The sequence below is a fragment of the Sturnira hondurensis genome, unplaced genomic scaffold (assembly GCF_014824575.4).
Source record: "Sturnira hondurensis isolate 20B ecotype Veracruz unplaced genomic scaffold, ASM1482457v3 Scaffold0008640, whole genome shotgun sequence".
In the NCBI taxonomy this organism is placed as follows: Eukaryota; Metazoa; Chordata; class Mammalia; order Chiroptera; family Phyllostomidae; genus Sturnira; species Sturnira hondurensis.
Window position 1 is genome coordinate 12180202 of NW_028081271.1, and position 144179 is coordinate 12324380.

The window sequence follows — 144179 nt, forward strand, 5'->3', positions numbered from 1 at the left end:
ATGTTCCTTCCTAGAGTGCTGCTAATTTTGTTATCTCAAAAATAAAATGGATGATTTCTGGAACATTTATCTGTTTACCATGGCAAAGCCAGGAAATATGTCTATGACGTTCAAAATAAGAAACACTTTTGTAGCTAGAAAAATAATAATAGAGAAAACTGTTTTCAAAAATAAAATATCTTTCCAACATTCATCGCTGCTTTGTTTAAGTTGAACCGCTGACAGGAGCTTGTCAAACAGCTACCACTGTGTTCTCTGCGGAGAAGCGCAGACCGAGAGGAGCCAGGAGACCGAGAAACTTAAAACTGCTATAAAACTGCTGTCATTTTTCCTAATTAAAGAGTAGGCTTGTCTGATTCAGAGAAAGGCCTGAATCAGAGGATGTTTTATGAGAAATGTAATTTATGGCAGCCCTTAAAAAGGATAGGAGAATTGAACCGAATGCCTTAGAAAATAAAAACGAATCAAGTGAAATAGAGACTGATCGCTGACAACTCATCCATTATTTGTATATAAAGGCTACTGCTAGGTTCATTTTCAGTTTTTTTAGAAAAGATGTGACCCCTCTTTGATAATCACTGGCAGTGTGTTCGGTCTGGAATGACACCAATGTCCAGATTAAGAGAGTCCAAATTAATAAACGATGTTGGCTTTGCCTATATCGTGTCAGTTAGAGATATATTGGTTGCTGGCTTTGGGGGCGGGACATGTTTTATTTGCATTCCCAGAAAATGGAATTTATGGCTGTGATAAAAATGACTGTACATTCCAGCTCTGGCCGCCAGAGGTCTACCCGCTACTACAAATATCCCAAGTCTTGCTGCTGCCGGGCTGTGCGAGCTGCGGTGTGCGGTGGGGGCCTGCTCTCTGTGAGAAAGAGAGATGAGATGCCTTTGAACTCTCCCAGACCCACTGCATCAGACCTCGATGTCACACCTCTGGGTGATTTGTATGGACAGTACATGTGAGAGGTGTCGTTCCAGGTTATGGGAGCACGTATTTTGTGTTTCATACATGATCAGGATTCAAAAAAATTTAACAGCTCTGTGGAGCTTGCTGCCCAGTTTCAAGCGCCATCTCCTGACTCCAGATTCGTTGATTATTCCCAAAAGCATTGCAACTCAAAAAACTCTTCTTTCCTTTAAAAATACTGGTCCTGAAGTGTTCCTTTCATGACACACTCTAACCCCATAGAAGATCATAATTATGATCGTTTTTAATTTAATGTTTGAGTTACAGAGATTGTATTGGCGGTGGAAAAGCCCTGAAGTACTAACACTGGTCTGAGAGTCCTTATTTTGCAGAAGAGACCCCTGGCAGGGCATTTTTAGAAGTGGGCGATCTAAATGAGACTCTGTTCACCTCTACTTCCAAATCCAACAGCCTTGCCCTTTAAGAGCCAGGACCCACGGTGAGTGTAAATGAGCCCTTGGGCTCTCAGTAAGAATATCTGCACCCCCCAACCTTTTTATGCAAAGGAAGTGGTGCTGAGGTGGGAAAGGGATGTGCAGACCCCTGGGGGTAGCACTCTGCCCTCCTTGAGTGTTCCAGGATTCCTTCATGGACATAAGGGATTGCACAGATCTTTTCTGCCACGGGTGCAGGGAGAGCTCGGGGTGATCTGAGAGCAGGGGTGCCTCCTCCTCGGGGTGCTGCGGACGGGCACTGTCGGCCTCTCCCCCAGGCTCACAGGGAGAGGACCCTTGGCCTGACAGTTTCCTGAGTTTTAGAGTAACACCCCTTCCCCTAAAAAGACCCCAATCCCCATGGCCAACAGAGAAAAATAATCATCTCTTCGAAGGGGTCCAGAGGCCAAAGAGAGGACAAATAAATACAACAACTGTATCACTCCCCCAGTGGAACCGGCCTGCTGGAGCAGACGACTGGGCTCCTAAGTCAACGATTGAGAGGAATACTTAAGGACAAAACTAAAAAATGTCAAATAAACTAAAAAGACTTTAAAAACCCGACCAATTCAGTGGGTGACTCAAGAGGGGGGTGGTGACAGATGAGCACTGCGTCTGAGGCCTGGAAGGTGGACAATCACCAGCATCACAAATCACAAAACACGCCAAGAGACGGAAATCAGGAGGGAAGAGGTGAGAGATCTGGAAATGGGTGCGGGACACTTGTCGTGTGGATAACTCATTGGAGAAAAAGAGGAAGGGCCACATGAAGGAGAAGAACTAATTTTAACAACTTAGGAGAATGTTTTTCTAAGCCGAAGAAAGGTGTAAGGTCTCAGCGCCCACGTAGGTCTTACAGATCACTCGTGGGTAGGGTAACCTGTGGCCCAGTGCACCCAGAACAGTCCCAGCATAACAAGTCATGACGCCTCCTTCCACTCTCAGAAGTGTCCTTGTCTGGATGACACATGACATGGTCACTCTTCCTGTAACCGACAGCTTCTACCTTTGGTGCTTCTCACTTGGTCATATTGTCTAACATGTATGTTTTATGTTAGGAAAAAACAGAAGTCATTAATTTTTCTATTGACAAGAGCACTCTGGGGCTTAAAAGACAACTGTTCAGAGTTATAACACATTTAATCCTCGCAGTCTCTGTAAATGAGTGGAAATTGAATTAGCTCCTGTTGCAAAGGAAGCAACTGTGATTCTTCATAAATGCGGCCCAGGGGCTGCCCTGGCTTACCAGCTGGGTACATGGAAGCCTCGGTGATGGGAGGGGGGGCTCTGTCCAGCCCACACTGCCACCCACAGGCAGTTCCCTCACCAAGACCTCCTGTCCCCCTGCCTCCCAACCCAAATATTTCTGGGACTTTCCAAATACCCAGCCTGCCCACATCGGTTTCCCCACACATCTGCTGCATTCCCTTCCCAGCCTGTGTCTCCCATTTCCACATCTGCTGCCTCACAGAGGTACTAGAAGGAGCCACATTCTTGCTACAGCAGATCAGGTCACACATAAGGCCCAGTGTCTGTGCAAAGGTGCCCTTGCTCAGTGCTCTCCAAACCGCCTGTCACCAAAGGGGGCGCAGAAGAGCTGGGCTCCGTGGACAGCTGCAGAGAAAGGCTCTCTGCGGACCACAGTTGGTAGCAGGCTTGAGCTCAGAGTCTGTCATTTTTCCGGCTCTTAATCCTTATTTCTACCAGGGCTCCAACCAGGCCAAGGAGCAAGAATGGAAACTCTATGTGGTCTTTTCTTTTTGTCTTCCCTCTCTGCCTCCTTTTAGTCAAACAAAGCTCTTACTCATATTACTTCACGCACAGGATACTCGATGAGGGACGTGTGAACTTTTAGCAGTATCCAGCCTCCTCCCATCACGGATGACTTTGTAATAATCAGGACTGTTTGAAAGTAGATGCCTGGTGAGGTCAGTCCTACCAGCAATATGCAAGAACTCCCTGGGTCTGGGTCAGCCCCCTGGGTAGGAGAGAAGGAGTCCCTTCTTCACTGGGTGAGAACTTCCAGGTCAAGGCCACCAGGATAGCTGCAGTTCTGGGTCTGCTGTTCTAAAATGAAGTTACTTGCTGCTCACTGACATAGAGATGTGAGAAGAAGTTTTTTTCAATCATGGCACATTGATTAGACTATGTAATTTATAAACTGGAAAGAAGAATGTACGAAAGATGCATTTTTGAAGCAAAGCTACCCTTTTTGCTTGCATGATTACTCTTCGCCCCTCACTCTTACTAACATTTTGGTTTGGGACAGGATGTTCATTCTGGACTCTTTACACGATGGGCTTACCGACTTAGATCTGAATGCCAAACCCTTTGTACCTCCACTGTGTAACAGAGCAGAGGCTGTCGACCGCAGTCTGGATGATGAATGGACCCAGCCCCTGCACTGTAGTGTGTGTGGCAAGGTGCCTGGTATGCAATCACTCAGCGCTCCACCTTCCCGGTCAAAGACTTGGGTTGGTAGGTCTTTTATCACTTCCTGGTTTCCCGTCACACACTACTCAGCAAGGCATGGTAATTGACAGGATGTATACCCAGGTATGAGTCATAGTCTTTCCCCAATGGCTCCTAATCTTTTATTTGGTCGCTGTTGCCGTATCATCAGCATTTTTTCCCAGGGCACGAGGTCTTCCTAACGGAAGGGCTGACATTTGTACAGAACGGAGTTGAAACAAAGGTTACTACTGGAATTTCGTCCGTAGAAAACTTAGGACTTGGGGGAATCAAAGAAGGCCAAGAGAGTTAAAATAAATAGTTCTGAGTGCTTAGTGACGCCCTCCTGTTTAAAAATATAACTTTACATAAGCTATGCATATGCAAACCATATGTGATATCCAAATCCATTCCCTCCTCTGTAAATGAAGGGGTTGGATACAACAGCTGTGCTCTCCACCCAGAAAGTCGCTGGGCACTCACGAGTAATGAACATGAAAATAACTAATTCTGGAAAATGGAACAACTGAGCTCTGTCATTCAAATGTGTTTCTGCACAAATATTTGCATTTGCCCTGCAAGAACAATACAAATATTAAAATACGTATTTATTTTGCAAATAAACTAGGAGAGTGACTTTGCTCTCCCAGCACATTGCAACATGCAAACATCTCTCACTGGGCCAGGTCTGGCCAACCGTCATGCTGTGGCTGGGGCCCCTCTGCCTTCTGGAACCTCACCTGTTACATCCCTCCATTCCCAGCCCTGCGTCTAAGCCTGTTTCACCAGTTTGCAGCTTCCTAGTGATCCACTTTGGAGAGTTGCAGCTCTTTTCATAGTTCTATGATCTCTCTAGAGAAAGGTCATTCTACAGGGACACAGAGACACACACACACAGATATTCTCCTTCACGGCCTCCGTCTTTATTACCATCCATCTCTTTTTCCTCCCCTGCTTTTCTACCCTTGTTATCTCTTACAACTATTGAAACAATTTTAGTAAAGCTGAATACATGAGAACAATGCATATTGTGGTTCATTACTTAGGCAAAAATATTTCATCATTAGCCAACTAGTGAGACTGAGCAATATTTCCCTGCAGTTTTTCTCCTCTGTCCTGTGAGTTTCTGCACCCATTTGGGTCACAGCGCAGATGATGCAAGGCAGCCTAGAATCGGTCTCAGGAGACCCAAGTTTGAATTCCGGTTGAGCCGTTACTAGATTTGACTTCCCCATTTCATTTGTGCTATGCAAATTTAAGAGACAGGCAAACCCATGCATATAAGCACACCATGTGCAAATACATACATTTTTATGTGATCCTATAGTTATTATAATTTTCATCATTTTCGATTGCAGTATAAATTGGTAGACCTTGTCTTGCCCCAAATTTTACACAACTGAAGTTGGTTTTTTGAGGGTATAGTCACATTATTTTTCATTTTGCTTACAAATAAACAAACACCCAAACAAGCACCAGGAGGCAAAGCCGATCTATTCTATACAGATGCCTGTGTTCCCTGTGCAGGGCCAGCGGACTGCTGCTAACTGTCTTCTGTGTAAAGAGATCATCTCCAAATCCCTTGAGTGGCTGTTTAGCTGAAGTTTAGAGTCTCTTAATCTTATATTTGATGCTAAAACAAATAGACCCTTAGGGGAGAATTAAGAACAAGCCAGACAGTTTACAATTCTTATTTTGTTAAAGCTAAATAGTATTTGGTGCATTAGGTATAACTAGGGTGACTGCTGTGAGGGTTCCTTGAGTGACTGTTTACACATACACCCTCTAAAATAAAGTGATCTACCTCGACGGGTGGATTAGTACGATTAAATACTTTTATTTCTGTTTTATTAATTGCCATTCAGAGTATTGTCCTTTAAAACTCCAGAAGGCCATAGCTTTCGAGATCACAATAAAAAAAAACCAGATGTGAGTTGCAAATCTTGATCTAAATGCCATGAATTTTCTTTTTGTATTCTGAGTCTTGGATTTTGTCCGCAGAAACACTAATATTATTCAAACAATAGGAAAGAGAAAAGACTCTTCAGAAATGAGCAAAACTTTAAGGAAACAAAAATGAATGTGAACTCCTAAGAGGCTGGTATTTTAAACACCAACCCTTCTTTGGGTTAATATCGTGATAACTTAAAATACACTATTTTGCTTTAGGAAAATTATTACTGGTTTATTTTTCTGTTAAAATACAGATTGTGCCTAAAATCTAAGTTAAAATAAAAGCACCTCAAATACTTCTCCATATGGCCATTTGAATTTTTTTAAATGGAGGTTACACTTACAGTAATCACTTGTGTTTATTGCTCTTGCCACAATTTTTTTTTCAGGAATTCTTTGGGGTTTGTTCCTGTGTTTATCTGTGCATAATATTATTTCTCTTTTGTCCATTGCTTCTCTTTGGACATTGCTCTGCCTAAGTAATAACTACCAGGTCCAATCGTCACTTCAGACACTACAGAAGCTTCTACTCGGTACCAGGGTTCTGGTCGGGGCCTGCTGCCTCCCCTGACACCACTCTGTCTGCACTGGGTACCAGGCCTCGCCGCTGAGCACTGCCAGGATGCTGCATGCTACAGTCTCTGTCGTCCAGCAGCTTTGCTGCCTCCCACTGCTCACTTTTGCCCAAGACGACCTGGAGCCCATGCAGCAAAGACTGAGTTATTGAAACCTCAGGGCTGGGGGTGGTGCAGAGACGGTGCTGAGTCGCCTAATGTTCCTGGGAAAAGTGGAAGAGAATTCTTGACTCCCCATTAATGCCACAGGACATTCAGCTGGTCCAGCAGCTCTGCGGCTTGTACCCAAGCGCTTTATGAGGCAACTATGTTTACTTTCCTCATAACTGACTCTACTTACATTCTGTTTAAAATAAGAGTCAGGCATGTGTCCATGGGGCAGGACCAGGAGACGGATCTGAAAGATAAACACAGCCATCCTTTTCCTGGATCACTCCGTCTTCAGTCATGTAAGAAGTAGGTCTGCCTGCACCTCTTTGCCTTAGGACCACGTTTACGTACATGTGCGTTTTTCTTCCCCAGGAGTCGTTTTGTTTTTCACATAAATAGGCTACTCCTTGCCCAGGCCAGGTCTGGATCCCAAAGCTGGAGGCAGTTCAGGCTTAAGCTGACACAACGCCCCACAGAACGCAACACTCCCTGGTGAGAACCGAGAGCGAGGGGAGGCTGTTCCCAGAACCCTTATGTAAACTTATTTTTTGTGAACACTTGTTGTAATACACACAGACTATTAATTCTTATACTGCATATAGCCATTTTTTACTTCTTTATATTCCTTACTTCTCTGTGCCTCAGTCTTCCCATCTATAAAGTGGGGGCCATGATAATTTTAAACTTTCAGGGCTTCCATGGAGCTTCAGTGAGTTAATAAATGTTTCAGACTTAGAAATGGGCTTTTAGAGTGACTGCTGCTTTAGTGTTAGCTATGATTACTTTCCCTCACTTTTTCTAACTCATTTGGTCATTTCCTGTATTTTATTTGCTCACTCAGTGATTTTTTACAGGTGACCTAAGTTTGTTTTTCCCTTTCTCTTTTTTATTTTTGTCTCTCTACTTCCTGTCCGAGGCTCTTCCTCTGAAACATCCTTCCTGCTTTTGTTGAACCCTTTTGCCAGGATACCTGGAATGGTGGATTTCTCATTCATTTACTTGCTAATCTCATTCAGCCCTTCCTTTCCAGCCCAGGCAAAATGGCCCAGCAGGTGGTACTTACCAGTCAAATCAAGGCCCAGCAGGATTTGTGACAAGTGAGGCCGATCCAGATGAGAGGGATGTAATAATAAATCATCCCAGAGGCAGAGAGGAGGTGGTGGCCCAGAGTTGTGTGGGGACCATGAGCTCCTCCAAGGCCAGGGGCGGTGCGATCCCTGATGGACAGCCAGGAACCGGAAGTCCCAGCCCCGCCCCTGCCCCTACTCAACCCACAGCCCTGCGCCTTCAGCAGAGGTAGGGCATCCTCAGCTGCCGTTGCTCTCCAAACGCAATGAGCTTCCCAGATCCTGGGCCTGCGTGCGTGCCTCTGTTCTTCCTGCGATGAAGACCACATCTCTTTCTGAGAGAGCCATGCTCCACCATTCAAGACCTGCCCCGAGTCCCCCTCTCCCTGACAGGGCCCTGATCTTTCTCCCCACAGTTCCTCCCTCTGGTCACCAGCACAGAACTTACCAGAGGACCATCCTGATGATGGACTTTGTACCCTTGGGCCTGCTAAAGGTTTGAGCACACGCTAACCACTCAGGGATGGGGACGTGACAGGCTGAACGACAGAGAGGCAGGATAAATGAGATGAGGTGGTGGCAGGTGAAATTGCTCCTGTGTATAAAGAATGAGGGGCCGTTGGAAGCAGGACTCCCTGTAAGCCCGGGTTAGTGAAGTGAGATGTCTCTCCGAGTCGGGAGAAGAGAACGGGAGCAGCGGGAGGAGGGGATTGCAGAGAAGAAGTCCCCGTGCCCCGTCCTGTGAATAGGGCCTTTGGCTGAGCCTCACCCTTGAGAGCCTCCATCTACATGGCTCGTCCATCTGGAGCCCCTGCACCTAACTCCCATGACTCGATAGGACTGAGGTCAAGTTCATGGCTCTCCATTCACCCCTCTCTGACCATGCAATGGACCTCTGCTAGGAGGGTGAGTGTCGCTGTGAGAAAGGAGCAGGGGCCAAGCACATGAAACGTGCTCTGTGAACATTCAGGTCCAGCCACACCAGCTGTCAGCGCCTGCCCAGGGCGTCTTTCCCAGCCTCTGGGATGGTCCTTCATGCTCTTGAGAGAACCCAAGACACCAGCTCAGGGTTCTGGGCAGCCCACTTGACCCAACTCTAGGTTTTGTGCCCAAGGCCTGAAGTTCACGCCAGTTGTCCTATCTCAGTGTGACCTGTGGCACCTCAGTGGAAATTTTTTTTTAAAAAAATCACAGGCTGAGTTCCACATGGACAGCCACTGCCGCCTTCTCCCAGCTGCCAGGTCCCACTGTGGAAGTGCTGGAAATGGCCCCTCCGCGCCATTTGTGAGTCTGCGGCTCAATCCAATCTCCAATCCCTTCTGCAGGAAGAATGTGACTCTGCACGAGTGTGGGGGACACAGCTCTGCAAGGTGGTGCCCGCGTGGACCCTGAACTTCTCAGCCCCATGAAGGAATGTTTGCTGATTTCCCACCACGTGGCAGGGCAAGACACCGCCTCGCTTTGTCCTCCTCTGGACAGACTTTTCCCTTCCCTTCGAGGTGGCTGATAAAGGTGAGAGGCATCCTCACCCACTCACTTCCAAGAGCCCGGAAGAGCCCACCCATCCGAGGAGCATCCAAAAGTTGGATTTGCCGGAAAAAGCGAATGTGTGGGATGAGACAGATGGAGCCTTTGCCCAGGCAGAGGAGAGTGACTAAGCGCCTGCTTTCCTTGCTGGGGGACTGGGCGGAGGGGGGGGCGCGGTGGAAAGCCTGTTCCCTGGCTTTCCTCCCTCAGTGAGCTTTTGGTGTGCAGTTTGACTCCCGTCTCCACAGGGCTCCTCTCACCCCATGACTCACAGCCCTGGACCGGAGCGGGTGTTACCTAGGAACGTCCCATCTGGCTGACCTCAGCAGTCAGCCCTGACCTCACCCTCCTGTGCAAGGGCATTCAGGGCACTAGTTCATGACCACAGCAGTTTCCTGCCTCCCCTCACCCTCCCTTTCTGTGAGTAGGCCAATTTCCTGGGAGCTTGGCAAGTGACCTCTATCAGAGACCTTTGTCCATCCACAACGAGGGAGGCTTGGGCAGAGCAGTCAGAAAAACCATTTCTCAGGAAGAGGGGTCAGCAGGCCAGGGCTTCCAGGGTTTTCCTCCACAGTTGGGGTCATTCGTGGGACAGTAGGACATATTCTTAGTCACAGAGCTGTGTGGCAAACCTGGGCTGCTGAGGGACCCGCCCCCCTCTCCCAGGCTGGAAAGAACGCCAGAGAGGCCAAGGGTAGTGGTGGGGAAGGGGTGGATCTGAGGGGGTCTTTCCTCCATGATCGATCACGAGTCCACAGTACAGGTATGAAATCAGGACAATCCCAGTACATGTATGAAAAGATCAATGGAAAAGATTAGATTGGTTCAAAAGATATTATGAGGTCTACTAATTCAGATAAAACTTGGAAAGAAAACAGAAAAATTAGCAATTGTATAACCAGTTAGTGTGGTGTCTTGGATGCCCTACAGTTTCCTTCTTTTTAAAAAAAAATATTTTATTTATTTATCTTTAGAGGGGAAGGGAAGGAGAGAGGGAGAGAAATATCAATGTATGGTTGCCCCTCGTGAGTCCCCTGCTGGGGACTGGCCTGCAACCCAGGCACATGCCCTGACTGGGAATTGAAGCATGATCGTGTGGTTCACAGGCCTGCGCTCAATCCACCAAGCTACACCAGCCAGGGCAGTTTCCTTCTTTTTAAAAATGGAGCTGATGGTATCTCCCACCATCTCCCCCCAAAATACAGAAGGAAGAGGAACACTTAGACAGTGGTGGCATTGTGGTAGAAAGTCACCAGTGTTCAGTGGCGCCAAAGCAGGACCAAAACGACAAGGGAATAGCAGGTGTGGTTGGGACTTCAGGTCTGAAGCTCCGTCAGGGAGGCGGACACATTCAGAAGGGAAATGCGCACTGCGCCCCTCGGGCTGGCCCCCCAGACAGGGTGCATGGGTCAGAGAGGTGCTGGGCAGTTCCTGTGGTGAGAGAAACTCTCAGGCCCTGTTTTAACCAGGGGAATGTCTCTGCGTGGAGGGAAGGTGGCAATCAAGAGAAAGCTAAAGAGGGTGAGAGAGAAAGATAATGTGAGAAGAGGAAAGGAAGAAGAATCAAGGTCTAGTGGACAGAGACTCATTGCCAGGAGAAAACTAATGTTGGAATTCAAGAAGGTCTCCTCCAGGGAGCCATTTGGCCAGCTTGAAGAAGCCTTCACTTCTGGGAGGAACGCTTCAGCTAAACACAAAGACAGTGAGAGACCAGCCAGAGGAATGGTGGTGAGAAGGAGGACGCTGCAGAGGCCCCTCCTTAGTGACCTGATGGCTGATAGTGGCTGTAGAGGGACTTTACCATTCATGTATTTGTGTAACTGTAATCCTAAGTTCAACGGTCTGTTGTAGCTGGTCATTAAGAGTTCATCCGGAACCTCCCCATTTGCCCCCCGACTGGGCTCTCGGAACACCCACAAAGCACAAAAAAGGGCCAACGTCTGATGCACCCAAGGACCGCCAACCACATGTAGGGCTCCGGTCGAAACAAAGGGGTAGAAACTAAGTCGAACTGTAATCAGTTTTTCTCTGACTAGAGTCCTCTCTGAGCCAGGAAGTCCGTCCTTTGCACATACAGGATTTTCAGCTCATTCTGGCTAGTGTTTAAAAACAATTGTAGTGAAAACTGTACTTGAACAACAATTAAAAATAAATTTAAAATAAAAAAAAACAACTGTGGTACCCAGTCCCCTTTTAGGTTGGCGTGAGTCAGTTATCTAAGGCGACAAACCCCAACACGCCTCCAGACTGTCCCTATGAAGCATCACAGTGGTTAGAATGTGACAGGAAAAATAAATGCCCGAACTGCCAAGAGTAAGGTGAAGGTAAGGTGCCAGGGTTGCGTGAACGATAAAGTTCTCCAACATCTGTGAAAGGGCGGAAACCTTCACTGCTTAAAAAAGACAGAAGCAGTAGTGATTTGTTTTTCTAAAAGGAAATAGCCTTCGGAGAACCACAAACCTGGAAAAGACATTACAGGTTACCCTCTAATGTAACCTCTGGACTACAGTTTTCCAAAAACACTTTAGGTGGATGATAAAAAATAAACATATTTATAAGTGATATAAATGGCGGTGCTTGAGAGACAGAAAAGTAATAGGGGTTTGAATCAAGTTCAAAGAAACTTCAAGTCAGTCCCCTATACTTGAGCAAAAATGGAGTTCGTGGCCTCCATGCTCATTACAGTGCCTTCCAGAGATGCTCTGGTCTGCGCGTCCTGGCTCTTGAGCTCAGTGACACCTCCTGCCCTGGAGTCCTTACCTGCAGAGGGATACCCGAAAATGCAGGGGCCAAAGAAGGCTGATGATTGAAAAGCATACCAACAAAAACCCCCCAAACCCCTCTCCACACACCCTACCTCCCACCCCCACCCCCTGGAAGGACGGTGCACAGGACCTTTCTGTGCAGGAATTCCACGAAAATGAAAGAGGATTTTAAGAGGTAAAGGTCCATAAGATAAAATCTTTGTTAGGAGGGTGGATAAATAAAGAATTTTATGGATAACAGTGGCAATGTAAGGCAAGAGATTTAAATGTTCATTTGAATATCACCTCGATGATTTTCTTCCAAAAGACTCACGGGAAATGAGCCCTGGCACACACAAAACATGTAAAATTAAAGTGAAAAAAACCTGCTGGGCCAAGTCATGTGGAGGGACTAGAACTCAGGCACTGCAGGAGGCTGTGTCTAATAGTACAAAAAGTACGGGTCTTAAAAAGTTAACCTAGTATCTACCCAGTGACTCAGTCCTAGGTATACAGCCACACCCAGGTATTTACCTGAGAGAAAAGAAGGTGTAAGTCCATACAATGACTTGTACGGGAATGTTCTTAGCAGTGGTTATATAAAACTAGAAAGAACTCAAATATACATAAAAGGCAATGACTACTATGTGGTACATCCACACAAAGAAAGCTGCTCAACAATCAAAAGGAACACATTACTGATATCATAACAACGTGGATTGACCAAAAATAATTAATGATGAGTGAGAAGGATGCATGTCATGATTCCTTTTATACACAATTCTAGGAAAATGCAAATTAATGGGGTAAGAAACCATTTCAGTGTTACTTGGGGATGGGATGAGCGTGCAATGGGTGGGGTGGGGCAGGGGGAGGAATTGCAGGGGCCCCAAGGAAACCTCTGGGAGTGATGAGTCTATGCGTTCATTGTCTTCATTGTGACATAATTTCACGGGTGAGTGCACATGTCAAAACTTACCAAATCGGAAATTTAAATGTGTGCACCTTATTATGTGTCAGTTACACCTCAAAATAGCTGTTAAAATAGAATGTCCTTTCCACACTCGTCCATCTTACACGCTTCTAATTATTCTTTAAGACTTTGCTCTACTATCACTTTCTCTGAGATCTTTCCTGGTTTCCCCCTTCTTCTACTTCGTAAGGGACAAAAATCAGCTTTTCCTTCCTCTGAACTCTCCTTGCACCCTACTTAGCTCACATCTCCACTGAAGTTCACGTGTATGTTTATAGTTCATATTTCTGCCACACTAATCATTTCTTTTTGCCTTTTTTCTTTACCTACACTGGGACCCATTCCTACTGATAATCTAGTCAACATGCAGATGCTTCGAATTGTATAACAATACCATCCTAAGGATTACATGACCAATACCATGAGCTCTTCTGTGGAAAGGTACTACAGAACCTTAATAAATAAATCATAAGGAAATGCATAAACATGTTGGACACAAGCCACTCACCAAGACAAATTCTCAACATTTGGTAAAAGCAGAGGGAGCCACACATTTTCATTAGCATCGCGGGTCATAGTAGAGGAAACACTGGAAAAACAGAGCTTGCCTTGCACTTGGCTTTTGTGTGAATATCTTTAAAAATGTCTCCCCTTCAGACTGCCTTGCATGAGTAAAACACTGATTAGAAGAAAAGTTATGAAATGGTCCATTTTTAAGTTTGAGTTTAGTCTAAACAGTAGAGAAACTGACTTAGGCTCCCAGTTACAACTAGGCCTCAGGGAAAGAATATTGTCAATCCAAGGTCACGACTTTCCTTCATTAAACTAAATCTTTTGGGTGATCTTAGTAAACCCAATTAACCTGTTCTCTGTTAATTATACCATGTACCAATCTAATCAACATAAAGTCAAAAGACAGAATTAAACAACTCCAAGGGTCCACAGGAAGTCAACCTCTTGGGCCTCAGTTTCCTCCTCTTTTGTTTGTTTATTTTTTAAAAAATATTTTTTATGTTAATTGTTGTTCAATTACAGTTTTCTGCCTTTTACTCCCATCCCAGCCCACCCCTCCAGCTCTCCCCACTGTTTCCTCCTCTTTTAAATGGGGATAGCAGACTCACTTTCTCTGAAACACATGCAAATGCTTTAAAAACACAAAGCATGACCCAGCAATTCTACTCTGTCCTATAACTAAAAGAGATGAAAATGTGTGCCCACACAAACACTCGCACATGAATGCTCGCAGAAGCCTTGTTCAGGAGAGCCAAAGGGTAGAAACAACCCCAATGTCCATCCACCGATGGAGGGATAAGTGAAGTGTGTTATCCACACAATGGAATATTATTTGAAAATACAAAGAAGTGAGGTGCTGATATCTGCTATGGCGTGGATGAACTCTGAAAACACGCTGAGTGAAGAAGACAGTCACAAAGCACCTGCGTTGGATGGTTTCATTTACATGAAATGTCCACACTATAGGCAACACTATAGAGACAGAAAGTAAATTAGGATTTGCTGGGGCCTAGGGGACATGCAGAGTTGGGAGGTGATGGAGCAAAACTCTGGGTCTATACTAAAAGCCATTGAACTACACATTATACGTGGTTGAGTTGTACCGTTTGCACACTGTATCTCGATGAAGCTAAAAATTAAGCATTTATATCATAACTGAATATGATGTGTAAAGATTGGTGGTGCATAGCAGCTCTTTCAAAATTCGAATACAAATCCCCTGGCGATCTGTTAAAGCGCAGATTCTGATCCAGCAGGTCCTGAGGGAGGGGGGCTGACATTCTGCATTTTCTGCAAGTTTGCGGGGCACGCAGATGCTCCTGGCTTGTGGATCACATTTTGAAGGATATAAAATCTATAGGAATAAAGTCTTTTTCCTTGAAGAAATTGTATGAGGATTGGTGAGACGAGACACCTATAAAATATGATTAAAGAAGATAACGTTTGAGAAAGGTGTGTGTGCAAATATTGTGTTATACAATTTTATGAGGACTATTCAAGTTTCAGCATGTAGAACTCTCTAAGAAAATGACTGTACCTTTCCGCAAGATCTGACTCAATACTAACTTATTTTGGCCGCTGCTTCCTGATGCTCCCTAGCTTAAGCCAACAATCTCTGCTTCTATTACTGTCCTGTATGTAAGTCATGGGATGTGATCGTGACTTCTTCTCTAGTGTTTTCTCCACAAGGCCAGCCCATTCCTTACTAAGGATGCTGGACCAGTGGTTGACAACTGAAAGGGAGAGTCTTGCTTCAGTGTAAAAGAAAATTAGGGAAGCTTTCTGGGATTGGCATAGCTTTTAGTAGCTGAACGGTGCTACAAATTTCTATCAGTCAGAGAAGCAATGACTGGGGAAATTGGTTAGGGCCCAGGACATCCAAGGGCAGTGGCTGACTCTGAGAAAACACTGTCTCTCACCACAGGATGCTGGTAGGCCACTTGTTTCAATCACGTTTGAAAGCAGACAACTTTCCTAAGATCTATGGATGCACGAATGACTTAAATAGGAAGACTTCCTGTTTATATCTAGGTTACGACTTTACCATGGGCTGGATGTTATCAACTCAGAAGCGCAAGGGGGCCTGTTATAGCCTCTATGGCTCACGTAGCAGCCTCAACGGCAGACCTTCCGTTCTTGTATTGCCTAACCTTCCTCCCACCTTTCTGGATGATGAGGGCTGGGAAAGGCCTGGCACCCGCCAGTCCGCCCCGCTGCAGCCAGAAAGTGTCCGTAGCAGTCAGCCCCTGGCTCCGGATGCAGAGAATACACTTGGTCTCAGCCAAAGCCAACACTTCCCCATCTGGGAGGCCCACCAAGTGACAAGCGGCTTTTGATGTAGACATCGCTCCCCCAGAGAGCCATTTGTTTGGAGGTGGAGGGGGAGTGGGAAGGAGCTTGTCTGCCAAGATGCCACACTATCATATTTTTGCTTCCTGCAATGAGAGCCTCAGGGGTTTGGGTAGGAGCGATTACACTGGCCCTTTAACAGAATGTTGCCTCTGAAATCAGATCCTTTCTGGCAGAGCCCTGACATCCCTTTATTAGGGCTGACGAAATAATCTGCAGAGGATTTAGCTCACTTTCACAGACCTTTCTACCAGAAACGGAGAGAAACCAGGCAGAGGTCCGAGCTTCACCAAGTGTCACTGCCAGGAATGCTGGGATAGGTTCTCGAGGTTTAGGATCCTCCGTCTCAGAAAGACTGGGGAATTATTTTGGAAAACTGAACTCCTGCTGTAAAAACATAATACTGAGAAGCAGCTCATAAACAAGGCACCCTTGGGCCACACCCCAGACCTAGAAGTGAGTCTTCGAGCCGATCCAAATCTGGGGAACCTTAGAGAGCAGAACCCTGAAACATAAGGAAGTTTTTCAATCAACTGTATTCCTGTCAAACCATGGACATGGTTTGAAAGGCATCGAGGACAAAACGTGCCTCCTGTGTAAGCTGTCGCACAAGGACCTTGTGGAGATGCACTGCCTGCAGACCTGCTGAGTTAGCAGTGTGTCCAGGATGCCTTTCAGCACTGAGCTCTGCTCTGCAGAGCCCTGTTGCAAAGGTACAATTGCTGGGAATATTGGGACAGTCTCGTTATACACCTGAGGTGTCTCACCAGGCTGGCATCTTAATCTCACATCACAGAGTGAAAAGCCTGGGAAGCTGAAGGTTCTTGCTCCCTTTCCGCCCCGGTAGCCTCGGTTGGGTGCAGAGAATGGAATTCGGTGTTTTATAGCAGTCTTCCAGAGAAACTGTGCTCCTCCCTCAGTCCAGCTTTCCTGCCTGGGGTTGAGCCCCAGGCAGACAAGTCTGAGGAGGGAGACCCCTGAGGAAGGTGACCATGGGGTCACAGCAGCTTCACTGCAGGTATGCTGCCCGAGGGGGCTGGAAGCAGGGCCTGGTGCAGGGCCTGGCAGGGGCTGAACTGGGCAGACACCTTGGACATGTCCCACACACCCGTGGGTAAGTCTCTCAAAGCCTCAGCATGGGAGGCGGGGGGCGGGGGCCTGGCAGCTTGAAAGAGCACTGGTTTGGGTTGACCAGGTGACCCAAGAGAGAATGTTCTTCCTCTGGAGTACCACAGTGCATTCTGTTGCTGGGGGAGTGTATTTAAGGTAGTCAAATTGAAAGCAGTTCTAAGAAAATTCCTGTGCATCTGTTCCTACCCACCTCATCACTACGCGTTTCAGAAAAAAACAGGGAGTATTTGCATGGCATGCCTGAGAAAATATAAAATGTTCCCTTGATTTTAGCTTTTGATATTCATAAGTGGAGCACTATGCAGTCTCTCTTCTACTGGAAGCCACTGAATAGAATAGGAAAAATACACAGCAGCTCTGATATACAAAGCCGAGGCCCTGGGGGCCTCAGAGTGAAGGCAAGGGCCGAGTTCTTCAGGAACACGGGCGGTGGTTGTGCCATGCATTTGAATAGAGATGGCTTGTCTCCAGTCTGAGTCCTGTCACTCACCAGGCACTGTCTCTGATGCTCATGGTCATGCTCTGTACTTGGGGATGTTGTAGGACCTTAGGGGCTGGTGGGAAATAAGGCCTACGACAGTGCTTTGCCAACTGTAAAACACTGTGTTGATTGTGGGGCTTCATTTATCCTAAGCAGTGGCCATTGTCACCAACTGTAAACCATGTATCATCATCAATGGCATCGGCACTTTTATTAAGCACCGACTGTATACAACATAAGGAGTTAAGGAACGGGGAAACAAAGTGGTTTCAGACACAGCCATTGGCCTCAAGGGGCTCACAGTCCTCTTAGTAAGAAAGAACACACTACATCACCACTCTTACTACTCAAATAGAAAACAGTACCTGCAACCCTAAGAGAAACCCAATATTAGCGAGTCAACAGTACTGGGTCGAGAATGACCGAAGAGTGATTGAGTGAAAGCTTAAGGGGAAAGGGACACTAGCTTTTATGGGCAGGGCAAAATGACCTGAATGCTGGAGAACAGCCAGGCTATGGCAAGGTCCCCAGTAAACCCTCAGCCACACGTGGTACAGGGGTGCATAGTGGAGAACAGGAGGCATGGTGCCCAGACATGAGTCCTGGGTTTACAGTTCACCTATCTGTTCACCTCTCCAGGCCTCCTCATTTTCTTTTGAAATGTAGGTCACCCATCCTGGCCTCTACATCTATCAGAAAAATATTGTAAGACGGTAAAATAATATTTTAAATACCAGGACTTGAAGTCTTTTGGAATAGAGAAGCCAGGTAAACAAAGAGACTATTATTATGTCATTCACAATTTTTCAATGTTTTCATTAGACACCAAACTGAAAACTTCTGTTTATGCAACCCAGGGAGCCTATGAATGAAAGGTTTGCTCTTAGTAAGGAATTCCTTTCACGGTGCTCAGAACACAGGGGTATGGGAGTAAAAACTAGACAAAGGGCTCGGATTATCTGGCCAGTTTCTGTTTGCTCAGTATCACATAAACACCCAAGGGAGCCCAGCTATAGCCATTCCCAGGGCTTGTGGCTTATGCCCTAACAACATCACTCCAGGAATATGGTGTCTCTCCTACATCCTCTCTTTTTCTTCATGGAAATGTTAGAGGAACCACAAAGGAGGAATTCCAGGCCTTCCAGGGCCTGCACCCTGGGAAGCGATAACCCCACCACTCCAGCCTGCAGCTCCAGAGCTGCTCCCAGAGGCCTGTGCGCGCCCAAACGATTGCCCTTCCGTGGGAGCACCATGAGCTGGGTGCTGTTTAGAAATGGTCATCCCAGCCAAAGGAGAATGTAGCCACAACCCCCCTGTGACAATGCTCTTGCCTTTATTTTTCTCAAAGCTTTCTCCAATGAGCTGTTGCCTTTTCAGAGTTGAAACAAAGAGCATCGTTCAGTGGTAACCAAAGGCCCAGGGGCTGGCGCAGGCCGGGCCTGTCTGCAGGATGAAGGCTGTGATCTGATGTGTGACTCACAGCTGGGAGGAGGCTGCCAACCCCAGCGGCTCTGTGCCCCATGTCCTTTCTCCGCTGGGAGCACAACTTCCACCCGCTCCTCTCTCCCTGGCCCTTGTCTCTTCACAGAACTGTTCAGCTGCACAGAACACCCAGCGAGCCCCTCGTTCTGTCCACAGTCAGTCAGGTACTTGAAACAGCAGATGACTCATGTTGGACTCAGCCAAGGTCAACGGCATCAGGCTTCTTTTGTTGAAGAGTTAATTGTAAGTTCCATAGACGATTCCAAAGAGCAGAGTCCTCGTTGCTTACAGGGCAGTTCTTTAATGTCTGTGAAGGAAACGACCACACTGGAGCCATAGAAGAGCCAAGCCACAGGGTAGCACAATCTCTTTCCTTGTTCAACAAGCTTTCTGGAAGATCATCCCAAAGTATTTTCCTCTGAGATCTGGCCATAGTCATCAGATTGAGTTTGCGGCAAGAGATGAGTGCACAGTCTATCAAAGACGTGTTGGGTTTCCAGTTCAAGAGCTAGCAACATCACTCCAGAAATAAATAAAGGCCCAAGGACAAATTTCCTTGTTTAACTTAGGGGTCTGCTGCCAATGCCGACTGTGGTTGGGGGGCCAGCCTCATTCATGGTTTCCATCTGGAAGAAAAAACATCCATATCTCCCAATGGAAATAAAATACTTTGTCCAAAGAACCAAGGAACATCACCAATGAGAAATCATTCAATGTTAAAAGTCGAATGGATTAATGAATTAATGGGTGGGAGCAGGGTGGGAAGGATGGAAGAATGGGGGAATGATACTTCAAGTATTTTTTAAATGGTTTTGGCATTTAGTGTCATGTTATTTTACATACTCAGTACAAAGCCAGTAAGACTGAGGGCTAAGGGAGAAGAAATCTCTGTTACTCCTCTAGGAAAGGTGAAAACAGTCTTTATCATGACAATGATGGGGACGGTCTGTGAATAAAGGACATAAACAAAGAGCGTACTTTTTAAAGTCTTTCTGACTTTTAGGGGATCTGATATAAGCTCTGAAATTGAGAGCGACACAATCCAGAGTTCTAGAGCCTCCTCGTTCCTGGAAATCTTTGAGAACAGAATAGACAAGCCTCTGTGTGATCCCAGTGAAGGGTTGCAAAGTGTTACTCTTGACTTAATGCTTGTGATCGCCTAGAAATTTGTGTGTTGAAACATAATCCTCACTCTATTAGGTGGTGGGGTCTCTGAGAGGTAACTAGGTCAGAAACAGTGAGTCTTCATGAAAGGAATTAGTGCCCTTATAAAAGAGAACCTTGAGAGATCCCTTGCCCTTTCTGCCAAGTGAGGAAACAGCAAGAATATAGCCATTCATGAATGAGGAAGTGGGTTCTCACCAGAGCTGAATTGTTGGCACCTTGATCTTGGACTTCCCAGCTTCCAGAACTGTGAGAAATAACCTTCTGTTGTTTATAAGCCACGAGTCTACAGTATTTTGTCACAGCAGCATGGCTGGACTAAGACCCATGCACACCCTTTGGGAGGTTGTAGGGACTTATCAGGGCTGGATCCAGGCAAGCAGTCACACTGGTGGTTTGTCTCTGAACCTTGCCTTCTCCTTTCCTATCTTCTCTTTTCTCCTTAAACCTCCATGCTTAGTTCTCTCAACCTGTCTCCACGCCTGATTGTCCCTGGTAATGCATCGTCCGGAGTCTGCAGAATAAGCTTTAAATCCTAATACGACGCATAAAAGTTTTGATAGTTCTAAGCATATCCACTGTTCAGTACAGTGTTCTTAGGAAATAGTTATTACAATATCCGGTAAAAGACCCAGAGGATTTGAATCCAGAATTCAGAATATGCGATGTGTATGTGTTCAAGTCCGCATTGACATAGCCCAATATCAAGTTGGCTTGCTGGCATGCAGAAAAATCCTGAGTAAACTTGACTTTGCTTCCTCCGCTCCAGAAACTTAGAATAGATAGAGTCAGGTTCTAGGAGACAAGATGCAGATCAGAGAAGACTGAGTCTCCAGGATCCAGTAAGGACCCCAGTTGCTTATGGAAGTTCCCAGCCAACCTCGGTTCTCCCCAAATCAATGATACGTGTTCGGGTTAATTGGGACTCCTTTCCTCAGTCCTACCAGGCCGCCTCATAACCTTTTTCCCAGGCCGCGAGTCCTCTTGGGACATCTCTTGCCAGGAATAGTTCTCCTTGGTCCTCCTTTACCCTAATTAGCATTAGAATAGAGAAAGAAAAGAGTAATTTGTCAAGATATTCACCCCCTGGAACTTGCCCCAAACATTTTATTCTTGTCTTTTATTTTTAGCAATGACATCAGTTGGGTTTGATTGGGGTTTCTAATGAGTCAATTCCATGCACATCACCCTCTATTAAATATGCCAAGCAGATTTTACATTACAAAGATACTTTTTAAATAAGATTTAGTAAGCTTATCCTTAGATCTTCAAGGATTTATAGATAGTCAACAGAGTGGGAAAGGGCTACCTCACTAATTGGCTATATATTTAAAGAACAAATTTTGGAGAAGTCGTTCAAGTAACATGTGTTTTCCCTCTTCAACCCCTCCCCCCGAACTGCACATGGGGACATCACAAAAGAGCTTCCTCCAGCCCGAAGTTCTTGAAGACCAGGAAGCGTTCCACAGAGCGGTAACTACAGCTCCCAAGGGCCCCGTCTTTTTAGATCTGAGCCACGTGTTACGATAAATAACTAATCTCCGAACTGCTTATCTTGCTCCTGGCAAGGACATAACAATTCAGATGTACAGCTTCATAATGCCTACAGGAAAGAACTGAGAAGAAAAAAAGCATTTCCATCTTGGCATAATAAGAGAAAGGCACGTCAACAACAGGAATTACAAACACCAGGAGGGTATGGGGGGCGACTTGACTGAGCAGGAGCAGGAAAAAACCTGGAGATTTCAATACCAGTCATTGGGTCCAAAGCCAAGAAAAAGGGAGATGAACTCACAGATACCAGGAGTATTGAATAACCAGATGTTACGCGACTGTCATCATCCAAAAGTCCCTGCTTATTTCGGAACCTCAGTCCTGAGGAATAAGCTGTGGTTTCTGGACTTAATCTATTTAGTGCTGAGCTTTCTGTGAGAGAAAGTCATGCATCCCTGGTATATATTTGGGTTTACAAAAAAAAAAGTGAGTGCGACTGAATTTAGTGCAGCTGAAGTTGTTCGCCAAACCTAGTATTTGTAGCCACATGACCCATATGGCGTATCATTTCTGGAAAAAGCCAACCCCTGGACGGGGAGGGGTGGGGATCACCCTATAGAACCTCTTTGACAGGCCTGACTTGAGTGCTATCCACTTGGATTTCACCGGTGATGGGCAGGAGAAATTGCCCCACCTACAAAAATGTCTTTAAACAAGGAATTCCTTGGCAAAGTCCCTTCAGAACCAAGCTCTGGGAATAGGTTTCTTCCTCTCAATGAATAGAACTGTTGCTTAAAATTACACTCAGAATTCTGCAACTAGCTGTCTTCCATTTCTTCGAGGTGGACGGAAAGCTCAGAAGTGCATTTGTGGTCCAATCACCATTGTCCTTCTCCGCCTTTACTGCCACAGTTTCTTTTTCCCCCACTTTGACTTTTTGCTTCATTTTGGTTCTTAAAAACTGTTTTTACAATCTCTTTCTCTCTTTTTTTATATCTGAAGTGGGCGGTATATAAAAAATTTGATTAATTCAGAGATTTAAAATGTGCCTCTTGAAACATGTGTTTCCAAATGGCACCACATTCCCCTGGTGGAACATATCTCCTCCTTCTCCAGTGTTTACTTACCCCAAGTGAGAAAGGACCAGAAAGCGAGACAGCAAACCCAAGGTGGAGGGTTGGGTTGGCCTGGAAAATTCTCAGGAACAAACAACTGACAGTACCCTCTGAAACTACGACAGGTCTTATGGAGAGTTATGATTTCAACGTTCAAAGGCTCTTTCTCTTGTACAAAAACAGAATTGAAAGCTGGTTTTAGCCAGTCCTTTCCTGAATGCTCAAGCAACAATTGAAAGAAGAGATGTACCCCACAGGTGCTGTCTTCACCCCAGATGCACGAGAATGTGGATGTTTACCTTCAGTCCCCAGCAGGAAGGCGGGGCTTGCAAAAACAGACCTCAACGGTTGGAGGGTGACATCGGAGATTTCCCCACCCTGGTTGCTAGCCACATTCCCAGGTTTTTAGGACATCCATTACAATTTTTACATTTGTTTTAAATTGCCCATCGTTACTCAGGAGGTTTTAGAAATTCATTCACAAATTGGAAGATTATCCTTTAGATAAAAATACAAGGGTCTTGGGGCTTTTAGGGTTCTCACTCTTCAAAGGAGGAATTGTTTATTTTTCCAGGGCTCTTTTGAAGAGGAAATCTCTGGAGCTTCATTAAAGGCACGGTAATACTGACTACAGCATATAGTAGGGGCCACTAAGTGCGTTACATGTATGAGTTTTTGCAACCGGAAACCTGAAGCTCAGAACAGCAGGCAGCACCCGACTTCTGTTCCTGAGCCGCCATTGTCCTGTACAGCAGGAGCCGTGAGCTGTTTGCCCACTGGCGGCCCACCACCCATCCCTTTCCCCTCCTTGGGGAGGCTGATCCTGCCCAGTGTGTCACCTAAGCCCCTCCTGTCTGGTGTCCCGTTGGTCTTGGCCTGGAGGTGACAGCTGGAAAATAGACTGAATAAGTGATTCTCCTATGCCAGCCCTGGCTTTTGCCTCATTGTTGTTTTCTCTTAACCCTGCCCCCTCCTTTCTAAGTGGTCCCCTGTTGTGGTTTTTACATTTGCCCCTTCTGGGGTGGATTTTGTTTTCAGCCAGGCCTCTGACTGATACAAACGGTAACCAGCAAGCAAAGCGGGAATGGGATGGAGCAGGGGACTGAATCTCCGAGCTGTGGGATCAAACCCTCGGCATCTGGATTCTTCCTGAGACTGCGGGGTGGGGAGAGCAGCAGGGGAGATGAGCTGTCGGCCTGCTGCTCTGTCTCCCGGGAAGTGTAAGGCCAAGGACCCTTCAAGTGGCCAAGCCACTGCCTCAGAGGTTTGTACTCAACTCTACCCACCACAAACACTGTCCTTGGACATTGGGGGATAAAAGAACTTGGCTCATGACTCAATCAAAATTTTTTAATGACATTTTTTGTTTTTTTGTAAATAACCACTTGACAGGAAGGGGAGAGACCCCAGGATGGGGCAGTGAAGCCCCTCAGAGGCCAGGCTTCATCCTTCAGGCGGGACTGCCCTCCGGACGCTGCACTGAGTCGGAACCGTGGGAGACAACTGGGGCAACTCGGACGGCCAAGGAGGCCCGAGCAGGCAATGGCGTCCTCAGTCTTTTATATTTATATATTATTTATATGTATATATATATATTTTACATCCAAGTGTGGCAGTCATTTGTACCATTTCCCAGGGAGACACGAATGTTTCCGAGGCAGCAGGACATGGGGCGGGAATGGAGGGGTCCGCTAAAGTGCAGGCTGGGCGCTCACAGGAGCTGCAGGAGCCTGAGGGACTGTAAGAGGGCTCTGGGCTCTGCGGCCGCCAGGTACTGGCAGCACAGCCAGTCCTCCAGCTCCACCCCGCGCCTTCGGTCCACGGCCTTCTCGGCGAACTTCATCATCATCAGGGCGCGCTTCATGTCGATCCAGTTGTGCAGCGTGCTGCACAGGGCCTCCTCCGAGGTGCCCCGCTGCTCCACCAGCTCCCTCCGCGGCCCCCACAGCAGGCACTGCAGCACCCGCCTGGCCTCGCTGATGCGGATGCGCTTGCTGGGGTCGGCCTCCAGCAGCAGGTGGGCGAGCTGCTGCAGGCCTCGAGAGTAGAGGGACAGGGTGGGCAGGGGCGGCAGGTCTTCCTGCCGGTAGCCCTGCTCCCGCTGCTGGGCCCGCAGCTGGGCCTGCACCTCGAACGGGTTGGGCTGGTGGAGCAGCTCGTAGATGAGAATGCCTGCTTGGAACTCGTCCGACTTGCTGTACTGGGAGGCGGACACGATCTCGGGGGCCAGCCGGGCCTGGCTCTTTACCTGCTGCAGGTTGGTAGTGGCCTTCAGGAAGTTGCTGATAATGAGCCGCGGCAGGTGCTTCTCACTGGGCAGCCCCTGACCGGTGGGGGCAGTTGGGGGGCTGGGGGTGACACTGGCTGGGAGGGTGGCAGAGGGGCAAGGGAAGGAAGTGGCGGCAGAGGCCAGGGATGCGGTGGAGGGAGGGGTGTTAGAGGGGGCAGAGGAGGCGCGGGGCTTGGCGGTGGCAGCGGAGGGGCTGGGGGAGGCCTGGGGCGTGCAGTGCACCAGCAGCAGGTTCTCCAGGCACAGGTCACCGTGGATGACCCCGTGCTCTTTCAGATGCTCCAGCCCGTTGCAGAGCTGCAGAAGCAGGAAGCACACGCGCCGCTCGTAGGCCTCGGGCTCGGACTGATGGCTGCCGGCTGAGTCCCGCACGAAGTCAGAGGCAGTCTGGTGGGGCACCTCCCGGGTGATGACCACCACGCAGTCCTGCTCCTGCGCAGGCAGAGGGTCCTTGGGCACATCGGGAGAGTTGAGCATGCTGGAGGGCACGGAGGCCACGAAGTGGCCGCAGTCCTGCTGGATGTTGAAGTGCATGGGCACGGAGGGGCTGCAATACGAGGCCACTTTGGGCTCGGGGGTTTTGCAGATCTGTTGGGGAAAAAGAGAAGCGAGGTCAAGACTGGGACCCACCCTTCGGTTTAGCAGTGGGGTTGGGACACTTGGAAATCCCCACTCGGAAGGTGAACTGGGACCCTTACTTCACACCATACACATGAATGAACATAAAAGGAATCACACAGACTTAGGTATAAGAGCCCAAACCAATTTTAGAAGAGAACACAGGAGAGAATTTTTGAGACCTTAATCAGAGCAAAGATTTCTGATACCACAGCAAAAGCATGGTCTGTAAAAGAAAGAACTGAAAAACTTCACCCCGTCAAAATTCAAAACTTCTGTTAAGTTCTTATCTTAATTTCTTATTAAGAAAACAGGAAGGCAAGTAACAGACTGGGAGAAAATATGTGCAAAACACGTATCTGATACATGATTTGTATCCAGAGTCTCCCCCGCCACCCCCCACCACAAAGAAACTTCTATAACTCAGTAGTTAAGATAAACTTCCTAATCAAAACAGTGGGACAAAGATATTAATAGGCACTTCACAGAGCTATATGTAAATGACCGTAGGCGCAGGGAAAAATGTTTCACGTCATGAGTCACTTGGGAAATGCAAATCAGACCCCCGATGACACACTAGCTGCCACCCACTGGAAGGGCCATAAGACATGACAGACAGTGACAAGTGTCTATGAAATGTGGAGAAATGGGAACACTCCCTATAGCAGGTGGTTTGTAAAACTGTGTAGGCATTTTGGGACACAGTTTGGCAATTTCTTTAAAAAAGTTAAACATAAAATTACCATACAACCCAGCAAGAGCGGGGTCCCTGGACAACAGCACACAGCGAGGACTCCTGGGATTGGTAGAAAGACCTCCCTCTGCCCGCGGTGTGGGCCAGGCAAGTTCCCAGGAAGCCCGATCAGAGCTGACACAGGCAGTCAGCCTTGCTGCCCACCCCTCGCACCTGCATCGACAGCCACCTGAAGGCATGTGCTTGACCACTGCGGTGCACCCTTCTCGGGAACCTCGAGGGCAGGTGCAGCAGCCCTAAGTCTCTAGGGCAGGAGTGTCCAACCTGCGGCCCAACGCAAATTTGTACATGTACTTAAAACATGATCAGATTGTTTTGTGACTACATATAGCAATATATTTAATGTGTGGCCTAAGACAACTCTTATTCTTCCACTGTGGCCCAGAGATGCCAAAAGGTGGGACTTCCCTGCTCTGGGGCTTGGCCACGTTCTCCGAGGCTGCCGTAGTTTCTAGACCCAGGTAAATATGCCTACTAGCTGGTATGACCAGCACGGCTGCTTTTAATGAAACTGCTATGTGGAAACTTCTACATGAGTCAGAGCAGCTGAAAGAAGACAGAAAACTCTCCAGGGCCAGGGAACCCACGGGGCCAGAGGCACCCTCTGGAATAAACAAACAGGTGACCTCAAGCTCCTTTGGAGCCCCCTGGAGCTCCTCAAGCCCCATGTCCTTCTCTCCCCGGCCTCTTCAACATCTCCTTGTCCTAATGACAGCACCAGCCACCCGAGGATCCTTAGCACACCAATCCGCATTAAGCCGCCCCACAACCGGAGAAGCTTGACCCAGACACCATGGGTCTCAACTTCCCTGTAATTACACTGCAAGGGACTCAACGTGGTCTGCGGTCTCCTCTCTCAAAAGCTGTCGTGCAGCCTCAGCCATGCTTTATAGAAAGGTAGGGATCAGGGTGTAATCCCGAGAAGAAAGGCACATTGCATCTACCAAGAAAACACCCCTCTGCAAACAATCGCCAAATAACCCTTCGGGCTGCTGTGGTGACACATTCAGACGACTACAGCAGTGGCCGCAACGCGCCACAGTGCTCACAGGTGCTGTTTGTGGAAGCTGCAAGGCAAGCCCCTTTTCACAGCCACTTATTTATATTGCTGCTGTACAAACCTTCTCAGCAGCACGACACCTGAGATCAAAGAGTTCCGCCGCTGAGGAAACTTTTATCTAGGTGGTTGGGAGGTGCGGGAGGCAACACATTAATCTAGTCATCTCTCTCTATTATGGAACTGGACTAGAAATAAAAGGGAAGTGCATTTATCCTGGATAGTGGTTCCGATGACACCGCAAACATGACTTTGGAATACACGTCTAAAGGTGCTTTCTTAGTCTAGCCCACCCACTGTCTTTAGCTTTCCAATGGCCAGCGTCTGATCACTGACACTAAAGGGAAGGTGGGGGTCCCTACAAATAGTCTTGCATAGAAATACCAACCGCTGCATAAGGACCTTTCTGCTGCGCCGTGTGCAGATCTGCCGGGGTCACTCCCCTCCGGCGAGGGCATGTGAGACGTGGTGCCTGCTCAGCATTTCACACTCAGTGCCTCATTCGATCGCAAACCACCAGATGGGGTGAGTGGTGCCACAGAGGGGGAAACTGAGGGTCCAAGAGGTTAAATTATTTGCTCAAGATCATACAACTGATAAGTATCTGAGAGGACAAGGTATGGGCTTTGGACTGCACAAGACCTTGCTTTAAACAGACACTCTGCAAATGCTGCAAGTTGCAGTGGAGTCCGGTTACTTGCAGTAGCCCTGTTCTGTGAAGCAGCCACCAACAGTGACTTAGCGACCACTGAACCACTGCTCCCGGGGGAGATGCAAGCTTCGGGCCACAACATTTTCATCAACTGGCCAACACAGAACCTTGTTTTGTGTGGGTTTCTGTTTGAAGATGCATTATTAATAGGTACTGTTGATTCATTAACACTGAATTCGTGGCCAACACCACTGTACCTCCTGCCTGAATGAAGCTGAGCTGATACTCTCCTGAAGGCACACCTCGGCCTTCCTGCACTTGGAAGCACCAGACAGGATTTCAGGGCTTAGCCTGGCCATTTAAACAGTGAATTCACCACCAATAAGCACAAAAATGGGAAGAATGGAGAATGAAGCACTACATAGACCATGGAAGGGACACTGTTGGCCATGTGAGGGCTGAAACGACACAGAGCACTCCCTGGTGCCACCTCAACTAGGAATTTGCTTGTCGGGTGTCTCAAGTTCCCCTACCCTGTGCATGTCCAGAAATGACCGCAAAAATACCACACGTATTGATTTGGGTTCCAGATAAATTCTAGCAGTGAATTCGCAACACGGAACCCACGAACAACGAGGATCGACTGTGTTTATCTCGAAGTCTGCCTTCTCCTCTGTGTATCAGGCAGTGACTGCTCCTTTCCCCACAGGGCCACTGGCAGCATTAAACAACACAACACAGGTGTAGCTTCCAGCACAGCGCCTGGCGCAGGTGAGCAGCCACCAGGAAAGGTTGCCATGGTGATTACTCTGGCAGGTTTGGCTCCAGCCATGCTTAGTACACAACCCAAAGCTGGTGGGGAGGTTATTTAACCAGCCCAGAGGGTGCAGCTGCCCGGGGCCTAAGAAGTGTTTCCAAAGATGCCTGTTCTCTAGGGTATCAAAGGCCTGGGCCCAGCAAAGACTCCCAGTGGAGCCGCTGACAGTTCGCACAGAGATGTAAATGAGGCCGCAGAGTGAATGGCAAGGAGGCTGGATGTGGTTCAAAATCTGTGAGCTGGTCCTCTGGCTGCTTGGAGAGAGGGGTGGAGATACTAGGGACAGGAGGTGGGCAGGAGGCAGCTTCCTTTCCATCTCCCGGTCCCCGCCAACTCCCTCGTTTCATTTTCAAGGGGGTATGCATTTATATTTTGGCTCAAGACCTTCACACAAACCTTTGATTCAGGTCAAATTTTCAACATTTTGTTGAGCCAAGTCTCGCTTTAAACTTCACAGCCTGGGCCTCATTTATGGTTGAAAATCTGAGCAAAGTCACGTCTGTTAAATAAAAAATGGCCCAGCCCGCTAAACACAGGTCCCTAATTACTCAACTGGAGTTCTAGCTGACTGAGGAATGAAATGGGCTTCGAAAGCTCACACGCACCGAATGATCTTTTTCTGCCATATCCTCACAGAGCAGGACTACAGAGCTGGCTTCCTCTCCTCGCTTCCGAGAGGCGCTGAGCCCAGGAACTAGGGCCCAGCATTAGCAGGAGCAGGTGCAAGCCTTACCAGGCACAGATGAAATGAGCTCAGCGACAGACAGGCCTCGGAGAGGGACCCAGTCCCCCTCCCTTGGATTCCAGACGACTGCCTTCCGTCTAGACTGCGAAGGTAATGAAGTGGAACAGCTGCACGTGGAAACGATGCTCCACACCCCGGCCCCTGCCCCCCATCGCCAGGCCGGCGCATGTGCAAGTTGTTCCCCAGACTCTGAACATTTCAAGCTCGTCTCCAGATTTCCTTCTCAATGGCACCGAGAGAATCCTCGAGCTGCCGATTGTCTGGCAAAATCAGATGGGAGACCTCTGGGTCCCTTGTTCCTCAGAGGACCAAGGCCTGTCTTCAGTTTCCTCATAGTTTACATTTCTGCTGACGTGAGAAGCAGAGCTTGCTTCTACCATCCTCTGGGAAAGCTGCATCCTCTTCAGAGAATGTAGCTGATTCCACAGTATTATAGGGGGTTCTAGAATGCAAGTTGCACATCACAATCGCCTCTGTGTATAAAAACCCAAACCCTGGCAGGCCTTGCCAGGTGGCCCCTTGGCTCTTTGCAGTAGGGTCACATCACTTCTGCCCCATGGGCAAGAGGGATCAAGCCCCCTCCTCCTCAGAATGGAGAGGTCAGCTGTCTCTGGACAATCAATGGGCCCCCAGCTGAGGCCAGGAGACCAGTGAGAGTGACGGATGCCTGTGAACACAGGAAGGTGCATGCAGCTCCCTTTCTGAGGCTCACTGGGACCAGCAAAAATGAAGGGCTTCCTAAGGCGCCTCCCTCTCCTTGGCCTTCAAGGGTGTCAAACCTGTGTTCCTTTCACTGATGGATACGGAGTCCTGGCTCCGGGCTGACTGTGATAACGGGCCAATCACGTTCAGCCTACTGGAAGGTACACTCCCTCCTTTCTCTGCTGGATACTGCCCCATCCTCGTAGGAAGGAAAATGCTAAAATTGTTTCTTTTGCTTTTCAATCACACCTGGGGGAGTGGCAGGGAAGGGACCTTACCAAGACACCAGCTGCTGCCTCATAAAGAGGCAATGAGGTTCAGGAAACCCACAAACTTGTGATCCAGAGAGTTTTCTTCCATGACTGCCACCTTGGCCACGCCCCCATGTCTTTCAGGGGGCCTTGGTTTCTGTACAGTAACTACTAGATCCTCCTAGTAGCCACCCCCTCCCTAGTTTTTTCATAGACAGGCAGCAAGCAATTATATACAGTTCCTTGAACACAGAAATCGGCAGTTCCCAATCTATATTTTATGGGGGTGTCACCAACTTCTTAAAAGAAAAATCTCATAAAATTCATTGCAATTTTTCTTGGCTAATAATTATCGTGTTTAAAAGTTTTTTTCGCCACTTGTAAGTAGAAAGCTGCCCCAAGGTCATTTCACTATGTACATTTTTTTTTCTAACTGGAAATAAAATACCCTGGGACAGGTGATGGCAAAAAAGAGCTCAGCATTTCCCTCCTGAAGCCTGCATTTACAGGAGGGCCACAGACCCATCAGATATTCAAGGGGCACTAAAAGGAGATGAAGAAAGGAGCCCTGCGGAAAGCCGTGAGTCCATGGCCAAGATCAGAGTGGCCAGCATGTGCAGATGCTCGGCCAGCTGGCTCAGAACTGCTCCCTGAGAGAACAGCGGGGTGTGGCAGCATTAGCCCTGATCCCCTGGCGAAGACCAAAGAGCTGTGTCACCTGGGACTAATCACTTAACTTCTCTGAACTCCACTTGTCTTAACTGACATGATGACAACATAGGCTTTGGAGATGAGACGAAGCAGGGTTTGAATCCATCTCAGCCACCAGCTGGCTATGGGCAAATTCCTTAATCATTGTACGGTTCAGATTCTTCATGTGTAAAATCTACCTCCCCCGTGAGGATTCAAGATCACGCAGTTAATACACTAAGACAAGAGTCTAGCTGTGCAGTAAATGCTCAATCAATGCTTTTCCTCTTATTGTTCAAGATGATGCCTACCCAGGTCTAAGTCTCCTCCTGGGCCTATTTGAAGAATAATACCCTAAACGTCCGACTTCTGTACTAGGAGACAAGCTCTGTATGCTCTCCTCTCCATACTCAGATCTTGATGAAACAGCTGGCAAATAGTAGGCTCTCAGTAAAACCCCACAGAACAAATGTAATAAACTCTCTGTTGCATTAAAAGACAACTGTTTCCTCAATCCAACTAGATCACTAAGTTCCTGCCTGAAAGCACAGAACGAATCTTCTATTCATACCACAAATCTCGTCGCACCGTGCCCCACGCCAGGCCGAGGGTGAGATCGCTGAGCATTGTGTGAAAAAGGACCCTAGGACCCAACCCTCCTCCCGAAACCTGGAGAGGTGAGGGGGCTTGCTCCTAATTCTGCCCAAGCCAGGTCCAGCTGGCCGGACTGCAGAACTGGAGGGGCGGTACCTACTTTCACAGCATAGGTGCTGCCGGGGTCCTCGGAGCAGGTGGCACAGTAGTAAATGGCATCCCCCGAGTCACAACAGGGCTTGTTGCAAGTCAGCTTGAAGAGCGACCAGTTATTCTCATCGAAGTGCAGCTCCTTTTTCTGGCCGCCCATGAAGAGGTCCTCACACTTGGCCAGGAGGCGGACCAGGGACTGGGCGTAGAGCCCCACCAGCTTGGTGTAGGTGCCCTCCTTGCTGCTGATGCTGCTCAGGAGGCTGTGGAGCTGCAGCTGCGTGCTGCCGGTGGAGGCCTGGCTGGCCACGCTCAGCTGGGAGGAGGAGGCCGATGGGACCCCTTTGCCCTGGAGGCTGGGGCTCGCGCTGCCACTTCTGCTGCCTACCAGCCCAGGCACTGGGACCCAGTGGCCATTGCCTTTGAACGTTTTCTCCAGAGGCTCCGACGAGGAGAAGGGATGATGGCGGCGGTTGCTAGGGCTGGAGGAGAAGCCGAACTGGGACTCCTCATGTGCACAGACGTTGGATTCCGAGTGGCTGAGGTTCAGCTTGGGACTCGCCGTTCTTGGCTTGGGGGAGCCCTGGTTCCAGAAGAAGCCATCTGGTGAAGAGGCCGCCCGGCTCACTAACTTCTTCTGGGGGAGCGGTGGGGGCTGCAGGGGGCTGCTGGGGGACACATCCTCAGCGGAGCCCGAAGGGAAAGGAACAGGAGCAAAGAGCTTCTTCCCACTGTTGGTGGGCGAGTGGGTGGGCTCAGATGATGGGCCTGAAAACAGGAAACGGAAACAATCAGGCAGAGGTCAACACCATGCGGTTCCAGGGCCCTGTGGGCCTGCATCCATCTATTTATCTATTCTCTCTCTCTCTCAAAGCAAGTTATTTTTATTTTTATTTATCTCTTGAAGTAACAACATAGATACAATGAACCAAATTTAAATGCAAAAACAGTGTACAGAGCTGACGAAGCCTTCCCCTACCCTGGCTTGCAGCACCCTCTCAGGAGAGGGAACCGCCTGGCAATTCCTCACACGTCCCTTTGGGGATGCGCCAAACCCACCGACAGGCGCCCCACACACACTCACACAAAGGAGGGCCGACTTGCCCACTGTTCGGAACACTGCTTTTCTTCAGCTGACGCGACATCTTGGCTCTATTTCACAGCGGGTGTACGGATCTATCTAGGTCCTGTTAACAGCTGCCCCAACACATGCCGTCGCCATGAGGACCACGATGCACTTATCTGGCGCCCTCCGGATGGTCAACGGAGGTCGCGTCCACCATTCTGCAGACAGCACTGCAGCAGCAACCGCAACTCTGACGTGTGTGGTTTGATTGTTTTTTTTTTTCAGGAAGTCCAGTTTACAGAGGGTGCAATTTGCCTACAGTAAAATTCTACCCTTTTAGGGTATAGTTCTAAGAGATTTTCTCGTTTTACTTTTTTATCGACTTTATGGGGTGACATTGGCTAATAAAATTATACAGGTCGCAGGCGTATAGTTCTGTAACACATCGTCTGCATACTGTATTGTGTGTTCACCACCTCAAGTCAGGTCTCCTTCCATCACCTCTTACCCGCCAATCCCCACCATTGCCCTCTCCTACCTTCCTACCATGTAGTTCTTTGAGCTTTGACCAACACGGCAGTGGCTGGGGGCAGTGCTGGCCCACAGACATTTTAGAAGGCAAGGAATGGGGTTTCATTAAAGAAAAAACATCTCCAGCGCAAGCAAGTGGAGAAGGCTCCACAGGTCTCCCCAGAGCACAGGGAGATTCAGAAACATCCCAGATGAGACCTCCTAGGCAGAGAGGAGACTGCGTCTGACTTTTTTTTTCAATCCTCAACCGAGAATGCTTTTTCATTACTTTTAGAGATGGAGGAAGGGGGAGAGAGATTGAAGGAGAGAGAAACATTGATTGTGCCCCAACTAGGGATCGAACCTGCAACCTAGGTATTTGCTCTAACTGGGAATCAAACCCGAAGGCTTTTGGTGTATGTAATGACGCTCCAACCAACTCAGCCCAATGGGTCAGGGCTGCACCTCCGTCTTTGTATCAATGTATAAAACGGAGTTTTACAGAGAAATGAGCCAGGCAATAAAATACACAGGAAAAAGCTATGGACATTGGAAACAGGAAAGGCCAACTGAACTACTCATTTCTTTCATTCTAAAAACTGAGACGGGAAGAGGTATCCATTATTTTAATAACAGCTTTTACGGGGATAAAAACAGACATTAACTGTATGTGTAGGTTGAAAAATGCATCCTATCATCCTGAAGGTTAAAGTTCGAAAGAAATATGGGCCTTAGATTCAAGGGAACAGGTACTGACGCTGTGAGCCCCTCACCTAGCTCACTGTGCCAGGTCACCTTCAGGACAGGGCACGGGGCCTGTACTGCTCCCCACCTTAGCAGAACCGCCAGTGAGGAGGAGGCAGTACAATCTCACAGGCCCAAGGCAAGTGGTGACAGGGTCTAAAGGGCGCAACCTGTCCCTTAGTCCTGTGTCACCTCACTCAGGTGCACATGCCCTCCCTAGGGCTGCTCCTGATTGGTTATTAACCTTCGATGCCCACGGCGAGTCCCCCTCTGCTCTCCCCAACCCACATGGGGACAGAAAGGACAGGGCTAAGGACAGGCGCTGGCACCAGGCCCTCAGATGATCGCTGGGCCTCCTCACTGGGGATGCTCTGCAGAGAGGAGGGACCCTCTCAGGAGCAAGGTGCTCAGTGCTCACCTTGCCCTGGGCAGGGTGGGTGCTGACACCCATGCCCCAGCCTCATGACCGTGGGTGACAGCAGCAAGCCTCCTGTCCAATACCACCCCAAATGCCAAGCTGGCAGGAGGACAAAGTTGGTGCACTCAGCTTGTTGGACATGGGAGCCGGGAACTAACAGGCTCGTGCAAAGAGAAGCCCAGAGCAGCAGCGAGGCTGCCCGGCCCGGCATCTGTCGCCAGACCCAGGAGGAACCATGATGCTTCGCACGCTCCCACGTCTGCCGAGGGCTGTCACTCTTGCTTCCCAGTGGTTTACCACGATTGTGGGAAGATTCCCGACCCACCTCACTGCACCAGCTAATGATAGGTGGGGCACTTGCCAGCAAGCCTGAATGAGCAGTGATTTCCACCCGTCCCAAGAAGCCCAGGTTAATTATAAATCAAGCAGCAGTGGCACAGTGGGGACCAGTCACTTCCCACGCCTATCTATCTTCTTCCCTTTGACCATCAGAATCGGGGCACGTGAAGAACAGCCGGCATCATAGGGGAGCGGAGATCCTATCGCAGCTGAACTTGGCAGGCTGCAACCCTGAAGTTGAGGTCCTCCAGCCCATGCTCCCGTGTGGGAGCTCGTCTCCTCCTGGGGCTGGGTCAGCAGTGGGGACAGAGGAGGGCTGGGGTGGTGAGTCATTTCCTTCCCTCCTTCCTCCAGCAGCACAGGCTGAGGGTGGGGGGAGGGTCACTTACCAGCTTCCAGGCTACAAAAGGGAGGAAGAAGATCTTTTATGCACAGGGCTCCCAGAGGTCCGAGCACCTCATTGACCAAGTACCCAGGTGCTGGAGCAAGGCTGGGCCGAACCACACCCATTCCCTGGCCTTTCTGCATTCTGGATCGCAGAAGCCCACCCCATCTGGCTGTTGGAATCTCAGCTTTTTTATTTTCAAAACACAGAACATGGGGGACAAAGAAACAAGGTGGAGTGTGACGGGAATCCCTGGTATATGCACTCCTCAGCACCTCCAGTGTCAGGGACAGCCTGTCTCTGGTCAGGACCTCTGGTCCCCAGTACAGTGGATGGGAAGGTTCTGACAAATCAGTTCCTTGGCGAGTTTCCTCTGTGAGCCTTGTGCTTGTTTTACTTCCCAATCCTTACTGGTTTTTCCTCTTTGACTTCCTTGTGAGGTTCTCCTTGATGTCTCCAACGTGTCCCTTTCTGCCTGCGCTCTGCTCTGAGGGACGAACCTGTAACCAGCTGGCGACGTCCCCCTGGTCGAGTTTCCTCATTTAAAAACTGACAGGATGGCCGCACCGTGAAGGCCCCTTCCAGCACTAATAGTCTGTAATTTCAGCCACTCCCCCGACTTCTGACCTTGGCTAACATGCACTTTGTCTCAGAGCTGCCCCTGAAATAAAATACCTCTAGGCAGAAGGTTATGTTGCTCCCGCCATTCCACTCCCTGGCTCTTCCCACAGCTGCCCACGGTGAGCCTCCCAATCTGCTAGGACAGCGGGGATCTTTAAATTAAAAAAAAAATCTGTATATTCTTATTCCACAGATTACCAAAGAGAATCAAGAGGTTCTGCTTTAGTGAAAAAAAAAAAAAAAAACTCGTGTGTTCAGACAAGGGGAAGGAAACAACCTTCTCTGGCTTCTCTGGGGGCTGCCAACCTTCTCTGGTTTTCCTGGGGACTCGTCCATGGCTCCGATCAGACTCAGCTCCCACAACCACTGAGGCGAGGAGTACGGCCATTAGGAGGAGGCGTGGCCTCAAGGATAAGCAGAGGGGGGCTCCCCACGCACCCACTTCCCCAGCAGCTGCCAAGGACTGTCCCCTATGGAGACCTCACCAGGTGAAGTGCTCATCTTCATAAAGTATGCGCTTGGCCCGAATAACGGAGCATTCCGTAAGCATATTGTACTTTTCGTCCTTGGGGAAAAAATCCCGCCGAGTTCTGTCATAGGCATATCACCTCCTGATCGGAGGCATCCTTCTGAACTTATGGGTCCCTGAGGCTGCGCTCCTGATATGGAACCACAGCCGGCGAGAAGCCCGTAATCTCGGTGATAGCCGCCAGTCACCTCAGGACCACACGCCACCTCAGCTGTTCATTTCTTTGGGCTACTCTGAAACAGATGCCGACACGCAGCCCGTCTCGATGAAACTGATTTCTCCGAGGGTCCCGCAAGAGCTGCCTGCTCTGTGAACAGGGCTGCCCCGAGGACCCACTCTGGCTCTGTCATTTTCCTGACTCTTACGTGGAGAACCTCCTAAACACAGCAGCTGGAGCCTTACTTACTATTTACAGCAGCTGCCACATTCTGACTTAGAACAGCCCCTCAGCCCCCCCCCCCCCAAAGAGGGAACCCATATGCCTCGACACCTAAAATAGTTTCAGAATTCATAGGCAAACCACCGGTTCAGGAGATTGTGCNGGCTCCCCACGCACCCACTTCCCCAGCAGCTGCCAAGGACTGTCCCTATGGAGACCTCACCAGGTGAAGTGCTCATCTTCATAAAGTATGCGCTTGGCCCGAATAACGGAGCATTCCGTAAGCATATTGTACTTTTCGTCGTTGGGGAAAAAATCCCGCCGAGTTCTGTCATAGGCATATCACCTCCTGATCGGAGGCATCCTTCTGAACTTATGGGTCCCTGAGGCTGTTCTCCAGATATGGAACCACAGCCGGCGAGAAGCCCGTAATCTCGGTGATAGCCGCCAGTCACCGCAGGACCACACGCCACCTCAGCTGTTCATTTCTTTGGGCTACTCTGAAACAGATGCCGACACGCAGCCCGTCTCGATGAAACTGATTTCTCCGAGGGTCCCGCAGGAGCTGCCTGCTCTGTGAACAGGGCTGCCCCGAGGACCCACTCTGTCATTTTCCTGACTCTTACGTGGAGAACCTCCTAAACACAGCAGCTGGAGCCTTACTTACTAGCAGCTTTACAGCAGCTGCCACATTCTGACTTAGAACAGCCCCTCAGCCCCCCCCCCAAAAGAGGGAACCCATATGCCTCGACACCTAAAATAGTTTCAGAATTCAAAGGCAAACCACTGGTTCAGAAGATTGTGCCTAAAAACACCTGAAAAGCTCTGGTCAACCACCCGTACTCTTAGGACTAAGCTCCAATGGCATGTGAGACAAATTCAAACACAGGCAGACCTGGAGGGACTGCAGATTCCGTCCCAGCCCGCCGCAATAAAGTAAGTCGATGTCTTTCTGCTGGCAGAGGGTCTGGTCCTCAACTGGTAAAAGAAATGCGATGACGCAAAGCACAGTAAAATGAGGTGTGTCTACATGTCCTGGTTTTATTATGGCATTGGGTCACCCCAACGTCTGGCTTACAATTAGGGTATAAAAGGAGTGAGGATGGAAACTACTTTGCAGAGAAGTCTACCTACGTCAGAGTTACAACACTGTATTTTTTAAAAATGATTTTGCATACTAATTGAAGCGTGTGCTTCAGGGGCGGGCGAGAGAGTGTTTCTAGCAGGAACCTACACATCACGTAGGGGGCACTGCGTGGGACCTTAGAGGAACCTAGGGTTAGGGTTAGTGCCGTTATATTTAGAGAGAAGAAAAGCCAGGATTTCAATGGCCAGGGAAAACAACTTAATCCCTATGCAGAAATGCAGGCCGAAGTTCAACCCTAGTGGGGCTGTGAGGTTTTTCTTATTATAGAGTCCTTTTCTTGCTGGTTTTTAATAGGCACTGTCATTGTTCTCTGCAGACAAAATGAGAGCTGAGCTTAGGGAGGAAGTGGTCAGTCGAGTTCTGAGCGGTATGAATGAACACAGTGAGGCTCCCTGGGTGCCCAGCTCTGCCTTCTGCAGCTGCTGCGCCAGTCCAAGTGTGGAGGCCAAGGGCAGAGTCCCAGTGCAGAGTCCCCACGAGCCAAAGGTTAGCTCTTGTGTCTGACTATCCTCCAGCTTCCGGTAAGGTAGAGCGAACGGAATTTTCTTTCAGTCAGAAAACTGAGACTCTTTTTTCTAAAACGAGGATAATAGATTGTAGAGCTAGAAACGGCTATATAGATGTACCCATTTGGTATTTCCTGAGCACCTACTAAATTACTAACTAAATGAAAGGCCCAGGGAACAGAGCAGATGGCAAAAGCCTCTCCCAAGCCCCCGGGCTCCTTCAATCCCCTCCCCTTAAAGGTGAGAGAACGACAGCCCTCTGCGCAGGCACCTTGTCACATTCACACAGGACGCAGCAGTCTTGCAGGTTTCTACAACCCCTTTCGCCACCCCCAGGAGACAGGAAGGGTTGGGGCAAGGAACAGTCGAGCCTCACGGGTAACTTTTTCCTCCAAAGGAAAATTGTGCAACCTCCTGTTTGGTCCCAGAGTCTTAATAGTCCTGACTCTGAACATTAAAAACAAAAGCAACAAAACATTCCTTCAAAAGGAATTCTTGCTCTTTCAAGAAGGTAAACGTGGCCTGAAAATGGAAGCATGTTATTAGCATTTTACAACTGGATGGGAGAACGTGGCGTTTGTGTGGAGTCTCTCCGGACCACTTAATCATCCCAAGGAGCAACGATCTAGACACGAATGCGATTTACATGCAGCAGAGACACACTGTCTCAGTTTGGACAAAAAGGCTCACGGAAAACATCGCATGCCCACAGCCCAAGCATGCTTCAAGAATCCCCATCTCCCTATTCCCTGTTACCACACGACCCCTAAGGGGTTCCCTTCCAACACTGACAGTAAAATTAAAAGCTGGCTCAGAGCACTTTTACACACTGTTGATGGAAGCGTAAACTGACATTTTTAGAGGATGATTTGGTAACAGCTACTTGAAATGCATATATATTTTGACACATCAATTCTTACCTCTAAGAATTTATCTTCCAGATAAGTTCACAAAATTATTTCACAGTATGGCACGGGATTTTGCTGGTAATAAAATAACCTACACATGCATCAATAAGAAGGATTTAACCAATTCATACAATGAAAGACTGTGGAGGCGGCATTATAAAAAAAAATCAGCTAGATCTAATACTATTCCTAATATACTTTGAAGTCTTTTATAAAAGACTTCAAAATATATTAGGAAAAAAAATGCACAGAAACAAAATTTATGGTATTTAAAAGATGGATACAAATTTCTGAGGCAATACAGTAAAAAACGTATTGGAGTTAGGAGCCGGTCCGCATGGGGTGATGTGGAGTCTCTGCCTCTCACACCTTTCTCTGCTGTTTGAATGTTCACTACAGACCTGTGCTGACTTCATTGAAGTATCATGTATAGTTAAAATTCAGTTTGAATGGAATAGTTTTAACAACGTCAAAGCTTCACTTTGGTGATAGCGTAAGTGCTCAGGCCACAAACAATGTAAACAACGAGTATTTAGATCTCCCAGAACAGAACCCATGACTCGATATTCTGTTCGACCAAATCCCTCCGTTTCGGATCAAGCGCTTTAACAAGCCTGTTGAATAGCCAGAGAACACACTACTTTTAGCTGGAGAGTTTTAGATGCCCTTTTCAAGAACCTCTCTAAAAAAACCATGGTTTCTTCGCAGGAGTCTCAGGTGACGGCCTGAGAGGGAAGCAAAGGCTTGGGAGAAGTCGGGCCGATGTCTGGTCTTCAGGGACTTACTGTCTCACCCCTTGATAGGCCCTCCCCCCACCTCCCACCTTCCTGGCTAGATCTGCCCGTAGCACCCACGGCCATGGGACACCCCAGCTCCTTCACCCCTTTACCTTCCTCACTGTCCACCTCTCCCCACTAGAATGGAGCTCCATGGAAGAAGGGACTGGACATTTTTTTGGTCATTGCTGTATCTCCAACAGCTGAAACTGGACCCAACATGTAGTTCACATTCAACAAATACCTATCAAATCAATGACTGAATTAATGTATATGTTTTAAAAACCTACCTGGCATTATTATTCAGAAAAACAAGCCGACTATTGTCAAGATACATAATTGAGTTTCTGTATCTCTGATTTGCTGGCTATAAATACAAGAATACGGATGCTGCCCGGACGCTTCACATGGTCTCTACCTGCGCTCACTGTATAGCTGGACCTTGAACCCAGTGTTTGTGCCAAGAGTTTCAGTTCAGCGAAGCCCTCTCTCACCCCCTGCGCTATGGGAACCTGGCATCCGTAGATGCTGCTTCAATGGCTGAACTGAATTTTGTTACCCTAAACCAAAAAGGAAAACCATCTCAATGGGACGTGAGGCTGGTGTACATAAAAGTAACAGTTTAAAGCACAAAGGCCTCCTGATGACCGTTTCAGTCAGCCGATGGCTCCCCTTCACACCCACCCACCCATCCATTCACTACAGATCAGCTTCCCCTTGGCAGTGTTGGTGGATCTGCCCCGACACACGCACTTCGTTCCTCCCACACGAGGCCGAAACAACTGCTGAGACGGTTTTCCTTCCACTGAGCTGACTCACTGTGCGGCTGAACTACCCACATGGACAAATGGGATAACAGATGTGCTCTGAGGAGCAGGAGATGTGATACAAGCAGAAAGACATCAAATTAATATTGACACCAAAACGATATTTTGTAAACATAAAACTTAGACCAACTTGTTTTTAAAACATGACGGTTATAGAGGATCATTGTTTGTTTTTCTTATAAAATGTAAAACGCTTTTTGTTGGCCATAAAACCTGAACAGGAGAAATCTAACTTTAATAATGAATCCTCATGAGCTTCCGAGAACTTTACACAAGCTCCTGTTATGACATGCCCTGGAATGACTCTGTCCCTGCCTCACTCTAGCCAGCTTACACTGTGGATGCAAAAATTCATCGCATTGTTTGTGTTAGTGAATTCCAACTGGCAAAATAAATACATAGCCTAAAGGTGTATTATGTCGATATATAATATTAGAGGTAGACACTACATTCTGGTTTCAAGGAACTTCGGTTGGAACTAATTCCCCCTCCCCCATACGGAGCCACTGTCTCGGCTTTAGCACTAGATGACGAATAGCAGAAGAAGTCACGAAGGATGATATTCCGGCTACACGGTAAAAGTGAGTAAGACTCATGAGACTGGAAGACAGTTATTCAATAAAAGATCTCGAGCAAGCGGCCTTGGTTGAGGATGAGAAATTAAATAGTTTCTGATGTGTTGTGACTGGTGGTTCTAGATACTCTCTGGATTGATGTTTAAGAGATGTCAGAGACAGAGGGCAGGGGGGATAGAGAGAGAGAGGGGCAAAGAAAGAAGGAGTGAGCCCCTCTTGGGTCTCCTGCTACTTCAAAGCGCGGTTCTGGGTGCAGGCCCATGCGTAGGAGCGGCAGTACGAATGGTTCGCTCTAGGGATCCAGAGTCTGGAACAGGATGTATACCTTCTTGTGTGGATCTGGGGATCCAAATTTTGAAGTGCCTTTCCACTGAAAAACTGGATCATGATAAAGGAGTAACCATAAAAGTGTGACCATTTGAATTGAAAAACTGTCTGGGTCTGGTGTGATCATTATACTCATCAGCCCCCAAAGGCTCCTTTTGTCCCACACCTCCACAGACTGGTTTCTAGAGCCTCGAACAATCCAGACTCCGCTCCCACCAGCTTCACGTCCGAGAGAGGCAGGCTGGTCTTACCCTCCTCCCAGGGCCCACGAACCCGGAGTCTTGGTTCCTCTTTAGTGTCTGTCTCCTTAGCTTGCAAAGCCCGTTCCTCCTCAATCCTGACCACATTTCACATATGGACTGAGGTCCTGTCTTCTCAAAAAGCCTTCCTTGGACCCTCCACCCGCTCTCACTGATTTCTCCTTCTTCCAGAAGCCTTTATAAGCACCCAGGTCCTGGGCAGTCCAATTTCCTAGCTTATCCCATCCACCTGTGTGTCACAAGTTTTAATCTTATCTTCCCAGATACACTTGAGCTCCGAGAGCAAACCTCATCATTTGCTGGTTTCGGGAAGCAAAGTCCTAAGGCAATTAAGCCCAGTTCTACTCAACACCAGCTAACTGGTGGCTGACGGGGGTGCCTCCGTAGCCTGCTCCCTCACAACTGGTCCCAATCCCAGGAGAGCGAGTCCGGGCTAACCAGCACAGGGACTCGTGTTTCCTGGCTCAGCCCTCTGCAGAATAATCTGCCTTGTGGAATGTTTGCACAATGGGATGGGAAGAGGAAAAAGATAGAAGCCCAGGAAAGTCTGCAGAAAAAGAAAATCCTATTTGGTCACATCCCACCCGAATCAAGGTTAAGACATTTCCTGTTTTTAAGTTAGAGCTATCAGAATTTTCCCATCAGAACACACCACAGACTGACTTATTATATACGTTTTTGTCTTAGCGGTACTCCTCTTTTAGATAGAAAAGTGTGGGTGACAGTATATTTCCCATGGAAAATCGCCTACTGAGAAGAAATACTTCCACAGCAGTGAGAGAGGAAGTCATGTTAGCACACGTCGAAATCTAACATGCTATGGCCGAGTCCCAGAGCAAGGCAGGAGAGGGCACACACCTACACATGTTGAAAGAGTGAAAATAGAAAAACAAGAGTTTCTTTTTGGAAATATACCCAGTCAGAACATACCCACACATTACACCCTGGAGTTTTATCCAGAAGGTGGAATGGTTGGTAGCCTAATGAAGCCCGCATGCTTTTAATTCAACAAACATTTATGTAAACACCGAGTCCGAGTATGTGCATGTGTACACATGTATGTGTGTGTGTGTGTGTGTGTGCATATGCACACATGAGAGAGCATGAGATGGGGACAGCATTGGTGGAAGGAGGAAGAAAGAGAAACACAGAGGTTGGCAACAAAGAGAAGACTTGTGGTTAGCATGTATCCAACCTCCCAAGAATTCATCCTGAGGGCAGAAATGGAGAGCAGACTGACGTATAGACGGCTTATTACCCGCAGAATCAGGGGTCTTTCAGCATGTTTTCAACTTCTGCTTCCCCTGCCTCATTGCCACGTGCATGCATTGTGTAGAAGTGGAGAACACGGTCTGGGATGAGGCACCTTGCCCTGTATCCACCAGGGAATTAAGGTCAACGACTCCTTGGCAGAGTCTACTTCATGGGGAAAGCAGGGCCCGGAAAGCAGGGCTAGCTCAGCCCTTCCAAACCCTGGCAGTTAACCCAGGCCCGGCCTTCCAGACTTAGGAGAGTCTCAGCCCCCTGTCAAGGTAAAGTGTTACCTCCATCGCTGCAGGTCCTGGAGTCCGAGGCCAGGCTGTCCGTGGAGCCCGTGGTGAAGCTAACGTGGGCGCTGCGGAAGGATGGGCTGAGGCTCTCTGCAGAGCCCTGGCTCACTTTCTCCAAATCAGAGCTGCTCTTGTTCATTTTTAAAAGGTGCCTGAAAAATTTGGAACAAACAATGAAACCGATTAATTTGTTTTCTAGTCTAAAAGCAGGCCTACTGACCATGAACCTACTATGCTCTTGAAACCTGACCGATGCCAGCAAGTTTTGCAAACATGATTTTGGGAAGAACAGGTGCTCTTACAAAACCTTATGAGCATAAACGGTAGGAGACTTCCTGGGTGTGGTTAAGAGAAGTGAGTTTATTAAATTTAGACAAATGACAAAGTCATGATTTGAGAGCAACTGTCTTCATATTCTGACACTGTCTGCTATTACGTCCTGTGTGACATCTCTACAAAGATTTGACTGAATATTACCATACAAGCCAATGTATAGAGATAAACAGAGACTGAGTAGCTTTTGCAAGATCACAAAACAAGTGAACTGCAAATCAAGACTAAAAACATGGGATTTCTTTTTAGCCTGGTAGTCTCTTGACATTGCTTCAAAGAGTCTCGGTGGTTCCTTGGAATTAAGAGAAACTTTATTTAAATTTTAACCAGACTTCTAGTGCAGTGTTCAGCTCAATCCATGTTAACATAACCCTTACTCCAGAACTATGGAATAAATCTGCCCTTGGGCTTCCCATGAAATCTTTTTATTGTATCTCTAGGACAGCACCACTAACACATCAGGGAGGAATACCAAGTTCAAGAACAAAAAACTGCATTGGTGAACACAGTTCCAGCATGAGGTAGAGCAGTTAGCTTATTGATTTCTCCTTCCCCCTTTCCACGAACTACATGAATATTCACTCTGCCCTGACATTTTCACCACACAGTGAGACACACCACAATCAATCCAGTTCTTTCCCCGTTGGTGGTAACCCAGATTTGTCTGAACTGCTATTTCCTGAGGACATTCTTGTTCCCCGGACCGCAGATCTATATTTCTGTATCTGCTGCAGGAAACAGACAATACAGTATTGATTTGGCATCAGAACTGCTTTATTTAATGCACATGACCTTACAGCCAAGAATGTATCGATTGCTCCTTGTGCTGTACCGGTCTTCACAGTCATTGGAATCCCTTGTTCATTAACAGACACGTTTAGAGAACGTTTGTTTGCTACCATGAAAAGTGCTTTCTGGAAACACCTCTCGCTCTTTCCATCTCCCACCCGTAGAACCGCCATGAAAAATGTTTTGAAGCTGTTGAACGGCAGTGTGTCCGGGTTAATAGTATTTCTATATTTCATTGTCACTGTAGGGATCTTGGAAATATCAAACCCTTAGGAAGGACTGTGGCAAAATACAATCAGAGGAGTTTCATAAAATGTTTTTATCCTCATCAGATCCATCAGTAATGGCTTCTCAGAGGAAGCCCAAATCCGAAGCTGTGAATGGCGACCACCCCTCAGTCGGGGGGAGGAACCAGCTCCATGACAACCCAGCTGCTCTGCCCGCTCCCGAGTGCTGTCTGCTGTCGCTTGCGTCTTCAAGGCCCAGAAAATTGCCAAGGGAGAAATTCCGGCGCCATCGCTGCTTAGCTGGCCCAGCTCCCCATTCCACAAACTTAGAAAAACACTCAACATATATAGACAAAACTTTAACACACACAAACGTGCATATGAGTATACACACGCACACAATTAATTATTTACAGTAACAGCAAAGCAATGGAAGAAAGAAAAGTTCTCAGGGGCCAGAGGCAAAGAGGGAACTCGATACAGAACGTTACAAAATCGGCTTTAACACCGAGGCAGGCTGGCTGCAGGTTCGGGTAGACGCTCTTTACTGGTTAAGGAAGGGTTTCTATTCCAAGTTTTCGAAGTGTTTTCTATTCTTATGCCACCTACAGTTAATGAATTTGATCAAATGTTTTTCTTCCCATACCTACACAAAAATCATTGTTTTCCTCCTTTATTCTGTTGATGTGATGAGCTCCATTAATGACTTGCATACTTTGCATAAACTTCATTTACTACCCATGGCTGGATTCAGTTTCACTAATGTTTAACTTCGGACCACTACATTCACATTCAAACGTGAGGTTAGCCCAGAATTTTCCTTTCTCGTACTGTTCCTGTCTCGTTTGGGTATAAAGGTGAAATCAGACTCCTGAAATGAATTGGGTAACTCTTTCTCTTTTTCAATGATCTCAGGTAGTTTCTGTAAGAGGGATTATGTTTCCTTGGAAGAGGACTAAAATTTGTCTGTGAAACCTTCTAGATCAGACTGCAGTGTAAGTGAGACCAGCGAACATTCATTTCTGATATATCTGGGATCACGATTTGGGGGACAGAGACCTCTGTCTGCAGGAACTGGCAATGTGACGAGTGCAGAGTTGCCTCAGTGACGGGAGTGGGGACAAGTCAGTTCAAGGCCGTCATACACCAGCTATTAATAAATAATAGGACAGACAGGAATTTTTGATGAGAGAGAAAACCCCAAGAGTTAAAATGTGTTAGGAGACAATATCAGAGAAAATCTTGGTGATCTTTGGGTAAATATCATCTCTTAAATGAGATTTTAAAAAATAGAACCACAGGAAAAAAGATGATAAATACGATTGCTTTAAAATTTAAAACTTCAGTCTGATAAAACAAGACACCATCAAGAAAGTGAAAATTTTAAACCATGGAGTAGACAACCCACATATTTGCAGTCTCTACAACTGATAAAGTATTGAAATTCAGAACACAAAAAGAATACAACCAACAAATGACCCATTAAAAAACGGGGGAGGGCAATGGATATAAAAAGATAATTTACAAATAAAAAATATGAGAAGTCAACTGACACATGAAAAGATGATCAAACTTGTAGTCATCAGATTATAAATAAAAGAAGGTTTCATTTCACACCTGTCAGAGCAGCCTGGCAACATCAGTATCACGTATTGCTAAGGATGACGGGAAATGGGACCCTCCGGGCCCTGTTTGGGGGAGTGGAGAGCGATATGCACACACGTATACTCTGAACAACACTCCGATGAATCTTGCAAAGCTGAATATGAATGTTCCTATAATGAAGTCATTTCATTTTTAGATATAGATCTTTGAGCAACGATATTCAAATGACCAGTAGTAAATGAATGTCGAACTGAACTCAGTGAGTTGTGGCAGTTTCTTGACAAGCAGTTTATTATTACTTTTAAATAGGACAGACCAGAAAACATAAAAATATATAGTCAGGATTTGCTAAATTTTGTTTTGTAAAACTTCCGTTGCAAGCGTGTGTGGGATGGATCAAAATCTTAATATATTTCTTTTGTGGGTTCGGGTTTAAATCGGGTTAAAAATCATTGCTCTAGAATGGGGGTCAACAAACCTTTTCTTAATTTCCAGATGGCAAATATCTCGGGCTCACGGGCCATAGGATCTCAGATGCAACTACCCAATCCCACTGCCGTAGCACGGAGGCAGCCACAGGTAACGTGTAAACGACTGGGCACGTTTCCAATAAACTTGACTTATCAACACAGACGGCTGGCCTGTGGGTGGTCCATGTAAATAAAACGCAAGTCATATATATAATTTAATATTTTCGGTAGCCAAATTATAGGCGAAATTACTTGATTTGTATGTTTTATTTAACAAAAGATATAAAACTATCATTCCAACATGAAATGAACATAAAAATTAATAAGATATTTTACGTTCTTTTTTTTTTTGCATTCTAAGTCTTTAAAATCTGCTCTGTATCTGACATCTGCAGCACACGGCAGCTTAGACTTGCCACATTTTACACTCGTGGCCGCTGCACTGCACAGGGCAGAGCGAGAGACGCTCACCGCGGACCAGGCTGCCAGTGTTCCCAACAGCAAAATCGAGATCGTAGCAGTCCAATGTCCATCATCACGCAGAAGTGGACACACTGCGGTATGATCTTGTAATGGAACATTATATAGCAGTCAAAAATAAGTGCGCCTGATTTTTATGTACCGATATGAAAATCACCCTTAAAATGAATATGACAAGTACTTTCAAAAGACTCAAATACAGTATACAAGTGGCATTAAGTACATATACCATTTATATACATTTTAAAACAATGTTACATATTTTCTATACATAATATGAATTATACTAAAGTGGAAATAATACTCGTCAACTTCAAGGTAGTGATAACTCTGGGTAGCAATAGGAAATTAAAATGGAAATGAGATAAGGAGGGATCTTTCATTGAACTTGTTTTATTTAAAAAATTTTAAAATATGGCAAAATGTCAATACTTGAGAAATCTTAGGGAGATTCAGGAACATCAGTTTAATCATGTATGAACTTTATTGATGCTTGAAATACTGGATACACTGGAAATGAACATCTTTAGAAAGAAAGAAAGTCACTAGGGCCTGTGTGGACCCAGGGACTGCCAAGCTGTTCCCCTGCTGGCTCGTCTATGAGGCTCGGAGCTCGAGGGATGTCCCACTAAGGGGCCCTGAGGCCAACAAACCTTTCCTTAATTTCCAGATGGCAAATTTCCCTGAGGCCCCTTAGTAGGACAGGCAGGATCAAGGAGGGGTGACTCCCCCACAGAACAGTCTTGGGGATGGGAGAGTTATTTCTCAGAACTGACAACCCTTCAGAGACTCTGGGGGGTTAATTCTCTGCATCTAGTCACTGTGAGGGAAGTCACACTATGGGGGACCCACCAAGTGAATGCAGACAAAATGAGGGGACTCCTATGCTTATATAATAAATTCTCTGCAGGCTGTGTGTGGGGGAGGGAGTGGGGAGGGAACCACCATTTCGTGTCACCATGGCTTCTGGGGACATCACTATTGTTTCTCTACTAGGAAAGGCTCAAGTACGTGCCCCCCAGGTACCTGAAACCCAATAGGCATTTGGAACGCTCAGGTATAGGTGGGGAGGGAGAGGGGTGACTCCCTTCCCTTAATAGCAAGATCTTGGGAGTGATGCAGCCAAAATCTCCCACCCTGGGAACCGGTGTCGTCTGCACCCTTAGAGGATTGCCACTTGAATTAGAGAATGAGCAGGTGTGAAAACAAAAGGGCCCGCGTGTCACCACAGTCATGACCGACCAGCACGTTTGTCTCTGCGTCTTCAGTCTGCGCGTGCAACAGCTCTCTTAAGAATCCCTGGAAAGGGCTTCATCGTCCCAGAGGCGACTCTTCTGGGTCCTAACAGATTCTTCTGCCACACCTAAGGCCAAAAGGCAACCCCAATACACGCAACAGCGTATAGCAAGATCATACTTATTTTTTTCAGGGCACTTTTCCGTCCTTAATGGCAGTTTGTCTTACATAAAACTTGTGCAAGCCATCTGCAAGAGGCAATCTTATGTCACATCATCTAAGGAAGTGGTTTCAATGGGCCCAAACCACACATTCGAGTCTTTCCTCTTTGGGCGGTGAGTAACAGTCTTATCGGGGCGGTGAGAACAGAGCCCCCCACAGATGTCTGTGCTCACGCACGGTGATGAATGACTCGTTCTTGCTCAGACTTCCTTTCCTGCCTCCCCCTGTTTAGCCACGGTCACAGGAGAGTAAGGTGACATCCACAGCCAGTGGCGTGGAGTCCTTACTCTGGGCCCTGCAGCTGCTGCCCGGGGTTTTCAGAGTGGCTTTTCCCCCCATTGTCCTCAGAGAAAGAAGGCTTGCCAGCGTTCTGTCCATACTGCACTGGTAGAAAGCTAGAAAAAAATAATCCGGGCGGAAGAGCCATCTGCCAGACTTCCTCCCTTGTAGGAACAAGCCTCTTCTAAAAATACCCCTGAGCTTTCGGAACCTCCAAAATTCTTAATGGACGCCAGGCCCCAGAGCGTGGCAGAAACTGAACGTCAAACCTCACAGGGCTGGGCTGCTGAGGTCCGCACCCAAGAGCGCATTTCCGAGTGGGACGGCGGCAAGTGTTCATTTTCACTGCCCTCACTTAGGTTTAGTCCACGGACACTTGGTTGAGCCCGTTTTGCCATAGGAAAATCCAAAGAATGCTAGCGTGCTGTTTTAGACTAGCCTTCTACATCCAGTACACACTCACAGCACCAACACTGTGGACTGGTCAAGTTCACTGCCCTGAGGTGGCTCTGACAGCATAAGCAGGTTAGAAAATTCCATCGACAGTTTGTTACCAAGGAGAAAACAGAATGGGTTTAGAAGCAGAGAGATTAAGTCAAAGAAAGAAAACGTCTTACCATCCTAGACTCCAGCCCGCGGTGCCGTGATCCTCAGCTTGGCCCCTAGAGCCCTGAGACAGGCTGGGCCGAGACTGCAGGCTCCCGCGGGGCAGCCCCGAGGATGCGGGGCCAAGCTTCAGAGGCGGCTGCGGTGCCTTGTCAGCCTGCTGTGAATCACCAGCTCAGTTCCTCTCTGACTTTTCTACAAAATGCACTTCCTGCAAAAGCACAGGAAGGCAGGGAGGCTCTGCCTCGGGGACCACTGCCTTCAGTCTCCAATTGTCTTACAGGGTTCTACCGTTAGGAGCCATTCAAATACCCTCAAAAATACTCTCAACTTCTCCCCACTTGGTCTCTACTTTTCAGCCACATCCTGAGGTCAAAATCCTTACACGATTCAAGCCGAAACAGTGAGTTTCCTCGGCAAATAAGGGAACCCTGTTTTCAACTTATGTCTGTATTACCTGCAACGTGTCCCCTGTCCTGTCTATCCTGAATACCATTTCCAGGTTCTTCAGTGCGTGAACATTGACTACCTACTGTGCGCTGAGCACCATGTTAAGTGTTGGGATACAGGAGTGGGTAGAGCATACACCACCCCTTCTTATTTGTCAGGCTCCTCGAAACAAGTGAACAGAGGGTTCAAGCCACATCTCCAGAAGAGATTTGCAGCCCTGGGGGCTGAACATCCTGAGGCAAAGTCTTTCTAAAATACTGTTCTCACAATGCTGGCTGACTCACAGGATCCCTCCCCAGAGCTCCTACAAGCGTTCTCGACCTTGGCCACCACATTGGGTCAACTCAGGTCCTCCATGGTGACAAAAACACACGTTCCGAATTTCCTTTGACGATCTCGCTGTCAAATACCCCTCCCTCCACTGTTTATACATCACAACATGTGCCTAGATTTGTGGTTCAGGGGAAAAAACTGATCACCATTTTCGTTAATACACTGCTACCCACCCTCGTGAAACCCTTTGCTCCAGCTGGGCTTGTCTGTCACTGTCCCCGAAGCACCCTATACTCTCCTTTCCCGCCTCGGACCCACAGGAAACAATTCTCTGTCCCCCTTCACACTGTCGCCATGCTCACGGCCAGCCTCAGTAGCACCTGCAAATCCCTCCCAAACTGCTTCAGCGTTCTGACTCACCTGTCCCCGCTGGGACTCGCCCCAGACCGGGCTGGGCACCCAACCCTGAGCACTGGGCTATAATCCTGGTTAGATTATTCTAACTGTCTCACGGGAGCTAGGCTTGGTACTACCCCTAAATTATAAACCGAGGAGCTGTGTCACAGTCAGGATGTCCTGGAACACAGAGTAAATATCAAATGCTCCTGGATTAAGTTTATCTGCCTCGGTTTCAGTAACTTGGTGGCATGCAAGAGGATAAATGTTTCCTTTAAGAAAAAATTTACACTTGCCCAGAAAAACTTGCCAAAGGCAGGAACAGGGAGCAAACAACCACGCTCAAGAAAGCTGGATTCAATAGCTGGATCCTTTTCATACCTACAAAATACAACAGCCCCAGCGGATCCTGAATTTACATGAAGCTCGTAGTCTTTGCCTTGTTGCTGCTGTTTTCTGGGACATGAGATGAGACAGGCAGAAAACTAAGCTGGGAAGGTTTTTACGGCTTTTATCTTTGGCCTCCTTAGATGAAAATGCTACGGGAGGTATTTAGCAAGTGCCTGCGTGCCACCTGAAAGGACCACTGAGCCTCGTCTGCTCTGGGAGCTTGTTTCCCCCACCGACCCATCAGCATGTTCAGGGCAGGAAGGCAGTTTCATTGTTGGTCATGTGACTTGACCAGGCTGGCCTGTTAATTTGCATTTTGCAGTTAATGCTCTAGTGACTGCAGGGCTTGGCAAGCTGAAAAACCCTTTGGTTCACCCTGAAGATGAACACGCTTTGCATTCAGTGGAAACCATTTAAAGATAAAACTAAAGCCATACTTATTTTTAAAGATAGAAACACATTGAGATTACTAGTGGGTTTTGGTCAAAGGTAAAGAGGCTTAAATCGGTCAAGTGGAAACATGCAGGCATTTGCCTGCCTATATACAGATACACTCTGGCATTGAGAGATGACAATATTTTTAAGCGATGACCTTTCTGGTCTCAGAAATTCCAAGGGGCTTGAGTCTGCACGGGTATGTGCCTTCGTAAAGCAGCTCCAGGCTGCCTGGGGCGGGAGAGGGGACAGCACGTGTCTGGAGTTACCTAGCACGGCGAGGTTTCAGCTAAGGCTGAGGAGGACAGGGACAGGCACTGCTGAGGAGCAGGGAAGAGTGCAGGAAGCCCAGCAGCAGGCCACTGACACTTTCATCTCTAACACAACAGGCGTAAGACTCATGAGCCCCCAGCTTCTGCCCTGGAAACTCAAGGAGGAAGCTCGTACATCTGTTCACACAAGGGCAGATGGGAGAGAAGATGAAAAGGGAGAGATGCATAACAAATGGAGGTAAAGATAAAGCAGCTGCAGTGGAGGAGGGGCAGTTCCCGGCAGCTGCCGAGCCCGAAGGCCAGTGTGGGGAGGGAGGACCCGCAGGAGCCTGGGGCCACCACGCAAGCCCTGGAATAACGTCCCAGGTGGACTTCAGAGTCACTCAGGAGGCCCATGGATGTGGTGGAAAAGAGTGTGAATGCTGGGGCGTCGCTGCCTGGGTTGGGGTCCTGTGCCTGGCGGAAGGCTCTACACCTCTCTCTGCTTCAGCTTCCCATCTATGAAATGGGCATGACAGTAATACTCATGGGGCTGATAGGAAGGTTCATCGAGCTAGTATTTGACAAGCGCTACAAATAGCACCCGGTACATAGAAAGTGTTGTTCTATAGAAAAGTGAATGTGGATGGCTGGACGGACAGACAGATGGTCGGGCATGGATGCGGGGGAGGAACAGAGACACAGAAAGGCAGAGACAGAGCGAGGACTTCAGCAGCCACCGAGAACCCCTAATTCTTGCTGCTGGGAGAGAAGCGGAAAACAGCAGGTGGGATGGAGGTTTCACTTTCCCGATAAATCTGCTTTTATTGTGTCTTTAAGGAGACTCACAGAAGAATGGGATTTAATAATCACACACGCCCTGTTCTCCAATAACTAGGAAGAGTTGATTTGTCCACTTTGAATCTACATATTCAAGAGCGAGATCATTTCTGGCGTAGCCCCAGGTTCAGCAGCTGACACATTCCATTTCACAAAAATTTAGAAACAGAATAACCTCTTTTATTATATCAGCCTGCCTCCCCCTACAAAAACAGAACCTCCCATGATTCCTTCCTCCTTCACACCTCTCCCCACCCTTTCCGCCAGCACCCAGAGGACTCTTCTGATTGACTAAACCAAAGCAGTGGGGAGCGGGTATTCACCAGCTTGAGACCTGCTGCTGCTCCAGGCCTGACCTATTCCTTTAGGATCCGCCCGCCAAGACAGTCTGTGCCTGACCAAAATCTGTTTGTTTCTAGACTATTGGTTTTGGCAACCACATTTTTTTCAGAACTACCTCCCTCTCTCCTTCCTTTGATTCAGCAAATACTTTAAGTCCCCCATGCTGACCCAGATTTTGAGCCCAACTATTTGGCTTAAGAAATATGTATTGACTTAGATTAGGTTTCCTTTCTACGCTCCTGGCTTGGGAGAGTCAGGCTGCTTGCAACAGAGCTACGAGGATGACCCGCTTCCTACACCCACTCTGGTCCAGTGCGCTGCCCAATAAGGGTGAGGTTCCCTTCCCACACCCAGGTGCTCTTCAGCCCTCTCTCACCTGCCCCTCAACAGCTCCATCTCCCTCTCTTCAGCGTTGGCTGAAACCCCCTTGCCTTAGGTAAGGGCTCTGGTCACCCAAATCTGCCGTGGGGTGGGGGTCCCCCACACCACCAATTCTTGGACACCGGCTGGGTGTATTACCATTCAACTGAATTCTGACATTATCTACATGGAGAGAGCGTTAGATCCCACAGGTTAAGGGCTCAGTCCCATAAGACTCCCCTCCACTGCAGATGCCAAATGGAAAGCCAGGTTGTCACCTGTGCTTCTGATTGGCTACAGACTGGAGGTTCCAAGGGCCCCTCCTTGAGCTGGATTAGTAATGTAAAACAACACTCAGAAATCAGAGGAAAAAATTACTTAAGAGGATAGAACCCAGGCATAGCCAGAAGGAAGAGATGTACAAGGCAAGGCACAGAGCAAGGCTGCGGAACTTCCGCTGCTTCCCCGAATGTGTGGCTCCTCACACTGCCAAGTGCTCCTTGACCCGGAAATTCTCCAAACCACTTCCTCATGTGTTTTCCTGGAGGCTTCCTCCCACAGGACCGATCAATCAAATCATGGGCCACTGGCAACTGATTCACCCCCTGGTCCTTCTATCCTCCAGGAAGGCCGTGGGGTGGACTGAAATCTCCAACCCTGTCATTGCAATGGTTGCCTTTCCTGGCAACCGGTACCATTTTTAAGTGAGTTCCAAAAATCACCTCATTCACATCATAAAAAACACCTTTATGGCTCTTAGGAAATTCCAAGGGTTGTAGGAGTTGTGTGGCAGAACCAGGGAGGAAGACCAAATATGATTTCTTATTTGGTCACAATGCACACAGGGTAACTTCAAACATTTCCAACCTCACTCTTGCATCAGGCAGTCCAGTGTTTCTCTCGGAAAAGGCACAGCCACGCAGCCTGGGGCCATAATTAGTTCATGCTTCCTGCCTTCAGGGAGCCCTTGGGGCTCCCTGGCAGTCCTTGAACTTGACCTCCCATTTTCCAAAGCAGTGATTCCAAACATTCATCACTTTTCTTGGTATCCTTAATCCTTGCCTCTTTCAAGCAAGTCCTCTCTTCCCCCATGACTCTCTTCACGCTTGTACTTACTATCAGTGCAGAGACGTGAGGTGACCGCATGCCTCAATTAACTACACACTTTCAAGTTCACCTGCATTATTTTAATTTTTCTCTTCGCCCCATCTGGAAGACTCGGCCTTCCCAATTTCCCACTTCCAGGCACTCACGGTATATTCCTTTGGACACAGACCCTGGGATTTATGTTAAAATACATATAGTGTTACTTTGGGTGGTTGAAATTTATATCAATTACGTTGTGTTACAGATCTCATTCTGTTTCTTTGTCATTTCGCTCAGTACCAGTTTAAGGCCCGTCATGTTTCTGTCTATCCATCTAGTCCGTGGGGCTGCTATTAAATATTCCACTTTATACTCACTACCTTTTACCTTTCTGTTTCCCTAGAGATGAAGACCTGGGTTTGCCCCAGTTACCTGCTATAAACAGCCTTGGAATAATCTTCATTGCATATGCCCTCGTGTTGACCTGTGTGTGCATTTCTCTGAGGCACACACCCTGGAATGAGGATTGTGGGGGCATAATGTAATCTTACTCTTAATTACTGAGTAATTCACATTAGCTCTACCTACACTAAGTCCTTAGTGCTTAGTGACTACATGACAGTCAACAAGAAAGCCTCCAACTCTGAACTGTAAGGAGAATGGATTTCATTACCTCTCTCTGCTTTTACAGGAAACGTGGACAAGCACAGAGAGTCGGGTAAGAGGCAGGACCCAGGGGCTGGATTTGGGAGTCACCCCACTGACAGTGCCCTTGTCTCCAGGTGTGGTAGAGGACGTGAACACAGAGAAGGCGTTCTGAGAGGTTCCGAGGGAGGGCACCAAGAACATGTAATAAATCGGGAATGTTTCTGTCCTGGTTTCGTCTAATTCTCCTAGGGAGACCTGCTGTGTCCCCAGGTGGAACCTTTCCGTAAGAATGATGGCCTAACTTGTTACCTCTCGAGAAGACTTTAAAAAATGATGTGTATTAGGTATCATGAAAGCAGTCGTTTTGTTTTTATTTCTCACATTTCAACGTATAATATTTAATTTCTATTTTCAAACTTTCCTCCAAAAGACTCTGACGCACCTCCTTCACTGACCTCCTCACCCCCCAATCTGGGGCACAGAAAGTCAGTGTTACAAGCCAAAGAGGGTGAGGCTTACTGAACACACATCATTTAACAAGATTTAAGGACTGAAAAAGTAAAGGTAAGGTCCATACAGAGAAGTAACTCTTTAAATAATGGAAAACAGATTTAATGGTAACTGTTACTAAAATGCTGAGTTCCAAAAATTCATGGGCTAGTCATAATTGCTCATTAAAATTCATGAAATATTCATAATTACTCAGTCAGCGGGAACAAAACATTTTGGTGTTACCGTCTGAACTTTGAAGCTATAATCAGAGAGGATGACCACCCTTTGCCAAACGCTTTGCCGAGGGCCCCCTGGGCTGGACAGACCACAGGGCCCCTCCTGGGAATGGATCTGTTAGTTATTGACCACCAATGAGTGTGCATTACAGATGGTAAATTTTAGAGTCTAAAGCTGGATTGGCAAACAGCCAGCACCCACGTCTGCTGCCCCTGTCCATAACCTGAAGACTGTCCTGTGGGCTGTCTCCCGTGTGAGTCCCCAAACTCCCACTCCAGGGGACCAGAACTGGTGTGGAGGATGCAACCTCATTGCCCTCGTGGTTCCAAAAGGGTCCATCTCAAAATCTTCCTTCTCACCTGCACATATTCGTAAGACTCATTTCAGGGGCAAGCTCCTACAACCTATTTTAAAATTCAGGGGCAAGCTCCTACGACCTCTTCTCACCTTTCTTCCTGGTCTTCAGAGTCATGCAACTTATTAACATGTCAATTCATCTCAACTGTTCTCGTATGCACCCAATGGAGCCGTGTTGTGGTTCATTTGACCATCCTTGTAGGGAGCTGAAGCGGGGCTTTCTAACAACCCAGCACCACACAACGCTCACACCACCAATCATCTGCTTGGGTTTCAGACCCTGGTTTTCAGAGCGTGCGCATTAATGGGCATGAAATGGCTAAGAAACAAACTACCAGTGAAGTCAAGGCTGTCACTCGAACAGTTGTTTATGTGAGTCGGCCTGTTAGACAGGCATAGGATGTAAGCTTTCTGGGCCTTTAGACAGAAGCCAACTGACGCAAGGAATGTTACAGAGTTGTACGGAAACTGTGAGCACCCTTATGCCCGGCATTGTTAGAGATCTGCCCAAAAGTACAAAGAGAAATAACAAGCAATTTCAGCATAGAGGATAAAGACTCTGATCTTAAACTCAAAACCACCAGCTGCAGAAAGGACTGCCGACTACTCTTTGTAGCGGGTCTACCAACCCTGACGGAAGGAAATGCGAACCCCCCCAGGGGCACAACGATGGTCCTGAAACATCGACGAGTTGTCACCGACACAAATCGAACAGATTTCTCACCAGTTGGTGAGTTCCACACACCAAATGGAGGCTGACCATTCCAGAAACAAAGTCCCTCCGATCACTTGAGGACAAAAGGGGCTTGATCATATGGCTCAGGTGTGAGTTTTCCAACCTGCCTCAGAAAACACGGAAAATCTATTTTCACAGGAGCGAAACCACACCCTAGAATCCCTTGTAACTCACTGGTGGGGCTCGGGAGGGGGGCGGCGGCGGCAGCGGGCGGTGAAAGTCCTCAGGTGGTTACTACCTGAAAGGAACATTCTGGGACAGGAAAGGGCAGGCTCCACACACCTGCTCAACTTAAAAAAAAAAAAAAAAAAGCCCTGGCTGGTGTAGCTCAGTGGACTGAGTGAGGGCCTGTGAACTAAAGGATCATGGTTCAATTCTCAGTCAGGGCACATGCCTGGGTTGCAGGCCAGGTCCCAGCAGGGGACGCAAGAGAGGCAATCTCATACTAATGTTTCTCTCCCTCTCTCCTTCCCTTCCCTTCCCCTCTAAAGATAAATAAATAAAATCTTTTAAAAAAGAAAGAGAGAGAGAGCGCGCCAAATGAGAGAGACCAGCAGCAAAAGCGAAATGTACAACCACTGGGGACCAAATCCATGACAGGCTGTGCTATGCCCACATGGTGTTTACCGCCCCACTCCCTGAAGCACTAATAATTATTAACCTCAGCTTCTTTAACTGAAGGTGATGATGTTCTATTGAGTAAGTCTGGCAAGAGGATTATAATGGGGTGTCCAGTGAAAAACTGGTAGTTCGCACTGACCTCTTTTTTTCTAATTCAACAATCCTTCGGTGAGTACCTACTATACTCCAGGCACTGTGCTAAGGGAACCTCTAGGAAAGTTCAAAAAAAAGAAAAGTGAAACATAGCCCCTGTGGAGGACACCAAGGAGTTGACACATGGGTACAAACCTGGCTCCAACTTGATACAGTGCAAGACAGGCTGTGTCACCCGCCCAAACAGAGGCGTGAACAGAGCACTGGGGCAATCAGGTGACCTGGTTTCAGGAAGAAACTTTGACACAAGTATTTAAAGCTACTGTTCCTATCTCCAACACGCCAAAGCATTCGAGTTAGGTGCTTTTGGAGCAACTGAAATAAACGGGAATGTTCTCTGTCTGTAACGATGTAACAAATATTTTTTGAGTATCTATTTTGTGCCAGGCACCCAAGAGCAGATTATGAAATTATAGATGGCTAAGCATGCTCTTTACCAAGAAGCATCTGGCACGATTTTCTTTAATAAATGGTTGTCTATATGCCTGCACGAAGCATGATCTTGATCTTGGATCAGGTCAAAAGGCAGGACTACTCCTGGGCACCAAGCTGAGCTTACCTTTGCATTACTGAATGCAGTTGCTATGATAATCAGTCTCTTCAGAGGGAATCACAGCAGGGGTGAGCCATTGGTGGTCACACCACGCATCTGCTGAGCTAATTAAATCATCTCAACCCTCAGGGGCCTTAAGGGAAGCCACTGGCTTTTAGCAACTTGCAAAAAGTGTAACAGAACGTGGGTGATTAGTAGATATGGATGAATGAAAGAATCGCTAACCTCTAGCTTTAGCCATGGACAATGTGCTTAAAATGGAAAGAATGTCATAAATATTTTATATATACTACTATTCAACTCCGTGATTTTTTTAAATTACAGAACAGAAAGATAGGAATCAGTTTTAATCCTCAGTGCTACGGCATCATTAGATGTCCAGTGATTTTAGGCTCTCTCCACAAGCTCGAGGGACGAGGCCAAATAGTAATTGGCCCCTGGCATGGAACAGAACATAAACTTGCACTGTGGATACACATGTGGATACACATACACATGCTTTGTTCCGTTTGCCAAACTCCGTGTGTGGGGCTGCGGGGGAGGGCTCTCTCCCTGAAGCGTGCCCAGGGCTCATTCTCTCCTGAACCGACTCATTTCAGTTTTGTCAAAAAGGCAAAAACACAGTCAGAGATGGTTCTCTAAGTACATATAGTGCTTTCTAATACAAAGCGTGGCTTTCAAAATGCCACGTGGGAAATCCCAGTGGCATCAAAGGTGATGGGATTTCCTGGTAAACTGCTGCCACCCCCCGCCCCCCATAATCCACTGCAGCAGCAAGTGCCACCGGAGCAGCACCTGGAGCTTTAACTGCATTGGCTATGGGGGCTGGAGGCCAATACCCATCTCACTCCCTCTGCTCCCCTCCCCGGAGCTCATGCTGAGACCCTGTTACTGAGAGAGCACGCCGGGAAGTCGGTCCGATTGCCCCGGTCAGCACAGTGGCCACACCCCTGGAGAGAAAAGAGCTGCATCTATGACCCAGTCACCACCCCTTGCCGAGAGGCAGCGTGGGGACGAGGGGGAAATCGAAGAGTGATCAGAAGCCTAAGGACAGACTCTGCTCCCTGGGGTCCCTGCAGAGGGACAATGTGGCTAAGTGGCGGGTGAAAATCACCACTAGCACCAGTGACAACTGCAGAACAAAGTCATGCCTCACTTTCCTGGTGACACTTTCCTTCCTCCTGATCTGTCTTGCGGGGGCTGAAGACCGTCTGGAAACTGAAACCGTGCAGACGTGGCTTAGGTCTCATTGTGAATGAGTCTGGGCCTACCTTCCCAATTTGGGTTTTTTTGTGAGATGCTTGTCTGCGCTAATCAGATGATTCTCCCACAACGGACCTTGTCACTCAAAAGCCACAAGCCATTTAAAAACAGGTTTGCGTCTGGGAAGAAATAAGAGGCAGAAATGAATTTGATTCTTTCGCATTTTAATTACTTCCCCAGGCACTTCTGCTCTCATTGAATTGTGTTAGGTCTTGACCCTGACATTTAGACTAAGAGGTCCACACTCCTTTCCTGCAGGTTTCAGTTTCCTAAACAGCAGTCCTGGTCACTTCTCACCTTCTGAGGCTGCCCGAAATCGGAGCAGGGGTTACCCAGAGACTCAGCGGGATATGTCCGTCTAAGGAGGTACAGGCTGGTGTCTGCAGCAGGCTGCCTTGGAAGCGGCAGGTAAGGACCCAGACTCTGCCCCACGGGGCCGGGAGGAGGAGGAGGAGGAGGGCTGGGCACGCACCCCAACACTGCTGAAGCCAACGCGGTGTCAGCCCATCCAATAAGCTTTGAGAAACTTTGTCCTACATGGCATTACAGCAAGAGGGTTCTCGGGAACCCTAATGGGAGTTTACAGAGGACAACATCGCACACAGACAGATAAGCGACTGCCAAACATTCAAAACAAGACCACAGGAAAGCCAAGTCCTTCTCAACAGCCTTTTTTTTTCCCTTCCAAGTCACAGTCAGTTTTGTAAAACAGGACCCCAGGCAAACTAAAAATCATTCTCTGTTCTTATTCATAACAGCCCTAGAGAGCAGACGCATCTATGTAAGGGCAGCAGGTATGGCAATCCCATCCTGCATCAAACAAACAGCCTTTCTCCAGGGTTCTGGGCGAGCATAACACTCAGCACCAGATTCGTTATCTGTTCACAGGGGAGGCTGATCCCTAGAAATGGAACCCATTTAACAGACGGCCCAAGTGAGGACATTAAATCAACCTTCTGGCTGCTCAAAGACCTCCCAACACTTTTCCATCTTGGAAAATTTTCAGAAGTAATCTAAACATACTTGTTAGGAACAAGTACATCAAACAAATGTAAGTAAGGATAAAAAGCTTTTAGGTGAACTTTTAAAATAGTTACTCCAAATCTTTTTGGTAACTTGAGACTTCAGTTTTACTAGGATAAAAGCTAAATGAGGAAAATTTATTAAATATCTAGTTCATTTCCAATTAAAACAAAATACTGAAACATTAATTACTGAACATTGGGGTCCCCCTTCCCCCACACTTTTGGCTTCCTTTTACAGAGGATCTAAAGGTATTTGGGTCTATTTGTAAACATATTTGATGTCATACTGAGAAATTTTTTGAGAAAGTACGTTTCTAAAAATCATAGAAAGTATCTGTAAGTCTACCCCTCCACAGAATGCTAATATAAGAGATAGTTCACAACTGTTTACTTCTTAGTTTTCACTAGAAATGAAAGGCTGTTAAGGAGTAAGAATTCTAATATATGTAATTAAAGCTACTTGAAAACAACTCTGTATACAAGGGAAGCTGGGTGCGTGTTCTTGGTGAACCTAGTCTTCTTGACAGTCAAGGGACTAAATTTTTCTCAGAGCTGTGTAACCTGCTGTATGCGCCCCTGAAACCTTCAATTGTGCCTACAGCGGAATGATGGATCACTAAGTATTGTTTCCCAGTAAACTCTGATCCTATTTGACCAAATGTTGTAAATCCTTTTGCTGTTTTTAACCAACTTCCCAAAATCAAATTCCAAGTCAAGTCCTTTTGACACTGAACTCACTTGGGATTTTCTAGACAATTCCTAGAACATTAAAAAAAATTTTTTCTCTCACCTCATAAAGGAAGATGTTAAAATATTCAGGCTCACCTGATATGTTAAAACACATGGGAAGTATTGTCGAGTAAGAATACTAAGCTTAATGTTGTATTAGTGTAAGTGTACGTGGAAAGTGTTCTAGGAATTGTATGAAACTCCTAAAGTAGCATGTTCTGCTGGAATGTCATAAAATGTTGCATGTTTCAGGAATGACCAAGTTTCATGGTCAATTTCATTATAATAAACTCTCATCAGATCTTTAACAATGGACATTTTCAAGTTGTTTGTCATTCACGGTTGCTGTTTTATTCTGATGATTTACTGACATGTTCCTGAAAGGGGCTCTATCTTCAAGGAGATTCAGGGAGGGGACTTTAGACAGGTGCAGATTTCAGGTGACTTTGAGATCCTGGAGGAGAGCTGAGTGGAAATTTCCAAAACAAATTAAAAAAAATAGATTCAAAAAGAGTCATCAATTACCTGGGACTGAATGAAGTGAAGAGTAAGGCTATAATTTTTATCCCAAACACTGGAATGAAAAGGAGAAGTAGCTGACATTGATGTAGACTGCGTGTGCCCGAGGGGCCAGACCAAGACCTCCTCCTACATTACCTTAACTCCGGCATTGGCCGAAGGAAAAGATAATGCCGTCACCTGTATGTCCCAGGCCATTGCTAAGGTGGGTAGCCTCTGGAATTTAGGAAAACATTTACTTCAGGCTAAGAGGAAACCCAGCCGACTCCTGGCTTGAATGGGCAAATGCAACAATTCCTGAGAATGACTTCATTAACAATGCCGCCTGAGTGGAAGTGGTTTGTGCCTGACAGGATTTAGCCTAAAATAAATTATGAGCCTAAAGCTGCAACCAGAGAGATTCAGAAAAAAAAAACACCCAACCACAAAGGGATCAATGAAAAGTTTCGAGAACCACTAACTACGGAGCGGTGGCGGAGAGTGGCGCTGGTGGTGGACATTTGGATAACATCTCTCAGATTTTTAAAAAGAAACAATGGCCCCCAAATGGAGTCACTTTTGCTAAGTCCCACCAAGACTCATAACTAATCTAGCTGCCATTTTAGCCTCTCCCAAGAATAGAATTTCAAAGCAATCAGTCTAGAATGTCTTGTCAACCCTAGTGAGGAAACATGCCTGATAGGACCCTCTGCCTCCCCCAAGGGACGGTGACCTTGCCTGAAATGATGCTCCTTTTTAACTTCCTTGTCTCACTCTGCTTCTGCCTATAAAAGCCGTTCATTTCACACCGTTCCTTGGGGCACCTTGGTAGTCACTAGTAGAGATGCTGCCTGATTCATGATTTGCTTAATAAAGTCAAGCTTAGGTCTCTCACTTTACTTGGCTGAATTTTTGGTCTTTAACATATTGCCGTGGTGACTGGCGTTTCTTCAAGCCCCACTGCACATACTTAAATAAGAAAATTTTAGCTGCTCCTCCAACGCTCAGGGGGCCTGTCCGGGATTGGGCCAGGCTCATTCCCAGAGCGGGCGAGTGTCCTTGCCGTGGCCAGTAGCTCTCTGCCTACACAATAACTAACCTCTGTCATTGACTGGGTCCTGTGAGCCTTCAATAAATGGTGTGATTATTGTTACGGTCATCCTGTTCTAGAGAAGAGCAACTTGGAGGCTTGGTCATGGCGAGTAGCTTGTTCAAGCTCATTCATCCCGTAGGTGAAAAAGACGCAAAATGACCTCAATTGTTAATGCTAAAACCTTTGCTTCTCACTCACCTCCCTGTCTGCCTGAGGCAGACAGTGCCAGGTCTGCGTTTTACTCACATGCCCTGCTCGCTGCCTCGGCCTGCTGATGTGCCCTCTATGTTTAGGAGCGCGGACTCCAGGAGCCAGATTGCCAGGTACAGCTGTGCCACCTGAGCAGGTTATTTTAGCTCCACCTGTTTCGTCGTCTGTACAGTGGGGGTGTCTGTCTTACCTCCAGGGGCTGTTCAGCTGATTCTCCCTGAGGATCAGCTGAACGAATACGTCTAACTCCCAGCCCTCAGTAAGTGCCATATACATGGGAGTTCCTCTCCACTGCTGAACCCCTCATTTGTTTAGGGAGCTGAAACTGTAACCAAAGACAGCCAGCAACCCACTGGACACGACGTGACTAGAGACAGTCTGCGCAAAAAGACAATCTTTTTTTTTTTGGAAAAACAGCAGGTTTCTCCTTTTCTGATAGGAATCACTTTTGCATGAATAGAGGGAAATTTTTCCTCTGGACTTTACATTCCATGAACAGCTGGGTACCTTAAAAAGGGCATTGGTTCTTCTTGGGCCTGTGAAAGGTTCTGAGAATGGGGAGGAGAGAGCAGTGAGGCAGCGGAGAAAGCTGTGAGTTTCCGTGCGCTAAAATGGAACTGCAGGTTTTCTTCCTTCAAAAACCCACATCTGAGGGTGACCAACCAGGTGCAGAGCCTTCCCCTGCTCTGCTCTTGGCCCTGAGGCCTCCCGGCCATGCAGGTCCTGCAGCGCACACTTGGCCCGGCCCCTTCGCTTCCCCAAATCCTGAGGCACAGCCTCCTTCTGTCACGGGTTTAGAAGTAAATGGAGAATTTCAGAGTTTCCTTGAAACAGCCTACTGAAGCTATTTCAGAGAGACGGGGAGGAAAAGAGCACCAGAGTATGAGATTATGGGCACTTCGAAAGAGAGACAGCTTGGCAGGGCTTCTTGGAAAAATTCATTCCAAAGAGCCAATCCCAAGCAGGGCACTTGCTTGTAGCTGTGCTTCCAGGCCACAAAACAGAGCAACAGCTCCCAGAAGTTTACCGAAAGGCAGGAGGGCTGGGCAGACACTGGTGCCAAGGGCAGGGCCCGGAGCCTGGGCGGCAGGCCTTTGGTGCGGGCAGGAAAGGTTCCCGTCAGAGCCCTGTGTTCTGCCAGGCGAGCCCCGAATCACACACAGACACTCGTACTCACCTTGACTTTGGAGGTGGTGGAGGAGGTGAGAAGGCCTCCCTGCCATTTCTATCCTTGGGAAACTCAAAGGCGAAAGAGGCCGATTTGCTCATCCCTGTCCCAGCTTTGTCGTTCTGCCTGGAGGAGCTGTCTGGGGGGCAGAGGCGGTGCCAGGTGGAGGAGTTTGAGGGGTCCGTGGTGCCACTCTCCGTCTCTCTCCCCCAGCTTTGACTCAACAAGTCTTGCTCCACCTCCTCCTCTTCCTCGATTCGGCACTGACGACTCCAGGCCCCTGTCTGGTACCGGGGCCGCCTCTGGTCCAAGGCCGAGGAGGTGCCGGCAGCTGGTGGGGAACACCTGGCAGAGTCACGGCTGGCGACACCGTTGGCCCGGCAAGAAGAAGCAGAGTCGGTGGGGCACCTGGATGAGGACTGAGGCCCAGTGCCACCACCTGAACTCCCCTCGCTGAGGTCTGCCAGTGGGGAGGCTGACAGTGACACAGGGGAGCCTCCAGGGCTGCTCCTGGACAGCTTGGGGGGAATGGCAGGCCTCCCCTGGGAGCTATGCTCACTCGAATCCAGGCGGCGGCTCTCCCTGGGGCTCCTCCCCTGCCCCACTGGGGTCTCCTCTTCCCCTGCCTCCGAGTCCCTGCTCACAGGCTGGCGTGGCCACTGCACCCCCACCGCGGAGTCAGGGCTGCTCAGGTAGATCGTCCGGTGGTCCTCTTTGGGGTGGGCTGCCATGACTGTGATGGTGGCCGCCAACTGGGGGGCCACATCCGCGCCTTCCCTGTCCCGGCCCCGACCAGATGCCGTTTTCTGAGCCCAAGTGTTAGCCGTCCGTACCTGGCCCTGGCTGTGGCCCTGGCTGGGGGCTGCTGCTGCCTGGGGTGCCTTGGCCTGTGGCCTAGAAGGAACTGGAACCGCCTTCTTCCTCTTGGTGCTCTCAGCATAGATGGGCTCAGGACGCACAGCCTCCCTGGGGTGGGCTGGCGGCTGGGGCTCCCCGGTCAGCCCAAGGCACCTGCTAGAGGGCACCCCATGGCAGCCAGAGTCTTGCTGCTTCCCCTGCACAGGCTCCTTCATGAGAGAGCAGTAATCGCTCTCGAGAGGTGGGGTGAAGGGGCTGCTGGTGCCGCTGCTGGCGCTCCCGCAGGAGAGGCCATCGCAGGAACTGGCCACCTCCGAGGGAGGGGAGAGCTGCTTAGGGCCCAGACGGGCTGGGGTCTCTGTGGGGCCCTGGCTACAGCACTCCCTTGGGGAGCTCGAAACCCGCTTCATGCCCTCAGCCGGCCCCGCACACATCCCCTGCTCCCAGCACGTTGGAGAGCAGTCCCTGCTGCCAGATCTGCACGGGGGTCCCTCGGCCTGTGTGGTGTCCTGGGCTGCAGGGACCAGGGAGCAACAGTCCAGGATGGAGCAATATTCTCCCCCTTCGCTGTCCCCAGAGGGGGAGCACCTCTGATCACTGTCATCCTCTGAGGGCAGGGACTCCCGCAGGGGCTGTGGCGAGGGCTGGGGCCCAGGGCCCTTGTGACAGCCAGATGTCATCCCGACAAAGGCAGCCTGTTTCTGGTGGAAGCTCTCCTGAGTGGAAGTCGGCTCTTGGTAGGGAAACACGGGCTTTTCTTCTCGCCCAGCCTTCTCTCCGGGGAAACTCAGCGGGTGGAAGGCGGTATTCCGTTCCCCCGGGTGCTCTGGGCTGTGTAGGCCGACTGTGGCACAGGCAGGCGGGCCGCAAGGGTGGCCATCCGCTGGGGCTGAGGACCCGGCGGGCTTCTGAACGCCAAGGAAGCTGCCCAGGTAAACCACGGCCCTGTCGTCCTGCTTCGGGAAGGCCTTGCCGGAAGGCCGTCTCCAGAGGACCTACATAGTCCCAGGGCGAAAAGACTTACATTAGACCTCATCAGAGAAAAAAAGGAGAGAGAAAAAGTGAGAAGGAAGTGATGAGACTTTGCAAGCTGTCTTCCAGGCCCCGAAGAGCCTGTGGTCGGCCCACACACCGGGCTGCCCTGCCCACCTGGGCCTGTCCACCTTTCGGCTTAAGTCTGTGAAACAGGGGGAAAAATCACTCTAGAAAAGAACATTTTGCCTTCTCCCTTGAAACTGCTGGATGAGATAAGTTCTCCTATGGGCTTTGAATATCAATATTTGGGTTTTGTTTAATTTTTGTTTTGTTTGTTAGTCTTTTGATAACTGTGTCATGACACATTCCTGAAGAAAGCAGTCATGAGGCTTTTAAAAATACCTTGAGTGAGGGGTGGGGGCGAGAGCGGGAGGGCGAGGGCTGGTTTCTGAGCTGGCCAGTGCCAAAGAGCTGCTCCTTCTCCCAGTGACAGGCAGCGACCCCCGCCTGGGCCTGCGTAAGTGGCTGGAGCAGCTGAGCCACGAGACAGAGACGCAAACTGGTCATTTTCATCCCTAAGGTCACTGTCCCCTCCTGCCCCCCTTCTAAGGCTCCCCAGACACCACGTCTAGCAGCAACCTCAACGTCCACTCCCCAGCTGGCTCCTTTCCAAGATGACTCTGAACAGATAGAGTCCTGGCTCATGTCTGTAAAGGTTGGCCCGGTGAGAGGATGTAACCAGTGCACCCAGACTGGAGCGGCCCTGAGGGGAAGCAGCACTCGGCATAACCCCAGGAGATGCCTCTTCTTCAGTGACGGCTCCCGACTTTACGCTGACCTCTTATTTCACGTACCCACCCACCCTTCCCGAGCCACTCACTGTGATGGTCTGGGAAAACCAGAACAGGAGAAGAGGCCACAGAGGTCGCCAGCAGTTCTTAGAATGTGCTTTAGGTCTCCAGTTGCAGAACTGGGGACCTGGCCTGCACCCTGGGCATGTGCCCTGACCAGTCCATTGGCTGGTGTAGTTCAATGGACTGAGTGCTGGCCTATGAACCGAAAGGTCACTAGTTCGACTCCTGGTCGGGGCACATGCCCGGGTGCAGGCCAGGTCCCCAGCTGGAGTGTGCGAGAGGCAACCGGCTGAAGACGTTTCTCTCGCAAGTCAGTGTTTCTCTCCCTCTCTAAAAACTAAATAAATCTTTAAGATAATTTTTTTAAAAAAGGAACATGTCCCGGGTGTCCAACTCTGTAAGCATTTTCTGGAGGCGGCAGGCTCTCCATGCCCTCGAAATAATGAGTCTTTGCGAGCGTTACCTGTGGGATGAGCTGAATGGACTACCCTCCGGGGATGTAACTGTTTTTAGTGATCCTACGTCAAAGCTGGTAAGATCCGAGCTTCACAACAGAGAATATGAACACTAGCTAGGAGGGGGATATTACTAATGAATGACTGCTACTAGTTTTAAATGTTATAATAGTTTGTGGTTATACTTTTTTAAAGGCTTTATTTTTTTTGAAAGACATGCCAAAATGATGCAACAACTGACTGGCCTTTAAAATCATGGGACAGGGAGGGTCGGGGACGGGTAGGGATGAAACAAGGTTGGCCATGAGTAGGTAGGCGGTTGTCAACACCGACTAAACCCCGGTGGGTGCGTGGAATTTTCCATGCCATATTGCTACTTGTGCACGCATTTAAAATTATTGATTAAAAAAATCACAAGACACTTCATTTTGTGTGCCCTGATATTTATCTGAATGAATAATGAATACAGTCTCCAGATGGACTTCAAGGGAGTGCATTAATGGTCCTGAGCCTAAAGGAGCAGACAGGCAAAGAGGGCAGCCGTCAGAAAGGCGCGGTCTCCGGGCAAGCTGATGGGTAGCCGTCCTGTGACAGTCGTGCTCTCACGGCCCTTCCTGGCTGCCAGCCCTGCTCTCACGGCCCTTCCTGGCTGCCAGCCCATCACCAACTTTGGCACTAGGAAGAGCCTCGGTGAAAACACCACGGGAGGGTCAGGCTCACCTGCGGGACGTCTCCATTCACATTCGTCTCCGTCCACATATCAGAGGCATCGGAGCTCAGCATGGTGGGCTTCACGGCGATGGTGGGCTTAGAGTAGGGTGAGCTGTTCACACCTTCATCTTCCAGGCGGCAGTCCTCAGGCCTGGGGGGCAGGCGGGGAGGAGGGGGCAAGCTACCAGCTCTGGGCTGGGGACGGCCGGGCGTCAGCTGGTGGTCGCTTCGCAGGCAGAAGCAGTTCTTACAGGACCCTGGCTTCCAGATATGCTCCACAAAGTCACTGCACGCGGACATTTTCGGGCTCTCGGGGTTCAGTCCGATGGTCTGGCGCATCTTGGGTGGACAGTGCGCTGGTTCATCTTGCACCTGGCTCTCCGGCGTGGTCCTGTGGGAGGCGGATGTGGGTCACAGAGCAGCTTCCTGGAACAGAAGGACACTGGGCTGATCAGAGATCCCCCCGCCAGAGGACAAGTGCATCGCTGCCTAGGGTCTGACTGTCTGTGGAGCGGAGGGGGAGGAAGGAGGAAAGCAGGAGAGAGAAGCTTTGATGCCCAGGCCATCACCCATTCCTCATAAGTCACTCTCTCGTGCTGTGGCCTTATCGGAAGCTGAAAAACTAAACACAGCTCTGTTATGTGGATAGAGAGCATAAAAGACATTTCAGTCCCTGAAAATAAATCCCAAGTGCCTGGAGGTTTAGGGGCAGCTGAACGAGAAGAAATCACACAGGAGAGAAGCCTGTTATCTCATCCATGCATTCCCTGCCACTAGGGGTCTAGAGCCTGGGACTGCCCCAGAGAAACAAGAACTAAGAAGTAGTACAGTGGATACAAGCAGTGGCTTCTGCAGGATAAAGCCACAATTTTTAACAAAGAACTATGTGCGTGGGGAGGCGAGCCTAGGCCCTATAAGCAGGGCTGTAATTCACACTTGAGACCAGGCAGAGATGGAGGGGGTGAGAAAGGCAAGAGGTGTGGTGCCGGCCTGCCCCCCCAGGGGACTCTTGTCAGGTCTGGCATCCTGGAAATTTACCTCCTTCTCCCTGTTTCCTGTACATCACTTAACTCGGTGCTCAGTGACCTCGGCAAAGCTGCAGCTGCAGGCCAAGGGGAAAACAGACAGAAATGCATCCACGCCACAGTGCTGCAGTCTAGGGGTGGCAGGTCGGAATACGGGGCAGGTCGGAATACAGGAGAGCGGGGCGAGGATCGCACAGTCGATTCCCCGATAACCCTGGAGGTAAGGCAGTCAGCTGGCTGCAAGGCAGTTGCCTCTGAGAGTAAAACCGAAAGTAGAGGCTGCATCACAACACTTGGTACATTCCCACCCAGGAGGAGCTCAAAGGGTTGCAGGTACTAATGAATAACCTGGATAACACCCTGTCTGGCCAATGTATCCCTTTTATATGGACGGGAAAACGATGACAGCCACATAAACTAAGACCTGTCCATAGACACGGAGAGCTCGGTAGATCAGGAAAGAGAAACCAACTTCACTGGCAACTCCTCACCTCACCATGTCATTGGTCAGACCAGCAATTTTCAACCCGTGTGCCGCAAGCCTTTTTAAAACATGCCACACCTGACTATTTAGTAAGGGGCATAGCCAACACAACAATAGCAGTCCGGTGTGAATAAATCAAAATTGTACCTAATTTTTTTTTGTCAGACTGGCAAAAATACATTTTTTGGTGTGCCACAGATTTTTAGTCATGAGTTTATGTGCACCACGAGATGCAAAAGGTTGAAAACCACTGTGTTAGACCAGCTGCTCACAAGGCCTGTTCATGAGAAAACAGTTCACTGAAGAACCTGAAGTGAACAGATTTTCATTCAACAGAAAAGGTTTTGCCCTGGGTTTGCTCTCCACTTTCTTCCCGTGAGAACTTGCTTTGAGGCTAAACTACCCACAGGGCGAGCCAGGTGGAATGAGCCAGGTGTCCCAAAGACCATTCCAGAATCTTTGTGGGAAGCGCTATCTTTCTGATCTCCCACACTCACAGACAGGAGTGCTTAAACAGCAAGCGCTGAAGCTACTTTTGCCTCCTTCGCCTCCAAAGTTAACCTTGAAGCCCTGCATCTTTAAGCTGAACGAACACTCTGAAATAAAAGACAGTGTTTGCCTTCCAGCAACGTCGTGAGGATGGCACACATCGCTCCCTTGAAAATGATTGCAGGGCAGGCCCTTCTCCCTCCGCCCTAGTTGCAGGTTCCTCCCTTCCTTGCCAACTTGCCCAGAAGAGGTCACTAAGTTTCAACAAGCAGAGGAGGACAGCAGGGATTCTTCTTTCTCCCACAATCTCGGGCCACAGAGGGCCTGGCCTGAACTTCATTCTGGAAGAGGGAAAGAGTGGAGGAAGAGTTTTCGTGTTCAGCACTGCAAATCTCCACACTCCTGCCCCAAGGTGAGGAGTGGGCCTTTTCTTTCCTGGAAGCTGATGAAGGCTGCCTTCCGGGACACAGAAAAGGCAGCCCCCCCCGCCCCCACTTCAAGTGCAGGAAGAGGCTCCGGAGTCCCTCAGTGGGCTGGAGGAAGAGAGCTTGGAAACCAGTTCTGTGTGGGCTCCCCACGTTCCTGCAGCCCCTCATGAGGCTGGGCTGCCCTAGGGGTTGGGCATCCAACCACTTCCTCAGAGCTACCACAGATCCATGAAGAAGCTGTTTGGGGTGGTCACATCTTATTTCCTCAACAGGCAACTGAGAGCAACAGACTTGTCATGCATGGCTCCTTGGTGCCAGAGGTCGCCCTCCTTTGCAGACCGTGGCCCGATGCAGTGCTGGGACATCTGGCAGGCTCTGGGTTCCCCACATGGGGACGCTTCCTTTAGAGCCCCTCCCTTTGTGAGCATGCTCTTGGCTCTGAGGCTCTGAAATTCTCTGACAGCGGGCACAACTTTCATCAACGTGACCGCTCAGAGTTGCAAAGTTACCAAAGCCCCGGGCTTCTCACCATCAGGGGCTCAGGGGCATTTTCTTAAAACTGGGTTTGCAGGAACAAGTATAAAGGACACATGGACAAAAATGGGGGATGGGGTGAAAATGGGAGGGAGGTGGGGAGCACTGGGGGGTGGGCTGGGCTGGGGGTCAAAGGCAGAAAACTGTACTTGAACAATAATTTAAATTAAATTCAATTAAAAAAAAACAGCTTCTCAGGCAACAGCAAACAACTTACCACTGTGTCAAGCTCGAAAAGATTCTTTTCCAATGCTATTTGTTTAGAGAGGGCCTGAGAGGATCTCTACTTGTTTTGAGTAAAAGATGATGAAAAACTCAAGGGGCATTCACAAATCGGGAGCAGCAGCGCCTCGCCTACCAGGGAGCTCTCCGCAGCCTGGGAACGGCACCGTCCCAGCCCACGTTCTTTACCTCTGCGGAAGGCGGCCCCCAGAATCATGCAAATTCCCCCATTTCTGTAGGAGGCAGCAGGGCGAGACTAGAAAAAGACTGCGCCTTCTTTCTGATTCAAGTCCTGATAAAATACCTTTGCCTCTGCAAACCCGTGCACTAGACTTAGGGCTGCAACGTGCAAGACTGAAGCTGTCAGATTCCCACCTCCTTCTAAAAAGAATGTGAACAGTGCTGGCCAGGTCCAGGGCCACAAAATTAAATATTTTGTCTCATAACATTGCCCCTCATACTTGCATCAAAAGTTGTTTCTGCCTTACCCTGAAATGACAGGACACCAAAAAACACTCCACTACAAATTGAACATATATTACAATTAAATTAATGCAACATCAGAAAAAAGAACATAGGTATGGAAAGAAGCTGGATTTCAACAACCCATTGGCAAGGATGGAAAGGAAAGGGGCAACCTTAAAACACACACACACACCTGCAACAGACACACACACAGGGCAACTCATGATATCCACCCAACTTTTCATATTGTCTTTTTCCTTCTCCACTGCTATGTAATCTACTCTCAGCAGCAGAAATGTGTTCTTCTGGGTTAGACCCACTAGAGTCTGAACCTACAGTAAGGATGCTGAGTTCCACAGGACCCCGCAAGAAGAAAACAACTTCAGAATTCCCCAGGGCTTCATGTCCAATTTCAGATCCAAAGAGGGAAGGGGTTGTTTCCATCAGTGCAGGCTGGTGACCAGTAAGGCCTCTGGAACCTGCCTCGGAACGGGAGGCATTGCAAAACTGGCCCTTCGGGCTTTGCTATCCCACCGGCTCTGCAAAGCCATGTGCTTGCTGCCTGGGCTTTATTCGAGAGAAACACACACAGTTACGCAGCCCGCCGGCCCTGCCTCCATTCCCATGCACAGCACCTGAAAGTGGGGAGGTTCTTTTCTGTATGTGTGTGGGCGGGGGAGGGGGGGCGCAGGTGGCTGGGGAAGGGACAGCAGAGGCAGGGGTCAGGAACATGCCCACAGCATGCCTTACAGAAGGCTGAGCCATGGCTCGGGGGAAAAAGGCATCATCTCAGCACCTCTGAAGGCTGTGAAGCTGGCATCTAACCCGGGGCCGAATAAAGGGCAGCTACGACCCTGGGGACCCAAACCATCACCCCTTTCCACTCTTTTGACAATACTGCTGCGGCGGAAAGGGTGTCTCCGCGCTAGCAATCCCAAAACTCTTCAGTCTTGCCCCGAAAGGAGCAGCGGGGCCGGCAAGACCAGAAGAAAAGTCGGTTTCCCCTCCCGGAACTCCATGGAAAGTTTCCCCTTTTCCTGAGCGCAATTCTCGAATGAATCGAAAACACCCCTCCAGCTAACGTGCCCTCCGGGCTGCGCGCCTCCGCCTCGGGAACAACCCCCGGCGCACGCGGTCCCGACGTTCCACCAGCCCCAAGCGGTCGCCTGTCACCCCAGTGGACGCGACAGGGGATCGCCTGCCCAGTGATCGCAGAGATCCTCCAAAGCTCCCCTCTGCGGCCACGTTTGCTAGACAAAAAGAGGCCGAATTTGGAGAAAGCGTCGCGGGCTCACCTCGGGGCCGCGCTCTCCCGGCCTCGCCGTCGGTCGCCGAGCCGCCAGCCGTCCGGCCGGGCGCCGGGGAGCATTGTTCGGAGAGTGTGTGCGCGCGGTGCGTCCCCGGCGGCGGGCGGGTGTCGTCTGCCGAGCCCGGCGGCGGGGTGGCAGCTGAGAACGCGGCTCCGCCCCCTCCGCCTCCGGTGACGCCGCGCGCCGGGCTCCCGCCGCACCTCTGCACTCCGCGCGGCCCTGAGTCCCTCTGTCCCGCACGCCTCCAGCTGCCTCCCCGGCGGCGGGCTCCGGCTCTTCAGCCGGATTGCCCCAAACTCTCCACGCCGGGCCCGTCCTCCCGCCCCATCCCGTTCCCCTCCGCGAGGCTCCGCCCCCGCCCGAGACTTAGCGCAGCCTGACCCGGAGCCAAGCCCCCATACGGACCACTCCCCAGCGGTGGCTCGGTGCGGTTCTGTGGGGTCGAATTTCGGTCTTGTAGCCTTCCACGACGTATGCATGGGTGTCCCTTCATCCATCAGGCTCTGCGGGGGGGGCGGGGGCGGGGCGGGGGGTGGGGGGTGGAAAGGGAGGGTATAGCACCAGCTCTGGATTGGGGAAGCAGAAAACGAGGGGTCGGTGGTGGAATGATGAGGTCAAGACCCGAGACAGAATGCGAAAGCTGCGTGGGCACCCTGACTGTCAATTACTCATTGGGAGGAGGGTGGCGCCAGACCGAGGCGAGCTGGGAATCCGGCCGGGGTTCCAGGTCCTGCCCAGCCTCTGGACTGATTCAAGGCCTCAGGCAATTTGCTTAATCTCTCCTAATTTTACTTTGCTGGATGTGGAATGCAAGGGTTGAACTGGAGATTGCTGATCTTCCACACCCCCGGGACTGCTAAATCGTCTGCAGGCCACTGTTACACCTGCGTTTACACAGTTACCATCCAGTGACCCTTTCACTGGAATGGGACGAGTTAGAGACAGTCCTCGGGCTAAAAATCTTTTCACCAAACGTAGGGCAGCCTAAGGCCCAGTCAGTTCCCTCCCTTCCTTTTGCTGTCCGAGACAGGCTCACATCTTGACCTGAGTGTGTCCTCAGGCAGCCAGCGCCGAGGAGGCTCAAGCCTTCCGCTTGCCTGGGCTGGGGAATGAGGTAAAATGGAACAGGAAGAAGCCCCCAGAAAAACACCTGCAGGTCTCCTCTGGGGCCCTGGGCCTCCCTAGGGAGTCAGTGTATTGTAATTCCAATTAGGGTGCTTGGACGGTCAGCCAGTCAGGATGAACCCGTTGGCCCCCACCCCGCTGAGAAAACGGAGGCTGGTTCCTGAGCTCTCCTTGTGATCTGGCTTGACATAGCAGGACTCAGAGGGTGAGAAGGTAGGTGGACTAGAGAGAGGAAGAAGGCATGTTTTTGAGGTTTGGCTTCTATGAAAAAAAGGAGGAAGGAAGGAACAGGGGGAATACTTCCTCATGCTCCAGCATATCCAACAGATATGGAATTTGGGGGAAGGAATAGGGGGATAGAAGTGGAGCTATCACTCCTTAATCACCCACCTCGTGCCCAACAACTACATAAGGGGGACATCCTCTCCATTTAATAGAAGTAAACAGATGCAAAGAAACCGAAGTTTGCCAGAGCCCATCAGCTGTAAGTGGTAGTCCCGGGATTGGAACCTGGAGCTGTCTGGCCCCACTGATGGGCAGTCCCACTCTGTCACGCTGCTGCACTCTCCGAGTGCTGGAGACCAGCCCTATCTTTCCTTCTTTCCAAAGTGAAGGAAAACCATTTGACCAAACTGGTTAGGCTCCATCAGCATCCAACAAAATGGAAGGTTCCAGCCCATTCATTTACCAACACAACACCCAGGAGGCAAGTAGGTACAAAGCTGTCTGTGCTGGAGAAATAAATGATGTCAGCAGGTGCATGGGAGTCAGCTACATGCGTGTGAGAGGGTCAGTGCATGCGTGTGAGAGGGCAAGTGCGGAGGTTTGAGAAATTTCAGGTCCCTGTGATTCAGGACAGGTTCTCCCTCTGTGAGGCTCAGGGGGGGTACTGACCCAACAGGACTGATCATGGAGGAAGCACTCACTTTCCCACTTTAGTTCCTTCTCTTTGCCTGGTCTATCCTTAATACCCGAACAGGCTGAAGAACAAAATTATAAGGAAGATCTTGCTGGTTGCACAAGACTGGCGGTTCCGTGGTATGCAACAGCAATTGAAGTGTTGATTCAGTCATTCTGCAAAATAAACTATTCTCAAGTGCTGTCTGTGCTCACACAAAATAAATGCATTATATTGTAGTTGCGGACATCTAACGTGCACCGGTTTTGACACGAGCATTGCGGCCTGAAGGTAGCTTCATCTTGCCTAATGAAAAGAATCAAAGAAATACTTCGAAAGCCTCCCTTAGATCCACATAGAAATGTCCATTTTCTTACGCAGTGCTCCACCAGTGGCTGTTAAGTATGTTTTCTCCTCAGTAAAGCTACGGTAGGCTCATGCATTTTAATAAACAAATCTTGCTTGAACTTCCAAACGGCACCCTGCAATGCAGTGCAGTTTGTGTATACACAGCATTCCTCTTCTGCCTGCTTATCTGTCCATTTTTAGGGCACTTTGCACTGCAGGGCTTGGGTTCCCTGGTACAGATCAGATTTGGAAGAGGAGTGATTCCCTTCAGGGTTTCAGTCCATGAGCACCATACTGTACAAGAGAGCAGTTACATTTCAGGAAACAAGGACGCAAGCTGGGACAGGCGGGGCTTGAGGGCAGGGAAGGTAAACTAGTTCAGAATCAGACAGGCAGAATGAGGAAGTGCACAGCATTAACTTACAGTGGGGCACCGCATAACCACCACATTTCCATCAATGACAGACTGCTCATATGACAATGGTCCCATAAGATTATAATGGAGCCAAAAAATTCCTATAGCCTAGTGACCTTGTGGCCATCGTAACAATGTGAGACAACCCATTTCTCATGTGTTTGTGGTGCCGCTGACAAAAACAAACTTATTGCATTGCTAGTTGTATAAAAGTATAGTACATAGTATTATGTACATAACACTTGATGACAGGTGACTGTGTTATTGATTTATGTATTTACTATACATCTATTTATCGGTATCTTAGAGTGTGTTCTTTCTACTTCTAAAACAGTTTGCTGTCAAACAGTCAAGCCATGTTATGCCAGCAGCAGCCCCGTGCATCTCTTGTTCCCCCTATCTGCTGATTGCATCATTTTCTCCTGCGCCTGATTCAGTCTCAGGTTGTTTTGTACAGGAACCGGCTGTACAGGCTTGTAGCCTGGGAGCAATGGGCTATCCCATAGAGCCCAGGTGTGTAGGCTGTAGCATCTAAGTTTGCGTAAGTGCACTGCGTGGTGTTCGCACAAGGGTGAAGTCACCTCACCACGCGTTTCTCAGAATATATCCACATTGCTCAGCAGTGGGTGCATGACTGTACCGAGAAAACACTAGCTGGGATGTTTGAGGGGTTAGGCAGTGTGAAGATTGGAGGCAAGTTATCCCACACGTGATATGTCCTCGGTTGGAGGATAGACCTGGGGAAACAGAGGGTCTCTCACCTTAAAGTGAGAAAGGTGGTCAATTTGCATCAATAAACATTTATTGAGTGCCTTCAACTTATGAAGCACATGACAATGTACTATAGGGAGAAAAAGAAACATGAGTAATAGACCAAATATAAGCCCTGTGAGGGGGAGTTAGAAGACAGAAGCACAAACGGTGATTGTGAAGGAAGGAAGGAAGGAGACTTAGATGAGAATGATTTTAATTTGAGGACAATGAGGATTTTCCAGACTGAGAGAATGGTATCCACCAAGGATGGACGTGGGAGAGGCAGAGGCTGTTTCAGAGATTTGCTAGCCAGTCTGACTGGAGTCGAGGTGGGGAATGTAATGTGGCCCTGGGCAGAAAGGGCTTGGTTCCCAGGTGAGCCAGCCAAAGGGCACCAACGTTCCCGAGTAGACGGGTGATGTTATCCAGGTTGGTTTTTCATTAGCTCTGTCTAGTGACGCTCAGATGGGTTAGGAAGTGGGAGGGAAGACTGAAGACAAGGAAACTGGCCCAGAGTTTCTGTCTCTGGTCCAGATGGGAGGCAAGGAGCCTTGGTAAGGGAGGTGGTAGGGGGGATGGAAGCATAGATGTTGGTTGGGTGGTTTTGAAAGACACAAAGAGGAAGATATGGGGACAGGCTATGTACTGATTCGTTATGAACAGTAAGATATTCATGAATCATTGTGTCATTATGAAGTGCTTATGCTGTCTCAGGTCCTGTATGCTAAATGATTTACAGGCCTTCTCTTATTGAAACTTTCCAGGAATTCCAAAGTAGGTGCTGTTATTGAGGCAGAGAAAGGAATCAGAGATGAACTTTAGCCTCAGAGAGTGACAGCATTGATGACGGGATCATAAGTATAAACAGGGAAGTCAGAGGGTTCAGTCTGTGGTCTCCTGAGTCCTAGGTGTGTGGTAGCCATCCAGTGAATGAAGTGACCATGTCACTTGTGGTGTTTAGAACCACAGGAAAAATGAAAGAAGTTGGGGGTGTATGGTGAAGCCGGAGCAAAGCTGATCGGAAGAGTTGAGAAACTGGGGATTCGGGAATCTAGAAGAAGCCAGAAAGAGAAAGACTGACCCTCTCTCCCAGACTTTTTTAAAAAAAAACTTTATTTATTTTTAGAAAGAGAGGAAGAGAGGAAGAGAAACTGGGGCCCTGGCCCACCACCCAGGCATGTGCCCCGACTGGGAATTGAACCGGCATCCCTCTGGTTCCTAGCCTGGCGTTTCATCCACTGAGTCATACCAGCCATGGCTCTCCCACACTTTTTGAACCCAGAGCAGTGAGAAGAGAAGTGTCTTGGAGAGGAGAGCCAGGGAGCAGGTGTTGTCAAGGAGAGTCCAGGTCTCAGTTAATTGGATGAGGTGGGGAGTGTCTGAGTCCAGCTTCTGCCCTTGGGGGCTTTGTTTATAACAGCAGGGGGTTCCAGGAAAGAACTAAGTCAAAGGGCGGACAAATGGAGTGGGACAGGTGGACCTGATAGGGCTGCAAGCGGGGCCACGCAGCATTTCACAAGAGGAGGAGGGCGACCCCAGGGAGGGAGGAGGGAGCACCTGGGAGCCATGGGCATGGGCTAGACCTGCACTTGGGGCATCTGGGGTCTCGACACCACCATAGAGGAAGTTGGGAGGGGAGGAAGGGGATGGAAAAGAACTTCCGAAAATTTGCTGTGAGGAGCCTTCTGGGTTCCTTCAAGTAGATGATCTCAGCGAATCAATTACAGGCTCAGCTGGCAGGCTTGCTCAGCCCCTCCCTCCCCTCATCCCTCTTTCCTCCCAGTGATAATCAGCTCTTTGAGTTGCCAACCCAGGGTTATCTTTTGTTTCCCCGAGGTGTGGAAATTCAAGCAAACTTCTCCATCAATCCTTGTCCTGGGCCCCAACCTTTTTAAGAAACGTTTTCCACATCCCATTCCCCTTGACTTTAGTCCTGGGCAGTTCTCCACCGGATGAAATATTCTAAGTAATTTGCAGTATTACATTCCAAACACTGAATAGATGCCACCACCACCCCTCCCCCAAACTGAAAGCTATTATTTAAATAACTGCAGGATATCAGAATCTCAAACCACATGGAACTGAGAGCCAAGGGTTCAAGGTTATTGGGATCTTTCTTTGGGATGGGAGCTCAGATGTCAGATGTTGAAGAAGGAAAACAGTTTTTCCCCTTTTTATAATACACTTATAGTTAGACATGCCTTCAGTGACAGATATCTTATTGCAAATCTCATTCCTCCCCCCAAAATGTTACTGTTTGGGGTTGAATTGTGTTCCCCCACCTCCCAAAAAAGATATATTGAAGTCCTAAACCTCAATAGTTCAGAATGTGATCTTATTTGGAAGTAGGGTCTTCACAGAGGCGAAGTTAAAATAAGGTCAGGAAGGTGGTCCTTTGTTCAGTATGACAGGCCACTGCGGGGGGCCTATAAAAGGGGGGGCTTTTGGACCCAGAGACAGATGCACGTAGAGGAAACCCAGATGAAGAGCAATGGGAGCAGAGGCCATGGGACTGAAGAGATGGAGGCTCTGGCTAGCACACGTGCTGGAAATTCTAGCACATTCTACAACATGGATGAGCCTCTTTTCTAGTGGCCAAGGAAAGCCAAGAACTGCCAGGATGGGCCAGAAGCAAGAAGACACAGGGAAGATTCTTCTCTCGATCTGTCAAAAAGAACCTAGCCCTTGCTGACACCTTGATCTTGGACTTCTAGCCTCCAGGACTATGAAAGAATATACCTCTGCTGTTTCAAGCCAGCCAGGGTATTTGCAGGGGGCAGGTACTTTGTTGGGGGTACTGTTATGGTAGGTAATATGGTAATTAAAAAACTGATGTAGTTACTAAAATGAAAATGTTCCGATGAATGATATATTGCTTCTAGGGAAAAAAAGATTTCTCAAAAATCAACTCAAAAAACATACATGACATACATGTTAATCAATGCCCAATATGGATGTAATGCCAGAAAGTTCACTGTAGGGAAGTCAGAGTGCCCCTTCACCCAACCTGCCCTAGGAAGAGAACGCTCATCCTTCCATCTGTAGCTCCATCTTCAGTATTCAGGGGCTACACGTGGGGGAAGTTCCTTAATCAAGCCTTTGCACAGTTGAGAAACTCTGTCCCTCCTCACGCAGGTGGTGTGAGCTAAGATGCATCTCGGAACCCATCAAGGGATCGGTCTGGGCCCACATATATTTCTGGGGATGGCGTTAGTGGACATTAGAGGTTACCTAGGTTTAATCTTTCACTGACAAATGGGGACACTGAGTCTCTAAATGACCCACGTGACTTGTCCAAGGTCTCACTGGACATTTCATAACACTGTTCTTCTGAACTTTCAAGGTTGTCTGGTTTTAATGTGAACTCAGCTGTGTGCCAAAGATGTGAAAATGAGAACTATTTGAGGAATTAATTCATAACTCCCACTGCTTGGCTTTCTGACTGAGCCAGGGTCAGAGTTGGAAGAAGCAGAATATTTTACACTAGAAAGGGTCACAGAGGGAAAAAAAACAAACCCACTGGAAAGATCTGTATATTCACCCTGAAGAAAACCTCCAATGGTACAGTCATTTTGAAAAACAGTTCGACAGTGGCTTAAAGAGTTCAGCACACATTTGTCATAAGGCCCAGCATTTTTATCCATAGATATCTACTAAAAGAAATGAAAATATGTCCACACACAAACTTGCACAGAAATGTTTATACTGCATTATTCATGGGAGCTAAAGAGTGGAAACATCCCAAATGTCCGTCAACTGGTGAATGAATAACCAATATGTAATATTTCCATATAATGGACTGTCTTATCAGTATTAAAAAAGAATGAAATACTGACACACTGATACATATGAAAAGATGGATGGATCTCAGAAATGTTACGACAAGTGAAAGAAGCCAGACACAAAAGGCTGATGTGTTGATTCCAGTGACACGAAACATCCAGAGAAGGCTGCTCTATTAGAGACAGAAGGTGGAATAATGCTCGCCTCGGTCTGAGGTGGGAATGGAAGTGGGAATGAGGGTTAATTGTAAGTGAGCGTGATGGAGTCTTAAGAGATGATGAATATGTTCTAGAATTGGATTGTCTTGATGATTGAACAACTTGACCAATGTACCAAAAACTATTGAATTGTGCCCCTGAAAGAGTCAAAGTGTATGGTACATGAATTATACCTCGATAAAGTTGTCTATTAAAAAATAGAATATTATTCAGCCTTTAAAAGGGATGACATTCTAGCACATGCTACAATGTGGATGAGCCTTGAGGACGTTATGCTAAGAGAAATAAGTCAGTCACAAAAGGACAAATATTATGTGATTCCCCTGATATGAGGCACCTAAACTAGTCAAATTTATAGAGATAGAAAACAGAATGGTGGTTGCCAGGGCCAGGGGGAGGAGGGACTGAGGAATTACTCTTTAGTGGGTAGAGATTCGGTTTGGATAAATTACATTTTTTTTGAGACGGATGGTGGGGATGGTTGTACAACAGTGCGAATGTGCTTAATGCCATGGAGCTATACACTTGTAAAAAAGTTAAAGCGGCCAACTTTACAGTACACGTATCTTGTCACGATTGAAAGAGAGAGAGAAACAGCCTATGTTTCTGTAAGCGAGGTGCCTTTTTTGGAAGATGAAACAGGTCTGGGAAATTGCATTGAGTCAATGAGCCTTAGTCGTTCCCGAGGCCCTTTGTTCGTTACTAAGCTCCTGCGGGAAAGAGGTCGGCCCATAATGCCACAGAGCCACGCAAATCCCAGGCCTGTTGCTGCCTCGTAAGTCCCGGAGGAGAAAACATCACATGCTTCGCTGTGTTCAACAGTCCTATCCTTTCCCCTGTGTCCTCCACAGCAACTATGGTTTGGATTTGACCAGGTCCGTAGGCGTCCAGGTGTCCTCACCTTTGGGCTGTTTTTGTTGACTTCTCCTCGAACCTTTGTGCGTAATGTCACCTCTGAGACCTAGTTATCATTTGCCAAAACCCAGCCGTGAGAATGTCATCCCATGGACTGTGTCTTAGGGGTCTTTACTCACAAAGGCGAGCCTGCACTCTGAATCTAGCTTTCCTGAGGGTCGTTTGAGGGTAGGGAAAAAACCCTTCCTATTTATCTAAAAAAAAACCCACAACATGTCATTTGCCACCCATTGTGAAGTTTTATAAACCTGTTGAAAAACAAAGTCTTTCCTTTGCTTACTCACCCGTGAAGTAAGACGGCCTTTTCTCTTTCGCTTCTTATTTTCTTAGGGTTCTCCAAGAAAATACACCACGAAAGGATCTTAAGGCAATCTTTTGGACACTTAAGGTATTTTACTAGTAGCCAGCATTGGCCCTTGCCAGGAGTAAAAGTCCATTTTAGTACAGTATAAGGAACTGCGGGCCGCATCTTATTTCTCTCTGGGGTCTACCACATGGCGAACGCCTCTCCTCCCCACCTCACAACCACAACAAACCTAAACCCGCTTCCTCCTTTCAGGTTTTTGTGAGCACGAACTCAGTCATGAGACAGATGTTGCCTGATTTCTGCACTGGGTGGGGTAGGGTGACGTCGGGGAGCAAATAAACCTTCCCATCCAGCACCTGAAGATAGGGGCAGGCTTCCTTCAATTTCAGCTCTGCGGGACATAATTGACCTAGATTATCTCTAACCTATCTATGCCAACCCCAGGGCCTCCGCAAACACGGACTTTTATTAGCCAATTACTTCTCCCCAAGTCATAATGTCGTAAAATTTATATTCTCATTTTGAATCTCAATAAAGAGATGTGGGGAGGATTTGCATAGTCAAACCAGTCAATAATCAACCAGAGACGATTGGAGGGGACAAAAATTAATTTGTCTCCCAGATCCTCCGTATAAACTCCCAGAGATCACGGCACACCATGTCACCGTCGCCACCCCATTGGAGTCTGTGTGTGGATTGCAGTCCTAACTGGTTCTGACGTATAAAAAAATGGTGACTCAGAGTCTCCCACAGGGATGCTGGGTAGAATGTCCAGTGCCCACAAAATGCAGCAGAGTCAACGAGCTTTGCAGTGACCAGTGAATGGGGAAACGGGGGGGAACCGTGTGTAGAAACGGGGAGGGGAGCAAAAGCTTGAAGTCATTTACTAGAAGCCCCAGGCCTTGTTAAGGAGTCTTTAGGATAATAGCTCTTTGAACTGGCTGTTCAGTTTTTTCCCTTTCAGAAGGAGCAATGGTGGTTGGCTGGGAGAGAGGTGGAGAGAGCCGGATAGGAAGGGGGTCAAAAGACACGTGATGGGCTGATTAACAAGCAGGCATTGTATGCCGCAGCCAGGGAACACCTGCGGCTCTTCCAGACGGCCTTGCCCAGTAGGGGTGGTTTGAATGAGAAAACAGCTTCCAAAAAGATGTAACACAAGAGCATCAAAGGAAAAGAAAAATGTGCATTTATGAGATGAAGGAATTGTAGAGTTTTATCTCTGACCCTTCTTTAAATAAACCTCTTATTATCTATTATTCTCACCCTTAGGTCAGGGCTCATGGGATGATGAGGGCTGGTGATTTTGCCCAAAAAGGAATTTGCTTTCAAACAGGCATCTATTCACTCATCTTTTTTCTTAAAAAAAAAAAAAAGACAAACACAAAATCTCTTCCAACTCAGCTGACTAAGGCTGAGTGGGGATGACAGTGGCATTCACTTACATAATCCCACAGAGCCGGTGTCCAGAATGAGGATAAATGTGACTTTTCATATCAGGGCACAGTGTTGCTCTGTGTGTAATCCATTGAAAGAACACGCTTCACAATGCTGTTGCATGACAGAGGGGATAAGAAGGAGATCCACATCTTTGGGGGTGTGTGACAGCTAAGCCTGTGCGTGACAGATTGCTATTAGTGTCTTATGACAGCCAGAAGGGACAATTCTTGGTTTCCAAGGGGCTATACTTGTGGGCAGGGGAAGAGAGAACAAAAGGAAACAACCCCCGTCCTTTCCATGGTTGACTAGCTTAGCCCAGATCTGTTTCCAGATGCTCATGTCTCATATTTATTGGTATCTCCCATAGCTAATGCAGCCTTTGTGAACATCAGTTGTATCTACCATCTACCTATCGCTCCCTCTTGAGATGCTAAATTGCCAGAGGAGTTCAGCCACTTGAACTTGGTTTTAGCAAGACTTGGAAGGAGTTAAGTGGGGTTTCATCATTTCCAGAGGCTTGGAAATCCTTTCCTGAGTCCGGAAGCTGAGTTGAAGGTCCATCTTGGTACTTCACCGGCTTCAATGTCCTTGTCTATAAAACATAGTGATCGCTTTCCCAGAAGGTTCTTTTGAAAATTTACAAGCTAAGTTATGTAAAATGCCTAGTTTAGATCCAGGGATCTTACTTAGTTCTTTGAGGCTACTCCAATAAAGTCCCGTAGGCTGGTGGCTTATTAACAGTAAATATTTATTTCTCACAGTTCAGGAGGCTGCAAAGTCCAAGATCAAGACACCAGCGGATTCGGTTTCTGGTAGGAGCTGGTCTCCTGGCTCACAGAAGGCTGTTCAGTTGCTGTGTCCTCACATAGTCAATGGGGCAAGGGAGCTCTCTGGGATCTCCTTATAAAGGCACTAATCCCGTTCATGGGGGTTCCACCTTATTGTCTTAATAATGCCAAAGGTCACCACCCCCTAATACTACCACTTTGGGGTTTTGGTTACAATGTATAAATTTGGGGGAAACCTAAGCAATCCACCTATAGCACTTGGCATATGTTATGCTCTGGAGAGATGAAGGTTGTTGTTAGATCATTCATCAGAAAGTTAAATCCATTCACTCACTCATTTGCACATTTTTGTGGAGAAAACAGACTCTAAGCAATGCCCTGGTGATACAGTGATGAGCCAAACAGGGATATGTTCGGACTTCCTGAATCAGACAATATAAAGGGGTGTGTGTGTGTCAATGACAGAGTCGAACAGGATCATGTATTTCTTTCTTTTTTTTAAGATTTCATTTATCTTTAGAGAGGAAGAGAAGGAGAGAAATATCAATGTATGGTTGCCTCTCGTGAGTCTCCTGCTGGGAACTGGCCTGCAACCCAGGCATGTGCCCTGACTGGGAATCGAACCTCGATCATGTGGTTCGCAGGCCCATGCTCAATCCACGGACCTACACCAGCCAGGGCAGGATGACGCATTTCTGATGGCAAATTGTGACAAGTACTCAGAAGGGATGGTGCTGTATAAGGTCATAGAGCAGGGGGACCCCATCCTGTAGGCCGTCAAAGAGGTCTTCCCTATGAAGAGACGAGGTTGCAGAGATGGCAAGGATGAGGGTCAACTGCTTGGAAGGTGGGGCCTGAGACAGAAGCAGGAGGTGGGAGAGGGTATCTGTTCTGCTGTGGCTTTAATGTCATACTTTGGAGGATCAGGATATTTATTGCTGTGGGAAAAGCTATATTCCAGTGCTTTTCATGGCCCAGGAGTAGCTGTCCTCTGGCCTCACAGGGATAGGTATGGAAGGAACACAGATGATGCAAGGGGGAGGCTAAGGGCCTTGGGGAAGACCCCTGGGGGAAGGTGATGGGGGCAAATGGGAAGGTGCCAATAGGGTGCTGGGGCAAACGCAAGGAGCGCTGGGCTGAGGGTTGAGAGAGCTGAATCCTGTCCCTGGCTAGCAGTCCTAGTGACAGATGAGAACACTAGGGTTCGAAAAAAGGGTGTTTCCCCAGGATGCACACCCAGTAGGTGGTAGGGCTTGGAGTGAAGCCCAGGACTTTTTATCCCATGCCACAGATGGAAGATTTGAGAAAGCAACTGCTAAGGTTTCTTCCAGGTCTAAAGTTTGATGTTATAAAAGATTTCTATGGTGGAAGGAAGGAAGGAAGGAAGGAAGGAAGGAAGGAAGGAAGGAAGGAAGGAAGGAAGGAGAAAGGAGGGAGGGAGAGGAGGAAAGAAAGAAAGAAAAGAAGGAAAGGTGAGGTAAGCAAGGGAGCAAAGAGAGAAACAAACAGAGACAAAGAAACAGAAATAAAGAAAAAGGGAGAAAGATGCTAAAAGAAAAGAATAGATAGACTAGAATAGAAACTAGTCTCAAATTCTATCTATGACTGTCAACTTTGGAATATGGCCAATTTAGTCAGCTATACAACCATTAAAATCCACATCCGTATCACCCCCAACCCACTGCTCTGCCCCCATCCCGCCCAAAGGGCAGTCCCTAGGAGAGAGACAGAACTTCTCCACCATATTATCTACCATGATGGTTACTTCAGCCAGTGCTGGATTGTCCGTGCCAAATACAGGGCGAGCCGTGGAGATGCGAACCCCTCAGAGAGCCCCAAGCCGTTCTGAGTCATTAGCCCCAGTGTCCTCGCAGCTCCAGCGACAGCCAAGCTGGAGGTTTCCGCTGAGCTTCGTTCTGCCAGCCACTTCCAGGCTGTGGTTTGGAGCCTATAGGTTCAGAAATCAGAGAGAACACACAGCAAAGGAATGATTTACTTTGCACCCAGGACAGACAGCGGGTGGAATCACCAGGCTGAAATTGGGGTCTGGAGCCCGGGCACTGCCTTGTCTTGCATTCCTTGAGGCAGGTCCCTCTTTGGCTGCTCCAGGCATGAGGCGAATGCGCTTGTCCTCAAGGCCCTTTTGGCATTTCCTCCTTCCCCTAAGCCAAAGACACAACCAAAGACACAGTTCTTCGTGCCAAGGTCCGCTTCACTGCCCTCCCCCGCCACACACTCACACAGTTTTTCTGTTTACACTTTTGTAAAATATTGAAATGTGTGGCCAGTTAAACATAATATCAAAGGCCCCAAGGAGTTTATTTCTGTCTCTCTATTAGAGGGAAAGAATCATGGTAAAAATAGCATTTTGCGGTTCCAGTGGAATTTAAACGTTTTTAAAATAAAATGTTGGGAAGAGACACATCCCCTCCTCACCTAAAATCCTCTTTATTTCATAAAGCAAATGTTTAAAAAAAAATAGCATCTGCTTTTTCCGGGGAGCACTCAGGCGCGGCATTGAAACATCTTATTAACGAGACATAGCAACAGCCTTTAGGCTCTCCGGTGCAGAAAGAGAAAGCTGGTAACTAAGTCTGAGATGCTCTGATGCGACACAACACACAAAAATAAATTTTCTATAAAAATAGCACATTAGTAGCACACCTATTTTTAACCAAAGCTAAAGGAAAACAGACGTATCTTGTTCACAGTTATCCGAATTCCATCATTCAAGACTTTTTAAGCGCCTGGAGAGTTTCTAGAAATGAAAAGGTCAGAAAGTGCAGTGGATTTCCAAGATGGTCAGGGGACCAGATTTGTGGTTAAAATTCTGTTCGGGTTCTAGGTACTTCAGACTAAAGTGTTATCTGGAATTAAACAGATTTACAGATAAGGACTTTTAGTCCTGCCTTTGTTGGATTTTATAGGTTGTGATCCTACTCTTCTTACTAAAGGTAGGGGTGAGAGAGAAGGCATATTTGGAAACTATGAGTATTAGCTATTTGAATACTTAGCCATAACTTAATGAAAAAAAGCTGGAGAAGTGTCTATGTATTAATGAATTGGAAAGAAAGCTGCTGGTTTGCTTTGTTAACTGCTTCAGGACATTTCTTTTAAAATAAGCTGTTTTAAGAGGAACGTCGGGGAAACCTGCCACCTAGTTCACACACAGTGACCTCAGAGAGAGCTTCTGATGCCCCAAAGCATGGGTGAGAGGGAGGGAGGGGAGAAGCTGGACTCTCAGAAGTTTGACCAGCCTAGAATTGGAAAGGAATCAGCTGACCCAGGGCCAGCAGGCTTTTATCTTCATTATTGCCTGCCTTTTTCTTTCTCACGAAGGAAATCAACCCCTATACTCTTTGGAACTAGTGTCTTGGTTAACTAATTCTATTTTATTAACTTATAAAATGAAAGTTACTATTCTAAATTCATAGCAGGTGCCTTATTCTTTGCTTTGAGTTAAACCATCCCATATCAGAATGTCCCTTGGTGTACTATAAATAACCAACTTTGAGGTATTGCTCTTGTTGTTTTTTCTCATGTATAATGTCTTTATTAATTTGATTGTTAAATTGCTATTGCTAGCAATCATTTTACTGATGTAAACCTGCATTTCCTTTGTATATTATGTGTAATTTTTCGATGGAGTACATTTTTTATTCAGGATAGATGATGCATGTTTGGGTCAATGAAAACTATATCCTACTTGATTTATTCTCTTAGTTCTACTTGATTTAGTCCTTAAAAATAAAGTTCCCCAAATATTTGATGCCTTCTAAAAGAAAACCAAAGACAGTCAGGAGAGAAAACAAGGTCAGCTCTTACTAGCACTCAGACTGCTTGAAAGAAAACTGGACACTTTTCAAGGAGCAAGGAACCCTATTTTGGGGACTAGGGTGTTAGAAAACATTTCTGTTCGGAGATGTCATTTGTGTGTCATGGAATTCCTAGTCTCATATGTAATATAATACTGGATATATTGAATCTTGTCATTTCATTTAAAAAAGATAATATTGTCCTTTTTTATGCTCAAATCCGTTCAAGATGCAGGCATGTATCTGTTTCTCTTAATGACTCATGATATGTGTATAAACTATCTTGTATCCACACTTCTGAATATGTTTAGTTAGTGTCTTTAAAGTTTCCAACTACTTTGCAAAGTAATATTTTATTTTACTTTCTTCAAACGCTGTCATTTCGTAGCTCCAAAAGTTAACTCTCACGTCCCCTTTGGGCTCCACGCAAGCAGTTCATATTCTCACACACTGCTGCAGGTTTTCCTTGAGTCTCTCTTGGTCCCCCCTACACTTCCGTACACACGTTCATCCTCCACAGGCCTCCTTAACTCTGTCAACATTGACAGGATGCATTCACCCGGCAGTGAGTTCTTCCTTCCTTATTTTCTGTTTGAAGCAGGGCACAAAGCTCACCCCTTCCGATCGAAATTTCCCTCATCCTCCAAAGGTCACCTCCAGGTCATTTTCTGCACTCCCTCACCGTGTTCTTTCCCTCTCAGTGCAATCCACTCTGAACTCTGACACCATTTACGTTGGACCTTTGATGTAACTTCCATGCCTCCTTTCATTGTTCTTAACTGTTTCGCAGGTTCCTCTCTTCTCTTGCCTTGACAGCAAGAGCCCAAAGGTCAGATTATCTTGATTCAAGCTCCTCTTAACCTCCACGGGTGAGCTTTGCATATCAGAGGAGCCATATGCCGTGTCTGAGAGTCTTTGATGGTCTCCCTGTCAATCTTTGTGAAGCAAATATTTTATTCCAAGTCTGATCTCCGGCCAATTCTATCTTCCACCTGGATCACGTTCGTGGTTGTCTGGATGTGCAAGGACACCTGGAATAACTGGGAAAGCTGGTTATTGCCATTTGGAGAAGCAGAAAGTAGATTCAGTGGGCTATCACACTGGTAGAGGAGGGCCACGCAGTATATCGAGCAGCTAGAAATTCCATGGAGACATTTGACTAAGAGGTCCATGATGTCTTTGTGTGAAAGAGGGAGAAATAAATAAACTGTACTGAATCCGAGGCATTTCTTGACCCCAAGTCATTATTATCATTCTAAATTAATTTAGAATGGATTTTAGGTACCGTATCAGTCTCACAGGTTTGTCCCACCCTGGAGAGCTGGACAGGGTGCTGATGGAGCTTGGGTTCTCTGCCCTAGTCACATCTACCCGACACTCCTGGTGCTCATCACCACTTTCTGGGCCAAGGGCCTCATCTTTTCCTTAGGCCATTTCTATCGTTACAAGCTCAGTGCTCACCCAACAAAGTGACAGATAACTAAAAAAGTCAATACAATCTTGGCCTCACGGTAATGTAAGGTGATGACGTCCTGGACAGAGCTGAAGGCTAAGCAGAGCCAACAGTCTGCACACTGTTCGTAAGAAAGAATAAAAGGCTGAAAGCTGGATCACCTGGAAAGGAAGATTTGGTGTGGAGAGGGTGCAGCAGGATCATATTTCCATCTACACATGTGAGGAGGTAATGTGAAAGTGGAACTCCTTTGTGTGAATGCTAGAGACCAGTGAGGTCCAACTACAGGGAGCCACCATGGGTTGAAAAATAGAAGGAGCTGCATTATAATGTGATGAGTGCACTCCCAACACTGGTAAGACGTAAGGACTTGGGTTCAGATCAAGACACACGAAAGAGATTCCTGCACTGCATGAAATGAAAAAGCAGGTGGTCTCTAATGATACACAGAAATCACTATCATGGTTTGCAACTCATTTATGTTCCTTCTGAGATGTAGCACCTGTAACAAATGAGATTCCAGCTTCAGACATAGAGATGAATCAAGATTTTTTGCAAGGGCAGGATTTGGAGGGAGGGTGAGGGAGAAGGGAGGGTCAATGTCAGTGCTGAGATCTTCGTTGAAGTGGGTCATTTTTAAACACATGGCGGTCATTCAAAGGCAGTGCCAATTTTATTCCCTCCTTCACGTCCAGTGTACAACTCAACACCTACACCAGGATGTTAGACATTTAAAATCTGAAAAACAATGATTGGTTGCTCTGAACATGGCCAGCTATCCAATTTACAATGGCTAGGAGTGGCAAAACATTAGATTTTGGGGCAATCATCATTTAGAGAAAAAGTACCATTTATGGAGTGATTTTTAAGCATATATCACATTTAATCTCTAAAATAATTCTATAAGCTAAGCATTAGTTACCATTTCAATATTAGAGTTGGAGAGAGCAAGCAACTTACTCAAGTTCGCATGGCCACTAAGTTGTTGAGCTCGTATTTGAATCTGAGTCAATCTGACGCCATTCCTTTTCCACAGAATCCCATGGCCAGCTCCTACTCATATATCCTGCATCTTTTTAAATATTGAAGGCCATGTTTAAAGAGCCTGTTACTTTGGAAAGAAATGGCTTGGTTTCACAAGGGCGAAGCAGCCTTTGCTAACTGGTTTGGTGTGGGTTTGAATATCAGGCCTGCCCCCTTAACAGCTGAGTGCCCTTCAGCAGGTTCTCTAGGCCTCTCTACCCCGATTCTGACAGATGGGAGTGCCAATGGCACCTTGCTCAGAGGGCTGCTTTTAACAGGACATGGAATCAGTGAAAAACCAAGGCCGAGGGAGGCACCACAGGAGACAAGCAGACTCTTCCTTGGAGGCCAGACTCACTGGGACAGCAGCGCTATTACTGGCTCCAATGGATTTCTTCACAAAAGGTTGTTCTCCGTGGATGGTTCTGGTAATCTTTCCATCTCCCCCACCTAGCACAGCGCTCAGATGCCCAATGCCTGATTCACAGTGACAGAGGTGAGTCCAGTGAATGGTCTGGCTATGGGAAGAAAAGAACACAGCTTGGAAAAGGCAAAGATCAGCAGCTTACTCATGATGCAGACGGAGGTGATAAGCAACCTTGGTAATAACAAAGCGGTGCATTTGTCTTCGGATCTCAAAGCCAGGTACGGACTGCCATCTCAATGCCAGTTAGCAGCGCATCGGGGCTACAGAGATGGCTTTCCTGTGCGGAGGAAACGTAGCCTGTATTCAAGATCTCAGGCTGCAGAGAAGAAGACAGAGGTAAGACCTTGAAAATCAGGGGCATGCCTGACACTAGGAAAGGAGATATTTATGTTCTGCTCTGGAAGTAGGTCAGTCTCTCTAGCCACCACTGGTGCAATTTGGGGTGTTCCCTTCCATCTAGAAAGACCTAGAGGCTCTTACTCTTTCTCCCACCCCTAGCAAGCCTATTGTCAAGCCTCCTATGTCACTATACCTCATCTTCTTTTTCTGCTACCAGTCCCTGCCTTTGACTCCAAATGCGATTTTGGCTGGCACTTGGAGAGACATACCACTCACCTGACGCTCCGTTGCTAACTTATGCTGGCAACCCCCTCTCTCTCCTACTTTTTTTCTTTCTACCTCTTTAAGGCAAACTTAAAAACTTGTCCTTTTTTTTGCTTGTTTGTTTCACTGGTACTATACATTCCTGAGGTGCAGCCCAGAAACAGATAAAGGGGAAACCAAAAGAGCTCGGTTGGCATTCGTTTCATGCCCTGGTGGAGAAATTACACCAGCAGGACAGGGAACGGGGCTCCTCTTCCCGGGAGAGGAATCTTGGTGCAGCAAAGTTTACACCGACTGCACGTTTTCAACCTGCAGACACACAGTGAACGTGTGCCATAAAGAGACAAAAGCTCTGGCAGAGGATATTCAGAACTGGATGGAGAACAGAGTGTGCGGTCTGCTGGGTACCTTCCAAGCCTCTTGCACAGTGTTCGGACTTCACTCTGAACGGAGCACTGCCAGCGCGTGCAAGGTCGGGAGGCTTGTGGCTCCCATTGCTTTTCCTTGAAAACACTTTGCAGAAATCGTTGTCTTTCTCTCCCTCCAGACATTTGCATTACCACACGTGTTTCTTTAGAAGTCATATTTATCCAGGCGTGTTTGATGCACAGTAAAGCCACCCTTTTTAGGTGTTGCAGGTCTATGAATTTTGACAAATGTATACCGTCACATAACAACCACCACCACAATCAAGATATAGAACAGTTTCATCACCCCCCAAATTTCCCTCCTGCTACTTTGAGGTCAACCCCTAGCTGCCATCTCTAGTGCCTGGCAATTGTTAATCTGATTTCTGTCCTTTCGGTTTGCTTTTTCCAGAAAATTGTATTAGTAGGTAGCATTTTAAGTCTGGCTTCTTCCACTTAACACAATGTGTTTGACATGTATCCACGTTTTCCTCATAGTAGTAAGTTGTCCTTTTTTATTAAGTTTTATTCCATTGTATGGATATACCATAATTGGTTTATCCATTCACCGACTGGTGAACATTTGATTTGTTTCTGGGTTTGGCGATTTTGAATAAAAATTCATCTTGAAAGGTTGCTTTGCAAGTTAAGTCAACCTTGCCTTTGAATTCAGTAGGCAATTTATTGGAACTTACTCATGTAGCAATTAGCAATTGTATTTTTAGTCTGAGTTGATATTAAGGAGCTACCCTCTGCCTTTTTAGCTGAAGCAGTTGTTCTGAAAGATGACCATCATCAGGCAGACTCGTCGTGGGGACTCGTCGCAGATGTTGCAATAGGTAGCCCTCTTTCTGCACTTGTCATCCCAGGCTTGCGACTTCCCACGTGGAGAACAGAACGCTGCTTCTTCTCCCTCTCTGAGCAAGCAGAGATGCAGCTGGCTGCAGGGACTCAGAAGGTAGTGGCTGTAGCTGAGGGAGACCCAGCGTTCCCTTCTGTAATAAGGCTACGAGGCAAATAACTGCATATGAATGGGTTTCCAACTTTACCCACCGGCAACTGGGAGCAGTACTTAAATGCTTCAAACTTTGTAACATTTTGAAAATTGCCTCCTTGAGAAGCAAGAAAAAAAGGTACATATAAGGACATTGAAATTCTAAGATAGGCAAACGCTGATTTATTCTATCGTGCTTGCATTTGCCTCTGGTGCCTCCCGCATGCCCCAACTGGGAGCCTGGCCTGCAATCCAGGCGTGTGTCCTGGGAATCAAACTGGTGACCTTTTGCTTTGTAGGCTGGTGCTCAGTCTACTGAGCCACACCAGCCTGAGTGGAATTTGTCTTTTAGATACACTTGCCTCAGGCAGGAGAGTTTTGCAAGGCGCTGTGAATATCACATTGCAAAACTACTGCTGTTAAAATGCCTCTCTCTCTCTTTTTCTCTCCCTCTCTCCAGCCTCTTCCTTTTCCCAGAAAAAAAAAGAAAACAAGGGACAAAAAGAAGGAGAGAAAGGGGGTAGGAGTGGGTAGGAAAGAGAGAAGAAGGAAGGAAAAAACCTGGGTAATCACCTTTCATCTTAGAATCTCAAAAGTTATTTCCAAAATCAGCTCTTACCTGATTGCCACGCTGTGGAGGACCTAGAATGAGTCTTCGTGGAAAACCACTGTGGGATGGTCATGTGTCAACCCCGGCTGCACCATGGGCATTCAGACAGTTGGTCAAACACTGTTCTGGTTGTTCCTGTAACTGTTTTCTGGATGAGATGAACACTTAAATGGGTGGACTTTGAGTAATGTAGATGAACCCCCACACTGCAGGTGGGCCTTGCCCAGTCAGTTGACGGCCCAAATACTATGAAGACCAACCTCCCAGGAACAAGGGTTATTCTGCCAGCAGACGGCCTCTTCCTGGGTCTCCAGTCTGCCAGCCCACCCTGAGGATTTTCAACTTATCAAGCTTCTACCATCACATGAACTAATTCCTTAAAATAAATCTCTCTCATTCTCTCTCTTGATGTACAGATATACAGATGTAGGTATGGAGACGCACACTTCTATCCATACATATGTGCTCACACAGCCTGCTGGTTTTGGTTCTCCAGAGAGCCTGGAACGTTCATTCACACAGCCAGTCAGTAGCTAAAGAACAGCCACCTGGGTGAGGGCAGGACAGGGCGGTGGTTGATGACAGAGGCCCTGCAGCCAAATCATCTGACTTCTAACTAAGGCTCTGCCAGTCATTAGTCATGTACTCAGTCACCTCACCTGGATGGAGGTTCTACCTCCCTATGCAGAGCAAAGGCTCTGGAAACTCAGTCGTGAGTATCTGAGTCCTAGTGGCATTTTTCTAGGAGTGAGTGGACCACACTAGGAAGAAATGTGCTGCTTCTGGAAACCCTGAAAATGGCAGTGTTAGAAAGCTTTGGGGGGTGGGGTGGGCTGAGGAGTTACCATGAGGTTAGCATTTCCATCAAGTCCCACTGGTGTAGGCCGGGGAGGTGGAGTCTCACCTGAGGTCACACAACAAGGTAGTAGTCTAGGTCTTGTGGGACCTGTCACCACAATATCAAATCTAATGCACATGTACACACATACACACTTCCTAAACAACTGCAGAATTTCTGCATTGGAAAAATGTTGAAGACCACTCCCACCCTCCCCCAAGCCGTAAATCTCTTCTCTAGCACCTGCCTACGCAAGCCCTGAGCTGCGGCTGCGTGTTTTTTGCACAGGAACGCACTGGCTGCTGAAGCAGCTCCTTTCATTTGGGCGCAGCTCTAAGGGTTTTGAATTGTTGTTTGTTTTGTATAGCAAGTCCAGTCTCTTTCCCCATACTGTCTCCCCTGTGGCCCTGTCCTGTACCTGAGAGCCATGCAGGCTACTTGCACACAGATATACACTTGCCTTGTCCAATTCCTCTGAATTTAAATGATGTACATGGCAGAATAATTGTGAAATGTTAACTAGTTTGTTTGTTCCTACCACATTTCCACGAGTCCCTTTGTCCTTCCTCCACAAATCACTAAGGGAATTCTTGCCTACTGCCTGAAAGAAGGGAAGACAGCAGATCACAGAGGACAGTGTCCCTTCTGGAGTCCCGGAGGGGGCAGGGACAGAGGGCTGCTTTGGACGGAACCGTGTGGATAGTAACAAGGGACCACGCAGATGCCCTGTGCACCTGATGACCAGGGCCAGGGAGGACCATAGGCATCTCCAGGGTGCCAGCTTGGATGGGTGGTGTCCAGGGACTAGAAGAAACCCGGACCCCATGATGCCTTAGATACAACGATAGGGCAAGAAGGGGGAAACTGGAAATGACTGGGTTTAAGTCTGTACCACACTAAGTGAAGGCAGGAAACACAGTTCTGGTTGGGTTATGGAAAAATCAAGTCACATTTCTTGCCCAAATAACTGTGCAGAATCAGCTCTCCATCAGCTTTTATCCATCCCCAGAAAGAAGCTGGAGAAAATGATTCTTTGAGTTTGGAGACTAGTCCCATCCTCAGGAGGGTCTGCATGTGAGGGGTGTTATTCAGGGTCCCAAGCACACACCCTGAAAATCATGGGCAGGTACTTACTTCTTCTTTTAGTTTTTCAGCTCATGTCATACAGTTACCAATATTCCTTCAAAAGCCATTTATGAAATGCTTGGTGTGTGCTAGGCACCGCACTAATCATCAGACAAATCAAAGACAAATGAGCCCTTGTTCTCAGGAGAACCCTAAAATGTGAACCAGTGCAATTAAATGACAATATTAAATTGGTTTCAAGCCATGTGAAAAATGTCTCAGGTTCCACTCCTATGCAGACCTCCTTCAAGGCAGAAACCTAAATTTTCATCCTTAAAAGGGATCATTAGGCAACCAGGGCGCCGTGAAATCTGTCTCCTGAAGGCAATAGTTGGGGGATGGAAATCTAGGGAGCTGAACTTTGGAAGGATTGGGGCCACCCTACAAAGTGGGAATTCACTTACAGTTCACAGGCAGGTGAGGCAGTACTGGGCTCTCACAGACAGACAGGCATTTTCTAGGACAACACAAATGCATGGGTTAGATAATGTTACTGAGCAGCCAAGCCGTACTCGACACCTACCATTTTATTTAATCCTCACAACCACCAATGACATAAGTACCATGGTTAACCTGTATTATTGATAAGGAAATCTGGGCTTAGAACGTTAACAGCCTGCCTAGTGCCACACAGGAAATTAGAGGTAGAGCGCAAATTCAAACCCAGGTCCGATCCAGAGCAAAATCTTCTACTTACCAGATATCATTGTATGCTCAAAAATGTACAACAGGCACTTTAAAACCAAAAAAAAGTTATAAACTTTTTCTTACACTTCTCTTACATCAACTATTAGTAAAGACTAGCAAACCCTTCCCCTGTTTTTGCAAATATTTTCTGACATAGCCACAGGCATGAAAACACGCCTATTTGTGTACATTTTTTTTCTGTGCTCACTTGACACACCAAGAGCAGAGCTGAGTGGTTGTGATAGAGACAGTATGGCCTGTGCAGCTGAAAATATTTACTGTTTGGCCCATGTGAGAAAAAGTTTGCTCACCCCTGAACTATTGTGCTATGGAAAAATATGACAACGATACTTCACAAATAACTTGACGACATAATGTTCTTTTCAATCAGGAAGCTCCTTCTTCCGTATCCATCATGAAGTGGCCTCTTTGTATGCAATTTTTTTTTAATTTTAGAGGCATCAGTCTTGCTAGGTCTCTGTGACCCAGTTCATCCTGCTCAAGCAGAAATTAGTCATTCGTACATGTTCTTGAGTTGTATCCCGCTGAATTCACTAAACGTGCCACTAGTGTGAGTAACAGACTCCTAAGGAGCTCACTTTTGATTGGTTGGGGAATTAGCAATTTGGCCTAACTATCTTTGAGAAAGGGATGGAAAGAAGTACTTTAAAACTTGGAACATCCCCTGGGTTTGAGAATGACAAGGTAAGTGGTCCTGCTAAGATGATCTCTTTTGAATTAGTGCCAGGCGTGTGCCAAAAAAGTCCTTTCAGAAACAAAAAGGAAATGCACCTGGGGCAGCTGTACACTCATTTACAAAACAACATATGTGCTTTAGGCACAGATATGCATCCACACATAGGTACACATATTTCGGGCACACCCATCTTCTCTCTGTTGAGATTTATTTTGTTACAATTCCTCTATCGCTTCCAAAAGGTGGAGTTAGCCTTGTCTTCTCTACATGCCCCTGCTCTTCCTACCCAAGACTGAAGACTATTTACCTCTTTAGCTGAAACACATACTGATGATTTCAGAGTCGTTTGCATTTAGTCTTGCAAATCATTCTCTGGCTCAGCCATCTCCCGCCGCCCTTTACAATCATCATTTCCACTTCTCTTTAAACTTATTTCCTCAATAAACGTTCACGCAGCGACTGGGGTAGTCACATGCTGCTAGAGCAAGGACCCCATAAGGAAGGGTCAGGGAGTGTCCATCCACCTAGGGGTGGTATCTGCTACAAATGTGATAGAAACACACGGATGAAGATGGGGTCAAGTGGCTAAAGCAACGGAGGGATATTTCCTGGCAGGGGTGGTGTCTGGTTAGAATCTCAATGGATGAGTAATGATCATTGCCAGGAAAGTGGAGGAATAGCAGGGAAAGGTGGCAAGGGTTCAGGTAGGAGGGCGGGAGTGCTCAGGAGTCCCTGGCTAGAACTTGGCCGCTGCTTCTGGATAGCCTTGCCCTTGTTCGAATTCCTGTCTCACCCTGCTGCCCTCTGCCGCACCGTGGACGTGGCTGGGGAGACATGCACAAAGCCACCCCTTGATTTGAGACAGTGCCCTCTGAGCTCTGACCTCTGAGCTCTGTTAAGCCTTAACATCTTTTTCTTTCTCTGGTAACAGTGCCTAAAACACCATCATCAGCTTTCCTCTTCACAAGCCTTGAAGGTTGGGCTCGTCCTGGGTGGTGCAGGTTATGGCTACACCGCAGAACTCTCTTTATCTGGACTAGATTAGAGGCAAGATCTGGAGTTCAATCAAAGAACTGCCTTGGGGACTTTCCTTATTTAGGGAAGCTATTGTTGACAAACCAAAACTGCAGAGGCCGACTCACACCCACGGCTGATTCAAGCCAGGCAGTGTACTTAGCCCGTTGTGTAAGGAACAGCTTCTTTCTTTCCAGAAATCGCTGGCTTGGGGAAGGAGTGTTCAGCTGTCAATCTGGTGGTTCCACAAACACCTTCGGTTAACATTGTGTCGGCAAAGTCTCTGCAGGATGCCATTCAAACACGTGATAAATTTATCAGCTGGGCACATATACATTTGCATGTATGTAATTTTTCCTTCCAATGTTCCCAGATTTAGAAATCTTTTTTTCTTGGATTCAATAATAAACAAGAATTCCAATGAAACACTTCTTAGGTAAAAACTTAAGAAAGTTTACTGCTTAGGTTAATTGTTGGGAGGCGTGGCTGGCTCGTAGTTTCAGAGCTCACGGGTCAGGGTTGTCCAGCTTATCTAGTTACATAGTAATACAACAGGAGCCCATGATATTCGGCCTATTTCGGAGCAAAAGTAGGACACGAAGGCCCTTCTGACAGGCTTGCCCCATTGGCCCCTTTCAGTCTCAACAATGGAGACATTCTTCTTCCAAGACACTCGTTGAGACCAGCACTCTCGGTTTGTGGCTTAATGGCTATTTGTCACTTTGGGTTGATGCAGAAACAAGGCACCCCCACTCACAACTTTTAAAAAATGTCATCACAGAAGGAAGTTGTAGAGAAATATTGTAGAAGTTATTTTACTACCTTTCTAGACTCTTAAAGAAATCTGGCTGTCCACTCAAACATCTGGCTAAATACTATGCAAAGCCGTTCAATCTAATCATGCTCCTGACTCCCTTCTGTGTTATGTATTTAATGTGGGGAGGGCCAGGGCACAGCACAGACACCTTGTTCTTTAGTTCTAGGGACATAATAAGAGAAGTCTTGGCTGATTCCATTGTATCTGATGCTTTTGTCCGTTGATCAAAATGGTCCAATTTCAGAATCTCCCTCAGGACAGAGGGAGCAATCTGAAAGTGATAGCCGAGTGTTGGGGGGGGGCACTGCATGGACAGAACCCCTCTGTCTGAGTCACACCTTCTGTCTGGCGTTCCCATCAAAAGCATCCTTTGCACAGTATTAATTGTTGCAACAATTAATGTTCATAAAATGAGGTTTAATTATCTGCCCATTCCTTTGTCCCTCCTACCAGACTGTGAACTCCTCAATACCAATCAGGTGTTACTTCTATTGTATTCCTAAATCCTGGGCAGAGAAGATGCTCAATAAACATTTTGTGAGGAAGGAAAGAAAGAAGAAATGAAGGAAAGGAGGGAGGAAGGGAGGAAAGGAGGAAAGAAGGAAGGGAGAGACAAATGTTTACTTACAATGCCTGCAGAGCTATTGGACAAAGTAGTCTGATGAGTCATTTTATTAATAACCAAGTATGGTTACTTAGGATTAAAACACAAGTTATATTTTAACAGTTACTGTGGGCCTTATATAATGAAACATAAGCATAATATACAGAGGTCCAGCACAAATAACACCCCTTTTTATTACAAAATCTTTTATTAAAAAACTATAAACGTGTAATTCTATAACATAACAATATCTTGCTCAAGCATACCATATGTTATTTTAGGTGAAGTGTTCAAATTAAAACTATAAATTATTACACCCATATTACTACCCCACCCACACTCAAGCAGGCATTACTTCTGCTGGGCATTTTAAAGGGCTTTTTAAAAAACTAAACTGATGAGACTTTTTATTTTCAAGAATTATCTGGGATATTAGCTTTGCAAAGAGTAAAAGGTAGAGAAAAAAGTGAGAAATTCCTAAAATGAAATGAAATGGATTATTTATAGTTGCCACTATAAACTTCCATAGAATTTTAAAAGCGAACACGAAAATATTGCTTTAAAAAGCAGCTTTACTTAATGTCTTTGTATATTATGAAACAAAATACTTGAGTAAGTCTTACTGATAAGGGGTTAATTTAATTCTTTGTAAATGCATCATTTTTTTAACCTGAATGATGTAAGCACCATATATTGGTTAATCATTAGAGGAGTCCCAGTTTTCCTCCTTGTTCTACTCCTTAAACAAGAAGATCGTAAATCCGTGAAGTTTCCTTGGAGTTATCTTGAGTAAAGTCCAAAGTTTATGTCGGTTCCGTAAACCGTAAACCTCACCACCAAGCACCACTCACTGCGGAGAAGACTCAAAGCGCGCCTGGTGTTTCTGGGGTGATCTGCTCAGCCCGCCTTCAAGCCATTCTTTAAATATTCATCAATACTTGGCCTTTTTTTTGCCCACGACCTACTTAGATTTTTCAAAACTAAACTTTTTAGTTTAGGGCAATTTTATATTTATATAAAATTACACCAACAGTACTAATAGTCGCCTCTGCTCCATTTCCCCCAGCATTCACATTTCACATTAGTTTGGTACATCTGCTTCAATTAATGAACCAATATCATTATATTATCACTAACCAAAGCTACAGTTTATTCAGATTTCTTTAGTTTTTCCTAATATTCTTCTCTCCTGGATCTAGTCCCAGGTACCACATTATGTTTAGTTGTCAAATGTCCTCAGGTCCCCCGACTGTGACGGGCACTCAGACCTCCCTCATCTTCGAGGAGGTAGACAGGTTTGAGGACAGGTGGCAGGGGGGTTTATCGAATTGTCCCTCAGCTGGGACTTGTCTGATGCTTTCCTGGTGGTTAGACTGGGAACACGGGTTTTAGGAGGAAGACCACAGATAAAGGGCCGGTCTCGTGACCTCATATCAAGAGACCATAGTATCAAAGTGACTCATCAGTGTTGATGTTGACCCTGATCTTGAGGCGGTGCTTGTCAGTTTTCTCCTTTGTGACATTACCCTTCTTCCCCCATTTCCATACCATTTTCTTCAGAAGGAAATCACTAAGCACAACCCTCACTTAAAAAGTGAATGGCTGTGCTCCACCTTCCGGAGGGCAGAGCGCAGAAATGATTTTCTGCACAGGACATGTGTCTCTTTTTTCCTATTTTTTTCATTTGTTCAATTATGTTTTATATTAGCATAGACTCATGAATATTTATTTTTACTTTTACTTTAGGCTATAATCCAGTTCTATTTATTTCTTTTGTTACTGGCCATTAGGAGCTCTGTGAGTTGGCTACCATGTTCCTTTGACATACTGCTATCATTGTGTTTTGTTTGGTTGGCTTTTTAATTTTAATTTAATTTTTTTTTAGCCCTTTCTTACTCTCTGGCACTTTCAGACACTCTGGGCTCACTTAGTGTAGAGAGTGGTATTACAAACCAAGATCTGAGTGCTGGGCGTGTTTGGTGTCCTTGACTCCAGGCCCTCTCAGCGCAAGGAACAGATATGGGCGTGGGTACTGACTGGTATAGATTCACATGCCTATAAATGCTTCTTTGTGTAACCACAGGGCACATAGATAAATCTATACCTATCTTAGGCTAAACATAAGTCCACGCAATGTTCCAATGTATTAACACGTGGATCACTCTAGCCTTCTCTCTTTGCTTAACTGTAAATTCTCATTGCAACAGTGAAAAATCTGACTTCCACCACTGGCTGTATCTTTACGTAGTTGTTTATTCCCAGTGTATAGCAGTCTGCACTGTTAACCTGTACTCTCAGGAGAAATAATTTTATCAACTAAAGCACAGTCTCCCGCATCATTTCTTCTGCCTCGGTCTCGCGGATTTCACTTTTCTGCAAAGTCGCTAAGCACCTTGGGCACCAGACCCTCTACCCCTCAGTGAGGTGGTGCCATGCACCTACAGGACCCTTAGACTGTTTTTACCACCTTCCGCATTCCACCCCTGGGATCTCCAATCTCCTAGATGATTTTTTAAATTTGAATGCCAAGTTCATGTCGTATAAACATAACATAGGTTTATGCTTAGTGCAGAGTTGCCTTAACATTAAAATAATCTTTTAAATTCATTTACATACAGCAGAACTGATAAACTACGGAGATTTATTAGTTCACTAAAGAGTTCCTGAGTGCCTACCTTGTGTCAGGCCCTGCATCTACCCTTGTGTCTGAGGGGTTTCATCTCGAGGTCTCTGGGAACACCCCTGGTGTAGCCCTGCAACATCAGGGCAGTTTGGGGAGCACTGACTAAGCGCTAAGCGAGGAACTGGATTGTGATATTTATGGCCACGTCTTTGAAATCCTAAGATTCCTTAGATTTGTGCAGTCACACTTCCCACGGTGCTTCAAGAATCTGCAAAAATAATCTATTTGGAGAACTGCATTTACATAAGGTTATAATTTTTTTCTTACTGCTCCTTTGCTCTTAGTAAAAAAATAATTTAAACTGCAGGGGAGAATAATAACTACTAAAGTCAATACTAGCTTTTGTCTACTACAAATGCCTTCAGCACAACTTAAATTATAATCTGCTTTGTCAATCTGCATCTGCTGAGAACAACAATTAAATTGCTGCACACTTGCAGGCGATCTACTATACTGCTTTTTTTTAATGGACTTTATTTGTTGTACCAGCCATGTTATCTAAGCAGCTAGTGAAATTGCATGTGCAAAATGATGCCGATAAGGAAAGAAAGGCGGTCATTGTTGCTCCTGCCGTTGGCGATGGGGTTGGGGGGTGGACTGGCTGGCATTAGCAAATTAGTGCATAGATTATTGTTCTTAAGGATATTCAGGCTTTACAAATCTTTCCAGCTTCATCTTGTCTAACCCCCAGCACGATGCTTGCCCGTGGTGGTATGAAGCTGTCCGCAGTGGGGAATACTTACTTCCATAGCAGATTGAGGACCTGGTAGGAACAAGGCTCTGGTGTTGTATTGAGTTGAGTTGGAAAGTTTAAGAAAAATATGCTTAAAATCTTAACATTTATGTAACAAGACACCGGACTGTATCTTCCTGCCACACCAGGGGGATGCAAGCAACTATTTTGCGTAGACCCTCCCCTGTGGTGGGAGGGACTGTGTGGTAGATCCTTCCAGCATGGTAGCTACAAGGTAAGTGAGTGCCCCTGTGCGAAGGGAAACCTGGAACCTGGGAAAAGAATTTAGAAGCAGGTGCTTTCGGCTAAGGCGTTAGGTGCTTAGCAATGCTGATTAGGTATAATGACACTGTCTAAAGAGGTAGAGGGAGCTTTCCTCCCCAACTTTCCAGAATATGATTTTTGTTCACAGGAGGTATGTATACTTCGTTGTCCAAACATTTGCTTTTGAAAACTTGGGGGCAAGAGCCAGCTCAGGTAGGAGGGACAAAGCGTACCTGACCTGCTGCTCACTGCAGGCTGGAGGGAGGAATGAGAAAAGGAAGGGCCCGGCTGGGATCGTGCCCCCTGGACTGCTGTCATTGCTCGAGTGAGTGGCTGTGTAAGCTGAAACTCGAAGCGTTCTCATGACCCCTGTGACTGTCATGCCCAGGCTCTGTGGGGCCGACTAGACCTGTTGGGGAGAAGGTGGGATTTCACCTGAAGGGAGGAAACAAGGACCACTTGTCTCAGGAGAGGAGAAAGTTTGGGATCAGGAGAAGAAGGTTCATCTCTGTCTTCTGGGAATGGAATCGGGCTTGGACTCTGTGCAGGCCTGCGGACTGCAGACCGCGGGCAGAGGTAGGGCCGAGCCTGACACGGGAAGAGCAAACAAGTCTAGAAGCAGTAGTGAGTTCACTTCCCTTGTGACCAAGTCTTCTGTCGAGTTTTGCTGGAAGCTCGATCTCGGATGTTCCATGCGCTGTGCAGAGATGTACTGGGGGTGTGTGTGCCTGCGTGTGTGCCTGCATGTGTGCCTGCGTGTGTGTGTGCTGGAGAGGGCTTTGAGAAGAACCGTGTTCTTCTTAGAGGCTGGAGAGAGGGATGCTGGCGGGGGCAGATGTGCCTGGTTGGGACGAGCTGCGCTCAGATAAGGAGGAGCAGCCGCAAAGGCTGCCGGCCGAAAAGCAAGGAATAAACCTCCCAACCCGCGCCCGGGAACACAGCTTGTGACACCTGGAGAAACCTCAGATCAGTGGGGAGGCATGGCTACGGGTGCACGAGGCTGTTGGGAAGTGGAGCTCACGTTCGAGTAGTAAACCAGGAAGGGCTCATACACTGATGTCTTGGGGGTACAAAAAAGTAACTTAATTTCAGTTCAAGGTCATAGTTTGGAATGCCAGGGGCACCAAAGTTACACTTCATTTTCTTCAGCTTCTTAACACCATGAAAAGTACTCTATTGCAATGAAAAACAAATTTAGTACCTAATTTGAAAAAAAACAACCATGAGCATTTAAAAATAGATTAATAGTGTCAACATTTTAAGCTAATGGCAGTCTGTAAGAGCTTTTCTCTCCTGCACATAGCACCTAATCTACCTGTGCTCATGGCCACGCATTCACTGTTCTCTCCCAAACATCCCCAGTGCAGGTGACAGACTTGTGTTCTTACAATCACAAAACCCTCGCTTATAACCCACGCTAAAATAACAAAGGTCGTCAACGGTGCGGGTGGAAGCTCGCCAAACATCTGCCGAGTTCCTTATCGCTCGGAAAGCCCTTTAGAACGCCTTGATCTCCTTCGGATAACGCTGTCTTGCCTGTGTAACCAGGTAGGTTTCTTCTTTCTCTATTTTATTTTAAAACGACGATGCATAAAACAATTTTAAAGACAAGGCGGACGGGAGCCCTGACTAGCTTTCTAGATTTAGCACGTGGGAGAACTAGGTTCAATTTCCTTGTTTGGTATCACAAACTTTGATCGCTAAACAAATACGCACCAAGTGCGGCTCTAAACTCTGGATGGAAGTTAGCTAATCATTGACATTCGAGACACTCTGCTACTTGACTGCACTTAAACAATAAATGAACCAGCTGCTCTGCAGGCTAAACTCCTCTAGAGAAGAACCGTCCCCTTAAGGGGCCCACACAGCTCTGCTGAGGGGGTTGGCAGGCTGCAACCTGTCCGCTCCCTTTTCGGCATCTCTCAGAGTGCCCAGCTCAGGGACTGGCGAACCGGGACCATGTACTTGTTGGATGGAGAGAGGGGAGGGAAGGTAATTGCCACAACAGGAGCCCTCCTTCAATCCCAGGTCCTGCCAACAAGTGACAGATTGAATCCTCTAAACACTGCATGATTATAATCTTATTTCCCAGGGGACGAAACTAAGGCTGTGACAGAGTAAGAAATCTATGTATATCTGGTATTTATCCTTTTTTCTTGGAACAGAGCTCCTAAAACCCAATTTCCTGAGTGATGGGGGTGAGGGGCAGGGGAGTGAGATCATCTGTTGTTAAAATATTTGGTGTCACCTCTGGTTCCTGGTACAAGATCTAAGGTCCCTGACATTCTGGGATGATAAGGATGTATTTTTGTTTGCTGATGTGATGACTGGTAGCAGGAGGGGCATCTCCTAAACAGCTTCAGGAGAGAGACTAAGGCATGATTTACCCTCTCTCCGTTCCTGACTTCCCAGGAGAGAAGAGGAGCAGGAGGCTGAGGTAATCACCAACCGCCATGATTTAGTCAATCACGCCCATGTAATGAAACCTCCATGAAAAAAAATCCCAAAACTGCGAGAGAAGGGGTGGGTGTGAGGAGGTCAGAGACCTTCCTGGTTGGTGAGGCATCAAGACGCTGAGAGAGTGAGAGAGGGTGTGGAAACCCCAAGCCCCTTCCCAGATACCTTGCCCTGTGTATCTCTTCCATTTGGCTGTCCTGAGTTGTATATAATATTATATTACAGTTTATAATAAATCTGTAACAGTAAAGTGCCTTCCTGAGTTTTGTGAGTCTTCTAGCTAATTACAAAACCCAAGAAGGGGGTCTAGAGAATTCCTGATTTATAGCCAGCCTCTCAGAAGCATGGGAGACCAGAGACTGGCAATTGGCGTCTGACATGGGGGTGGTTTTATGAGACTGTGCCCTCGCAGTGGGGGGTCTGACGCCAGTGTCTGCATTGAACTGAACGGTGTAGAACACCCAGTTGGTGTCCAGAGGATTAGGGAATTGCCTGGTGCTCAGTGCCACAGTTAATGGGTAAAAATGGTTTATCGAGGCTCAGGCTCAGAGAGGTGAACCTATTTAACTTCACACAGTGTGAAAATGGGGGAGCTGGGGTTTGGAGCACATTCCCCGATTTTAATTTGGTAAGATTGAATACCATGTTGCTTATGATTTGTCTGTTTGACTTCTGGAAGGTTCCTGTTCCTCCCACAGCTGGTGAAAAATGTATTTCATGGGAACCCACAGTATCACTTCCAAATGGAGGTTTTGGTGAACTTTACCAGAGAAATACATAGTATAAATACACCCCTGAAGGTCACAGGGAGTGTCTAGGGCCGGGGCTCTGGTCCCAGGTTCACTATTTGGTAAAAATACTCATTCTGGAAGGCACATGGTCTCTCACTTTGGTTCATTTTCTTCTATTCTTTCAAAACATAAGCAATTTGTTATCTGTATTTTTCTTCTGAGAAAATATGAAACTTTAGGAAATCACATTGTTTCCGTCAGTGGAACCAACTGGGGAAAAGGTGCAATAAAAATTTGAGAGATCACTCCCACCCCCAAAAATTTGACCGCCGCAGCGACCCCTGCAGAAACAGCAGCCTGACCATCACCGTTCCCATCACCACCACCGCCACCAACATCGCCACCGCCACCACCGATGTCATCATCACCACCACGACAGCATCAGGTTTTCTGAGGACAGTACAGACATTTTCTCTTCCTCCCATCAATGTTCCATGTATGATTTCCTTTCACTAAAGAGTTATAGCCCACAATCACCCACGCCTGTTCAACCTGCAGGTGTCTAAAGCATGACTCTGATAGGACACAGATTTTAGTAAGTAAAAGCGAATACCCAGGGCCATTAACGGCAGAGGTAGTTTATGAACTTCTCTCTTTGATCGGCCAGACTCTTCTCATTGTTTATTTGGAAGTGGTCAGCCTTCAAAAATGTCTTTGAAGTAAGTTTGAATAAATACTTTTCCAAACTCATCCCTCCCACCTTTCAAAACATGCGTGCACTCTTGTTTCTATAACAACATTTGGCCCCCGCGTATGGGTGTACGTTATATAAATCTGAATGTTTTCTCTCATTGCTTGTCTTTCAAGGTCCTGGGTTAATATACCATATGACTAATAAACTGGAGATCAGACTTTGCTCTCTATATTGTGGCTTCTAATCTATGATAACCGGTGTTATAAAAACAATCCTTATGTTTAGAAACTGTAACTAGTAGATATGGTTATTAAGATTAATTTTCTTAATCCACCTACTAGACTTTGAATACACAAACAAATATTGTCCTTTTTCTAAATATCAGTATAAAAAGTCTAAGAATCCATCTGGAACTGCCCTCGAAGTCTGTGAGAGCTCTTATTTTAGGGTGGCAAACTCTCTTTATTCAAAAAGGATTTGAGTTTTGAGAAAGTCCTCACTCAGAGACAGGCTGCTGAGTGAAGGAAATAAATACTCAAGTCAAACATTAATTTTACTTAAAAAAAAAGCTTGTACTAGAATATACTGTAGTGATAATCAGCAAGAAGTAAAATTCTAGGAATGGTGAGTTGATGATGCTCAGTGAAAATGCATCCACGGAGGGAAAGATAGAAAAAGAAAGTCTTGATTTCATTAAATAAACAACCAAAGACATTTCGACTTTACATTTAAACTTCCTTGGGTGATCAGTGATCTGAGGTTCAGGATAGAGAAGAGCTGAGGGGCTTTTAACGTTTTTTCACATTTCAAAAAGATGTAGGAGTTTTAAATGTTTTAAAAAATATTGTTGTAATAAAGTAGCTTTCTGCGTGTGGCTCCTAACCTGACTTTAAGGACAATTCACCAAACAGGACTCCAAATGTGTTTTGAGACGCAGCAGCTACATTGAAATACAGGCATACTTTTCCAGGGTGACTCTTTTGAAGGTTAGCTTATTTTAATATTAAAGGTCTAGTATCTTCACTTCAAAATGAAGTGCTGAAGACTAATGCTGAAAATCATCTTTCTTGTTCACATGTTCCTTCCGAAAGTCAAAGAGCTTTGCGGATTTCAGACGGAAATTTCCCACAATCTTTATGAAAAAAAAGTAAGTTATATACTACCTCTTTATATGCATTCTGAGGTTCTCTGAAACTGCGGGTTCTGGAGAAATACCAAATATAAGTTACCACAGTTCATTTGTTTTTGGTTTTGGTGCTTTTAGACAAGGTATAGTCCCAGGTGTTATGTATATAAAACTGTGATTCTGCAGCTCAGCTATCCTAATTTATGTATTAAGCACTATATACAAAACTCCACATTATTACACATTGTGTAGCTATATATGATGATATACACACCTAAGTGTGCTCATGACTTCTGAGAGGAAATGCATCCTGTAACCGTGTCCCCACATTTTCCTGCCCACACAGAATCACCTGGTATTACGGAGCACCTTAAAGACACTGCGATAGAATCTGGACAAAGGAAGACACCCATGCTGCTTCCTGTGTTACAATTTTTCTACTGGCTAATCTGAGAGACAAGTGGGCGCCCAGAAGTGATGTATAACCACACCCAAAATGAAAACAGGAAGGTATTTCCTGCTCTGTGCGACCCCCCTATACTGGACATCCAATGTTATTTTTTTTTTATTCTGAACATCCAATGTCAATTTTTTAGACACAAAAATAGCCAGTCCAATTCACAGTCACTAATGTCCCCTATCTCTAAAATCTAAGCCCCTTTGTTTCCTCTCTGTGTCTGTCACCCAGGCAGCTGTGCCTTCGTGGCAATGCACAGAAGTCAAATGTCGGGAAGGAATTCCCTGATCTGGCTCAGAACGTGCTCGGCTATTTTTAGGATTCCAGCTGGTGGCCTTAGCAGTTCTTAGAATGATCTCGGCGTGGCCACACTTCCTTCTATTGAAATAATTTGGGAAACGAGCACTGGGTGAAATTTCAGTCTGCACCTATCATTATTGCCGCTTTAAAGTAAACAAGTTCCTAGAATTCTTTCCACTAGCCTGATGCCATTTAGTCGTTGGCCCGGGTTTGGTGGGCTAAGGAAATGATGAGAAAATCAACTAAGGTGACTCGGTATCTTGGGCTTCTATCTTCTTATGAGTAATTCAAACAGCGAGCCTCCCTTGGACTGTCCTGGTGGTAGTGTTCACAGCGGGCTCTGCTGAACATCACTGCAAAGGGTGACGGATCGTGAGATGGTGCAGTGCTTGATAAGATTTAGACTCTCAGAGCCCACCCAGATCTTCTGATCATACTCCCCAGGAATCAGACCCAATGACCTGCCTTTTTTAATGGACTCCCAGGTGCTTCTTAAAAACACGAAAGCTTGAGAACCACTGTTGACTCAAAGGCCACGGACCTAGGAGTCCGAAATTGGAATTTCGGGTGTTCCCACTCCCATTCCACACTTCTCTACTTTACATATCAGACTCCCCCTACGCTTTCATTTGAAGCAACGCTTCTGTGGGAAAAAAAGACTTAGAGAGACAATTACTCCAGCATAAACATCCGAAAGAGCGCTTTTCATGCTTATCTTGACTGGTGATTTCTTTCTGGGTAGAATACAAATGAATGCACAAGAAAGTGATTTTGTCCAGATAACTTCTGGACATAGAAAGCCACTTCATTCAGTATCCCAAGGACACGCTTTCACGTTTCCAGCTGCAACTGATTTATACAACTCAGGGGACCTTGAAGACAGACCCCAATGAATGTTGCCTTGAGTATCTGAGTGAATGCTCTACTCCCATTGCGCACCCGGGACCCTGTCTTATATCCAATACTCAAATCTGGCCTTCAGCCCAAAGGTGCCTCATTTTAGACAAAGTTTAAGAATGCGACATGTACAAACATGATCAAAGAATGCATTCCATATGCTGGTCTTTAAGTCACACAGAATGAAGAAATTAAGCACATGGTAATATGGTTGTTTGTAAGATAATTTTGTACTGTGGTACTTTGCTTTCCTAAATACCCAAAGTCTTTTCTATCGTGTCAAATTTAGCAAGCAATCTAGAAGACGAAAGAGACTAGGGGACTTTCAAATTTTAAGACCAGTCAAAACTAATAAAGCATTCCGTTGGGTTTCATTTGGTATAAAACTCATTAATGTGATTCCGATAAGTTTGCTAGCATAAAAAACTTCAAACTCATAAAATATGGTACATGGTAACTTACGTATCTTTATTTATTAAGCACCTACTATAAACAAAGCTCCGTATGATTACGTATCTGGTAATAACTGCAAAGGAAATAATATATCAAGTCAGGTCTTCAAGATTTGCACAATGGAATAGGTGCACATGAAGGAGAGGAACAGTGTTCGCACTATGCCCCACAGCAAATGCAAGCACTAGAGCTGTGTCGTTTCGCATGAGAGAAGGGAATGTCAGAGCACTTCCTTCGGGTGCTTTCCTCCCACGAAGCGCCCCCTACAGGTGCTTAATGATGGTTTGTTTTGCCATGGGCTCCTTGGGGTATTTGTGTACGAGCGTGTGTGTGCCTGCCTTTCTCTGGATATTTGGTTCTGTGTATGTTTTTTCTCCTCCTTTTGTACCTTTTAAATCTTTCTCTTTAATACATATACACTAGAAAATTCAAAAGTTAACCTAGAGTCAGTTACTGTTCTCAGTTTCTTGGGTATCTTTCAGAGATAATGTATATTTCAGAGATAATAAGCATAATGCATATTACTTTGGAGATTATTTCAAAGAAATAAATACAAAGCTACTGCATTTTTAAATGGCTATGTAGCACTCTTATCTGAATTCTATGCATGGAATTCTATTATTTTAGCAAATTCTTTCTCTCTACACACACACACACACACACACACACACACACACACATGTATTTGTAGAGTTTAAGTAAAGGAAAATCTGGCAAATTTTCTGAGAATGTATTTGTCTGCTTGGGCTGTCATAACAAAATACCACAGACTTGGACAACAAAAATCCATTTTCTCACAGCTCTGGAGACTGGAAGTCCCAGCTCAAGGTCTGGCAAGCTTGGTTCCTAAGGAGAGCATTCTTCCTGGCTTTGAGGAGGCCAGCATCTTGATGTGTGCGCACGTGGTCCTTCCTCTACACAAGCACTTGGAGGGAGAGAGCATGAATTGTCTTGAGTCTCTTCTTATAAAGACCCGAAACCTATCTAATCCAGTTGGGTTGGAGCCCCACTGCTATGGCCTTATTCAACCTTAACTAATTCCTTAGAAGCCCCATCTCCAAATACAGCCCAATAAAGTGAGGTCTTCACTGTGTGAATTGGAGGGAAACACTACCACTTAGTTCGTAACCTAGACTCTATTATGAGTTTGCTTATACAAATGGAAGGTGTTAGGGGAGTGTTGCAGATTACAGTTTGAGGCCGTGACAGCCCATTTTAAGCTTCTCAGAGGGCTTTGCCATGATGTTTACTCACTGGATGTGAGACTAGGCTTGAGAGTCAAAACAGGATGCTTAAATCCCAAAGGGGAATGGACAAATAATTAGAAGACATCTTAAATATTACAGCTCTATTTATAGTGATTCGATTGCACACTTTTACAGTTTGTTTTTGTGGTATTTTATAATATATGGAATGTATTAGTATAGTCTCACATGCATGCAATTTATATAATCAGACATACGATGAGGGACAGGTCTGGGCTGGGTACTGATGGCTATGCCATCACAGAGGTACGAGATCACTTGTAAGGATCAAAGGTGGTCTTTTTCACGGTGTAGAAATTCACGAACACGGTTAAGACCCTAAAACTTGATAGCAAGGGTAGATGCAAAAAAAAACATCAAAGAAGTAGAAAATAGTGCTGGAAGAAAAGAAAGGGTTAAACTATGCTACTCCGACACCAGAGGGGAGAAAAGGAAAATGAGAAAGAGGAAAGTATGGTTATAATTTCACAATATCTTTTAGCTGTCGGCATTGTTTGCCCTATTTATTCCTAATAATCAGCCTGGTGGCATGAGTCCAACTAACCACAAGTGATAATCATGCCAGTGTTTGTACTCGCAGGGGACAATGATTTCTTGCAGAGGGCTCTGAGTGGCTCAGAGTTTATCCTGAACCATTTCTGTGCTTCCTTCAGTGAGAGAATAATGCTTGGCCTAGACCCAAACATTCTCTCGGCTGCTTGATTAGAGAACTGAGAAGCCGAGTTAAGTGCGCTCCCTGACACTCTCACAGGTAGGAGACCTCATGAATTGTTTTCCTCAAGAAGGTATTTTAGGATTTGTGTGTTAAAGCTTCTTCGGAAAAGGGGAAAACTCGTCAGGGGACTGGCTGCCCTTCAGTAAAGGGTGGCAAGTCGTTCTTTGAGGGCTTATGGAGAAGCTGAGAGCCTTTCTACCTGCCTCCCTCGAGGTGTGTAGAGTGTTATGTGCTGCCCCCAAACTGTCCAGAAATCCGAGTGGTGGTTTCTGCTCAGTACCTGCAAACAGTGCGGGTCTCTAAGCAGCAAATGCACAGGCCGACAAACGCACAGAGAACAAAGTCCTTGTTAGCACCAGGCGTCTGCAGAGAACCTGGGCTGGGAGAGGGGAGGGAGAAGGTGTTGTCTCTCTCTGAAGGCACCACAGAGGGACCTGATGGATGTGGAGCGGGCGGGGGGCTCTACTCTCTGCTAAGTGTTGAAGGTACCAAAATGACAGAGCGACTTCCCTTCCAGGAAGAGTTCCCACACAGGACAGGGCTCAGTACTTCGTCTCAACTTTATTAAGGTTTTATTTATTTATCTTTAGAGGGGAAGGGAAGGAGAGAGGGAGAGAAATATCAATGTATGGTTGCCTCTCGTGCGTCCCCTCCTGGGAACTGGCCTGCAATCCAGGCACGTGCCCTGACTGGGAATCGAACCGCGATCCTCTGGTTTGCAGGCCCAAGCTCAATCCACCAAGCCATACCAGCCAGGGCTTCACCTCAAAATTTTATGAGAAATTGTATATGCATTCTATCTATGCCTTTGCTTTTCTATGGGAGATACTCCATCAATTGCAAAGAGATCTTTGACTCCACCCCAAGGTGTTAAGAATGATTGTTCTGGAGGAATTGGAAGCCCACAAGTGTTTATTTTTCTTGGGCATCTTTTCACTCAAAAAGGATGTTAGTTTTTCGAATGGGATGGAAGTGGCAAAGGCATACCGCGTGGAATGTCGGGAATTGGTACACCTTTCAGGGGTCAGGCCCTCTACATCTTGCACTGCCGAGGGCCTGAGACAAAACTTCCAGGCAGGCGGAGGCAGTGAGTGGCATTGAGGGTGGTGGCGGTGGGGGGAGATTCTATTTTTAAAGACTTCTAGGCTTTTCTTTCATTGTTTGACACTCACATGGATGAATGACAGAGTTCTCACGAGAATCGAAATTTGGAAAGCCCCAGCACAAGCACTTTGAATAGAATGAGAAGGCTTTATCATGATATTTCAAAACTTTTATTTCCCTACACATCTTGCAGGAAGATGACTCTACAACGAGAACAACCTGTGTGGTGGGGCCCTGATGGGGGAGAAGCTGTCATCCCCGGGGGTAGAGAGCACAGACTGCCTGAGTTCGAGTCTTGGCTCCTCCCATTTGTCCCTACTTTACTTCCACTTCCTCCTCTTAAAAAATGAGATTAAAAACAGTGCCTGCCTCATCTGGTTGCTGGAGTTAATGAACTAACGTAGGTAAAGTCCTAGCACAGTGCCTGATTCACAGTAAATGCTGCGTTGCTGTTTGCTGATTTTCTTAGGGGTCCTTGTCCTCCAATGCCCTCTTCTATTTTACCCCTCCACTCTATTCAATAACAGGACTGCAGTCAGTGAACACTGACATGGGAAAAAGATGTGCCAGGAATGATGGGGAGGCAGTAGGGAAGAGTCCATGAGCTTTTAGTTTCAAAAGAACAGACTCTGCGGAGATGAAACCAGGACAGAGGTAATAGGTTGGGGGGATGTTGGGTGAGCAGTAGGAAGGCGCCCGTCCCTTCACCCCCACTCACACACTGGCTGGGGAAAGGTGACATAGATTGGGAGGAGACCGAATGGGACCTGAGAGTTCTGAGAGTGCGGATGCTAGTACGTTTCTGAGAAAAGAGGCCAAGAGCCCTGGTTTCCACATCAAGTGTTTGGGATGTTGGAACCTAAAACCAAAGCAACAAAAACCAGCCAAGTAACCAACCAAAAAACCCTCACATATAATTTCATAGGATCTGGGAGTAGAGCAAAACCACACCCCATTTTTTTAAAGTTCTGGGGAAGAGGCAATTAATGACTGCATAGTGTGACTTGGCAGATGTGGCTTTAGTCAGGCTGCAGAGTTCCCCAGGCCCCATCCTGTCCCCAGCATAGTTTCTTAGCCCCCAAGAGCGATCAAGAGCATGAGAACCACCGGGTGGAAGGCGATGTTAGATGCGATGGGACTTCCCAGCAGGAACCAGGATGAATAGACAATACTGAGGATGGAGAACCATACGCCCTCACTAGACTCCACATAAACACCTTGGCACACAAAAGCCACACTGGGGAAAAGGGGGAGAAAGAAAAACTGACGCCACTACCCTGAGACTTAGAATAGAAATTACATTGAGGGATGAAAAAAAGAAATCAAGGTACCCTTTTTTTTTTGCACATTTGAATTCGCAGACAGAGATTCATACCTGCTCTACCTGTTCTCTTCATGACTCAGACATTGCCCTCATTTGGGAAAAATGAAGTTAGTTTTGGCTTGAAAGGTTTAGTTCACCCCTGGCAATTGATGAGTCAAGAGGGCATGTCTCCATGGTCTATCAAGGCCCCATAAAGATGGGAAGAGGCTGGGACCTTGGGAACATCTGACACCATGAGATCACAGTTATAGCACATCAGGGTGGGGGAAGGGATGGTGAGCAAGGGCTTAGGAGCGCCCTGTGACGGCTGGGGAAGGGGAACATGGCTCAAATTGCCAGACCTCTGTTCTAGGCAGGAACTATGGTAACATCTATGCCTATAACATCGGAATACTATAATCCTGCATTTCTATTCTGTTCTAGCCGGACTCTAGACAAACATTACCTGATGTCTACTATATTCCATAAATTGTGTTGGATGCTGGGAACATTGCTGGGTGGATAGGATATGGTCCCTGACTCCAGAGTGTCCATCCTGAGCTCATGAGGAGATCCTTCCGTGTGAAGTGGGCAGTAGGCAAGCTGGGAGTACAAAGAGAGGAAAGTTTGTCCAGGATGAGTGCTTTGGAGCAAGTCCCAGAAGGAGGGCCTCTAGGCTGGGTTTTGGAGGATAAATAGGTGTCCATACAGCAGACAGAGACGAGTGGGAAATAAATTCCTGACAGATGATGTAGCCTGAGCAAAGGTATGCAGGGGAGGGGCTGCAGACAGTGCTCAGAGAGCAAAGCATTCAGCATCTCGGGACTGTCAGGTCAATCGAGTAAAGAGAAAGGTGGAAGTTTGAGCAAAGTCATACAGGACCTCGAATGCTATAATTAGGAATGTAGCATCTATCCTGGAGCTGATGGGTAGCTACCAATAGGTTTCCGCCAAGAGAGTGGTATAGCCAGGTTTATGTTTTACAAAGACGTGTCTGGCAACATTTGGAGGACAAACGAAAGGGACTCAAAAGGTGACAAGAATGCATGGTGATAAGACTCTCCTGTGGTCCTCTCATTCACCAACCAGCTCCAGCAAGACTCCAGATTGGACCACGGGCTCCCCAGACCCACCCGTCAAGTCTTGCTTGTAAAAGCCGTCTAGAATCAGATACATCTGACTTGAGGGCTGGTACTTAGGCTGGCTTCTAAAGGCTGAAAGGGCAACAGAAACCCTCCCTGACTCGGACCTCCTGCCTGTGTCCTTTCTGCTAACTTCAAGACCTAGATCTCCCCACTTTCTTCTTCCTGCCCTTGCTACTACATGGTTTCCGCTTACAGCCCCTCGAACCATCCCTGTCCAGCTGCACCCGCCCGGTGAGGCAGTGATATTCTTGGACTGAGCAAGCAGGCATCCAGCCAGCCTTGCGCCAGTTGGTCAGTGCAGGGTGTTGGGCAGGTATCTCTGCACCTTCAGGGCTCCCAGTTTCCACCCCTCTGCACAGGGTATGAAGCCTCAACCTGACTTTGGACCATGGCAGATTTTTCCCTTGTCAGAGCTGCATTTTCATAATTAACAGTGGGTCAGGGCTTCTGGGGATTGCTGTGACTTAATACTGCCTCCTGCTAAATCATTTGGCGACATTTCTCATATAGTCGTCTCAGCTTCCACTGGCTTCAGTCTGGCTCTCTCAATTCATTATTCATGCCCATGGCTCAGATTTTTACTTCCTCACAGCTATCGCTGGTCCCGCAATATTGGCTGGGAAATGAAGGAGCCGGAAGAAGGGCAAGAGCCTACAAAGAGGGTGGGGGACGGAAAATTCCAAAGGCGCATCACGCCAAGGGGGGTGGGGGCATATGGCAATGTGTCAGGTCTGCAGAGGGTGGGACCCCGATCGAAGAGGAGTTAAGAGCAAAACAAGCTCCTGCAGACAAGAGGACTGGGCAGAGAGAAGTGTGGAGCTGCCCTGGGAAAGGAAATTATGCGACATGATTGCAGGAACGAAATGCAGTTGATTAGATTAGTTTATCCCTGCAGAGCAGCGCTGGGCTGCAAAGGAGAAGCCAGGAGCTCTCGGAGCAAAGTTCCCAGAGAAAAGAGAGCAGGTGCGCTGCCGTCTGCAGTGTTCTCACCAACAGTCCCTTTGTAACAATAGGTCTTCCCCGCCCTCCCTGGTCGTTAGGTTGGATAGTCTAGTTAACTCTGTTGATTATTTAGGCAGATCCTGTTGACACCGTGGCCCTAATGACCTGGGGACTTGGAACAGAGGGCTGGGCAGGGTTGGGCTCTGATGGGACGGGAGCAGGCCCGGCGGTGCTGGAGCTGGCAAGACACTGGAGGTTACCTACCCGGGCCGTTCTCCACCCAGGCTGCACCTGGACTCACCAGGGAGCTTTGGGAAAGAAAATACCTATGTCTGGGTCCTGCCCGGGGAAGTTTAATTTGACTGGTCTGGAGCAAGGCCTTTGCATGACTATTAAAATAAAATAATGAGTCTATTGAGCAGCCAGGGTGGAGATCCCCAACTTAGTCCAGACGTCTCATTTTGCGCATTAGAAAACGCAGGCTCCTGGAGGTAACACCTCATGCCCCCATTTGCACAGTTAGGAAATTCAAGGGTCTTCTGCCTGTCCCCAGGCCCCCACTGCTCGGCTAAGCTTGCCGTCTCTCAGCACAAGTACCTGCCTGGTGTGACTCCTCACCCATCCTACCAAGAGGTGACAGGAAGGGTGCTTCCTCCCATGTTCCCTCGGGTCCCAGCCACCCTCCCCCAGGGGTCAGTTCCAGCCTACTGAATATTTTGTAACAGCCCAAAGAGAGGTTAGGCATGTAAATAACTCCTTCTATGAGGGAACACGTATACGAGCAGGCAGAGACTCAGCCTCCTGTCACTTGTGTCTGATAGCAGGTGGCTTTGTCTCTGAAATGCAGTCATTGCTAACCATAAAAAAAATGTGGAGCAAACAGTTAAGAGAGGGAACTGCATTACTGAGACTCCATTTGGAAGCATCCCTTTGATCCCAGATGGGGCAGGGCACTTCTTAGGGAACTTTGGACTTTATAGGTATTTGACTGAACAGGGAAAGCTGGGATAGTGAAAGTGAACGTCGATGTGGAGAAATCAAGCAAAAGGACTCCATTTTCTTTCTAAAGGAAAAATCAAGTTTATTGACAGCTTGGAGAATTTCAAATGGAGAACATGCTGTTTAGTAGTTTTCTCTTGTTAATGTCAATCTTCAAATGGTTATTCCTTTTTCCTTTTTCTTTTTTAACCTTAAAAATATAAATAGGATAGTTTTCAGCCCAATAATACTGAATAACTGTGATAATTATAAATAGTTATAATAATTATAATAAATTATAAATAAGAGATTAACTTGATTTCATATAAGGCTGCATTCATTTTGGATGATCTTTTGGTCCCATTTAAGTACAAGACAAAAATGCATCAGATGACATAGTTGAACATAGAAACGGAACGTTTTTGAACATTTGCTTTCATTCATTCCCAAGCTCAGCTGAGCATGATAATAGAATAATGTTTTCCCCAACAACCACTCGGGCAACTCCACCCCCCCCCCCGCCCCCCGCTGTTTCCAGTCACATCCTAAATCCCCGACGATGGAAGATGAAAATGATGTCTCATCATGCACCTGGCAGCACGCACTCCCTGGAGAGAGCTCTCCCCCAAATAAGGCAGTAGGAGACTTAATTTACACATACCACGGAATTCATATTCACATGCGCTCCACTTAGGCTTCATATGTTTACAAATTTCCTGATGAATGAGAAGTCAATACTCACAGCAACTGCAGATGTAGAAACAGAGGAAGCGTAGGGTGTACCGTCCACATCAACGAAGGAGCCGTATTATGGAGTCGAGAACAATGACGAGCTTCAAGTTCACGTGTGCAGTTACCTCAGGGTAAAATTGGCAGCTATTTCTTAAAAAGGGGCAGCAGAAAGCTAAGTTGTTTGAAAACAGACATCCTGTGAGTGCATTATTGAGATCTTTATGGCTTCAGTGGGCAATTTCAGCACCCTCTCTGAAAGTTTTCCAGGTCGAAAGCTTTCCAAAGTTCTATGAGAAAAGAAAGCTAGGTTTCACCCAGGACAATAGGCCCCCGGGGTCCTCGGAGGCAGCACCCAAGGCCTGCAGCACCGTAGTGCACACGGCCCCCCTGCGGGCCAAGCAGGCGTGTTACATAAAGGCCCGTTATCATGGCTTGCTTTCATGCATTGTGCCATCACAACCGCTGCCATTTGGAACTGTGAAACTTGTATTCTTTTAAGAAGAGATTCTATATTTGCAGCGGCTAGGAAGCATTGAGGCCTTCAAGATCCATATATCTGTGTTTTAGTGTATTCCAAAAACCGTTTTCTGAGTGAAGTCCTGGTTCTCTTCTGTATTTATGTGGCGGGGGGCAGGGGGGAGTTGAGGAGAGATTGGGAGGGAGTAAAAGAGAGAGAGAGAGAAAGAGAGAGAGAGAATAGGGGTATCTATTCAGATGTAATTCCTTCTTGGGTCTCTTTGTTTCCATAAAATGATGCAAACTCCCTCCAGCCTTCATCAGCACCGTGGCGTTTCTGCATTCCAGTTTCTTGCTGCAATGTGTAATCCCGCGAGCTTTCTCACCTGCTGCGGTTCAGGACCTCCCCCTACTGAAACACCTAGGCTCAGAGGTGGGAAGATGACCCCAGTCTGGTCCTAGGCTGTTCATCATGTGGGGACATGACCCACACCGGCCCAATTTAGACGTCATCTGTGAATTTTCTAGATTTGAAGTGAATTTTCTCTTTTTTCTTGCCTGTGGGGTCTGAAGTGCCTAAAATGTGCCTGGACCATCTGACTCGACCTCTCTCATTGTTGTCATCAGGGTTTGCCATCAGGACTGTCTGCGGACTCGGCGCCTGCACAGGCAAGAGCCTGAAAGCATGAGAGCAAAAACAAGAGCTGACATGAGGGGTGAAGAGAGAAATCTGGGACCATTCTTGTGAAGCCATCCTTTCCATGGTCTGGTTCTATGAGCCAAAACATCCTTTTGCTTATTTGTTTGTTTGTTTACTCTAATCTGAGTTGGGATTCTGTCTTTTGTGATAAAAAGTTCTGACCATAACAACAACATGATGTTATTTGTCAAGTGCCTAGATGCGCAAAAGAGAAAAAGGGTAAAAGCATGGTGTAGGAGTTTCCAGCAGAGCATTTAGAGGGACTGGGACAGAAAACATGGGAGACAAGTTTGGAGATGGAGATAATAAACTTAACTTTGAATATATTGACTTTGAGGAGCTTAGGATTCTTCCATATGAAGCTGTGCATAGAAAACTCAGGGGAGAGTTCAGAAATTGGGGTGTGGATGTGGAGTTGACAGCATGGCGCTGCCGTGGAAGCCCATGGCCCTGGCTGAGGCCGTGAGGGAGACTGGGAGCAGGCAAAGGAGGACCAACGGGCCTGGAAGAGACGCAGGCCACTGGGTGATACGGCCCAGCGAGAGAGCAACAAGAGACTCGGGACATATAAAATAACAGAGGTCAAAGAGGTTAATTCCAACGTTTTCAAATGAGGCCAAGAGGCTGGGGTGGGTGAGAACTTAGAAGAAGCATCACATTTTACAAGCAATTGATTAATAGCCCCTGAGGGAACATTTCAGTTTAGCAGGAACAAACTCCCAGCAACACAGAGTTGAGGAATAAATGGGAGAAACGGATGAGAAAGGCGGGGGTTGGGGAAGAGGATTGAGGAAAAGTATTAGGAATTCCATAAGGGCGGTGGAATCAGATCACCTCGTTTTTCCCCTTAAAGATAAATTGTGATTCCAGCACACATTCGTATGTTGAAGAGAAGTCAAAAGGCAGAAAAAATACATCAGATGGGTAATGACTAAGAAACCAAGTTAAAAGAAGGAGTAATAGAGGATATAGAATGAAGCCTTGGAGAGGAGAAAATATATTTCCTTATTTAAGGCAATAGGTAGAAAAAATGGTCATGATGAGCCTGGGGAAATGTCACGTAGAAGAGAGAACGCTAGCTATCGGAAACTCCATCAAATGCTAAGGAATGCCAAAGGTAGATGACAAAGTCATGTATGAAGGGTAGGTGAAGGAACCTAAGTGTGGAAAAATTTGCAACCACTAGGAGAAGCTCATTAAGTTTATCATTAAGTTTTTCTCTGAGGCTAGAAAGCATAAGTTCGCAGTGGACTCAGTCCATAGCCCCTGGCAGCCCAAGATAAGGAATGGCAAAAACCAAAGCTGCGTTTGCCCAGCTCTATTGAAGGTCAAGGAACAAGGGAATCTAGGCTGCTGGTGGGTCTTACTGAGTTAAGGGAGCACAGTGGTCTCACGTCTGAGCTTGCTATCGGAGACGGGTCTTACCGTGGACGTGGCGTAGTGCCGGATCCAGCACTTCAGGGATTTCAGTAAAGACTTCTTTCGTGGAATAAAAAGCCACTTTTTAACTTTTATGATGGACTCTTTCATTTCGTTTCAGCTCTAAAACACAGGAATCACTTTGCTCTTTTCCTCCCATTTGTTCTGGCAGAACTAAATGTTTTTTTGAATCACTCTTCCGGAGAGATAGGGCGGCGGTGGCAATGAGGAAAATGAGAAGTAAAAATTCAAAAAAAAATACATGAATGTATTTGCATTAGCATTTGGAGGAAGGAACCGAACCGGGGGTGTTCGAGGTGTGTGTATGTGCGTTTAAGTGCAAGGGCTGGTGGTTTGAGATGAGGAAGCGCATGAGTCACACAGCAGGGGAGGCTGCATAAAGAAAGAGGTGGTGAGCAAGGAGAGCTGGGCAGTACGTGGTGTGACCACCTGTCCCAGTTTGTCCGGGGTGGAAAGTGGACGTGGGACGTTGAGTGCTAAAATGAGAGAGTTTGAGAAAGATCAGGATGACTGGCCACCCTAGCAGTGTGGGTGGCCAGAAAGATTTGTCCAAGTTTCCCCCTATGTGGAAGAGTTTCAGAACTCCTGGAGACTGTGGAAGATGGCACCCCAGGAAATCCTCTGGGAAGACTCATTTGACTTATATTGGCAGAGTAAAACTTATTTCCTCCGTGGACTATACATGTTTCTAAATTGAGCTTCTTGGAAGATTTCTAAAACTTCGAAGTTTAACGATCTGAAGCTAAAAGTGTGATGCTGGCCGTTATGCTACACTAGCCTATTGCCCCCATCGTAAACATAGCATTTGTGTCAGGGCCTGAACGTGTCACTTAAGGATCCTTGCCAGCTTTCTTGCAGTATGGTAAACGGATTCTCTTTTCCTGCTCACCCTCCCCCAGCTGGGAACACTGTGGTGAAGACCATCCACTGTTTCCAATGTTAAGTACAAGGTGAGACATCTGCATGTTTCAAAGGCCAAAGAAAGCATATACCCGATGGGGTCTTATTAGCCTGCTGAATAAAATGCATAAATATCACAAGAACACCGTAGACAAAATATGACAGAGAAGAGACATGTCTGTGACGGAAATATTATTGCCTTTAATTTGCAAATTCACATTGTATCCTAAAGTCCTGGAGTGAATGGAGCTTCATCCTGGATATTCCTTAACTGTGTAGTCAGTGGATCCAACAACATTGATGATTCAAAGGTAGGAGGGGAAGAGTGCATGGGAAGAGCGGACGAGTGTGCTCAAAACTTCTCTTAGGGATACGGAACCTGCAGACAGCAGTTGAGCCGTCGTGGTGGGAAAAACAAACACAGAAACCCGGAGGGAAGAAAAAGGTGGGAACGCCCAGCCTTCTGAGCTGACTGCTGCTGTTTCTCATGCACCTTCACCTTCGATATGAATGACTTACTGCTTTGTTCAAATTGTTGCTCCTAACCAGTGGATCTCAAGCTTGGCTGCACATTGAAGTCACCTGGGGAGCTTCTAGAAAGCTGGTGCCTGGGTCCAGTCCAGAGATTCTGATTTAATTGCTCTGATTTTAGCCTTGGCCTTGGGCTGCCTCTGTGCAGCCAAGATTGATAGCCGCTGTGCCCTCGATCAGGAAACGAGGAGGAATGGCTCGGGTCCGTGGTTCTCAAGCTGTGTGTGCCTGAGAATCGCCCGGAGATCTTGGTCAACTGTTTCCTGCAGCCCATCCTCAGAGGTTCTGATTCAGGAGGTCAGGAAGTGGCCGGAAGAAATGCTGGAGTTCTGCATTTTTAACAAGCTCCTAGGTGATGCTGACATGGGTGGTCCGAGGACCACTTTTTTGAGGACCACTGTTCTGGGTGGATCCTGTGTTACTATGTCCTGAGCCAATTAAGCCATTCAGCATTCTCTGTGGGCCCCCCAGAGCTGAGAGGTCTCTGTGGACCCTCATTTACATGTGCTTGGAGGACATGTCCCTCATGATTCGTCCCATTCCCTCAAACCAACTGAAGGAAGGCAGCCTCTCTGTTTCCAGCCTGTAAGTATAAAGGTTTTATTACTTGTTGTTCTTCTTGGTTTGGGGCAAGCCATCTAATTACCATACTGGGTGTCAGGTAATCCCGAGGAACTTAGTGTCCTGGGCATATGCGAGCCGTCTGCATGGAGGGAGTCCTTCAGACCTACTGACACCCCAGCTCGCCAGTCGGCCTTTCCTCCGTGCACAGCCCCCACTCCGACTTGGAGCCTCCCTCTGTGCTCTGGACCCGCCCTCCTGCGACAAGCAGGACTCACCGTGCATTTGGAACCCTGCCCTGAAAAGACCCATTATGCTCGGAGAACCTTAGAGGCCCAAGTAATGGTGACAAATCATAGGTACCAACTGTGGGGCACTCTGCCGGCACTTCACAGATGTCATGTAACTTAGCCTGCACCTGGCTCCAAAGTCCACTCTCCGCCACCCTGGCCACGGGGTGGAATATGTGGAGGNAAGCCATCTAATTACCATACTGGGTGTCAGGTAATCCCGAGGAACTTAGTGTCCTGGGCATATGCGAGCCGTCTGCATGGAGGGAGTCCTTCAGACCTACTGACACCCCAGCTCGCCAGTCGGCCTTTCCTCCGTGCACAGCCCCCACTCCGACTCGGAGCCTCCCTCTGTGCTCTGGACCCGCCCTCCTGCGACAAGCAGGACTCACCGTGCATTTGGAACCCTGCCCTGAAAAGACCCATTATGCTCGGAGAATCTTAGAGGCCCAAGTAATGGTGACAAATCATAGGTACCAACTGTGGGGCACTCTGCCAGAGACTGTGCCGGCACTTCACAGATGTCATGTAACTTAGCCTGCACCTGGCTCCAAAGTCCACTCTCCACCACCCTGGCCACGGGGTGGAATATGTGGAGGAAAGAACACAGGTCCCCTGGCTGGTAAATGGCCAGGCTTTGATCCCAGATGCCTCTGAGTGGACAGGCAGCCTTAGAGAGGTTGCTGGCCCCACCCTGCCCCCCAGTGCTTAAGTCCTCAGACCCTTATCTATGAAGTAAGGGGGCTTGGCCAGCTGGCTAAGCCCCCTTCTCACACTGACTTCCTGCCAGTCGATCTGAGAGAATGCAGCCGAGTTCCCTTTCCTGGGACTCAGCCCTGCCTGGCGACCACATGGTATCCTCGGCAGACCCGTTTCCAGGGAGAGTACTTCACGAAGGTCCAGGCTGCGTTGCTGCTGTGGCGCCACTCAGCCAAGGTAGCTGGAGGTCAGGTCAACCTCTCTGAGAGCCTCTTGATGGCAGTTTTTATCCCAGGTGTAAAGTGGCCCTTCTCTGGAGAAACTTCGTGTTCAATTGTCTGGGACAGTACTTGATGAAAAGCTGATCACCGGACACCTGATGGAGAGGTGACCCTGAAATCAGACACACTCCAGCACATGCCCCTCCGCTCCCCGTCTGTCAGCCCTAGAGGGACAGCCCAGGGGACGCCCACCCTGGAAGAGTCAGCAGGGCAGGTGGACTGACGGAGGGTGCTCTCACAGATTTTTATTATGATAGTTACTAGTATTACGGCTGTTGCTACTAATAATACATAGCACGCTGTGCTACTTCCCCCCAAGAAAACATCTGACTTCAAATTAGGAAACTTAAATTGGAATGGACTCTTCTTTTTCCAATGGGTATCATTCCTCCCCTGTAATGTGGGAGGGAGGGGCGAGGTGGGCCCCTGATCTTCAAGGCCCTTTTGGCTTTGTGCTTCTGTCATTCTCTGTGAGATTTCTCTAGCAGGCCAGAGAGACAGGAGACTCAAATAGGGAAACAGAACCCAGGGAGGGTGGGGGGTTAGGAAAGCTGCTTCCTAAACAATCAAATAATATAAAGGTTTGTTGTCATTATTGTTGACACTTTATTTATATATTTATTTTTTAAACTGGGGTGAAATACCCATAACAGAACGTTTACCATGGTAACCAACCATGGTTAAATGTACCGTCAGCGGCACTGAGTGCGTTCACATTGTTGTGTTATTATCACCACCAGCCATCTCCGGAACTCTTCACCTGTGAAGACACGGTAAGAGGGTTAGCAGAGCACTGGAAAGTAACATTTCAAAAAACAGTGGTATTTTAAATTATTCATTTCCTTTGTAGGGATTTAAGGCATTTTGCAAACATTATCTTGCTTGTTCTCACAATGACCTTGTAAGAAGCAGAGAGAACAGAGAAGTGGGGGGATCAGACAGAAAGAAGGACAAAGAGGGGGACACCCCACCTTTGCTCAGTTTCATGACACCCAACCATTCACTCAGTGAATCATGGGAGGGTCTCACAGTTTTGGGGCCGCTGATGGTCTTAGAACTTGACTTTCAGTCCATTTTCAGTTTCTAAGACTGTAGCATCAGCCAGAGGCGGGGACATATTTTTAAAGTTATAGTTCAGTGTGGGCTCTCCGCACCTTGTGACAGGGCTTCCTCCTGGTCACATTGCTGAGATGGGCCTGTCGGGCTGGGAGTAGGGGCAGGGAAGGCTGGTTGCTGGGGCAGAGGCCAAGAGGGCACATTACTCTCAGGTTCTGTCATCTCTGGGAAACTGCTAACAGGGGGCTGGAGCTGAAAGGCTGACTGGTCCAGGTCTAGAGGGGAGCACTGCCAAGTGCAGACGGCTTCATGACCTGGGAACTAAAGCTACCGGGCTCCCGTGTGTGCTTGTGCACATGTGAGTGTGTGTGTGTGTGTGTGTGTATGTGTGTGTGTGTGTGAGAGAGAGAGAGAGAGAGAGAGAGTAANAGAGGCCAAGAGGGCACATTACTCTCAGGTTCTGTCATCTCTGGGAAACTGCTAACAGGGGGCTGGAGCTGAAAGGCTGACTGGTCCAGGTCTAGAGGGGAGCACTGCCAAGTGCAGACGGCTTCATGACCTGGGAACTAAAGCTACCGGGCTCCCGTGTGTGCTTGTGCACATGTGAATGTGTGTATGTGTGTGTGTGTGTGAGAGAGAGAGAGAGAGTAAACTACGTAGAATTCAGATACACTATAAAAGAAAAAAGTGTGTTGTTTTTCTTGGTTGTGGATGAGGGGTCAGATGAAGACGTTAGTAAAGTTAGTAAGCTTTTTATAGATTTTGTGCAATTTAGTGAGCCTTTAAAAATATATCACTGGTTGAAGAACAAAATTGAGTTCGTATGAAGTTATGATTTGATTAGATTCATCCGGTTGGCCACTGGAAAACGTCCAGTGAATTTCCAGAAATGAGAAGATGTCAGAGTTCCTGGTGCAAAGTTCGAATCTCCAGCGTCCAGGAGCAATCATGTATAAGCAGTGATTAAAAGCCAGGCGTGAATCTAAGAAACAGCCTGGCAATTAACACCAAGTTAAGTAGGATACTGTCACTTAGCCTGGAACCTGCCTATCAAAGTATCTCGGGAGGAGATTGCCACTTCTTGGTGAACAGAGCGTGTAATTATTAGGTCCACTGGTTCCCACTCAACCAGATACACACTTCACGGGTTCCTCACCAAAAACAAATGGAAGCACGTGATAAATATTAGCTTTGTTGTCCAGCCCGTGCAGTTGACCATACTCTGGTGGACCAACAGGGAAGCCAAGAATGGTTGGCTTTAGATACCCTTCCTTCACTCATTCCATTTGTTAAGAACCTGCTTTGTACCAGGTGCTGTGTTGGGGGGCAGGGCGTCAGCTTTGACACTTGAATGAGTTTTCAGACTAGCAGAGGGAGGTGGGCGTATAAATTTATCAGTGCAACCAAGTGTCATTGGGAAGAAGTGTGTGTGGAAGGTGGTCAAAAAGTACAGACTCCCAGTTACCAAATAAAAGGGCTATGTGTACGCCACGTGCAGCACGGGGAGTACAGTTAATAACATCTGGAAACTGCTAAGAGGGTCAGGCTGAAAAGTTATCGTCACAAGAACGAAAATCGAAACTCTGTGTGGTCATAGATTTAACCAGAATGATCGTGGTGATTCTTTTGCAATATCTGCACATGTTGAATCATGTTATACACCTGAAATTAATATAATGTTAAATGTTAATCCTGTCTCAATTTTTTTAAAAAGTTGGTGTGCAGGAATTACAATGAAGGGATGGGTGAGCTTGTCGGATGGTGTGTGAGGAACCAGGGAGGGCTTTTGCAAGAGATGACATCTAAGGTGTGTACTGGGGGGGAGTTTAATAAATCAGACTTTTCCATGCAGGAGGAGTTTGGGAGGATGGGTTAGAAGCATGGAAGGGAATGGGGAGTGATTAAAATGAAGGTCAGGCTCCCTACACAATCTTTACAAAATGATTACCAAACAGAATGGGCTCACTGGCAGTCGGTCCTGCCTGAAGGGAGTTGGCCACAGATCCTTAGAAGATCGCAGGAAGGTGGAATTGAATAATGGAAAGAAGACTAATGACAAGAAAAAAAAAATAAGTGAGGAAAGTTGAATGGGATAGGAGTAAAGAAAGGCAGAAAGCTTAAGGAATCAATCACATATTATATCCCAAAGGAAGAACCGACGTGGCCCCTATCAGACACAAACCCCCTCAGCCTCACTAGGAGGACATGACAGCATTTGGCGGCACAGTCCATGAAGACTAGCAGCCAACTGCCTGTCAGGTGCAGCCTGGTCCCAGTGGCTGGTGGAGCTGCACCCCGGGGCACAGGCTCCTAGAGGGCTCCAAGGGGCAGCAACAAGGCCCATTTCCCTGTGCCCGTCACCTGCCCACCTCCTTCCCCCAAACTCGTCATGATCCAGCTTTCTCCCGAAGTGGGAAGGGGGCCAAGAGTGCCAGATGGCAGAAAGTCCACAGGGATCTGGCTGCCACTGGGAGACCAGTTGTCTGTTTTCACCGCCCCCTTCTCAGATCTATCACAGCAGTTTGTCCCTGGACGTAAAGCCACAGAAGCACAGAAGTTCAGTGTGAGCAAGAGTGTAAGTATCATCTAATTAAATGGCATTGGAACTGTTTGGATCATCTACCCTCAGCAAGAAAAATATTTTAAGCATGTTGCCTCCATTTATGCACATTCATTTATTTTAAATGACATGTTTATCCTTTTACACTAGTGTGTTTATTTTACAACACACAAAAATTGTATTTAAAAATTAAAAAATAAAGTTATAATATTTTACCTTGTGCACTAATGGATTATCTTTGTTCCTTCTGGGGTATGTGAAATCTATTTTGGGGAAGACCCATCAAATTCAATCAGGTATTTTAATCTCCTCTGTAATTCTCTCCCCCCAAAAAATCTAACTTTTCCTCAAATACTTAGAAGGACACCATTGCATCTTTGGAAATTTCTAGGAGTTCCCTGGTGGCCACGTCCCAGACCCCCAAGAAAGGTGCCTCTGTGCAGAACCACACCTGGAGATGGGGCAGGAACTGGACGCCTGACTGGGCTGCAGAGGGCAGGAGCCTGGCTCCACGCTGGGCGCTCCCTGCATCTCAGCACAGCCTGAGCGCCAGAGCTGTGAAGACCGCAGGGAGGGCCTTTCAGAGTAAATATTATTGTGGCCTCTGGTATGCAGAAAAGCCAGAGGTGCAGCATTTGCCGCTTCCAGGTGGCAGACGAACAAACATGAGAGCAGGGTAGGAGGAACTGGAGGGGTGTCTGGGAAAAAAGAGATCAATAAAACCACACCGCTGTGCAATATTTACTATAAACAGCCCAGGCTGGTTTGGGGTAGGGGGACTGTCAACACCGAATGGTTCTTTCTCAGTGGCTGTGGGAGCAGGTGTTCCAGGGGACAGACGCGTATGCAGTTGCGGTGGGATCTGTGAGCAGGCCCCAACGATGGCCAGGTCACTGAATGCCGCTGTGGCCAGCAGCCAGGGCCCCTGCCATTTCGTAAACACACGTTTGGAGATCCTGGGTTGCCAGTGTGTAAATACTTTCCGACCATAGACTGCTTCCTCAATTCGTCAGCACTTTTCCAAAACACACAAATGCTAGTGGTGGAATTGGTTTGGGGCCAAGAATCCTTAACTGACAGAGAATGCAGAAAGGCCTGAGTAAGATAAAACACAAAATGCAGGCTATCTTTGCTCTAAGCCATCTGAGGATGCTCAGAGAACTGGCTGGAAATGCTTCTCTGTGCAGCTGTTTGCAAAACGATTTGAGAGAGCTTTCCTGTCGAAAGCTAAGCCCGTGGGGATGGAAGCACTTTTTGGCAATTTGGGATAAACTTTCTCCATCTTCCCTTCCTGTGCTCCATTGGCTTTTGAATGACTAGCCTGGGTCGTGAAGCCAGATTTAAAAGGACTGTGGCTTTAATTTGACCTCTTATTCGATAACAAAAAAGCAATATTCCCTCTAGGGTGAGTGCCCCGTGTTGGAAGCTGCACAGGGCTTGGGGGAAAGGCAGAGTCTTCAAAGTCCAGGGAAAGAGGGCACAGCTCAAAGGGAAACAGTTTGGGTGCTAGTTGGGGCGATAGATTTTGGGTAGCTGTTGTTTTGTGCCTGCCTGGAAAACGTTTCCAAACTGCCTAATTCCAGAAGCAGGTCTGGCTGCCCTGGCTGTGGGGTGTGTGGTCCAGATCTGGACAATCACTATATCCCATTTTTCCTGATGACAGTGATTGGTCTAAGGTTAGGGCTATGACCCTAATGGACCTTTCTGAGTTCTGCCATATAAACATGAAGTACGCTTCCATGGTTGCTAAATGGGAGGGTATATATTTGAGGCTCCTGGACACTGTGATATTTCCTGCCCTACGGAGATTAGGATGAACTCAAGAGACAGGCAGAGATGAGCGATGGAGAGCATGGAGTCAACCACATGGAGTCTGTCAGTGAGCTTTTCATCCCCACCATTGAAATAGGACCACAACCTCATGGTGTGGCGAGGCCTCACCCTCTCCGCCATGATGACCTGAAGTCCAACAGCATAGTGTTTCCCCTGGAAAACTCCAGTAGTCTTTTTCCTGCCGTGTCCCTCCTTCGCCTCTCTACAGTTGATTTCCCATATAGCAAAGAGGTCATTTCATTGTTTGCTTGCACATGTTCAAAACATTTATTACAGCCTGTCAGTTCTCCGCTCAAACCCTCCAGAGGATTTCCGTTTCCCTGAGAGCATAGCCAAAGTCTCACGAAGGGTTAGCCTGCAGCCCTCCGCCCTGATCCTCGGAGCCTGTCTTTGCTGTCCAGAGAATTCTCAATCCTCTGACACAGTGCACACTACCAGGGTGGGTGTAAGTGGGTTTACAGTTGTTCATATGGAAAAATATGTGACACAAGAATACATAGTACTATAAGCATAAACTCTGTGTCTTGTGCACTCACAACTGCAAACCTATTTCTGCCCAACCGGTACGTATTTATCAATTCATGTTTTGTCCTGTTCAGTGCTGTACCCAGTGGACCCTGGGGCAGAGTATGCACCGTGAATCCTGATGCTGGCCTCTCGGGTACTGGTCCTCTCAGCTCGCCCATCCGTTCTGTTGGCTGTTCCCAAGGCCTCTCCAGCCACCCGTGCCTGCAAATTCCTCCTTATGCATAAGCTAGTTTGGGTTGTGTTGGAGTGATGCAAAGTTGGGGCGCCCCTGTAAATCCCTAAAGATGAAATGTGTCCATCTCCCCTAGGTTTCTGATGCTGGTTCAACCCAAGTGCTCTGAAGATGCCAGTGGCTGAACCTCCCCTGGCTGAACCTCCCCGAGTCTTAGAGCTTGTTAGTATTTGTCATAATATTATTTATGTTTAAATTGGGTGTTCTTGAAAGTTCTGTTAGCTCCTAAGCTTGAGTCTTGGTATGTCTTCGGGTCAGTATTCTCTTATGGGAATTTAAGTCTGAAATCAAACTTAACCTGCTAAGCAAATGGAGTTCAACTTAGAAAACTTCTAAGTTAAATTTCAGATGGGTAACTCTTTTGTAAAACGAGAAACAGTGTGGTGTTAAGAATCCATCTCTTTATCATCTGGAGGGTAGAGGGCTCAAGTTGGATGGTGGAAAGGAAACATCCAAGAATCATCTATTTTTTAGCAACAGGTATGTTCTCCATTACTTCCTCTAGGTCATAGACCGCTGGTTTTCCACCTCTGCTGTGTATTAGAATCTCCCGAACTAGCTCTAACATTCCCAAGTGGAAGATAAAAGCAAAGATTTCACTGCCCGTCACGGCTCACGCCTCAGGATATGCGTCATGCTTTTGGTGCTATCACAGCAGATTATCTTAATTGGATTACGTAAATACTGTTTATGGGTGAGCTCTGCAGTATTCTCCCTACATGGCTAGCCTTTCCTTCCTTAAACAACTCCATTCTTGTTTCTGGTTGTAATGTCTGTTGTTGTCTCTATGAGAATTATAATGATCTTCCTCCATTCTTTGTTTTTGACAAGGGTGGGGAGTAATTCTCACATTCTTGCAGAATTTCTGTTTACTCCAAGTCATTTCTTTCCGTCTGTTCTGGAATCTCTGTCCTTATCTGAGACTTGCCTCAGGGGTCTGTTGATGCTTGCTTGCCTGTTTGCTCCTAGGCATTGGATGGGGACTGAAAATCCGACTGGGAACCAGACTGGAGAAGACTTCAGTGAGAGTGTTCCATCACCATCCTTACGAAGGGTCAGAGCTCCTACCACCTTCATTAGATGACAGGCCATCATCTACCTTCACTCTCTGGAGCATGTGTGTGAGACCTTCACAATGCTTGTTTCATTGTGTTTTTTTTTTTTTTTTCAGCCTTGTTAGACAGGTCATGCATGGGGTTTTTGGATACCCAGAGCACAGATGAAGAACAACATGCACGCAGAATGGTCTTAGGCCAGGACCACATCACAGGTCTTCCGACTTCCGACCCAGGCCATTTCCACGCTTTCATATGTGTCCTGACTTAGACTGAGGGAACCACCTGCCACTAGGAAAAATGATGGTCCCAGGTCCACCAGAGAAGACGGGAGACCATAATTCTGTTTACCACCTTGGTTCAAAGTTCAGGTTCACTGCCTGAGTCTACAAAGAAGATGAACTGAAGAGGGAAGCCTGATATAATAAAATAAAAGCCTTTTTTATTTCATTCTGACCTCTCTTTATCTGATCTGTTAAGGCTGCTTAACGTAAGGAGCACGTAAATGCAAAGATGACCACATCTATAGTAGCCATGCAGGATGCTAAAGGCACAGGAACCCTCAGGCACTGGAATAATGAGTGGAGCAGGGAATTTTGTTCCCAGGCCAGAGAAAAAGGCTGTAATAGGTCCATGGGATGGCCTTTGGAAGCCAAAGAGACTGAAGCTCTTTAAGTAGTGAGGTCAGAGGGTCAGCTAATTGTGGAAATGGGGACAGTCTCAGAAATCTTTGTCATCCCTGGCTTAGGGACACACATTTTAAAAGTAATCTGTGCAGTTGCTTTTTCAAAATAGAAAGACCCGGCCAGCTGTAGCTAGTACACATTCCTGTGCTGACCTCCTCGTGAGACTTAGGAACACTGGCAAAGTCCACAGCTCTCTGGCCAAGAAAATAAAAAGAGAATGAATGATATAAAGGAATCCAAACGTGACCATGAGTGGACTAGGTTTGATAAGGTGCAGTCAGAAAACTGCTTTATTTTGTCCAGTTTGGTGCAGGCAGACCTGCTGTCACTCTGTAGGGACTTCATCCCCCAGTGCTGGGAGAGACTCAGGCAGGTCCCAGGACTTTGTCACTGGTGATAGTAGAAAGTCATCCAGCTTCTGAAAGTCCCAAAACAAGTCTTGTTTCAGAAACTGGGCATTTCCACAATTAAAATGGCATCCAGGGCAGGCCTCAAAACCATAAACCTCATCCAGAGGTAAAGCCTGTCTTCTTTGGTTGTGTCTGCTCAAGGTCTGACCCTAGGATTTCCCACCCCCCCTCCTTTTTCTGCCTCATGACACAGCCTCTGGCTTCTCTGGGGCAGAAGTCTCGGCCAGGGAGGTGTCAGAGGGGACCAGAGGCCTTTTTTGAGGAACACACACAACAGGTCAAACATGGGGGTGACAAGGACCACTTCTGCTTCTCTCTCTTTGGGGTACTTTCTGAACATGGGACTTGTGGTGAGAGCTAGGCCATTCCTCTCACCACTCCTGATGGCAATTCCTCCCTTGGTCCTCACATTGGCCTCTCTGCTTGGCCGCTGGGGTCTTCCATGGCCCGCAGGCAGCGTGGCAGCCTCGAGGCACTCACACTCACCGTGGTCCCACTGCTGACTCCCTCCGCTCCTCCTGGTCAGGCTGGTGCCGCTCAGACTCGAGGGGGATCGGTCATGTCACAAAGTCTTCACCATGTGTGGCTCTGTTTCCACAGCGCCTTGTGTGACCTGGAGGAGGACAAGTCCTTTCACCTTCTCCGAGGGGACAGGAGGAAAGGAGCAGCGTCCTGAGGGTCCTCCTGGTCTCCTCAGCACCTAACTCTGTCTTTAGGAGGATGATGGTGTTTGACTCTTTCTTTTCTTTTTTTTTTCCGACCCTCTCAGGTGCTTTATTTTGAGTCCTGCTTTGGACTTCTCGTTTATTTGCTGTTGCCTCGGACAGAGCTTCAGCGGGGCTTCCCTGCAAGGGCTTCGTCACTTCCTGGCCTCTGTAATTTTGTCTTTGATTGTCTCTGTAGACAGGCCTTCCTGATGGTCGCACTCTCCTGTGGCCTCCTAGACCTAGTTATGCTTGCAAATACCTGCCTATTCATGTCTGTTCCTTTCCTTGAGAGCCTTAATCTTAGCTTTTCCCCCAGGGAGCTCCCAGAGGCTACTTGGAACAGTGCCCCTGCTGCCCAGGGAGGGGGACTCCTTTGCTGTAGATAAGAGACGTGATTGACACTTTGATACTCAGCTGACTCCCAATCCCTGCCTCCTTGCTGTTTACCCATGGAAATTTAAGATTTGTACTTGAGCTAGAGCTTTTGGAGACCAAGCCCCAGGGTGTACAGGTGAGAACCCAAGACCTACTGAGTTCCCGGGCTGAGAGGCAAAGTGTCCAGCCAGTCACTCCACGCTGGCATACTCTGCCACCCTCCTCCCCCCTGCTCATTTCCCAGTCCTGAGGACGGAGGGAAGAGGGGGAGGCCGGAGCTTTATTCGATCACTCAACAAACAGGTGTTAGGCAGCTCCCACGTGCCTGGTCTCTTTCTGGGCGCTGGAGTTATGAACACCAACCAAACGGTCCCCAGATAACAGTACCAATCAAGTGAGACACACACCCCCCTCACATCCCCCTTTCAAGTAGAGACTTATGTGGAGTCCGCACAACGGAGAAGAGCAGGACTGTGGTTGCAGCCAATGCCCAGGAAGGTGGTCTGGGGAGAGGGGAGGAGACTGGGTAACTGGGTGCTCCTCGAACTCTGTACCTGTCACCTTGACAGGTACACCCAGGGTGGCCAGATATCCTAAGACTCAACAGTATCTGAGCTCAAAAAACACTTCCTGAGAGCCCAGCTCAATGCAAGAGCCACGGATCTTGACTCTGGGGACATTCTGCTTGGTTTCTAAACCTGACTTTGCTGCTTTCAAGGTGTAGACTCTTATTCAAAGGACTTCAGCCCTCTATGTCTTGGTAGCTTCAACAAAATCAGGATAATACCGCATTCTAATGGTTCCTCGCTCCTTGGTTGTTGGAAAGATGACATGAGCTAACTCACTCACAGCAGTGCCTGACACGGAGTTAACACTCGAGAGCTGTCAGAGAGTACATGTGTCCATGAGTTGCCTTTCAACTCTGCACTGTCCTCCACAGCCGACCTCATTCTTCAGTCAGCGTAGAAGGTGTCAGCAGAACGTGCTTGAAAGTTTAGGAAAATTCTACTTGACTTCAAAGCACTTTGATGAGTGATCATATAAGTCCTGCCTTCTAATGGGCATTACTAAAACTTCAACAACCCTGGACATCAATTGGAGCAAAACTCAGTCAAGAGGAACAGAAGGGAAACTATGTGAGGCCTCATCTCCCTCTGCCAGAGACCCAACTTCTCTTTGCAAGTCAACGACCAAAGAGAACAGAGGGAAGTCGTTTTCATCGGGGTTCTGGCATCGGAAGGAGGTTTTCCTGCTTGCTGAACCCTTAGCCAACATCCAGCAAATGCAAGAATGACAAGGGCTGGAGTGGCCTAAAATAACCCAGAGAGGCACTGTACCTTTGGAATGGGGCAGGAGCTGGGGAAGAGGGTGGGAAGGAACGGGAAAGCTTGCCCGTAGGCTGGGAATGAAAAGCTACAGGATCTTCTCACTATTGCTTATCTTGTAATACTGAGCTGTTCTGTTGCTCAGGGCGCTGGAGACCCACATCCTGGACAGCAGCAAACAGATGGCGGCTGGAGGGCCGGCAGATGACTTTGGAGGGGGCTTCAGCTGGTGGCAGATGCAGCTGAGGCCGGTAGCCACCTGTGCTCTGGTGCCTGAGATAAGCACCTGGCCAGTCTGCCTCCACTCAGGCCACCATTTACATCCACAAAGCCCTAGGGGCTCCAGATCAAGTTGCTAAGCAAGGCTGACATCAGACTCCAGGAAGGCTACTGCTCCCTTTCTGCTCACATTTTAACCAGCAGTACCACCGCCTTCCCTGAGCTGCTGAGACTGAGACTGAGACTGTGAGGACAGGGAGATGAGCTGAGTTCTTGCATGGGTGCCCAGCCAGTGGGAGGAGAGAGGGAGAGGAGGGCCCTCAAATCCTCCACTCCACTGGAAAAAGACCTAGGGCTTCCTGGGAGAGGGTCCATTTCCTATCTAAACAAACAAACAAGCCAAACACAAAACAAAACAGAAAATTGTAGAATAGCTGTTGGGATGAACCAACAAAAAGGACGGTTTGTGTATTGGATATCGACAATACCCCAGCATTAGATCTAGAGATTTATATACGTGCTCTGTTTTTTTTCTTTTTTTCCTTCTCGGCGACGGTGCTTCAAGGTTGAGATTATCATCTTCCCTTTCCAGTTGACAAAACCCAGGCTCTCTGAATTCAATTCCTTGCCCAAGATCAAGTACCTAGATCCAAACGCAAGTCTGTCCTACTGCAAGGGAAGCTTTTTGCTATCATCCACGTGGTTCCCCAGGCTGCTGTCGGACTGGTGTTGGGGAGCTGCTTAAGGCTACGCAGGCCTGGTCCCACCTCTGAAAGCTCTGAACCCTGAGGCAAGGCTGGGGAATCTGCCTCAGCAGATATTTCTGAAGCCCTGCTGGTGACTCGTGTGCTCAGCAGGGCCGGGGACCAGACGCCACGCTGCCCATCCCAGCAGCGCTTCTGTAGCTGAAAGCAGCACTCATGCTAGTTGGGGGCCTTGCACCTGAGGGAATCCCATGCACCGCATCGGCCTTGACCTATAATTCCCTTGGATGCCAAACATGCCTTGGAAGGACCTTGGGGACACCGAGTCTACCTGCTTGCCACTGGGTTCCGTGTGCAGCCGCTGTAAAGGTGGGGTCTGGCCTCTCTATCAACTCGATCAGGATTTCTTCATTTAGCAAACACTTCTGTGGCAGTAACTGTGTCTAACAATGCTTTAAGTGCTTCGACGAAATGCTTTCGCATGCAATCGATTCCCATTATTTGTAGTAGTCACTGTCTGTAAAGTCTCAGCGAGCACGAAAGTTATGTGAATACTCCACCACTGTTTCCAGGAAAGACTCGGCGTTAGGTTCCTGTGAGCCTCTGGTCACGCTTTCCTCGGCCACTTACCGCGCAACTTGTTTATGTGTGTTTTTGTTTGAAGACACCTACCTTGTTTAGTAGATCCGGTTGACTCGTTAATATTGAACTTGTAGCCAACAGGACTCCAACTCGTTCCGGCACAAAGCTGATCTAACATCTGCTTTCTCTGCAAGGCCCATCTCAGCCTTTCGCTCCAGGAACACTGAACAAAGCCCTTGTCAGCCAGCGCTTTCCATGGGGGCCATTATAAAGAAGAGGAACACTAACAAAAGGCACAAAAATGTGAAAACAGGGCACTCACCAAACTTCAGAAGGAGCATGTGTTTACAGTCTGAGGTCTGGAACAAGAAGGCAGAGTGTGGCTTTGTCCCACCTGTGCTGGGAACCGTGCGTGGCGACACAAATTCTTCACCACTGTGCATGTCTTCGAAGGACCATGAAAAGGCCACAAGTCTTGATTTGGGGGTTACAGACAAATGTTAGCTTGTAGGACAATTTGCGTATTGTGAGGATGGACTTTATTAACCTGCCTCATCCTGGCAGCATCGGCAGGAGGTAAGTTGCCCCTCCCCGCCTCCAGTCACGACAACCTTTCGAAAAGTTATTAGCAAATTCCAAATGTGTCACTCCTGTTTGAACAGATGGAAAACTGAGTCACAGACAAGGTAAGTAAGATAGCCGGTAAGGGACAAAGTCTGGATTGGGCTCCACCGTTAGTTACGTAAACTTGCCGCCTGTCACTGATGGCAAGTTGATCTCTGCGGACTGCAGAGCTGACCAGGCTCAGAGCCTTCCCATTAAAGGGATACTGATAGAAGCAAAACGGGGATAAAGATGAAGAATCTTGCCCAGTGGTAGGCGCTACTGGATGGATGTTCAGCAGGCTTGTGGCCTCGGGCTCCTTGCATTTCTCACAGTGCGTTCCAGACTCCCAGCTTCAGAACCGCTTGGGCCGACGCGATTCTCGGAGATCCTAATTTAGCTGGTGTCAGAGAAGGACTACATTCTTAGTAAGTTTCTCAAGTCTGATGTTTTAAAGACTGGAAAGGCACTATGTAAAATTCAGTACCATCCTGAATAAAAATTACACATAAAGATATTTATTTGTGTAATCTGTAGCATTTTGGAGCACCTCAGACTGTTTTTTAAAGGCCACAGTGGCTTTTGTTTTCTTGTTTTTGTAATGGGATTGTGGAGAAGAATGGGTCCAATAAAGATGATTCATAACTCAATTAATATTTCAAAGATTATTTTAAAAAATGGGTTGCTTCAAAATTTTCATACTACCAACAGTGAAAGACAACGTGGTTTACCCAGGGATCACCTTACCTTCTGAAGTGTGGACTCTTACCTGGAACAGACTCATGAAACACTTTGGCCAGGGGAGGAGGCTGTTATCCCTTGCCTATCTATCAACTTCCCCAAGATCTGGCCTTCGAAAGAAAAAAAAGAAAAGACACTGAAGGTTTACTTAAAAACAATGGAGGAACTAGATTAGCACATTAACATTTCTTTTAGAAATCTGAACACTTAAAAATAATGACTAACGGAATGATTGTGATCCCAAAGTGTTCCTTTGCAACTTATTAATAAATTATAGTTCAATAAATACACAGTTAAAAAATTAATGGCTGCTTTTGCAAAATGCTCTTCCTTCAATTCTCTGCTTTTTGCCTTATCATAGAAGACAGGATCTGTGTGTGCACCGACACTTCTTCAGATTTTGTTCTCACTTGTTTAGTCCTGTACAGAAGTCAAGGGAGCAGCAGCTAGAGGGGCTGTAGAAACATTCACCAGCTTAACATTTCCTCCGGTAAGCAAGGATGGGTATGGACTTGCTGCGCCTTCTGCTGTGCTCCTCTTAAAAAATGGAATGCAATGTAATTGTTCCAAGGGAACAGTATGTACCACATCAAAGGACCTAACTGCCACTACCATCCAAGGTTCCAAGCGTCTCCATGGCCCCAGCCTCCGTGTAGGGCAACCTTGCTTCTGTGAGATTTTCTGTCCAGGTAGCAACCTACCAACCTCCTCTCTCCCTGTTAAGCCAGCTCACCCATCCAGCTTGGAAGATGAATGGATGGGGGAACACCTTGTAATCACCTGTGATCTTAAATAGAACCAGAAGGGCTCTGAGCTACGGTCCCTGATGGAGCTCTTTTTCATACCCTTCTCTTCTTAGCAATGAAAGCTTTGGAGATTAAAAAATAGAACAGGTTGCTTTTCATTTACGAACAAAAGGAAGACCACTGATTGTGGCTTCTTCACAGGACAAAAGATGGATGCTGACTTGCCTTCGTTTCCTTGACCTGCTTCCCAGGAGAGGAAGCATGTCCAGTGATTGGGTTACCGACTAGTGTTTGGAAATGAGGACAGCACTGTGGATTTTGTGAAAGGGGATGTAGTCCCAAACGAATGCGCTTCTCTTGATTGTAATGCTTTTCTGGGGCTAAGGGATTTGTTCTCTGGCATTTGGGGCTATATTAGGTAAGAAGGCTGGCTATATAGCAATTGTAAACCTTATTACCATTTCAAGTCTGTGTTACCCCATATCTCAGTCAGTTCTTGCTCCCAGTTAGAGGAGGATAAGAGACTCAGCCTTCTGATAGCCATGACCAAAGCCAGCCAGAATCTAACACCAATCGCTATGAATAATCTTAAGGTTTCTAATCCTTTCGTTGCCAAGACCTGGAAAGTGGTATGAGATTTTGCTTCTGAAACTATTCACACACTTGCTTTCATGAGGACAGTGACCTTTTAATTCAGGTGTTCAGCACCTATATGGTAAGTTCTAGATTCTCAGAGAAGATGCATGATGTGATGGCTTTGAGGGAATTAAAAAGGACTGAAATAAAAGTAGATAATTACCAATTATGCCAGAAGATGTCAAAATACCCGAAAGATTCCCAGTTGCCTTTGGATGCCCAGGTAGAAATTTGATTTAAACTATTCCCTTAGCACATTGGTAGAATGTGGATGTGTGTTTGTGTGTGTGTGAATGTTTTTTGTTCGTTTACTTATTTGTTTGCGTGTTACTGTGCTTCAAGTTGGTTGAGCCCTGAATCGGCCTGTTAAAAAGTAAGCAGGGAGGAAAACAGAGACTTTCTGCTAAAGTTCGGGGCCACCCCTCCGTTTTGAGGACCATGGCAAAGAGATCAAACAGCCCCTGGATTAGCCACTGTGAGAAAGCAAACCTGCCGAGAGCACAGGCCAGGGCTCGTCTCCCCACGGCTTGGCAGTCCCGATGCAGAATTCTCTCCGTGTAAACCACTCCCTTTTCAGAAATGCAAATGCTGTGCAAGCCCTCAGCCTCAAGAAAAATCACCAGCATTCATGTTAGAAAGAAGGGATGAATGCTCAAATTACCAATTCAAAAATGGAACCTATTCAACAACTACACACAGCACTGAGCTGCATGGAATGGAATACCTGAGAAAATATTTAAGTCACACCCTTGGACACTGCGTGATTAAATGTCACAAAGCATAACCCAAAGGTTTCTATCTTTGTAGTGCAAGATTCCAAAATAGTACTAAAATTTAATTAGGAGGTTTTGAACCTTTAGCTGTACCAACCTTTGTCCCTCGACTGAATAAGTAACATCTTAATTATATATGCACTACTCTTGGTTGGGCTCCTTCCCAAATCTGGGGCCTTGGCTCAACCCACTGGGCTGACTCTGCTCTGCTCCATTGTCCCAATCTCCAGCAGGCCAGTGGGACGTGTTTTCACAGTGTCATGGTGAAGGCAGAGAAGCTAGAGACGGAAAAGAAAAATCCAAGACACTTTGAGGCCCAAGCTAGTGATTGTCACATTGTCCCTTCCACTGCATTGTATTGGTCAAAGCAAGTCACCAGACGAGGTCAAATTTAAGGGGAAAGATGGTTGCATCTGTTGGTGTGAGTAGCTGCAAAGTCACATTGCAAAGAGTGTGCACAGAGGGAGCTACTGGAGCTATTATTGCAACTGATCTGCTGTGCTTATTAAAACCCAGTAGATTAATTCAAGACGTGATCATTCAAGATTTATAGATGCTCCAGGTCCAGTGAGAGTAGTGTGTTTTCTTGTTGCATTTCATAAACATCAGTTTGTTGGGCTGTGTGGTCGCAGTGAAAACGGGACACTGCAAAACCTCTAACCAGAAGATCTACTCTACAGTGAAACCCCTCAGGGGCTTAGACAGAAAGGAATGTCATGTGAGCATTTAGAGACCTTGTTTGGGCTCAACCACAAGAGGCCTTTGTTTCCCAACAGTAACAAAGTGGGAAGTGGCCATGGGAAGAAAGGGGAATGGGGACCAGCAGTTGTGCCAGGCACATGCACCCTCTTTGCCACTTCCGCCTGAGGGCATCTCTAACTGTTTGAAACACTGTCCACTGCCTGCCCCTAAGGAAAGAGTGGCTATTGCAGGGGAGGGAAAATTCCTTGGCGACAAGAGCACAAGGTCTAATCTAGTTCTAAGATTCGAGCAGTACCAACAGAACAAAGATTTGCGTGTGTGTCTTCCAGTCATCATCTGAAGCGTTCACACCCCACGATCATATTGTTCAAAGCAAAGCGCATTACCCTCAGTCTCAGCCATAGGTTGCTTTTTTGGAACCATTTTTTATTTCAGATTTGCTCAGTTACTCAGACTGTTAAAAAGCGAAGTACATGTCAGAGCTCTAAATCAAGTCATCTGTCTAGAATGTTCCCTTTGAGGAAAGTTCCTGTTTTCATTCTTTTCACCCCACCCCACCCTTTAAAGAAAAAGACTTAATAAGGTAAATTACTTTCTTCTAACGGCATTCTGGAAAGAAGAAGCGGTCTTTTGAGATACATGTCTCTCCGAGAATGCCAGGAAAAAAAAAAAAACAAGGTACATAGTTGTTATCAACTCCTGCCATCAACATTTTTTAATTTAAAGAAGTATTCGGCTGTCTGAAATTACATTGCAGATTCTAGGGTTGAAAATCTTATGGGTAGAACTGCTTGGTGATATAAAACATCATTTAAAAACTGCTATGCAGCTTGGCATGGGAAGAATGTAGACTGTGAAGAGTAAGAACATGTGGGTTGGGAGAGAAAAGAGGGTGTGTGTGTGTGTGTGTGTGTGTGTGCAGGTGGTGGGTGTGTTACAAGGGGGAGGACCTGTTCACAGAGCAGTAGTTCAGAGGCCCCCAGTCCACACAGGCTACAGAGCCCTGCCGCTCCCTTCTGTAGAGTTTGCAATAGGAGTCTACAAGTGGACATGCCTTTAGACATTCTCAACCACGAACCTAACTTCCAGCAAAATGCTAACCTCGTACACTCAGACCATCATCCAGATTTTTCTTCTAGCCACTGCTTTAAAAAGGTCATATTATCCTCCAATCTAGAAGTTTTCAACCTCTACTATTGACATTTTGGAGCAGAAACTCTGAGCTGAGGAGGCTGTACTGTGCATTGCAGATGCTCATCAGTGGCCCTGGCCTCTCACACGAGTGGCCCTCCCTTTCCCAATGATGAGCAAACTGTCTCTCCACATTGCCGTGTAACCTCTAGGAGACAAAATCACCATTGGTGGGATTGTAAACTAGTGCAAACACGATGGAAAACAGTATAGAGATGTTCAAAAAATTAGAAATACAGCTGCCATATGACCCAGCAATTCCACTTCTGGGTATTTACCTGAAGAAAACAAAAACATTACATTGAAAAGATATATGCCCCCTATGTTCATTACAGCATTATTAATAGTAGGCAAGACATGAAAGAAACCTAGGTGTCCATCCATCAATTGATGAATAGATGGCGAGATATATACAAGGCCTGTCCTGAATAAGTCTGGCCATTGTTAATATAGTGAGAAGAGTTTGTGCGACATCTATGTAACTGGCAGCCAAGGAGAGTGGACTGGAATGTGCATGCATGAACAATGACGACTTTGCTGTACTGGTCAGTGGGTGTGGTAGATGCCATTGAGTGAGTGTGTACTGTGTGGCCATTGCATTCAAAATGACTACACAAATTTGGAGCAATAAATCTGCACCAAATTTTGCATCAAGCTTGAACATTCCTTCGTGGAAACTAGTCAGGTGACTCAGAAGGCTTCGGGGGACAATGAGTGCAGAGCAAATACAAGTGGGGCACAAATGCTTCAAAGATAGCCAAGAATCTGTTGAAAGTGATCCCCATGCTGAAAGGCCTGCAACAAGCAGAGCACCTGAGAAGGCTGAACGTGTATGGGCTGCAGGCCACAAAGATTGGCCACTGACGGTGTGAGAACTGGAAACTGACCTGGGGATTCCAAAAACTGCTGCGTCTGAGATTTTGATGCAGGATCTTGGCATGGAACATGTCATGTCAAAATTCATTCTGCAGTTTCTGCTACTAGAGCAGAAGGAACATCGTCCTGCAGTTGGGAGAACTGTGTAAGGTTGCGACGTGTCTACTTTGAAGGGGACTAAGGCATTATTGTCTTATGTTCAATGTTTCTCGTACCTCATGCCTTCAATAAATGACCATTTTTCTTATTACATGGCTTGATACTTTATGGAAAGACTTCTATATACGTATACGTGTGTGTGTATATACACAATAGATTATCATTCATCCAAAAAAAGAGGGTAATCTTGCCATTTGTGACAACATGGATTGAGCTAGTGGGTATTATGCTAAATTTAGAAAATCAGACAAAGACAAATGCCGTGTGAATGAACAAAATGAATGAATGAATAAAACAAAACAAAAACAAACTCATAGCTACAGAGAACTAGCTGATGGTGGGGAAGAAAACCAATATTTAAAATTTTTTAATTAAAAGAAATGAAACGCAGTTTTCTGAGGACAGCTTACCAAAGCAAGCAAGCAAACAAACACAAGTAAGTGGGTTCCCAGGTAGCTTTCCGCAATAAGGTAAAGTCTTTTCTATACAAAAACATGATATTCTTCCTGCTTGTTAATTCTTAGAATGTTTTCATGCTGACTTGAATTCCAAAACAAATAAATACTATTTAAAAAAATACAAAAGTTACTTCCAATAGTAAATGAATAAGTGACAGCTGATCTTGTCTAAAATATGTTGAAAATTACAAGCACAGATAATTTATTTTCTTCAGTATATGTTTTGTAAATATATACAAAGCAAATAAAATGGCTTCCCGGTATATGTCTATGTGCAGACCAAACATAATTACATAAAATACATAATTAGGTGTGATATGTGCACCTACCTATAATATGTTCTGTGAATACATTTTAAACTTTAGCAGGGTAATCTGGGTTTGAGTGCTACTCATTCGCTTGCTCCAGTCGATGTGTTTTGAAGTGAAACATTTAGGAATGATAGGAAGACAATACCATGAAGAACTGTCTTTTTATGCAAGAAAGGACATTTTTTGGAGCATCCAATAAATATTCTTTGTAAAAATACACATTTTCCCATCTCATCTTGCATTTTTTGACATCTCAAACAAGCCCAGAGAAAGCAAGTACTGGACTCCCGGGAACCCCTGTCACTTTGTAGGAAATCTCAGAAGACAAGGCTTTGGTAAAGCATAAAT

General features: G+C 47.1%; 1 protein-coding gene across 1 annotated transcript; it reads right to left on the reverse strand.

Annotated features, from left to right (window-relative positions):
* Window positions 1-23911: 23911 nt before the first annotated feature.
* On the reverse strand, window positions 23912-73626 carry PRAG1 (PEAK1 related, kinase-activating pseudokinase 1). The gene is made up of 6 exons (XM_037055285.1): window positions 73411-73626; window positions 68478-68894; window positions 64625-66468; window positions 43757-43914; window positions 31906-32663; window positions 23912-25453 (listed from the first exon to the last, which is right to left on the reverse strand). The coding sequence occupies exons 2-6, from the start codon at window positions 68805-68807 to the stop codon at window positions 24287-24289; spliced, it is 4257 nt and encodes a 1418-aa protein (XP_036911180.1). The 5' UTR covers window positions 68808-68894; window positions 73411-73626; the 3' UTR covers window positions 23912-24286.
* Between the last annotated feature and the right edge of the window lie 70553 nt (window positions 73627-144179).

Coding starts and splice junctions, on each gene's coding strand:
- PRAG1 (XM_037055285.1), bottom strand. CDS start 68,807: ATGCGCCAGACCATCGGACTGAACCCCGAGAGCCCGAAAATGTCCGCG. Junction 66,469..68,477: donor TGAATGGAGACGTCCCGCAG/GTGAGCCTGACC, acceptor GGGACTATGTAG/GTCCTCTGGAGACGGCCTTC. Junction 25,454..31,905: donor GCAGCACCTATGCTGTGAAA/GTAGGTACCGCC, acceptor TTTCCCCAACAG/ATCTGCAAAACCCCCGAGCC.